Source organism: Vipera ursinii (genome assembly GCF_947247035.1).
Source record: "Vipera ursinii genome assembly, chromosome: 7".
Lineage (NCBI taxonomy): Eukaryota > Metazoa > Chordata > Lepidosauria > Squamata > Viperidae > Vipera > Vipera ursinii.
In genome coordinates this window covers 19,614,106-19,745,081 of record NC_139521.1, presented here as the reverse complement: position 1 = coordinate 19,745,081, position 130,976 = coordinate 19,614,106, and the positions used below count along the sequence as shown (strand labels likewise).

The 130,976-nt window shown below is 40.9% G+C and overlaps 1 protein-coding gene across 1 annotated transcript; it reads left to right on the top strand.

Moving 5' to 3' along the window:
• The first annotated feature begins 67,864 nt into the window (after positions 1 to 67,864).
• Positions 67,865 to 130,355, top strand: SLC2A9 (solute carrier family 2 member 9). The gene is made up of 12 exons (XM_083366930.1): positions 67,865 to 67,980; positions 76,781 to 76,879; positions 85,376 to 85,536; positions 91,721 to 91,845; positions 103,681 to 103,826; positions 104,319 to 104,451; positions 106,908 to 107,095; positions 113,171 to 113,281; positions 115,911 to 116,012; positions 117,309 to 117,384; positions 127,070 to 127,197; positions 128,755 to 130,355. The coding sequence occupies exons 1-12, from the start codon at positions 67,930 to 67,932 to the stop codon at positions 129,007 to 129,009; spliced, it is 1,575 nt and encodes a 524-aa protein (XP_083223056.1). The 5' UTR covers positions 67,865 to 67,929; the 3' UTR covers positions 129,010 to 130,355.
• Positions 130,356 to 130,976: the final 621 nt, after the last annotated feature.

The following is a 130,976-nucleotide window of genomic DNA, read 5'->3' as shown; positions in this document are numbered from 1 at the left end:
TTCTGACCATGAGGATTTTTTTTTATTGAAAAGTTTTAAAATACAGTTTTCCTTTAAAAAACCCCCCTTCCCCCTCCCTCCTCCCCCCCTACCTCCCCCCCTCCCCCCTCCCTCCTCCCCCCCCTACCTCCCCCCCTCCCCCCCGACTTCCCAGAGCTAAATACAAGGTATATATATATAAAAAAGCAATCATAAACAACCATATACTAACAACTATAAATTCTAAAATCCATCACTCTCTAGCTTATATAGGATAAAACAAACCTTAGCAATATTAAATATATATAAAAAACTAAAATAGAAAAAGAAAAAAAAACGAAAGAAGACTTATTCGAATGCTACATAAAACTTCTTAACCCTATACTTGTTCTGGATAAACTCAATCCATTTTCTCCATTCCATAATATAACGTTCTTGCGAATGATCTTTCAAATAGGCCGAAATCTTCGCCATCTCTGCCAGGTTGGAAACCTTTAAAGTCCACTCTTCTATGGTCGGCAGTTCCTCTTTCTTCCAATATTGACCTATCAAAAGTCTTGCTGCCGTAACTAAGTTCAACATCAACTTGGTGTCCACAACTGTAGCGTCGACAATTATTTCCAACAAAAAAAATTGCGGACAACTTTATCCTCCGTTTAAAAATCTTCTGCATATTCCACCAGACTTTTATCCAAAAAACCTTAACCTTCTTACATGTCCACCATATGTGAAAATATGTTGCATCTTCATCACCACACCTCCAACATTTAGGCTGGTAATTCGGATACATACTTGCAAGCTTTTTAGGATCTAAATGCCATCTATAAAACATTTTGTAAAAGTTCTCTCTTAGATTTTGAGCTTGAGTAAATTTTACATTCCTCACCCAAATCTTTTCCCACGTGTCCATTGTAATAACTTCCTGAATGTTTTGGGCCCATTTTATCATACAATCCTTAACAAGCTCTGTTTCTGAATCAATCTCTATCAGTGCAAGATATATCCGTTTGATATGTGCTGGTCCCTGATTTCTAATTTGCTTTATCAAATTTTCATCAGTCATTGCAAATCCATTTTTCTGGTCTTCTTTCCACCTGGCCCGTAACTGAATATATTGAAACCAAGTTTGAACAACCTTCTCTTCTCGCAAGAGGCTATATGATTTCAAACACCAAACATTCCTTTCCAAGCTTAAAATTTCCTTGTACGTAGTCACATTATGTTTGAAACCAGCATGTATATTTTCTATTGCGTGTTTTGGAATTGCCCACAATGGTATCTTGCTGCTTAACTTATGTCTATACTTCTTCCAAACTCTCAGCAATGCCTGCCTTAAAATATGCATCCTAAACACAGTATCTACCTTCTTATCATACAACAAATATGCATGCCAGCCAAACAACAAATCATGGCCCTCAAGATTTAATAACCTCAGTTGCGTCAAATTAATCCAATCGCTTATTCCTACTAATGCAGCAGCTTCATAATATAGTTTAAAATTAGGCAATTTAAGGCCACCTCTCTCACGAGTATCCTGCATAATCTTAAGTTTAACTCGTGGCTTTTTCCCTGCCCACACAAATTTACTGATACCACACTGCCATTCCTCCAAATTAGAATCTTTCTTAAGAATCGGTATCATTTGAAATAAAAATAAAAATTTGGGCAGGACATTCATTTTCACTGCTGCAATCCGTCCCAACAAAGACAATTGCAATTTTTCCCAACTCTCCAATTCTTTTTGAATTTTCCCCCAGTTTTTCATAATTATTTTTATATAACTTTGTATTAGAGGGCGACAAAATCACCCCCAAATATTTAACCCTTTTAACAATCTCAAATCCAGTTAATCCTTCTAAGAGAGCCTTCTGTGAAACTGTCATATTTCTAGCCAAAATTTTAGTTTTCTGTGTATTTACTTTAAATCCAGAAACCTTCCCATATTGTGTTATTATCTCCATCAGGTCCACAACAGAGTTCTCTGGCTACCATGAGGATTTTTTTTACTAAAACTTAACAAGCATCTTCCTGTGCCTTAAGTCCACAATTGCCTGTCCAAACAGGGTGAACTAGAAGCAATAGTACATGAGGGCAGGTATGACATAGCTGGCATTACAGAAACCTGGTGGGACAAAACCCATGACTGATGGATGGATACAAATTGTTCAAAAGAAATAGATCTACAAAAAGAGGAGGGGGAATTGCACTATATGTAAGAGAACACTACATATTTATATAAATGCACATGACCAAAGATAAAACCCCTTCAGAATGTATATGGGTCAATATAAAGGGGGGGAGTCACATTGCCATAGGTATATATTACAGGCCACCCAACCAATCAGAAGAAATAGATGAACTCTTTGCCAACCAGTTAACAAATGTATGTAGGAAGCATACCACGGTAGTAATGACAGACTTCAACTATCCAGATATCAACTGGGAGACAAACTGCAGTGAGTGGGAGATCAAACAGAATCTTAAGAAACCTAGCTGACAAGTTTATCATCCAAAAGGTAGAGGAGGGAAATAGAAGTAAAGCTGTATTGGACCTAATTCTTACTAATAGAGAAGTGGTAGAGGGAGTTGAAGTTGCCAGAACCTTGGGTGAAAGTGACCACGTCATGCTGAAATTCAATATAATGCAAATAAACAATAGAAAATAATCTGACCAGAGCCTTAAACTTCAAAAGAGCTGATTTTAACAAACTCAGAACCTAGGAAAGATTCCATGGATGAAAATCCTAAAGGGGAAAACAACTCAAGAAGCGTGAGAAACATTGAGTATGATTATAGAGGCCCAGTCCTGTGTAATACTACTGAAAAAGAGAAATTCAAGAGGAAACCAGCATGGCTGCAAAGCTCTCTCTTGACAAATCGAAAGACAAAAAGGACAAGTAATGGAAAGAGGGAAACATAACTAAGGCAATACCAATTATCAGCAGACAGCCAGAACATGCAAAGATGAAGTCAGGAAAGCAAAGGCTCAGAATGAACAAAGACTTGCAACAGAAATCAAGGACAATAAAAAAAAGTTTCAACATATTAATAACAAGAAAAAACTCAAGGAAACTAGGTCCACTAAAGAAAGAAGATGGCAAGGAAGCAACAGGCAGAAGGAAGAAAGCAGAACTGCTTAACTCATTCTTTGCGTTAGTCTTCACATAAAAAGAAATTATAGCCCTATATAGCACAAAAAAACCCTACTGCAAAAGACAAACTAGAAACAAAAATTAAAATAAGCAAGAAAATGGTAAGAGAACACCTATCCGACCTTGACGAATATAAATCACAGGGACCTGAAAGCTAATACAGTCCTTGGTTGTATAAACAGAGGCATAGAATCAAGATCACGCAAAGTATTAGTATCACTTTATAAAACCCCAGTAAGACCATACTTAGAATACTGGAACAATTTTGGTCACCATATCACAAAAAAGATGTTGAGAGTTTGGAAAAAAAATTCAGAGAAGAGCAACTAAAATGATCAAAGGCCTGGAGACTAAAACATGAACGACTGCAGGTCTTGTTTATGGCTAAAGAAAAGAAGAAATAGGGGTGACATGATAGCAGTATTCCAGTATTTGAGGGGCTGCCACAAAGAAGAGGGCATCAAAGTATTCTCCAAAGCACCAGGGGGCAAGACAAGAAACAATGGTTGGAAACTGATCAAAGAGAGAAGCAATCTGGAATTAAGGAGAAACTTCCTAACAGGACAATTAATCAGTGGAACAGCTTGCCTCCAGAAATCGTGGGCCCTCCCTCACTGGAGATTTTTTAAGAGACTGGATAGTCACTTGTCTGAAATAATATAGGTTCTCCTGCTTGAGCAGGGGGCTGGACTAAAAGACCTCCAAGGTCCCTTCCAGATTCTATTCTATTCTATTCTATTCTATTCTATTCTATTCTATTCTATTCTATTCTATTCTATTCTATTCTATTCTATTCTATTCTATTCTATTCTATTCTATTCTACTCTACTCTACTCTACTCTACTCTACTCTACTCTACTCTACTCTACTCTACTCTACTCTATTCTATTCTAAACTGTGGAAGGAGAGGAAACAGGTTTTGATTTTCTATGTGACCTCTTTAACAGTTCTTCTGAAGACTAACCTTTTTCATTTCTTTCAGTGATGTGTCATAAGAGCGAACATCTAGTCCTCTGATTATTCTTACTTTCTTAAATGCTAGAACTCCTCACCTAGCAAATTTTGGGCACTTCTGCACAAAACCTGTCAAGGTTGTATGTTGAACAGAGTTAGCATCTGAAAGCAACAGGGTGATATCAAATTGTCCTGTATGGTATTTATCCTGTAGCAACAGGAGTACAAACACTGGAGAAGCACAAGCTCAGTTATTTCTGCATATCCAAGGACATTTCAGGGCAGAAATATTAGAGATTTTTTACACATCAAAAGAAATGTCTCAGGTGAAGTCCCCACCACAGCATTACTCAAAGCAAGTAGTGGGTACAATTGTGCAGCATACCTGACCTTATGCTTCCTAGGCTAGAGTGGCAATAAAGGTGCTCTAGACTCTGAAGCAGCAAGAATAGATAGAATCAGGTTGGGGCTGCAAGAGTGCCACTAGATGGCAGCAAAGCATTAGGGGTTTTGTTGCTGTTTGTCACTCTTATGCTGTTAATGCAGGGGTAGGCAACCTTGGCTCTTTTATGACTCATGGACTTCAACTCCCAGAATTCCTGAGTTAGCTATGCTGACTCAGGAATTCTGGGAGTTGAAGTCCATGAGTCATAAAAGAGCCGAGGTTTGCCTACCCCTGTGTTAATGTATCCCATGAAATAGTTGCACTATTCAGATTTGCACTATTGAAACTAATACTTCTATGGAAAATATGATAATTGGTTACAGCTTGACAGAAGTAGGTAATGAAAATTTTAAATGTGATTTTTTTATATGTATGTCTAGCAAAAAGAAGGACTAAGGGAGACATGATAGCAGTGTTCCAATATTTGAGGGGCTTATAGGAGGTCAAATTATTTTCCAAAGCACCAGAAGGCACGACAAGAAACAATGGATGGAAACTAATCAAGAGGATAAGCAACCTAGAACTAAGGAGAAATTTCCTAATAATGAGAGCTACCAACCAGTGGAATGGCTTGCCTTCAGAAATTGTAGGTGCTCCATCACTGGAGGCTTTCAAAAGGAGACAGGACAGCCATTTGTCTGAAATGGTACTATAAGGTCTCCTCCTCTAGCAAGGGTTGGACTAGAATACCTCCAAAGTCCCTTCCAATTTACTGTAATATGAAATATGAAATATTACAGTAAAGGATAAAAATATACTAATAATTTATATTTGTGCAGCAAAGTTTAATAAATTTATAGAATAATTCTAGAAAGCAACATAAAAACAAAAACAATTCTACCATAGATTAGGCATTCCAACATCTCATCCTATTTTAAGATTGCTATATCCATGTTCATGTCTTTCAGTTGTATCAAATGTAAATAAGAAGCCTCTGTTTTTAAAACTTGCACTGTGTCTCTTCTTTTCTCCATTTTGCAAACATGAAGATTAGCAGAGTATAAAACTGCAACAGCTATGCATGTGCTATATCAACTGAGCATGCACTAAACCATGCAGTAAATAACCTAATAGTCTCTCATTGCTATCATTTAAGGGGTTTGTAAGAGTACTCTTCAACTTATGATGACTATTGGGATTGGAATTTCCATCACTAATGATGAATTCATAAATAATTTCAGAATCTGTATATTAAATCTGAAGTGTTGAATAAAATAGGTTATTCCTGAGACCAGTTATATCTTATTTTCATTGCAGCCACATAAAATTTGACTGCTGAATGGTTTCCAATCCAGAAGATGATTCATATAAGAATTCTCTGCCTCCCCTTGAAATTTACAAATTGGTGGCTGAATGTAAGTAGATTTAAAAATAATGACAATGAATCATGACCCTTCATCCATGCAGCGGTACTGGTAGGCTCTTTGAAGGAAAAGCACAAGATCCACAACTAAAAGGTCCCTTTGGTTACTACCAAAATGAACAACATTGGAAAAATGGCCGAGAAATAAGGCTAAGGAATAATGGGGAAAGATGAAAAATGATAAAGTAATAAGCAAATATGTATTTTGGCAAGCTCTGTAATTTTGTGCCTTGCACATAATATGTTGTGTGTTTGTGGGGGAGTAAGATTGCCACTGCACAAAGATTTCCAAGGGATGTGAAATCTGCATTGCAACTCCCTGCGTGGTATCTAAATACTATGATTTTTCAATGAAAGTCACTTTCTACTTGAAGCAGAGAGCAAACTGTATTTTTTCTGCCACAGGGATTCCAAAAGAAGCACTTCACTGGTTCCCTGTAGAAGTGAATGACAGACATTTGAAGAGGGGAAGGTCTTTTTCATTTGACTTCAGTTCCTGAAAATCCAGCCTGCTCATTTTTCTGTTTATTCATGTGCAGTACCTAAACTTGGGGTTTATGTCAGCAGAGAATAAGTCTGATCCCTTGCTTGTAGGGCTGCCTTTTAGGTAACAGAAGTTGGCTGTCTTCTCTCCCATCAGTTTTCTCTTCTGAAAACACCCAATTCCTTTAACCATAACTTAGTTTCGGTCCCTCTACATCAACAGAGAGCATTCAAAACTTTAGAAGCAGATAAAACATTCAACTTTATCTGGATCCAAAGAGAGACAGAGCATGAATTGAAGTAGGCCACTGTAATAGAAAAGGGCTCCTCTTCCAGCAAATCAGATGAATGTGACATTTATTTCCATCTTCAAGATTAGATTATTGAACAGGACAGAGAGTTCTTCAGATGCACTCTATGACTGAATCTGGAGTCTTAACATGCTCTGACCAAAAATAGTTACTTGTATTCCAAAAAGACTTGACAAATGTGTAATTTAATATAGGTTCTGTAATGTATTGGGCCTATTTACTTGAACTATTTCCACGTGTCTTTGAATGCTGCTTGAGATTGCTTAATCAGGGAGTCTGTGTAACGGTCGCTGGCTGCCCAGACATGCAGTCTCCAGGACGATCATTGGCTGGCTCTAGGACGGGAATAGATTCCATTGCTTCAAACCTAGTGGCCACCGCCTAGTGGCCACCAGTATAAGTAGCTGCATAGAAGCCTTGGTTACTAGTTCTGTTCCTGTTCTACAATAAAGCAATGTTCCTGTTTGAACCCTCTCATCTCGCCTCCTCCTTGCAAGAAACCCAGTATACAACACTGGCAACTAAGGAAGAGCTGAAAGTCACTAGGGGGTGAGTCCAGCAAGCGCCTGGCAGGGAACGCGTTACCCCCCCTCGGTCGACCTAGCATGCAATGCTAGTGACCACCCACCCTGTGGACCAGTCCCAGGGCCTACAGAAGAAGCAGGATGAGGCAACGAGAGCCCCAAGCTGCGAAGACTTCCCAAAGATGGTGAAAGTTGGAAAGCTTTGAGGAGTTTGATGTTACTCACCCAGAGAGATGGGCCTCCTACATCTCGAGGGCCAAAAATTATCTCCACACCAACCAAGTCGCCAAAGATGGCCTGAAGGCTGCAACACTCCTTTGTGTCTGCGGGCCTGCAACCTTCAATATCACGGAGAACTTGGTTGCACTGGCGCAGCTGGAGTCTGTTATGTATGCAGACCTGAAGAAACGGCTTGGCGACCATTTCCAGCCCAAATTGTTGGTGATAGCTTGGAGACATGCCTTTGAACAAAGATTTCAACAACTTGGAGAAACGGCAATGGTGTTGAGACAAGCTTCGCGCCTGTGCCAATTTTCGGACTTAGAATAAAGGCTTCAAGACCGACTTGTCTGTGGACTTCGGAACAGAGAGCTGCAGCAGAAACTCTTTGTGAAGGAGATGCTCTTGCTCCAGGAAGCCTTGAAAGAAATCATGGTGGACGAAGCCACCGGTGGAGCTGTGAAAGCCATGCGGCCCGCCAAAAGTACTCAGCACAAGGAAGTCATCCACCACAAGGACGCCGAACTTCCAGAAGATGTCAACTTTGACCACGAAGTTGACAAGACCCAATGGCACCACGACAAAGATCCAAGGACTACTTACAAGGCAGTTTCCTTTCCTCAGTGCCCGGGCTGTGGCAGCTGCCACCAACGTGCAGACTGCAGGTTCCAGACAGTCACATGTCAGGCCTGCGGGAAGACCGGCCACATCGTTTCAGTCTGTAGAGGTTGACAGAAGGACCACCAATCGGACATTCTGATCAGGAGAGGTACCGGGGCCCCAAGGCAGCTTAGTGTAGGGCTTTGCTCCAGCCGTCGGAGCTTTTGCCACACAGGAGCTCACCACCCCCTTAAGCCCAAACTGCAACTTCAAGTCGAGTTGCAAGGAGTTCCTTGCAGGATGGAACTGGGCACTGGTTCAGCCATGTCCATCATTTCCCTCGAAACCTTCCATTTCTTCTGCAACCGCAGCAAGAAGTGGGCCAAGCTTAGGCCATCTGACATCATCCTGATGGACTTCCAAAATTCCCAAGTTGCCATCAAAGCTGAGACCACATTGGCCGTCAAGTTCAAGGGGTTTTTTGGGGGCCTGGATGTGATTGTGGTGGAGGGCCAGTGAACGAGCTTAATACGGCTGGATTGGTTTGATGCTCTGGGCATCCAAGTCACCGGAATCCACCGGACACAAGCGGCGAACTTGGCATCGGTATCTGAGGAGTTCGCGGACGTTTTTGACGCTAGTCTGGGAACGTACAAGGGCCCTCCGATAGCCTTTAAACTTGATCCTGCCATAATGGTTATCAGGATCAAAGCCCGCAGATTGCCATTTGCACTTAAACATAAGATTGATGCAGAGCTGGACAAGCTAACCAGGGGGTACTAGAGCCCATAGATGGGGGTGAATGGGAAACCCCAATTGTCACGCCACTTAAGGCCAATGGGGAGATCAAGATTTGTGCTGATTACAAGTGCACCATAAATAGGGCACTTAGGCAGCACACATACCCGGTGCCAGTCGTTAGCCACATCTTGGCATCACTGCAAGGGGGTACTGTATTTGCAAAATTAGATTTGGCACAGGCTTATCAGCAGTTACCTGTGAACGAGGCCACAGCAGCTGTACAGGAGGGCTTTTAAAGTTAAATGCCTCCAATTTGCGGTTAGCGTAGCCATTGGCATTTTTCAAGGAGTTATAGAGCGTACACTCAAGGACATTCTGGGGGTTTGCCCCTATTTCAACGATGTGCTCATCACCGGTGAGTCCACTGAGGTGCTTGCAAGGAGGCTCAAAACCATCCTTCAATGGTTCCGCGAAGAGGGCCTTAAACTTAAAAGAAATAAATGTAACATTGGGGTCACTTCTACTGAGTTCCTGGGTTTCCATATTGATGCTGAAGGCATCCATCCTGCCGAGTCCAAGCTGAAGGCCATTAGGCTGGCACCTAGCCCCAGGTCAAAAGGAGAGCTTCAGGCATTCCTGGGTCTCCTTAATTTTTATCATGTGTTCCTTCCTAACAAGGCCGCAATGACAGAGCCGTTACACTGGCTCTTAGACAAAAACACCCCATGGAAGTGGACCAAGGTTCACGAAAACAGCTTCAAGGCAGTAAAATCACTACTGTCTTCCAATTCAGTGCTCGCTCACTTTAAAGAGTCATTGCCTGTATACCTTGTGTGTGATGCATCTCCTTATGGGGTGGGGGCAGTTTTAAGTCATTTGGAAAGTGATGGGACTCAAGTCCCAATTGCCTTACTCAAGGACATTTTCCTCTGCTGAGCGCAATTACACACAAATTGACAAAGAGGCCTTGGCCATTGTGGCCGGGGTGAAGAAATTGCATAATTACTTGTATGGCAGGGAATTCACAGTCTTCACTGACCATAAGTCACTGTTGGGGTTATTCACTACAGATAGGCAGACACCTCAAATACTGTCCCCTAGGATGTTAAGATGGTCCATTTTCATGTCAGCCTACAGCTACAGGCTGGTTCACAAACCCGGCAAAGACGTGGGCCACGCAGATGGCCTTAGCAGTTTGCCATTGCCTCAGATAGAGCCAAATCCAGCTCCAGCAGCTCGCATTTTGTCAATTCAGGATTTGCCTGAGTTTCCCCTCCATACTGGGGATGTGGCTGCAGAAATGCTGCAGACAAGATTTTAAGTAGAGTATTATCCTGGATTCACACAGGGTAGCTTGAAAATAGTCCTACCAGACATCGTAGTCTCCGATAACGAGGCCCAGTTCACAGCGGCAGAGTTTCAAGCCTTCTTGAGGACTAACCTCATAAGGCATGCTACATTGACTCCCTTTCACCCCTCAACTAATGGGCAGGCCAAATGTATGGTGCGCACTACAAAGGAGTCACTCAAGCGCATATTGACTGGAGATTGGCAGCATAGGCTGGCTGATTTCTTGCTTTGCCAGCACACTACACCTTGCACAGCAACAGGCAAGAGCCCAGCAGAGCTTCACTGGGGAAGAAGGCTCATCACAAAACTGGACAGATTGCATCCAGACCGGGTGGCATCAAACACCTCTCCCCCAAAGCCTCTGAGGGGTTTGCAAGTGAGTGATGAGGTGTGGGCCCGGAACTATGGGCATGGGAATGTGGGTGCCGGGTAAAATTAGCAAAGTCTCAGGCACCCTCTCATATGAGGTGGCTCTGGATGGCGGGCAAGTTGTTTGCCGCCATATTGATCAGCTGTGGAAGTGGTTCGCAGAATGGCCACAAAGTGAGGACCTCATGACGGGTCTGCTCCTAAAGCCAGAAACTGGCAGCCAAGCAGGGCAGTTCACATGCTCTGAGGACTCCACCAGTCAGTACAATGGGGAGGTGGTCATAGATGGGCAAAGCCCGGGAGTGCAACATGGGTCCCCTGATGGGAAAATCAACCCGATCAAGACAGCCACTGTGCTATCTCTGCTTCTTCATTGGACTTTGGTCTGTGCCAACCTGGAATGGCCAGCCAAAGGGATTCAAGTCAATCCAACTCTCGTGAACTCAGGAGTCCTGGTCCACCCAGCCCGGCGGGCAAGCTGGTAGACCGGGAGTTGCCTGGATCCCCCAGGCGATTTGCAAGGTCATGCAGACCACCAACCTATTTGAAAGATTTTGTTCTCAAATAATTGTAATAATGCTGTACTTTATTCTCAACTATTTTGATAATGTTTGTACATTCTAGAAGGGAGGGGTGTGATGTATTGGGCCTATTTACTTGAACTATTTCCACGTGTCTTTGAATGCTGCTTGAGATTGCTTAATCAGGGAGTCTGTGTAACGGTCACCGGCTGCCCAGACATGCAGTCTCCAGGACGATCATTGGTTGGCTCTAGGGTGGGAATAGGTTCCTTCAAACTTACTGGCTGCTACCTAGTGGCCAGCCATATAAGTAGCCTTGGCTACTAGTTCTGTTCCTGTTCTACAATAAAGCAATGTTCCTGTTTGAACCCTCTCATCTCGCCTCCTCCTTGCAAGAAACCCAGTACACATTAGGCTCATTGAACAGTCCCATTTCTCATGCCAGTATCAATACCTCAAACACAATGAATATTTTGGAAGTGGAGTTTTTCGGTCTATTTTTTTAATGCTACAGTACATTCTTAGAAATATAATGGTTTTACTTTGAAATTAGAAGCTTTGCACAGAGGTACTTGTCTGCGTCTGCAGAGAATCACTCTGGGTTGCCTGCCAAATTATTACCATTATTAGCCTCAGTTGCAGCCTTCAGTGGAACCCATTAAAGGCCATTCCTGAGCAAAACACTTCTGATGTAAAGTTGTTGAATCATGTAAACTATGAAAATGAGCTGACAAGATAATTAGTATAGTATTAAAACATTTTCCCCAATTGCAGACACCTAGCAAATATCCCTAAAAAGTCACATCAACAAATACACCAGAGATAAACATAAAAACACCCCAGACTGCACCCCCCCAAAAAGGAAGGCTAGTGTTGGTAATAGGAGATTTTATTCTCAAAGGAACAGAACCAGCTGTCTGCAGACCGGACATACACTCTAGGAAAGTATGTTGTCTCCCTGGAGCAAAAATCAAAGATGTGGCCGAGAACCTAACCAAAATAATTAGGCCCACAGATTATTGCCCTTTCCTCCTCCTTCATACTGGGATGAATGACACAACAAAGAACCTGAGTACAATATTGAGAGATTATAAGCAACTAGACAATAAGGTTAAGGAGCTAGGAGCACAAGTAGTGTTCTCATCAGTACTCCAATGAAAGCCAACCTCCACTGAGCGAAAAAAGAATTCTAGAAACAAACCACTGGCTAAAGGGTTGGTGTTGCCAAGAAAACTTTGGTTTCCTCGATCATGGAGTGCATTTCTGATGCAAAGGACTCTTGGCAAGGGATGGGCTGCACCATACAAAAACAGGGGAAAATGTACTCAGAAAAAGACTGGCCCAACTTATCAGGAGGGCTTTAAACTAAAATTGATGGGGAAGAGTGACCAATCTTTAGAATCTCTAGAACACAAAACCAGTCATAAATCCCAAGAAAACAAATCAAACGATGAGGTAGGGAGTGATGAGAAAAAAGAAAAACTCAAACAACAATCAGGAGATGCAGGACAAGCATAATGGTCTTAAATACTTATATACAAATGCTCAAAACTTTGGGAACAAACAGGGTGAATTAGAAGCAATAGTACACGAGGGTGGGTATGACATAGTTGGCATTACAGAAACCTGGTGGGACAAAACCCATGACTGGAATGTACTGATGGATGGATACAAATTGTTCAAAAGAAACAGGTCTACAAAAAGAGGAGGGGGAGTTGCACTATATGTAAGAGTTGCAATATATCTACAGAAATGCAGATGATCAAAGATAAAATCCCTCCAGAATGTATATGGATCAATATAAAAGGGAAAAAAATGACATTGCCATAGGTGTATATTAGATGCCACCCAACCAATCAGAAGAAATAAATGAACTCTTTGCCCATCAATTAACAAATATATGTAGGAAGCATAAGGTAAAGGTAAAGGTTCCCCCACACATGTGTGCTAGTCGTTTCTGACTCTAGGGGCCAATGCTCATCTCCATTTCAAAGCCGAAGAGCCAGCACTTGTCTGAGGACGTCTCCGTGGTCATCTGGCCGGCATGACCAGACGCCAAAGGCGCATGGAACGCTGTTACTTTCCCACCATAGTGGTCCCTATTTTTCTACTTGCATTGTTACGTGCTTTCGAACTGCTAGGTTGGCAGAAGCTGGGACGAGTAACAGGCGCTCACTCTGTTACGCGGCACTCGGGATTCGAGACCCGCCAAACTGCAGACCTTCTGATCGACAAACTCAGCGTCCTAACCCACTGAGCCACCGCATCCCTTGTAGGAAGCATACCACGGTAGTAATGAGAGACTTCAACTATCTAGATATCAACTGGGAAACCAACTCTGCAGCAAGTGGGAGATCAAACAGATTCCTAACCAGCCTAGTTGACAACTTTATCATCCAAAATGTGGTGGAGGGAACTAGAAGTAAAGCTATACTGGACCTAACTCTTATTAATATAGAAGAAGTGGTAGAGGGAGTTGAAGTTGTTGGAACCTTGGGTGAAAGTGACCATGTCATACTGAAATTCAAACACAAACAATAGAAAATAATCCAACCACTGTCTTAAACTTCAAAAAGCTGATTTTAACAAACTCAGAGAGAACCTAGGAAAGATTCCATGAATGAAAATCCTAAAGGGAAAAACAACTTGAGAAGCATGGGAAATTCTGAAAAATATGATTATAAAAGCCCAGTCCAGCACAATACCACTGAAAAAAACAAGAAATTGAAGAAGAAATCAGCATGACTGCAGAAAGATCTCTCTGACAAACTGAAAGACAAAAGGAAAAAGTACAAAAAATGGAAAGGGACACATAACTAAGGCAATACCAATTATCAGCAGACAGCCAGAATTTGCGGAGATGAAGTCAGGAAAGCAAAAGCTCAGAATGAGCAAAGACTTGGAACACAAATCAAGGACAATAAAAAAGTTTATTTCAACATATTAATAACGAGAAAAAAATTAAGGAAACTGTAGGTCCACTAAAGAGAAAATGAAGTAACAAGCAATAGTGTCAGGACCTACTTCAAACCCACATCTTAAGAAAGCAGAGCTCTTGGAGACAATTTCTTCCAAGCAGGAAGAAACGAGATAGCAGGCATAGTAGGTTCTCCTCCTACCTCTCAGGCCGTTCGCAGATGGTGTTGGCAGGGGGGCAGGGGTCAACCCCTAGGCCCCTTAGCTGTGGGGTGCCTCAGGGGTCGGTACTCTTGCCTCTCCTGTTCAACATCTATATGAGGCTGCTGGGAGAGATCATCCGTGGCTTTGGGGTGTGGTATCATCAATATGCTGATGATACCCAGCTTTTTATCTCCACCCCGAACCAACCCAGTGATGCCCTCAATGTGATGTCCCATTGCCTGGAAGCGGTACAGATTTGGATGGGAAAGAACAGGCTCCGGCTCAACCCGGCCAAGACTGAGTGGCTTTACATACCGGCATCTCGTTTAGTCCAAGAGGTTCCATCTTTGGTTATAGGAGGAGAGATATTACCTCCCGTTGATAGAGCACGCAATCTAGGCGTCCTCCTGGATTCACGACTCAGTTTTGAAGATCATATTGGAGTCGTGGCTAGGGGGGCATTTGCCCAGGTTCACCTGGTACGCCAGTTGCGCCCCTTTCTGGACCAAGATGCCCTACGTACAGTCACCCACGCACTCGTTACCTCCCGTATAGATTACTGCAATGCTCTCTACATGGGGCTACCCTTGAAGACCACCCGGAGGCTTCAGCTGGTGCAGAATGCAGCCGCGCAGGTAGTGATGGGAGCAACCCGATACTCCCATATTACACCCCTCCTGCGTGAGCTGCATTGGTTACCGGTTGTCCTCCGGGTGAGATTTAAGGTGCTGGTACTTACCTTTAAAGTCCTGCATGGCTTAGGCCCGGGATACTTGCAGGACCATCTGCTGCCGGGAACAACTTCCCATCGCCCAGTACGCTCACACAGAGAAGGCCTCCTCAGGGTACCGTTGGCTAGCTAGACAATGTTGGCTAGCGACCCCCAGGGGGAGAGCCCTCTCTGTGGGAGTGCCAGCCCTATGGAACCAGCTCCCCCCTGAGCTTCGGATGGCCCCAGATCTCCAGTCCTTTCGCCGCAGCCTCAAAACACTCCTTTTCCACCTGGCTGACCTGGACTGACAGGGATTTTAATTATGTTTTTAATTTTTAACTCTAATTTTTAATTTATTTTAATTTTAATTTTTATTTATTCTACAGGGGCCTTTAATTTTAATTTTTATTTTAACTTCTGTATTTATTGTACGTTATTGTTAGCCGCCCTGAGTCCTTCGGGAGATAGGGCGGCATATAAGTCCCAATAATAAATAAATAAATAAATAAATAAATAAATAAATAAATAAATAAATAAATAAATAAATAAATAAATAAATAAATAGACAGGACCTGAGATTTCCCATGCAACACAGTAGATTATAGTGTCCTCAACCAGGAGCCACCCCATGGATCGACCGCCCGATGTGGGATAGCCAATCCCCAAATTTTAAGTCCGTTGTGGGAACCGGGGAGATAACATTGCCCAATCTCCAGTTCACATAGCGAGGGTCAGCAGCTTCTTCACACCTTTCTCTGGGAGCGAGGATATAAACCAGGCACCTTATTTTGCTTTGTTCTTAATTGACAGTTTAAAAGATAGAGTTCAGAGAGAGAGATAAGCAGGAAACAGGATACAGACCCAATAAACAAAATAAGGGATTACATTGTAGTGAAGGGAGGAAGTGAAAGCAATAGCAATAGCCCTGCAAGCACATCCCCCCTCCCCCTTGGAAACATGGCAAAACCCAGGAGAGGTGGAATGAAATAGAAATGAAATAAAATAAAATAGGAATGGGTTTTGACAAATAGGGAGAAAGCAGAGCTACTTAACTTATTCTTTGCATTAGTCTTCACACAAAAATAAATTATAGCCCTATATACCAAAAAAACTACTGCAAAAGGCAATGCTCACAAAGAGAGCATTTTTAAATAAAAATAATATGTACTGATAAACTGGATTTGCTCCATAAAAGCTCATGAGAGACATATCAGATATATTTTGAACGTTATTGACAAGCTTAAACAAACAGACAAGCCCACTGCAAGCATAAAATGCTGTTCCAAACTATCAAACCCATAGCTTTTCTTGGGGCAAAAAAAGGCTTTTGACAATTTGGAATGGCCTTGCATGCTTGGAGATTTGAAAAGGTGATTTGTCCTGTTTCAAATTTTACACATGCACGCGCAAGCATGCGCGCACGCGTGTGCACACACACACACACACACACACACGGTCAGGGGTCTTCAAACCTGGCCCTTTTATGACTTGTGGACTTCAACTCCCAGAATTCCTCAGCCAGGCTGGCTGAGGAATTCTGGGAGTTGAAGTCCACAAGTCATGAAAGGGCCAAGTTTGAAGACCCCTGCTCTAGGTGGTAACAGCAATTTACCTTGGGTTGAGTAGATAAACAATAGACAAGAAAAGAACTATAAATCACAGCCTTTTCAAAAGAAAGCTTGGCTGCATAGTTTCAATTTCAATAGAAACATACAGAGGAGTAATCAAAATCTAGTCCAAAGTTCAGAAAGCCAAGCCAGGTTCATTAACTAGTCCAAAGGTCAGAGTTTCAGGGTTTTATACATGAGTATAATACACAGGATTGACATGCCTGTCAATCACTTGGTTGTTTCCAACAGAGAAACACGGATCAGAACTGCCTCTTAAATCTGGCTGCACTCAGCTATCTTAAATTAAGATAGTTACTCCCTTGCTTGGCAAGGAGCCTCACTGAGCATCTTTGCTTTATTACCTACTCTACTTGCCAAGTGCGAAGACTTGGAGGCTATACCTCATTGTCTGACTGTCCAGCAGTTCTTGTGATTGATCAACTTCAGGTGATTCCTGGCTTGGTGTCTCCTGAGGCTGATATTCCACTGGTTCAGCTGGAGCAGAATCACAGTCTGAATCCTGGGCCGCAACAATTGTGCTTCTAAATCTCCCACCCCCCCTTTGGGTGCACCATACTTAGAAAGAATAAAAAACCCTCCCTTTTTACCTGTAGTCCCTGTTCAGGGTAAAGTTGAGCAACTGGATGGAGCTGAGCATTTACTGGCCAGATGCCCTTCCCAACACCTATGCAGAGTTCACAGCAGATATTTTTTCTTTGCGCTCTAGGAGAGAAACTAGAATTGAACTCTCAATCTTCCAAATGGGAAGTGAGTATCTTCACCACTAGGCTACCATGCCGCTGACCATATTTAGAAAAAACAAAACACAAGATAATGTATTTTTATCAATATAATGAACTATATGGAAGGAGACAAGAGAAGGTTTCCTCTTTTGTTCTTCATTTCTGCAGCTGGGGAGGAAGGGTGAAGGAGAAGGGGATGTCTTACTACACTGTATTCAAATATTTCTCTGTCTTTTAATTAGTAACCTATTAAATTGTATATCAGTAGAATGAACCAACTCAGCATAAACAACTATTGATTTATAATTGGATATACAACATAAATCTAGAGCACATAAATAAATCTATGTTCTATTTCTGCCTTCTATTCACTTTCTTATTTATCAGCAAAGAACCAGTTAGTTTAATAGTAATCCTTTTTGCTTCATAGGTACAGGTTTACACCATCTCCATTGTGAGTTTAATGTTGGTGTGATTGTTTGCCATCTTCATCTCCCACTTCTATGTTTTTCTTCACATGACTGTTTATTTAGAATCAAATCTGCAACAAGCTTTGATTTTGCTTGTTTATTTTATACTTTTTAGTAATTTACTTTCTGTGAACAAAATGTAGCTCCTGTAAACTTTATGGAAAATATTTTGCCATGATAGCAGCTACAGTGGATCATGGTTAATTATTTGCTCCATTGGAGAGTAAGGTAATCAAAACTGTATTGTTACTGTAGGAAGTCAGCCCCCCCCCCCCGTCCCTCCCAGAAAATGAAATATTTTACGGAATATTGAAAAAAGGCAGGATAGAATATTTCCCCTAAAGGAGAAATGGAGAAAAATGTTAACAAAGGCAGAAAACAGCCCCAGTCTCCCTGCCATAGGAAAAAATAGCTTCAAACTAAGAAGCTTGAGGTAGCCAATCTTTCAAAATGGAGATTTGGTAAGAAAGACTTCAGAAAGACTATTCTGGAGCACATTATTCATAAGCCTTCAGTCCCCACAGCTCATGAGATTAAGAATTTACATTCCCCTACCCAGCTCCAAGGATAGGGCATGACCTCCCAGCTACAATGGGAGTCAGGAAACAACAATTAGAATACCAAAAGGGTACATTCAAGCACAGGTCAAAGTATATTGCATAGGAACAGGCATCTCAAATACAAAGCCCAAATACAAAGGCATAAGAACCCACTCTCAATTCCATTTTGTTAGCTGTCCCAGAACTGCATATATACAATATATCTCCATATTTATAACTGTCTCTGCCTAGATTTATTTCAGTTGGCCACTATCTCCCTGTTCAGAATGGATGAAATGAAAGAATTTCCAACAAAAAGGTGTTTGAACACGTCTAATGAAAGGGGAGCTCTTGGGATCATTGATTTCTCCATCTAGCTGCTCATAAAATTCAGTTTGGATTTGTTATTCTGTGCCCTTCACTTTGGTGTGTGACTCAACAGGTCTTGTTTTCTCTGTGACATCCTTTCATCCCCTCCTTCACCCTCAGTGATGCAAGCTCGTTGGGTGATTTTTTGGCTAATCATTCTTATTCAGCCCAAATACTTCATAAGGTTTCTGTGGGGAAAAATGAAGAAAATAATACTATGTCTCATGCCTTGAGTTCCCAAAGGAAAGGTGAAACAATAGTCTCATTATAAATGAAGTAGTAAATAATCCCCATTTCTCAAGACTAAAAAGTCCCAGTTTCTTCAACTTTTATCAGTTTCTAATACCCTTGATTACCCTTTTGTCCTTCTATGAACCTGTTTTAATGTTAATTTTAAAAGGGTACAAAAGGGTGGTTTTCTGAACTGAACACAATTTTTATTCTAGAGTCTAACCAAAGCAAAAGCAGAACAATTACTTCCTGTAATCTGAAAAGATGCAGTCAAAATTTGCATTTGCTTTTTTTTTGCAACCACATCCTATTGCTGATTCATATTCCCTTTGCAAAAACCATTATTCTAAAAATTTTCATAAGAACTGTTGCCAAGCTGCCCCTACCTTGCCAGCACTATTCATAGCGAGACAAAGGTTAAAAAAGGTGTGATGGCAGATGGAAGCACATTTCTTTTGACTATGCATACTACAGCAACACAAATACAAAAGAGGCAGGGCTTTTATTGTGAGACACACTTCTCTGATCACTTTCTCATTTTGATCCCCTCATTGATTTCTGACCTACACTTCTGTTGTTGCTTTGTAACTAAATAATTTTGTTCTTCTCTGTGTTATATTCATTCTATTACTTTCTGTTTCTTTTGTCTACCAACATTATTTTGGATTTTATTTCTGTCTTCTAGGATATTAATTATCTTATTCTCAGGAAATTTTTAATAATGATTCTTCCATGTCTGCATCCAAAACATTAATAAAAATACTGAGGAGTAGAGGAATCAAGACCCAAGTAAAGGTACACATAGTCCTCATTTAGTGACTGCCTCATTTAGTGGCCATTCACATTATAATATAATATACGAAGGGTGCAGAAAAGAAAATTATCACAGAAAAACGTCTCAAGAAATTTTTAGATTTAAAAATTAAAAGCAGAAAGATTTTCACTAATTTTCATGGCAAGCACTACCTTAAAATCCCTTCCTTAACAGTTATGTTGATGATGATTTAATATAGTCACTCACTCCACTGGACTTTGAAATGACTTCATTACTGAAATGATTCGAACTTATTGCTCAGGTAACCAGTGGCGTAGCGTGGGGGGTGCAGGGGGGGCCGGCCGCACCGGGCGTAACATCTGGGGGGGCGCCCATTAAGCTCGCCGGCGGGGGACGATTCTGCTTCGCCGAGGGTCGGAGGAGCGAGCGAGTGGGCGGAGCGTAGAAAGCAACCACATTTGCTGTGCCCAGCCAGAGCGGGATCCCGTCCTTTCACAGCTGTGGATCGCCTCCTTTCTCGGGTGGGGGTGGGGAGGCTTGGCGGCGTCTCGCCTCCCTCTCTTTCTCCCGCCACGGCTCTCCTCCGCTTGGCTCTCAACCTGCAAGCCCGGCCCCCCCGACCCAGCTCCCGCCCCCGTCTCCTCCTTTCCCGGAGGTAAAGGTAACAACTGCAGCCACCGCACCTGCGGCTGCTTGCTGCTCCTCCTCCTCCTCCTGCCGTATTGACTCTCTGTGGCCACTCGGTTCCCCCTGCAGGAGGCGATCGGGACCGCCCCCCCGACACACGTCGCCAGCAGCGAGAGTTTCCAGCCAGTCCGGCGAATCTTTGGGGCGAGGTGCCAAAGAGAAGGAGGCGGCTTGGCTTGGATAAGCAGCGTCTGGGCAGAAAATAGGTCGGGCGCCACAGCAAGTATGAACTCCTGGGGTTCAGCCTAAGCAGGCAAAGCTGCAGGGTGGGTTGGTTGGCTTTTCCGGCTTTGGAATAACCTTGGGAAGCTGAGGCATTGTAAGTTGGAAGTCATTGTTTGTCGCCTAACATGTTGGGTCACCCCACACCACATGCTAAGCTATAAACCGTGGTTGGTATCCAGGGTTTAGGACAAGATGGAGAAAACTAGCCAATTGTGGGATCATAAATCTTGATGAAGCCCATCATCGCTCCATGTGATGTATGCACTCAATCTACAAACGTAGTCCAAGCCTATTCACATCTGTTGTAAGGTCATTCTCTCGTGGGGTTTATCTTGACATCCACTAAGAGTGGAACAAACATGCCCCATTAACCATTTTCAACGCCATGTCCTCTCTTTGTCTCATCCTAAATCACAGCTGAGGCACCTTAAAGTTGCCTTGTTTCAGTTTTAAACTAGCATTTTCCCTCTTCTCCAGAGACCCTTTTTTGCCTTGAACCTAACTCAAGGGTAGGCAACCTTGGCTCTTTTATGACTCATGGACTTCAACTCCCAGAATTCCTGAGCTAGTGGAAGAGACTCGAGTGCTAAAATCCACAGGTTAGGGGGCGCAAATTACTTGCCTTGCCCCGGGTGCTGACAACCCACGCTACGCCACTGCAGGTAACCTTATTGATTGACTATTATCTGCCATTAAATCAGAGTCCATTTGGGGGTTTTGTAGATGATGTTGTCTCTGAATGATATAATTTCCCTAAAAACTGTGTAAGTGATAACAATTCAGAATCAGAATAGAGTTGGAAGGGACTTTGGAGGTCTTCTAAGTCCAACTCCCTGCTCAAGCAGGAGATCCTATACCATTTCAGACAAGTGACTGTCCCGTATTTTCTTTAAAAAATCTCCGGTGATGAAGCACTCACAATGTCTGAAGGTAAGCTGTTCCACTGGTTAATTATCCTCACTGTTAGAAAGTTTCTCAATTCCAGGTTGCTTCTCTCCTTGATTAATTTCCATCCATTGTTTCTTGTCTTAACCCCCTCCTCTTTGTAGCAGCCTCTCTGGAATACTGCTATCATGTCCACCCTAATCCTTCTTTTATCTAGACAAGCCAAACCCAAATCCTGCAACTGTTCTTCATGTTTTAGTATCAGGGCCTTTAATCAGTTACATTTTTTTGGTACTTTTTCCAAAGTCTCAACATCTTTTTTGTAATGTCGTGGCCAAAACTGGTATTCCAGGTGTGGCCTTACTGAGGCTTTATAAAGTGGTACTAATACTTCATGTGATTTCGATTCTATGCCTCTGTTTATACAACCCAGGATTGTATTAGCTTTTTTGGCTGCTGCCATGCACTGCTAACTTATGTTTAAGTGATCATCCACTAGGAGTCCAAGTCCAAGGTACCTCTCACAGTTACTGTTTTTGAACCAGGTTTCACCTAATCTGTACTTGTACTTTGACTTTTCCTGCCCAGGTGTAAAACAGTTCTTTTCTCCACATTAAATTTCATTTTGTTGGATAGGGCCCATTGTTCAAGTCTGTCAAGATCTTTTTGGATCCTGAGTTTGTCTCCTGGGGTGTTGGCTATTGCTGCCATCTAAGTCATTAGTGGTGATATTGAAGACTACTGTGCCTAAGACAGAACTTTGTGGTACCCCATTGCTTACTTCTCTCCATTGAGGACTACTCATGGAGTACAGTTTGTCAGCCAGTTACAGATCCATCTGGTGGTGATGTTGTCTATTCCACTTATAAAGAAGACTTTATAGAACAGATTGTTAGGCATATGGTGCTAGCCTACAATGTTGGGTTGAAAATATATTAACCATAATGCTATGTCTTTAAGAAGTTAATTGGCCAATGGGTGTGTAAGTGTTCTCATGGCCATAAGAGGAAGCTAGGAAGTAGCTTCTCTCTCTCTCTGAATTCACTGCTCTCTACTGTTACTGTTTTTGCTCTGCTGTTAGTTTACTACTGTTGTAAACCTGAACTGTGTATTGACCTCTGGACCGGTAGGAAGACTTTGTAGTTTGGATTACTCTTTGGACTGTTGCTATTGTTTATGACCTGGACTGTTTATTTTTTTTGACTGTGCATTTTTGTCTTTACACCACCTCAAAGTAAACTACTTTTTGTTTTTATAACTCAGTGTATTCCTGTGTGTGACTTTTTACTACTCTCAGTACCCTTCCTTGTCTGTGCAACTCTTTGGTAGCACAAGGAGACCCTGCACAACAAATTCCTTATCACTGGTTATGGGCCCAGACCTGTACTGAGAGTTAGTACACACAGTTTTCCTAGCTGAGTTTGTGTTAGCTATTTTGGCGTAAAATGGCACAAGACCTGTTGTCAGGCATCTCCTGGATAACCCGGTTGGATGGGACAAACTATGTTTCCTGGTCCACGAAATGCTGCTTGCTTTTGCGCAAGGAAGGACTATGGACTGTTGTAAATAACCCACCTGATACTACTGCTTGGGATCCAGATGACGAAGAGGATGCAAAGAAGTTAGACAACTTTAAAAGAAGCAATGAGAAAGCTCTTTGCATTATTGGGCTAACACTGAATGACCAGCAACTTGTCCATATTCGTGGTGAGGAGTCTGCTGCTAGGTGTTGGGGCGTTTTGCGAAGGCTTTATGTTCGTGACAGTGTGGGTGCACATATACACCTTACACGTAAGCTGTTTAGGGCTCGTCTGCAGAAGAATGGAGATATGCTGACGCATTTAAACTACATGAAAACAACTTTTCAAGAGCTTCATGAAAAGGAGCTGATTTTTTCAGAGTTGCATCAGGTCTACATTATTCTGTCATCTTTGGATGAGAGTTATGATGGGTATGTTTCTTCTTTGGAAGTCCTGACCAGAGAGGAACTGACATTGACTAACATTACTGGGAGACTGCTGGAAGAGTCCAGAAGAAGGCGTGACAGAGACCAGCTGAGAGAGACACAGCCACAAGAGGAGCAGCAATTTACCACTGCTTACAACGTCAAGAAATGTTATTCTTGTGGGGCTAAAGGGCATATAGCCAAATTCTGTAGGAAGGGTAGAAAACAGAATGTGAATAGCAGTGGAAAGGCTAAGAAGGGCGTTGGTTTGGCTGTTTCTGGTGAACCAACATCCAGAAACAATGAATTGTGGGTTGTTGATAGTGGGGCTTCACAATGCATTACTAAAGTGAAAAAGAGGTTTGTTAATATTAAAAACAGCAACCAATATGTTTCACTAGCCAACGGTTGGAAGATGAAGGCCTCTGGTGAAGGTAATTCCTATTGTCCATGCATTGATGAACAGTTATCTATGTTATATATACCTAAACTAAGATTCAACCTGTTATCTGTAAGGGAATTGGTTAAAGTTGGGTTTGTGGTAACATTCAGAGGGGAGCAATGCACTATTGAGAGGAATGGAACCTGTGTAACTGCTAATTTGAAAAATGGTTTGTTCGTTCTCACAAGTAACCAGGTTAGTACAGTTAAAGCTAACTCAATATGTGAGAACAAGAAGCCACATGATGAGTGTATACATTTATTGCATAGGCGGTTAGGGCATGTAAACTTTAACTCACTACGTAAAACAGTTGAGTTAGTAGGAATTAAACTGAAACCATGTAGTAAGTATTTGAATTGCAATGCCTGTAATCAGGAAAAGAGCAAGGCAACTCCTGCAAACAGGATAAACAGTTTCAAAACAACTGTTCCTTTGGAAGTTGTGTTTGCTGACTTAATTGGACCCATGAAGCCAAGTTTAGGAGGGTCATGTTATATTTTAAGTATACTTGACCATTACTCTCGATATGGATTTTGTTATCTGCTTAAGTCAAAGGCAGACACTTTCCAACAATTTGCAAACTGGCTGAAGTTCGTCGAGAGAAAAACAAAGAGAAAGGTTCAGTGCATAATTACTGATAATGGCACTGAATTTACAAATAAGCGTTTTGTTGATATGCTAGAATCAGCTGGCATTGAGCATAAACGTTCAGTGCCTTATAGACCTCAACATAATGCTTTTGTTGAGAGACGTGGGCAAATGTTACAAGCCATGATGAGAACCATGTTACAAGATTCTGGCTTAACAGATAGACTGTGGGGGGAGGCAGCAAAATGTGCAAACCATGTTCTGAATATAGTTGTTAATACTTCTACTGGTAAAATACCATACACTATATGGCATGGTAGAAGACCAAACCTTGATTATCTGCACACGTTTGGCACCCCAGCTTGGGTCCACATTCCTGCACAACTCAGGAGTAAAGGCCAACATAGGGCTAGGCAATTATACTTCGTAGGTTACGAAGCTAACCACAGATCCTATCGTTTCTGGGAACGAGGCACAACTAATGTATATAATAGTTCTAATGCAAAATTCCTTGAGCACGTTGGTTGGGATAGGTTAGAGCAAGAAACTGTTAATACTGATCCTCTAGTGTTTGAGGACTCCTCTGATAATGTAACTAGTAATGATAAGACATCTCCTGTAAATATAAAAGATGAAGAGGAGATAGGGGAGATTATAGATGAATCAGAGGAAGGAAAGGAGTCAGAAATTCAAAACCCTGTAATTCCTTGGCGTTCAACGCGCATCAGACATCCACCTGATCGCTATGAAGCTAGTATAATATGTCAAGTTAGTTCAGTACCTTCTAACTATGATGAGATCAGGATGTATCCTGAAAAGGAACAGGCATCATGGAAAGCTGCAATGAACAGGGAGTTGAAATCTTTGCAGGATCTTAAGATTTATGTGAAAGCAAAACTGCCACCTGGTGAGCAAGCTATAGGTTGTAATTGGATGGAAATCTATTAGACAAAAACACATAAGCTTGTCTACAATGGAGGCTGAATTTTCATGTCTATCAGTGTTATGTACAGAACTGCTAGTGTACAAACAATTATTGTTAGATATGGGTTTAAATGTAAATGATCCATTTATTGTATATGAGGACAATCAAGCTGCGATAAAGATGGCTAATAATGCTGCAGTAAGAACAAGATCTAAATATACTGATCTTCGTTATTTAAATGTCAGACAATGTGTCAAAGATAAATACAGCTAGAATATTGTTCATCTGATGTAAATATTGCAGGCCATTTTACGAAGGTACAAAGTGCTGTGAAACACAATGCTAATTGTGAAAGAATGTGCATAAGATTGTAAGAGTTATATATTATTCTACCCAAAGGGGAGAATGTTAAGCATATGGTGCTAGCCTACAATGTTGGGTTGAAAATATATTAACCATAATGCTATGTCTTTAAGAAGTTAATTGGCCAATGGGTGTGTAAGTGTTCTCATGGCCATAAGAGGAAGCTAGGAAGTAGCTTCTCTCTCTCTCTGAATTCACTGCTCTCTACTGTTACTGTTTTTGCTCTGCTGTTAGTTTACTACTGTTGTAAACCTGAACTGTGTATTGACCTCTGGACCGGTAGGAAGACTTTGTAGTTTGGATTACTCTTTGGACTGTTGCTATTGTTTATGACCTGGACTGTTTATTTTTTTTGACTGTGCATTTTTGTCTTTACACCACCTCAAAGTAAACTACTTTTTGTTTTTATAACTTAGTGTATTCCTGTGTGTGACTTTTTACTACTCTCAGTACCCTTCCTTGTCTGTGCAACTCTTTGGTAGCACAAGGAGACCCTGCACAACAAATTCCTTATCACAGATTATAGAGCTTTTAGGAGAAACATTAGAAATTGGGAAACAAGAAATGAAAAGAGAAGCTGAGGGAGAAGGAAAGTTGGAGTTTTTCAGTGAATATAAATGGGTTGAACTCCCCCTCAGAAATATCTTACCTAAATGGTTTTCCCTATTTCAAATAATACCCATTAAAAACAGAGAAAAAATTATTTGATGATCTAAATACACTGATTTGGAAATTTATCTGGCAAAGGAAGAAAGTTAGAATTAGATTAAAGAAAATAGAGGACTTGACCTACTGGATGGGGATTTATACTATCAAATATGTGTTTGAATACTGCTAAAAGAAATAGATAACTCATAGACACTAAAATATTATTATACTTAGAAAGATATGATTTATAATTTGGATGGCACTTTTCTATGGTATGGGAAATATGAAAATATCAGGATGGCTCTTAACAAGGGAAGCTTTTACTCACCCAAACTTAATCAATTTTGAGAAAATTGTAACCTATAAAGGTATTTTCAATACTGAAAGGAAACCAAAATTGAAATAAGAGTTGGTAGAACAGGATATTGGTTCACTAAGGTGGCCTCAATTGCAAATATAATTGAGATATGAGTTAGATAGAAAAGAAGTTATAAATTGGAACTATTTTTATTAGGTATGATATTAGAAAACTATGATGAGGAAATATATACTTAATGTTGCATGTATTAACAATAGTAAGAATTGTATTTGCTTAGTGCCAGAAAAATGAAGAAACTTTACCTGAAGAAGAGAGGATCAAGAAAACACCGGACTGTGTAGAAATGGACAAATCGGTATTGAAGGATAAAGAAAAAGAAGACATAGAATAATTTCAAATATGGGATGTAGTTTATCACTGGTTGGAAAAAAGGGGTAGAGATTAGGAATTCAATATGTATTAGTAAGTAAAAAATGGACCCAGACAACATGTTGTTTGCTAAGCACTTATGATTTGTAAAAATAGAAAAATAATAAAATATTATTTAAAAAATGAGGGTGCATCCAGTATTTTGCCAACCATTACTTTCCAAAGATGTCACCCTAAGCACAATAAGATCCCAGCGACACCCTCCACTGCCAGTCATAGTAGAGAAGGAACCAGAATATAAGGTAGAAGAAATCTTAGACTCTAGGAAAAGAGGCAAAGGTTCTTCAGTCATTGGAAATGGATCATTCTTCAGAGAATGTACAGAATATATGTGCTCCTGATTAATTCCTCATTTCCACCAGCACTTCACTGACAAGCCAAGGCCAACCAAGCTACCAGTGCCCCTGCCTGTTTTGCCTGAGGAACCTATTGCGGAAGAAGTTAACCAGACCCTCCAGGTGGAGGAGGGAGACTCACCTACTATGGGCTTTCCACATCTGGCCTTCAATTCCTGGGAAGTGGAGAGCAGGGGAAGGAACAATGTTTGTGTGTTATAGCAACCATCACCTGGCTCACCAGCTCCTGCAGAGGAGTGGGAGGAGGATGAGTTCTTATTATGCTACTTTCCCCTTCCAGCATTGTGTCTTCAAAATCTGAGTTCTCATGGGAACCCACTAAGGGTGGAAGGGAGGCCATCTCAAAGGAGGATATCAGGACATTCCAAATGTCATAAATATGAGCTAGTTGCGGCGTGTACAAATTTTGATCACTTGATTATGGGGATGCCGCAAAGCTTGTAAGTGTGAAAAACGGTCATAAGTCACCTTTCTCAGTGCCATTGTAACTTTGAACGGTTACTAAATGAACAGTTGTAAGTTAAGGATTCCCTGTACTTGTCCTTTTTGCCTCTCAGCACCAGTTGTTGAATGAGCTTAGCAAGTTAAGACTGGGTGCTTTAAAGAAAAACAAAATGGCCACAACTATGGAACCTGGTAGACAAAGTTCTCCTAGAGTTTTTTGGATGGCCTCTAAAGAGTGATTTTTGTGTGGGCTTTCCTTTCCAGGGGGTTGAACTAAAAGACCTCCAAGATTCCTCCCAACATTCACTCACTCTCTCTCTCTCTCTCTCTCTCTCTCTCTCTCTCTCTCTCTCTCTCTCTCTCTCTCTCTCTCTCTCTCTCTCTCTCCTATCTATCTTGAAAATCAGATATATATTGAAAATCAAAAATACTCTTGTTAAAATCCAATGATTATGCATAAACATGTTATTCTTATTACATTGTCCACAATAATTCCTGCTGGAATGTTGAATAGTGAACCAAACCACATAAAAGCCTTTCCAAAATGTACAAATATGAAATAAAATCTAGAGGTATCTAGGTAGTGATTATTTAGTAATTATTTAGGCCAGCAGGAATCACCCAAACATTTGTTATTTTCCTATACTATATACAAAAGTACTGGCAACGCTGATATCAATCAATCAAATTAGAATTGGCATGTCCTTCAAAACTGAAGCCAAACAGCAGCAGCACCACAGCCAAGAGCAAACAAACATGAAGTGGCCAGACCACAAGGAGAATGAGAAAGCCTTATTAATTCTATTTGCCACAGTTCTCCTAAGGTCTACTATTTAGAAGAACAAAAGAAGAGGAAGTAGAATGTATTTCTTCATCCATGTCTGAATGATGAAATTGCCTGCTAAAATAAATGAGTCACATGATCTACAGAAAATATCAGATTGGGTGGGGTATCTTTCACAAGCCTGATACAACACAAATAATACATTTGGGGGAATTGTATAACTGCCTAGAGAACTTAAAATTGCCCTTATTGACTATGAAAACAACCTCTTTTTTGTTGCTGCGTGTCCTAATTCTAATCTATTTCATTTTGTTGTTGTTGTTGTTGTTAGCTGCGAAGTCGTGACCGACCCATCGCGACCCTATGGACAACATTCCTCCAGGCCTTCCTGTCCTCTATCATCTTCTGGAGTCCATTTAAGCTCACGCCTACTGCTTCAGTGACTCCATCCAGCCACCTCATTCTCTGTTGTCCCCTTCTTCTATTGCCCTCAATCTTTCCCATCATTAGGCACTTCTCCAGTGAGTCTTTCCTTCTCATTAGGTGGCCAAAGTATTTGAGTTTTAGCTTCAGGATCTGGCCTTCTAAAGAGCAGTCAGGGTTGATCTCCTCTAGGACTGACCGGTTTGATCGCCTTGCAGTCCAAGGGACTCGCAGGAGTCTTCTCCAGCACCAGAGTTCAAAGGCCTCAATTCTTTGGCGCTCAGCCTTTTTTATGGTCCAGCTTTCACTGCCATACATTGCAACTGGGAAGACCATAGCCTTGACTATACGCACTTTTGTTGATAGGGTGATGTCTCTGCTTTTTAGTGTGCTGTCTAGATTTGCCATAGCTTTCCTCCCCAGGAGCAAGTGTCTTTTAATTTCTTGGCTACAGTCCCCATCTGCGGTGATCTTGGAACCCAGGAAAATAAAATCTGTCACTACCTCCATTTCTTCCCCATCTATTTGCCAGGAATTGAGAGGGCTGGATGCCATGATCTTGGTTTTCTTAATGTTAAGTTTCAACCCAAGTTTTGCACTCTCTTTCTTCACCCGCAACAAGAGGCTCTTTAGTTCTTCTTCACTTTCTGCCATTAGAGTGGTATCATCTGCATATCTTAGGTTGTTGATATTTCTTCCAGCAATCTTAACTCCAACTTTTGATTCCTCTAACCCTGCCTTTCTCATGATGTGCTCTGCATATAAGTTAAATAGGCAGGGTGACAGTATACAGCCTTGCCGGACTCCTTTCCCAATTTTGAACCAATCAGTGGTTCCGTGTCCAGTTCTCACTGTTGCTTCTTGGCCCACATATAGGTTTCTCAGGAGACAAATAAGATGGTCTGGTATGCCCATCTCTTTAAGAACTTGCCACAGTTTGTTATGATCCACACAATCAAAGGCTTTAGCATAGTCAATGAAGCAGAAGTAGATGTTTTTCTGGAACTCCCTAGCTTTCTCCATGATCCAACGTATGTTGGCAATTTGATCTCTAGTTCCTCTGCCTCTTCGAAATCCTGCCTGTACTTCTCGGTCCACATACTGCTGGAGTCTAGCTTGTAGGATTTTAAGCATAACTTTACTAGCATGAGAAATGAGTGCAATGGTGCAGTAGTTTGAACATTCTTTGGCACTGCCTTTCTTTGGAATTGGAATGTAAACTGATCTTTTCCAATCCTGTGACCACTGTTGAGTTTTCCAAATTTGCTGGCAAATTGAGTGTAGCGCTTTTACTGCATCGTCTTTTAAGATTTTGAATAGCTCAGCTGGAATACTGTCACCTCCACTAGCTTTGTTGTTGCTCAGGTTTTCTAAGGCCCACTTCACTTCACATTCTAGGATGTCTGGCTCGAGGTCAGTGACCACCTCATTGTGATTATCAGGGACATTAAGCTAATTCTTGTATAGTTCTTCTGTGTAATTTTGCCACCTCTTCTTAATCTCTTCTGCCTCTGTTAAGTCCCTGCCATTTTGGTCCTTTATCATGCCCATTTTTTGCATGAAACGTTCCCTTCATCTCTCCAATTTTCTTGAAAAGATATCTGGTCCTCCCTATTCTATTGTTTTCTTCTATTTCTTTGCACTGTTCATTTAAGAAGGCATTCTTATCTCTTCTAGCTATTCTCTGGAATTCTGCATTCAGTTGGGCGTATCTTTTTCTCCCTTGCCTTTCACTTCCCTCCTTTCCTCAGCTATTTGCAAAGCTTCCTCAGACAGCCATTTTGCTTTCTTGCATTTCTTTTTCTTTGGGATGGTTTTGGTTGCTACCTGTTGTACAATGTTGTGAACCTCTGTCCATAGTTCTTCAGGCACTCTGTCTATCAGATCTAATTCCTTAAATCTATTTGTCACCTCTACTGTATATTGAACAGGGATATGATTTAATTCATACCTGACTGGCCTAGTGCTTTTTCCTACTTTCTTCAGTTTAAGCCTAAACTTTGCAATGAGAAGCTCATGGTCTGAGCCACAGTCAGCTCCTGGTCTTGTTTTTATTGACTGTATAGAGCTTCTCCATCTTTGGCTGCAGAGCATATAGTCAATCTGATTTCTGTGTTGACCATCTGATGATGTCCATGTGTAGAGCCGTCTCTTGGGTTGTTGGAAAAGAGTGTTTGCTATGACCATCGTATTCCCTTGACAAAATTCTATCAGCCTGTGCCCTGCTTCATTTTGTGCTCCAAGGCCAAACTTGCCTGTTATTCCAATTATCTTTTGGCTTACTACTTTAGCATTCCAATCCCCCATGATGATAAGGACATCATTTTTTGGTGTTAGTTCTATAAGGTGCTTTAGGGCTTCATAGAACCGGTCAATTTCATTCTCTTCAGCACCGGTGGTTGGGGAATAGACTTGGACTACTGTGATATTGAATGGTTTGCCTTGGATTCGAACAGAGATCATTCTGTCATTTTGAGGATTGTATCCCAGTATTGCTTTTCCTACTCTTTTATTGACTATGAAGGCTACTCCATTTCTTCTGAGGGATTCTTGCCCGCAGTAGTATACCTGATGGTCATCTGAATTAAATTCACCCATTCCTGTCCATTTTAGTTCACTGATACCTAAGATGTCGATGTTCAGTCTTGTCAACTCTCGTTTGACCACGTCCAGCTTTCCTTGATTCATGGATCTTACATTCCAGGTTCCTATCCTTTCGGCTTTGGCCCAGTCGCTTCATTCTTTCTGGCGCTACTAGTACTAGCCCTCTGCTCTTCCCCAGTAGCATATTGGACACCTTCCGACCTGAGGGGCTCATCTTCCAGCGTCATATCGTTTTGCCTTTTGGTACTGTCCCATAGGGTTTTCATGGCAAAGATACTGGAGTGGGTTGCCATTTCCTTCTCCAGTGGATCACGTTTTGTCAGAACTCTCTGCTATGACCTTTCTGTCTTGGGTGGCCCTGCACGGCATAGCTCATAGCTTCATTGAATTACGCAAGCCCCTTCGCCACGACAGGGCTATTTCATTTTACTGATGCCTAAAATGTGTCAGTATAGTCAATTTATTTCATAGCTCACTATAATGAAATTTCATCCTTTTTGCATTCCATGTTCCCACTGTAACTACACTCTGGCTACACACTCTGGGCCTTCTTCACTTCCCTAACCTGTATTTCTCCCAGGAACACAATTTTTATTTCCCAACCATGCCGCCACCACTACTACTATCACCCCTGCTACAGTGAGGCAACAGAGCAGCAGTGTGAGAAGGAGGCAGGTCTTTAGCATGTTTTTTGTTTATGCAAAACATTTGATCTTGTTATAATTTTAAAAAAGCTTGTTAGATTATCCCTTTAATTTTCCTGACACCACAATGCATGAAAGTGTATTATAACACTAATTTAACATTCCCCCAAAATCCTGCTTCCAAACCTTTTTTTTAATTATTCTTGTCAGCTCTTTAGATTTTATTTTCTTATTGTCTTCAAAGAATATTCCTCCCAAAGCTAACTATGGGTCTATTTGGTGTTCTTAACTAATGATTTAATTGTGTCTATAAATGTTAAGGGACGTGGTGGCTCAGTGGGTTAGGATGCTGAGCTTGTCGATCAGATGGTCGGCAGTTTGGTGGGTCGAATCCCGAGTGCCGCGTAACAGAGTGAGCGCCTGTTACTTGTCCCAGCTTCTGCCCACCTAGCAGTTCAAAAGCACGTAAAAATGGAAGTATAAAAATAGGGACCACAACGGTGGGAAGGTAACAGCGTTCTGTGCACCTTTGGCATCTAGTCATGCCGGCCACATGACCACGGAGACGTCTTTGGACAAGCGCTGGCTCTTCGGCTTTGAAACGGAGATGAGCACCGGCCCCTAGAGTTGGAAACGACTAGCACGCATGTGCGGGGGAACCTTTAACTTTATCTTTTATAAATGTTAAAACACAAGAAGTTTCTAATCCATGGGCATATTATATATCTACGACAAATGAATGTATAGGCCTGTTTTTATTTTTATTTTCCACCAAACAGAACTTTTGCCCTGGCTTCTAGACTGTTGTGTAGCCAGTTCTCTGCAGGCATTGAGTGAGACGGAAGGTTCAAAACAGCAACATGCTTTATTGAAGGTCAAACATAATTGAAGCAACAAGGGAGCTGCTGTGCAACTATTTATACAGTTGGCCAATAGGTGGTGACCAATAGGTTTGAAGCAAAGGTTTCCCACCCAAAGACCTACTTAGCCAGCTGGAGACAACCAGTCTGGGCCAGCTAGCAACTGTTACAACATACATGTGAACTACCACTTAGCAATTGAATGCAAGCAATTAGCAAGCAGTGCAACAAGAGCAAACACTTATAACATATACAAAAGGCCAATACATTACACCCCTTCCCCCTGGATGGAACACACAATTATTTGGTTACAAAATCTTGAAGATATTTGGGGGGGTCTTCGGGCTCATTCAGAGCATTGAGGGGTTGCCGGAATCTCCCAATCTACCGGTTCATCTGCCATGCTTGATAGACCCAGGCTCTGTAGTTTGGTGGAGTCAAAACAGCTCAAGTCCCTTTGGCTGCCCTGGTCAGCCTAGCCCAAAGTCTAAGAGTGCCACTAAATCAGCATGGCTGCTGCTGGGTGCCAAGTGACTTCCCAGCCCCTGAGGTCCGGTCAGGGGAAGCGCTTTTATGGCCCATCCCCATTCTCTGTCACACAAAATGTCTCACAGCATCCGAACTGCTCTGCTGAAGTGTGAGGTTGTGGACTCAAGGTCTGCTCCCCTTGGGAGTCCTGAGCCGATGACTGCTCCGTTAGTCACTGGCACAACTGATCGACATGTTGGTGAATGACTCACCCATAGTGGTCCTGACACTTTAACAATTTTCACTGGCACTTGGCACCCACAACTGCCCTTGAGTCTGAGAAAGGAATGCAAACTGCACCAAGAGGCACCAAATATCCGAGTGGTTTTCAAAACACCTAATCAGCACACTATTGGTTGAAGATGAGGTGGTCAAGAGGGGAAGGCTGGGCAGAAGGGGAAAAATTGTAACTTTTTGCACAGGAACTTTAGTTCTAGCCCTTTTTTTAACAACAACCACTAGTTCTTAGTAAAAGAAGCTATCTCTTAAACCAAATGGAGTTGAGGGGCTTTCTTTCTGAGGGAGCTAACTGAAGCAAGCGTGACACAAATGCTCAAAGTTTAGGGGAAACAAGCAGGGTGAACTTGAAGGTAGATAGTAGATGAAGGTAGATATGATATTTATTTATTATTTATTTATTAATTTAATTTGTATACCGCCCTTCTCCCGAAGGACTCAGGGCGGTGAACAGGGCAATACATAATAAAAAACAAGATACAAAAATTAAAAAGTAATTAAACAGCAATGCCCGTAATAAATTAATACAAATTAAAAAGTTAAGATCAATTTATAAAACCCGACCCCATCCCATCAGGCCAGGCCAGCTTGTTCAAAGAGGTAGGTTTGTAGATAGTACATATGTAGATAGTACATGAAGGTAGATATGATATAGTTGCTATTACGGAACCTTGGTGGGATGAAATTCATGACTGTAATGTACTGATGGAAGGATACAGATTATTCAAAAGAAACAGACCTACCAAGAGAGGAAGTGCAGTTGCATTATATATAAAAGATCACTAGATCTCTTCAGAAATACATGAAACCAAGGATGAAAAACTCCTAGAACCCCTATGGGCCAATATAAAAGGAAAAAAGAATAACATTACTATAGGTGTATACTACAGAAGAAATACATGAACTTTTTGAGCTGTTAGTTTGAGCTCCAAGCTTGGCAATTTGGTTGCAAATGTTTTTTCATCATTCAAAGAAACATCATCAGTGCGCTTTGAATTGTGCTCATCACAATTCAATCAATCAAATCAAAGTGCACTGACGATGTCTCCTCGAATGGTGATGAAACATTTGCAACCAAATTGCCAAGCTGGGAGCTCAAACCAACAGCCCAACTATAAACTCGAGCTACTAATATTCAAACACATTTTAAGATGAACTTTTTGCTAATCAATTAATGTATTGTATGTAGGAAACATGCCACAGTAGTAATGGGAGACTTTAACTACCTTGATATCAACTGGGAGACAAACTCTGCAGCAAGGGGGAGATCAAACAGATTTCTAACCAACCTAGCTGACAACTTTGTCATTTAAAAGGTAGAGAAGGGAACTAAAGGAAAAGCTATATTGGACTGAATTCTTACTAATAGAGAAGAAGAGACAGAGAGAGTTGAAGTTCCTGGAACTTTGGGCGAGAGTGACCACATCATATTGGAATTCAGTATAAATGCAAGTACAAGCAATAGATCATAATCCAACCAGTGTCTTAAACTTTATTTTATTGTTATTTATTTATTTTAGTTACATTTATATACCGCCCTTTCCCTGAGGACTCAGGGCGGTTTACAGGGAATTAAAAAAATCCACCATACAAAAGTTAAAAACCAAATTAAAAAATATTAAATTGACCCTGTACACTTAAAACCCCAATTAAAAATTTCTCCTCAGCCTGGGCCCGAGAGCTCAAAGAGCCAGGTCTTCAGGCCCCGGCGGAATGATCGGAGGTCGGGGGCAGTTCTCAGCTCCACCGGCAGCTGGTTCCAGAGGGCAGGCGCTCCCACTGAGAAGGCCCTATCCCTGGGTGTCACCCGCCGGCAATCTCTTACCGGCGGAACCCTGAGCAGACCCTCCCTGTAGGAGCGCACTGGGCGAAGGGCGTTTGATGCCGGCAGCAGGTGTTCCCTCAAATAGCCCGGACCCAGGCCATGTAGGGCTTTATAGGTGATAACCAGCACCTTGAATTTCACCCGGAGGGCAACCGGAAGCCAATGCAGCTCGCGGAGTAGAGGTGTTACATGGGAGTATCGGGAGACCCCCATTACAACTCGCGCGGCCGCATTCTGCACAAGTTGAAGCCTCCGAGTGGTCTTCAAGGGCAGCCCCATGTAGAAAGCGTTACAGTAGTCCAAACGGGAGGTCACAAGCGCATAAGTAACTGTGCGTAGGGCGTCTCGGTCCAGATAGGGATGCAACTGGCGCACCAGGCGAACCTGTGCAAAAGCCCCCCTGGTCACGGCTCCTATGTGGTCTTCAAAATTGAGCCGTGAGTCCAGAAGGACGCCCAAGTTGCGTGCCCTATCAACGGGGGGTAACACCTCACCCCCCATCGTTAGAGGTGGAATAACTTGGTTAACCCGAGATGCCGATATGCACAGCCACTCAGTCTTGGCGGGACTGAGACGAAGCCTGTTTCTCCCCATCCAGATCTGAACCGCCTCCAGGCACCGGGACATCACGGAGAGGGCATCACTGGGTTGGTTCGGGGTGGAAAGAAAAAGTTGGGTATCATCAGCATACTGGTGCTACCCCACCCCAAAACCACGAATGATCTCGCCCAGCGGCTTCATATAGATGTTGAACAGGAGAGGCGAGAGGACCGACCCCTGAGCAACTCCACAAATGAGAGACCTCGGGGCGGATCTCTGCCCTCCTGTCAACACCGACTGCGAGCGGCCCTGGAGGTAGGAGGAGAACCACCGTAGAACGGTGCCTCCCACTCCCAACCCCCTGAGACACCGCAGCAGGATACCATGGTCGATGGTATCGAAAGCCGCTGAGAGATCTAATAGGACCAGGACAGAGGAGCAACCCCTGTCCCTAGCCCTCCAGAGATCATTCACCAGCGCGACCAATGCCGTCTCCGTACTGTGTCCGGGCCTGAAGCCCGATTGGTACGGGTCCAGATAATCAGTTTCCTCCAGGAACAGAGGGAGCTGATGCGCCACCACACTCTCAACAACCTTCGATAGACCTAATAGTTCATTGTTGGTAGCATATGGTAGTTTATGATTGTTTCTACTTTTATACCTTGTATTTAGCTCTGGGAAGTCGGGGAGGGGGGAAGGGGAGGGGGGAGGGTTGGGTTGGGGTGGGTTGGGTTGGGAAGGGGTGGGTGGGTGGGGAGGGGTTGTTTTGTTAAAGATAAAATGTATTGAAAAACTTTTCAATAAAAAAAAGAAAAGATTGGGTAGCCATTTGCCAGGATGGTATAAGATCTCCTGCCTTGGGCACAGGGTTGCACTAGCAGACCTCCAAGGTCCTGTTATGACCCAGGTGGTCTCAGTTAAGCAGGCCTCCAGAGAGTTCTTTATTTCTCTTGGGAATGGTTAAACAAATGACCCTCCACCAACCAGTAAGGCTCCACATTTGGGCCCCCAAACAACAGCCCATAGATTACCCACCAAGTCCTCAAGGCAAAAGTCCAGGCATAAGACAAGGGCAGTTATAAAAGCAAAGTTTTCAGGGCTAGGGCAAGACAAACAGCAGGCCATAAACAAGGTGTTGTCCAAGGCAAAATCAGCTCCAAGACAAAGTCTTCAAGGCTAGGGCAAGACAAGAACAGTCCTCCTAGCAAGGCAAAGCAGTCTCCAAAGTAAGACAAAGCAGTCCTCCAAGCAAGACAAAAACAGTCCCCAAGGCAAAAAGTCTGAGTCCAAGCTGGGGGAGTGTAATCCAAAAACAAACACTTGTTCCTGGCAAAAAGCCCCTCCTCATGGCATCTCCTTAAATGCTACTCTCCCGGTGAACTTCATGAGGAGGGACAAGTGTCCTCCTCCTGAGTAGTCGGTTCCTAAGAGAGTCAGAATTTTCCTCTTTCATCTCCTTTTTTGTTTTGATGCGGGGGGGGGCATGGGTGGGAGGCTGGCTGCAGCAGGTAGCAGCAATTGTGGAGGTGTTATAGGGGGAGGCGGGCAGCTGGCACAGGCAGTGGGCAGCAATTGTGGAGGCTTGAGAAGATGGGTGGTTGGGCAGGAGACAGGTGACGGGTGGCTAACAGCACGGTAACAGTGATTGGGGAGGTGCTGGTGGCACTGGGCAGCTGGGGTGGTGGTGGCAGGCAGCAGCAATGTCCCCAGATTGTGTGATTGCTTTTTGTGACTTTCAACAAGCAAAGTCAATGAGGTAGCCAGATTCCCTTAACAACCACATTACTAACTTAACAACTGCAATGGTTCACTTAACAACTGGGGCAAGAAAGGTGGTAAAATGATGCAAAACTCACTTAACAACTCTCTTGCTTAGCAACAGAAATTTTGGTCTCAATTGTGGTCATAAGTTGAGAACTACTGAATATCATTTGTTTCTATATCTTATATAAAGACTTGACCTCTCTTAATAAAAGTCTTTCCCTTTAGACTTGTGGTTGGTATTAGGGTATGTGCAGAAAGCCACTTTGCAAAATTGTTATTACTTTCCCAAATTTGGAGATTAAGCTCTTTTCAGTTTCATGCCAACTATCTCCTGAGGTTTAAAGGCAGAAGCACCAGCTCCAAACTTCCGATTGTTAAAATTGTTTATTCAAGATCCAGGAAAAGGGTGAAAGGGTTCTTTGCAATGCTTTTTAAAGGGACCTTGAAAAAGATCCTGGGATTAAGCTGGAATCTGGCACAACTAGCTAGGTCCCTTGAGGACATCCAAGCTAGCAATGCAAATTTCAGAGGACCAACTGGATTTTATCTTAATCTGGGTTTGCTTGCGGCTTGTGATTCTGGCATGAAAAGGGTGCTCTAGCTCAGATCTGTTACCTTCCCACTGTAGTGGTCCCTATTTTTCTACTTGCATTTTTATGTGCTTTCAAACTGCTAGGTTGGCAGAAGCTGGGACAAGTAACAGGCTCACTCTGCTACGCAGCACTCGGGATTCGACCCGCCAAACTGCCGATCTTCTGATCGACAAGCTCAGTATTCTAACCCACTGAGCCACTTCATCCCTGACACAGGAAATACAAAGCCTCAAACAGGAACAGGAAACAACCTCAAGAGCCCCAGAAGGTATAAAAGCCCACCATTCTGCTCCATGTGGTCAGTTGATTTTTTCCAGAGCCATCTTTCTGTCTGGCTCTCCTCTTCAATAAACTACAACCTTCTTTCTAAAGCAGTCTCCATTTTGATTATTCCCAGCTTGGACTGGACCCTGATGAAGATTTTTCTTTCAACAGTATACTATGTCCACAGCGTTTTGCTGGTCTACTAATTTAGCCACTTTACCAAAGAATAAAATAAGATTGGTTTGGCATGATCTGTTTTTGACAAACCCGTGCTGGCTACTGAGTATAACTTTGTTACTTCTAGTTGTTTGCATATCTGTTTTTTTTATTATCTTTTCCAGAATCTTCACAGAATGATTGGTTTGTAGTTTTCTGGATCTGTTTTTTTTCTCCTTTCTTGAAAATGGGAACATTAGCCCTTTTCCAATCCTCAAGTACTTTTGCAGTAGTTTTTTGCAGTAGTTGTTTCCTGTTATTCTAATGGGAATTTACAAAATATCGAGATATGTTACTCATGATAAAATTATGATTAATGATTCATTACTGATGAAACTGAAAGTTGCTGATGGAATAAGTGAGCTTATACATTGGTTATTTTTAATTCCTTTTTCCTTCTGTCTCTGTTGGCTTATATGAAGGATGTGAGTTACTGCACTTTATGGTGTTTACAAAGCAGAGACCCTTTCAGAAAGTGTAAGTACCCTGCAATGCTTTTTTATGGTTTCTGTTTTTGCTTATTTCTATGCAGGTCAGTGATTTTACCCAGTGATTGGTAAAAAATGTGACTTTATGTTCTTTGAGATCTTTAAATATGTCTCTATGTAATTATATGTATTTTTCTCCTTTCAGTTAAATCACACTCAAATTTATATATTATAGATTGTATTCTAAGGAGGAAATATTAACTGGAAGGTAGCTGCATACTTTAAAACTTGATGAGTTCAGCATCTGATATTCAAAATGTTTCAACAAAGGATTTCATTTTTCATCTTTCACAAATACAGTATACTACAAAAGCACACATTTGTGAATATAATTACTGTCAAATTACAAGTTATGTTATTTTATAATATAGTATGCTACAATATGATGTGATATAATAGAATAATAAGGGACGCGGTGGCTCAGTGGGTTAGGATGCTGAGCTTGTTGATCAGAAGGTCAGTGGTTTGGTGGGTCGAATCCCGAGTGCCGCGTAACAGAGTGAGCGCCTGTTACTCGTCCCAGCTTCTGCTAACCTAGCAGTTTGAAAGCACGTAAAAATGCAAGTAGAAAAATAGGGACCACTACAGTGGGAAGGCAACAGCATTCTGTGCGCCTTTGGCGTCTAGTCATGCCGGCCACATGACCACGGAGACGTCCTTGGACAAGCACTGGATCTTCGGCTTTGAAACGGAGATGCGCACCGGCCCCTAGAGTCGGAAACGACTAGCACACATGTACGGAGGAACCTTTACCTTTACCTTTGATAAAATAATAATCTGAAAAAAGACAAGATTAAATTGCCTGTTTTAGCTTTTCCTTAAAGGGGGTTTTCAAGCTGGAAAGTTTTAAGGGAATTCATCTCATAATCTCATAGATTAGATGCTCAGACATACTTATGATGAAATTGTAACACAAGAAAAAATATTGGAAAATTTGAGATGTAAATCAAAAGTTCTATGGCTTCTAGAATTAATGGAACTTTGTGAGCTTAAAAATTACTTTCAACTAAGCAATCTCCACAAAACAATCTCAAAGAAAAATTAACTGACTTCTGTTAATTTCAGTTTCGTTCAATATAATTCATAATAATATGAATGAATTATATAATATCAATAATATAATATAAATTCTTTCTGATAACGATGATATATATTCAATATATATATCATCACACAATTTTAATTAATCAATTTTGTTTTAATTTATTTAAATTATATGGCTACTCAACCCACAATGTAAGGGCCCACTTCAAACTGTGCTCCCAAGAAAGCAGAACTCTTGAAATGGCATCATTTCAAAAGGAACTTTTATGGGGAGATGCTGACAGCAGGAATAGATGGCAGGATCTGAGGGTTTCCCACGTGAAACATGTAATCAAAAGTGGTTGTAGTAACCCCACCACAACTGTCCATCCACATAGATCAAACAGGCCAATCCGCAGGTGTGAAAACACTGTGGAAACAGAATGATAAGGTGCTGCTTCCAAGGCTGTTAGGTGTCTGCACTGGTTCTTCTGTAGCTGGAGATAAGGCAGATGGCTGGAGGTACATTCCATTCTCACCCTGTTAGAGAAACATCAAAGGGGATAGAGCAAGAGTCAAAGCAAAGGAAATACACATCAGCACCTCAAGTTCCCCCCCCCCCCAGGAGAATGGCAGAACTCGAAAAGAATAAGAAAAGAGTAAGAGCCCCCTCCCCCATTCCGCTAGAAGGACAGAGTTCTGACACGCTGCCCCCCGTTAAAAAATGAGACATCCACCTGAATAGACAAAAAATAATAACAGGGAGAGAAAATTACAAATAGATTAGTCGGGTTTATCAGGGTATTTGGAGTGGAACTGTTTTAACAATCTTGGAGCTCTGACATGTCGTTTATGGACCCATTCATTCTGAACAGGGGGAAGATTCTTCCAGGCTAGTACAATAGGTATTGGGTAGATCCGTGGTATTTCCTGGAATCTAGTATTTCCTTGACCTTAAAATGTTGTTCACCCTCAACCATAATGGGCGGAGGGGGGAGCTGTAGCTGGCCTTAGAAGTGAATTTAGTTCATATTTTAGCAGGCTGCAGTGAAATACTGGATGGACTTGTCTCAATGTTTTTGGGTGTTCTAATTCTACTGTTACTGGGTTTATAATTCTTTTTATTGGAAATGATCCTACAAACTTTGGCCCTAATTTCTTTGATGGCTGCAATGACTTTAAGTACTTTGTGGTCAAGTACACTTTATTTCCCACTTTAAATGGCTTTGGTTCAACCTGCTTCTTATCTGCTTCTTATCTGTATTTTATATGCTTCCCTAGCTTCATCGAAAGGCTTTTCTCACTATTGGCCATATATTTTGAAGTTATGTTATCTACTACTTTAGGGAGGGGATGGTGGGTTCATTGGTTGACAATTGGGCATTGGGTTGAAGCTTTGTCCTGTAGCAACTTGTAATGGGGTGTAGCCTGTGCTGGAGTGCACAGCGTTCTTTTTTTTTATTGAAAAGTTTTACAGTACATTTTAACTTTAACAATCCCCCCCTCCCCCTACCCCTACCTAACCCTCCCTATCCCTCCCACCCATTCCTCCCTCTCCCCCCCCCGACTTCCCAGAGCTAAATACAGGATATAAAAACAAAGAACAATCATAGACATCCATATTCTAACAACAATAAACTATTAATTCTATCACCCTCTAGCTCATATAAATGATTACAAACAGTCTTACTATTACATATAAAAAGAAAAGGAAACAGAAAAGGAAACTTACTCAAATGCTAAATGAAATTTCTTAGTCCCATATTTGTTCTGAATATAATCAATCCACTTTTTCCATTCCATAATATAACGTTCTTGCGAATGATCTTTCAGATAAGCCGAGATCTTTGCCATTTCCGCCAGGTCAGAAACCTTTAGAGTCCATTCTTCTATAGTTGGCAGTTCCTCCTTTTTCCAATATTGACCTATTAAAAGTCTTGCTGCTGTGGTTAAATTCAGCATCAACTTAATGTCCACAACAGTAGCATCTGTAATTATGCCCAACAAGAACAATTGCGGACAAAACTTTATTCTTTGCTTAAAAATCTTCTGCATATTCCACCAAATTTTTATCCAAAAAGCCTTAACCTTTTTGCAGGTCCACCATATATGAAAATACGTTGCATCTTCGCCACCACATCTCCAGCATTTAGGTTGATAGTTCGGATACATACTTGCAAGCTTTTTAGGGTCTAAATGCCATCTATAAAACATTTTATAAAAGTTCTCTCTTAGGTTTTGGGCTTGCGTAAATTTTACGTTCCTCACCCAAATCTTTTCCCACATGTCCATTGTAATAACTTCTTGGATATTCTGAGCCCATTTTATCATACAGTCTTTAACAAGTTCTGTTTCTGAGTCAATTTCTATCAATGCAAGATATATCTGTTTGATATGTGCTGGACCCTGGTTTCTAATTTGCTTTATCAAATTTTCATCGGTCATTGAAAAACCAATTTTCTGATCTTCTTTCCACCTGGCCCGTAACTGAGTGTATTGAAACCAAGTTTGAACGATCTCATCTCGCAAGAGATTGTACGGCTTCAAACACCACACATTTCTTTCCAAGCTTAAAATCTCCTTATACGTAGTCACATCATGTTTGAAGCCAACATTTATGTTTTCTATTGCGTGTTTTGGGATTGCCCACAACGGCATCTTGTAGTCTAACTTATGTCTATACTTCTTCCAAACTCTCAGCAATGCCTGTCTTAAAATATGCACTTTAAACACATTATCTACCTTCTTATCATACAACAAATATGCATGCCAGCCAAATAACAAGTCATGGCCCTCAAGATTTAATAATCTCCCTTGTGTCAAATTAATCCAATCACTTATTCCTGATAACGCAGCAGCTTCATAATATAATTTAAGATTAGGAATTTTAAGACCACCTCTTTCACGAGTATCCTGCATAATCTTAAGTTTAACTCGTGGCCTTTTCCCTGCCCAGACAAATTTATTGATACCCCGTTGCCATTCTTCCAAATTAGAATCTTTTTTAAGGACCGGTATCATTTGAAATAAAAATAAAAATTTAGGCAGGACGTTCATTTTCACTGCTGCAATTCTTCCCAACAAAGACAGTTGCAGTTTTTCCCAGCTCTCCACTTCTTTTTGAATTTTTCCCCATAACTTTTCATAATTATTTTTATATAACTTTGTATTAGAGGGTGACAAATACACCCCCAAATATTTGACCCTTTTAACAATCTCAAATCCAGTTAGTCCTTCTAAAAGGGCCTTTTGCGGTGATGTCATATTTTTGGCCAAAATTTTGGTTTTTTGTGCATTAACCTTAAATCCAGAAACCTTCCCATATTGCATTATTATCTCCATCAGGTCCACAACAGAGTTTTCTGGCTGAGTCACCGTAACAACCAGATCATCTGCAAACGCCCTCAATCTATAATCCTGATCTCTAATTCGAATACCCTTAATTTTTTCCGAACTCCGTATTTTTATCAATAATATCTCCAATGTTTAAACAAATAATAAAGGTGATAACGGACACCCTTGTCTTGTGCCCTTTTCAATATTGCATACTTCAGTCAAACTATTGTTAACTATTATTCGGGTAGTTTGTTTTTGATATAATGCCCTAATTGGTTGTAAAAATTTATCCCCAAAATCCATTTTGTCTAAAACTTTCATCAAAAATTGCCAATTTAGTTGGTCAAAAGCTTTTTCTGCATCTAAGAAAATTAGCGCCGCAGGGATCTGGTTGTTCCTTTCCAAGAACTCCACCACATCTACTATATGCCTCACATTATTTTTCATTTGTCTACCACCAATAAACCCAGTTTGATCCCCATGAATCATCTGTTGCAAAACCCTCATCAATCTGTTAGCTAACACCTTAGCAAATATCTTGTAATCTGTATTTAAAAGTGATATTGGTCTGTAATTTTTAACTTGAGTAACATCTTGATCTTCCTTCGGAATCAAAGAAATAAAAGCAGTTCTCCAAGACGGAGGCAGGCACAGCGTTCTTGTAAGCTACTTCTGTGAATGGAAGCAGGTCGGTCCAGTTGTCCTGCTAATAATAAAGCATCTTAAATATTGCTCCAATACTGAGTTCAAATGTTCTGTCCCACCATGTTTGCAGATGATGACTAAATGACAGGCCCTGGGTGGTCCCCAGAAGGTCCAAAAAGAGTCTCCCAAAATTCTGAAGTGAATTGCACACCCCCTCCCCGTCTGAGATTATGCATTGCAGAGCCCCATGCAATTGGTAGATGGGTTGTACAAACATCTTTGTTAGTGCCTTGGCTGTGGGAATTTTTGTGCACACGATGAAATGGACCTGTTTGGAGAACTGGTCAGTTACCAGCCAAATGACCATGTTCCCTGCACTCTTGGGAAACTCTACGATAAAGTCCATGGAAATCTCCTGCCAAGGTGCTGATGGGCTGGCAACTGCCTGCAACAGTCCTGGTGTTCCGCCCTGTCTTCTTTTGGCTGCTGCACAGGTGAGACAACTAGCCACATATCTTTCAATGTCTTTCTTTATGGATGGCCACCAAAGCTGCCTCTTTACTAGATGGAGCATTTTGATGAATCCAGAGTGCTCAGCCATCCTTGAATTGTGGCATAATTGCATGAATTTTAGTGTCTGGGCTTTTGGCACATTTAGCTTTCCCCCTACCGATGGTAATCCATCCATTGTCCAGTGATTTTTATGACTCAAGAACCACTCATCCACCTCTAGTGCCCACCTGAATTCTGTTCCTGTTTCGCTGTTGAGAGGTTGTGGTTTTTTAGCTTGCATTCGTGTGGTTACTGGGGCCATTAATTGGTTGGATGGCATTAAGGGTCCACCACTCCTGTTTTGTTACTGTTATATTGAGGCAGTCTTGATAGTACATCTGCTAAAAAGTTTTTTCCTCCAAGTAAATATTTGATGGTAAAGTTAAAGATGTGGAAATTCTGGGACCACCTCACCTGTTTAGGTCACCATTTCCTGGTTTTTTAAAAAGCTTCAAGATTTTTTGTGATCAGTCCATACCTGGAAAGGGATTTTGTTCCCTTCCAGGAAATGCCTACATGTGAGGAGGGCTCAGCATACTGCATAGGCTTCCTTCTCTCACCCTGTCCATCTCTGTTCCATCTCTTGTGAGTTTTCTGGATGTATAAGCACAGGACTGCAGTTGGCCCTCTTGGTTTTCTTGGAGCAGTACTGTGCCTACTGCTACATCACTTGCAACTACTTGTATGACAAATGGCTTTTCTGTGTCCTGGTGTTTTAGGTTTAGGTTTAGGTTTAGGTTTTATTAAATTTTTATACCGCCCTTCTCCCGAAGGACTCAGGGTGGTGAACAGGGCATATCATAAAACTACAAAAATACAAAAGTTAAAAAAAGAATTAAATTATTGCCCAAAGTAAAAACAATAGAATATATATATAAATATTAAAACCCTAAGTAACTCCCCATCAGGCCAGGCCAGCTTGTTCAAATAAATGGGTCTTTAACCCGAGCCGGAAGGAGCGGAGATCCGGTGCCATCCGGAGCTCAACCGGCAGTTGATTCCACAGAGCTGGGGCGCCCACAGAGAAGGCCCTCCCCCTGGGGGCCATCAGCTGACATTCTCTGACTGGAGGCACCCTGAGGAGGCCCTCTCTGTGGGAACGCACAGGGTGGAGGGGAGTCGACGCCGGCAGCAGGTGGTCCCCGAGGTATTCCGGACCCATGCCATGTAAGGACTTAAAAAACATCACTAAGACCTTGAACCTCACCCGGAAGACAACTGGTAACCAATGCAGCTCGCGGAGCAAAGGTGTAACATGGGAGTACCGGGAAACTCCCAAGAAAACTCTCGCGGCCGCATTCTGTACCAGTTGGAGCCTCCGAGTGGTCTTCAAGGGAAGCCCCATGTAGAGAGCATTGCAATAGTCAAGACAAGAGGTCACGAGCACATGAGTGACCGTACACAGGGCATCCCGGTCTAGATAGGGCCGCAACTGACGCACCAGGCGAACCTGTGCGAAAGCCCCCCTAGTCACGGCTACTATATGATCTTCTAAGGTAAGCCGTGAATCTAGGAGGACTCCCAAGTTGCGAGCCCTATCTACGGGGGTTAAAAACTCACCCCCCATAGAAAGTGATGGAACATTTTGAATGTCCCGGGATGCCGGAATGTACAGCCACTCAGTCTTGCCAGGGTTGAGTTGAAGTCTGTTCCTCCCCATCCAGACCCGAACCGCCTCCAGGCAACGGGACATCACAGCGAGGGCATCACTGGGGTGGTTTGGGGTCGAAATGAAAATTTGGGTATCATCAGCATATTGATGATACCCAACTCCAAAACCACGAATGATCTCACCCAGCGGTTTCATGTAGATGTTGAACAGGAGAGGCGAGAGAACCGACCCCTGAGGAACTCCACAAACGAGAGACCTAGGGGCCGATCTCTGCCCCCCTGCCAACACCGACTGTGAACGTCCCAGGAGATAGGAGGAGAACCACCGAAGAACCGTGCCTCCCACTCCCAATCCCCTGAGACGCCGCAGCAGGATACCATGGTCGATGGTATCGAAAACCGCCAAGAGGTCTAATAGGACTAGGACAGAGGAATATCCCTTATCCCGGGCCCTCCAGAGATCATTCACCAGAGCGACCAATGCCGTCTCCATGCTGTACCCGGGCCTGAAACCCGATTGGTACGGATCCAGATAATCCGCTTCACCCAGGACCAGAGGAAGCTGATGCGCCACCACACTCTCAACAACCTTCGCAAGAAAGCGAAGGTTGGAGACTGGACGAAAGTTGTTCAAGACAGCTGGGTCCAAGGCAGGCTTCTTGAGGAGAGGTCTCACCACCGCCTCCTTCAAGACGGTGGGGAAATTGCCCTCATTCAAAGAAGCAGATATAACCGCCTGGAACCAGCCTCGTGTCCTCTCCCTGGCTGCATAAACCAGCCAGGAAGGGCACGGATCCAATAAACATGTGGTGGAGCTCAACCTCCCCATAATCCTGTCCACTTCATCAGGGGTCACAGAATCAAACTCCTCCCAGATAACATTGACAAGACCGCCCGTGTCCTGATCATCAGACTCTGCCCAGCTGGAGTCCAAACCGGTCCGAATCCGAGCGATTTTATCCGACAGATGTTGACCAAACTCCTCGGCACGACCCTGCAAGGGATCCTCCCTCACCTCCTGATTAAGGAGGGAGCGAGTCACCCTAAACAGGGCGGCCGGGCGATTTTCTGCGGACGCGATGAGGGCAGAGAAGTAATTACACCTCGCTGCCCTCATCGCTGCGAGATAAGACCTAATATAGGTTCTTAACCGCAACCGGTCGGATTCGGATTGGCTGGACCTCCAGCAGCTCTCTAGGCCCCGTTTCCGACGCTTCATCTCCTGGAGCTCCGCGGAGAACCATGGAGCTCGATGGGATCTGCACCGGGTCAGGGGCCGCAAGGGTACAACTCGGTCCAGTGCCTCAGTGGCTGCCCTTTCCCAGGCTTCCACTAAGGCATCCGCCAAGTTGTGAGCGACGGAGGCAGGTGGGGATCCCAGCGCTGCCTGGAACCCGTCAGGGTCCATTAAGCGTCTGGGGCGGTACCATCTAGTTGGTTCCGCATCCCCACGGTGGGGGGTTGCAAGACGGAAGACCAGCCGCAGGAGGTGATGATCGGTCCATGACAGGGACCAGTTCAGCTGCAAAAAGCCTTTTCAATTTCTCAAATGCAGGGTTGAGGGAAATCTAGAGGATCTCTGGTGGGTGGGATGGTGGACAAGAGGCTCATCCTGCGGGATGAGGTGAGCCGAGGCAGGGGTCAGGGCAGGGATGCCATTGCCACTGGGCAAGGCAAGGTGAGGCAAGGATCAGGGCTGCTGCTGCCTGACACCATTGGCCTCCATACACAGCGAGCACATGGGGGCCAACTGTGCCTGTCAGCAGCCACAGCCTGCCGGCCCCTTGACCAATGCACTCTGGGGCTCCACAGCCTGCTGCAAACACCGGGCCAGTCCTCCAGCAGCAGGCAGAGTAGGGGAGAAGGCAATCCAGTATACCGGTTCATTACCTCCACCCAGCTTGTTCTGCGGCCTTATGGTAGTGGCATTAGGTGTGATGCATGAGGTGGCAAATGGCCAGTTTAGGCACGTGGCTGTTTGCTGCCAGCTGTGGCTATTCATTCATTCATTCATTCATTCATTCATTCATTCATTCATTCATTCATTCATTCATTTATTATTGGGACTTATATGCCGCCCTATCTCCCGAAGGACTCAGGGCGACTAACAACAGTAACATATAATAAATACAGAAGATAAAAATTAAAATTAAAGGCCTCTGTACAATAAATTAAAATTAAAATAAATTAAAAGTTAGAGTTAAAAATTAAAAACATAATTAAAATCCCTGTCAGTCCAGGTCAGCCAGGTGGAAAAAGGAGTGTTTTGAAGCTGTGGCGAAAGGACCGGAGATCTTCGGCCATCCGAAGCTCATGGGGGAGCTGGTTCCACAGGGCTGGCGCTCCCACAGAGAAGGCCCTCCCCCTGGGGGTCGCCAGCCGACATTGTTTAGCCGACGGTACCCTGAGGAAGCCTTCTCTGTGTGAGCGTACTGGGCGATGGGAATTCGTTCCTGGCAGCAGATGATCCTGCAAGTATCCCGGTCCTAAGCCATGTAGGGCTTTAAAGGTAAGTACCAGCACCTTAAATCTCACCTGGAGGGCAACCGGTAACCAATGCAGCTCACGCAGGAGAGGTGTAATATGGGAGTATCGGGGTGCTCCCATCACTACCCATTTGCCCCCTTGCACATTGCACCCAATGCTGCTGCCACAAGGCCGTGGAACAAGCCAGGTAGAGGTAAGCAAACGGTGCCTACAGAGCCACCAAAGCAGCAGGTGGAGCGCCAGAGGCTCAGGGAGTGAGGGTGCTGAAGTGGGCAGTTGGGCCATTGGCAAGAGTACCACGGTTGAGCAGAAAGTGGCTTCAGAACAAGTGGGGCAGGTAAGGAAAGAAATCCTCACTCCCTCCCCCCAGAAATTGCCTTTCTTTCCTTATCTGACTCCCAGACCCATGCCTTTTCTCCTTCACAATCCACTGCCGCTGCATGCAAGGAAACAAAGGAAGCTTTTTGGGGGGGAAAAATCAATCAATCAATCAATTCCAACTTCTCATGAAAGATTGTGAAGTTGGAATTGATTGACTGACCCTTCCCCCCCCCAAAAAAAAACTTCCTTTGTGTTCTTGCCCACAGCGGCAGTGGATCACATGAGATCTCGTGAAAAGTTATAAAGTCTGATGAAACTTTTGTTTTTACCGATAGGCCCACAAACACATGGTGAAGGCAGAGAAGTGAACAGAGAAATGGAATGCAGCTGAAAGGCAGATTAATAAAAAAAAACACTTGGGTGAGGCAAGGGCATCTGGGCGGGGACACGCGCAGCAACCTTCCCCTCCATGGCTTCAGCACGTGTCTGGCAGGGGAAGGGAAGCAACTGGTCTACCACCATGCTAGTGCTGCCGTGTTGCTTCTCCACCCCATGCACAGGCCCCTGGCCCACCCCTTACACAGAGTGCCCTGCTCCCACTGCTCTGCTCCACTCCCCCCACATGGAGCACCCTGCTCCCACCTCTCTGCTCCATTCCCCCCTGCATGGAGCGCCCTGCTCCCACCACTCTGCTCTACCCCCACACGGGGCACCCTGCTACCACCACCCCACCCCTCGCACAGAGTGCACTGCTACCACTGCTCTCCCACCCCCACCCTCACATGGAGAATCCTGCTACCGCTGCTCCCCCGTACCCCTATGCAGCACCTTGTTTCCAGCTCTGATCCGTCACTTCCTCTGCTGTTGTGTAGGACTAAAAATAAAATTCAATCAATCAATTCCAACTTTGCAAGATTTTTTTTCCTGAGAGAAGTTGAAATTGATTGATTTAACTTTTCTCTTTTTTTGCACATGGCAGCGGAGGCTTAAAGCCACTTGCCCAGGAAGATTTTGATGCGGATTGCTCATGGATGGGACTGAAGGCCTAGGACTCAGGTGATTGCGCGCATGCCCACAGAGACGTCTCTGTGTGCCGCCTGTGGCACCCATTCCATAGGTTCACCATCATGGTCCTAAATAATCAATTCTTTCCTTATGGAATTAACACTTCGACAGCTTGGTGTAGAGTCAGGCAGTCGGCAGTTTATTTAGAACCACCCTAACCAATTTTATGTGCTCCTTTGTTTCCATGAAAATTAAGATGTCATCCAGGTAAACAAGAACCGCCTTGTAGAGGTCCTCCTGGAGGACTTCAATAATCAGTTGCATAAAAACTGCTGGTGCTCCCTGTAGCCCAAACGGTAATACTCTAAATTGGAAACAACCCATGGGCAGTTAAACGCCATCTTTCATTCGTCTCCTTCTTTAATCCTCACTCGGTAATATGCTTTCCTCAGGTTTAATTTTGAGAATATTTTTCCTTTCTTTAGGGGGGCTAATATATCCTTCATCAGTGGCAGGAGATAGATATTGGTTTCGCTCACTGTGTTTAAGGACCTGTAATCTATGCAGAGGTGAAGATACCCATCCTTTTTTTCTCAGAACAGGACCAGGGCCTCCATTTTTGGTTTTGCCGGCTGTATAAACCCTCATGCTATTTCTTTTTTTCTACAAACTTCTGCAGTTCTTCCAATTCTTTAGGGATCATTGAGTAAATTTTAGGTTTGGGTAATTTGGCCCCCAGTAGAATTTCAATGGTGCAATTTGTGGGCCACTCCTTGCTGAATACTGTCCTCAGGCATGGCTTCTAGCCCCCATCTTTTGCCATCGCTACTACCTCTGGGGTCTTTTTCTCCTTTGTCGTTCAGCCTCCACCCTGGGCAGTGTGCTTTGGTTTTGGGAACTTAAACTCTACGGTCCTCCAATCTACCCTTGGGTTCCACTTCCTCAACCACGCCATTCCCAAAATTAAGAGCCATTCCATGCCTGGGGTCACTATAAAAGTCAAAGTCTCAGTGTGATCCCTCATTACGATTTGGATTGGCTGGGTGGCTAGGATGGCTGGGATCCCCCCCTCACAATGGATCCATCTAACTGGCCCAATGAAATTGGCTTCTTCAGCCCCCTCACCAGGATTCCTAGATTTCCCACCAGGGTTAGACTTATCAAGCACTCTGAGTCACCTTCTCCAGCATCTCTGGACTCAACAGTTCTATGGTTCTGGTGAGGGGCACAATGGGCCCACTTACCAGGGGTTTATCTTCCAAATCACTGAGAGGATTCCGGTGGTTTCCCAGTGGGGGTTGGAATTTCTCCCCCTGCAATTCCGGGGGTCTGGACCTTGACAACCTCATTGCTCTTCATGGCAGTCTCTTTGGGTCATGATGGAGTCTTACCAGGTTTCTCTCTGCTGGCTCAGTTAGGTTTTTGCATGGGAGACTTTGAACAGCATTCCACAGCTCGATCCCCTTCTTTACTGCACTTTAAGCAACACTTTTGAATGTGGTGTTGCAGTGGAGGGCTTCACCATCTCTCATTTCCCCCCCAAGGGGAAGCATCTCCAGGTTTGCCCCAGGCGTTGCTGTCTTTGGGTTTGGTCAATCTCAGCTTCTTCTGCTAGGGTACACCAGTAATGGAGTTTATCTGGGTCTCCCCTAGGGGTGCAGGCATGGTACAAGTCATCATTTAGCCCATCTTTGAAGTGGCTTATTAGGATGTATTTCAGCCAGTTGAGTTGGCTTGCCAGGCCTCTAAATTCCTCGGTGTATTTGGCTACCAGGCGATGACTTTGCCTCACTGTTTTGATGCATTCTCTAGCCTTCTGGTCAGCTAGGGGATCTTAAAACCTCCTCCTCAGGGCAACCATGAAGTGGTTGATGTTACGCAGCTTGGGAGCGTTGGCATTATGTAGGGTCACCATCCACTGGGCTGCTGCTCCCTCTAAGGCCATGGTTACAATTCTCATCCATTTGTTGTTGCTGGGGATGTCTTGGCCATCCTGTTCCATGTAGCTCAGGACATGGAACAGGAAAAATCCCAGCTGATGAGGGAACCCATCATACTTCACTCCCTGAGTGAGAATTTCTGGCTGGCACAGTGGGTTCTCCTCCACCTGGCCTGGTGCTTGTCTCCCCCAGCTGGGATGGCTTGTGCTGGGGTGTCACCTCTGCCATGGCATCTGCAGCCTCCGATGTACTGGTGGAAGCAGTCAGACCTGGCTGCCCTCTCTTCATCCTTCTTGCTGAGGTTGAGTGATCTCTCCATCTCACGCTTCCACCCTGGCTGGTGGCTGCCATGCTTAAGGGTCACCTTCCTGGCTTTCACCTCCCAGTCTTCTTTCTTTCCAATGCCCATCATCCATCTCGGTTTCTCCCGATTCTCTCTGGTTATGGCTTTGTTGGATGAGCTAGAGGCGTCTGAGCTGCTCCCACTCAGGGTTGCCTTGGGGGAGCTTCCCCACCAAGGTTTCCTTTTCCTCTCTCACTGCTGTGGTTCAACATCATTTGTACAGTCCCCACAGTAGGGCTTTTCCCTCTGGTTGACCACTTTACCTATCCTGCCTAATGAAAGGACCTGCTTCAATCTGTGCTCCCAAGAAAGCAGAACATTTAAAATGGCATCATTTCAAAAGAAACTTTTATTGGGAGATGTTGACAGCAGGAATAGAAGGCAGGATCTGGGGGTTTCCTGGGCAAAACAAGTAATCAAAAGTGGTTATAATAACCCCACCAGAACTGTCCATCTGGACGATTCAAACAGGCCAATCTGCAGGTGTAAAAACGCTGTGGGAACAGAATGATAAGGCACCACTTCCAAGGCTGTTAGGTGTCTGCGCCAGTTCTTCCACAGCTGGAGATAAGGCAGATGGCCGGAGGTACATTCCATTCTCACCCCGTTAGAGAAACATCAAAGGGGATAGAGCAAGAGGCAAACCAAAGGAAATACACATCAGCACCCCAAGCGTCCCCCTTCCCCCCAGGAGAATGGCAGAACTCGAAAAGAATAAGAAAAGAGTAAGAGCCTCCCCATTCCCCTAGAAGGACAGAGTTCTGACACACAATTTGTGACTTTAAATATCTTGCAAGGTAGTGGTATTTCATTGACATAGCATTTATATTCATAATTAACCATGCCACGTTCTTTATTAGTTACAACTTCTTAATAGTCTTCAAGGGCTACCCCATGTATACCACACTGCAATATAAAAAAACAAGAGATGACTTATAGTGCCACTCAGTGACAGCAGCGGGTTGATTAATAGTTTTTAATATTTATGTTTATCATGCATTGTTTTATGAATGAACACCCTAATCTCATTAATATGAAATAAATCACATGAACTGGAAAAGTAAATGGCATATACATTTTGGCAAATAAAAAAAAGTAAAATTGATCCTTCAATCTTAGTCCTGCACCTATGATAGTTTTGCAAGCAAGGGTTATTTTCATGCAAATTGCATGTATATCTCCCCCCATTAATATATAAAACCTTGCAATTACCATTTAAAAAAATCCTTGGGTGTCCAGATTGGTTTCTGAGATCATATTTTTTTCCTAGTCAATGTGTTTTTTTAATATCAAAATGTCTGCACCTGTTATAAATTCATATAAATTCAAAAATGCACACATTTTGTTTGAACTTTGTTTGTGAGAGACTTTTTAAAAATATTCTGGAGAAAACAAATGTTTTCCCTTTGTAAAACCTAATGGTTCACCTTCTATATCCCCACCTACACAGGTTTTTTTTGAAGTTTTGCTGGTTTCTCTTTGTATGAATAAATGATCACAAAGGTATTAAAAAGATACAGCTCATCCAAAATGTAAATACTACTTTTATAACAACCCTCTACAAACCTATTAATTTGAAACTTTAGATATATGACTCCCAAGAATTGCTGGCAAATTTAATCACTTCTACTAAAAATCACAGGAATTAATTACAGCATTCCTTTTAGTTGTTATTTTAAGTTTAGTAAATATAATATCAGATTATTATTCCTGAACACTTCATCCATTAATAAATAGAATACTTAGAGCTGCTAACAATAATAATTACAAGCATAACGACTTCAATTGTAACAAACAGACAAGAGAGTAGTTCAGTTGGATCCCTGACTCAGTCCAAGGTAAAAGGGGCAGAATCCAAACTTGTGGTTCATTGATCTTTACAGAGGGCATGGGCCAAAGGCCTCTCCATGCATGCTGAGATGGAAACAGCTAAATTGGATGGGGGTTCCTATCTGTATCAAAAGCAATGCCCAGGCCTGGAGATTTCCTTTGCTTCAACCAAGAATTGTCAAATCTAGAACACACAAAGAGCTATGAGTGGTGAATATAGCATTTGTATATTATATATTGTCCACTTTAATAGAGTTGGAAGTCAGACAATGCCATAACTTTCTTGACCTGGCTTTTCTTAAGCCTCTGCTTAGTTGACATCACTATCAAAATAGGGATTTAGAATCCTGATATTTCAGAATACAGGCTTTGCAGTAACTGTTGCTAGAAGTATTAAAAAAAATACTGATTTTTCTGAATTGACATGAAAAAGGGTGCATAATTAATATTTTGCCAAAGCCCTTGTAGAATTATTGATAGCCAGAATGAGTGAAATCATCCTAATTTCAAAACTGCAGTGATCTTTGAAGTGGTTTTTGTGACTATAGCAAATTATTTCTATTTCCTCTGAGTTGAAAGCCAAGAGCTATAAACTTTCCAAAATTGGTCATCCCGATGTTAAACAAATTAGTGGTAATATATATATATATTGGGGGGGGGGATATTGGCTGTATATGATCAGACTCAAAGAATAAACTTATATTGCTACTTAATTTTAAGGAAATTCAATTTTCCATGTCATCAACAGATAACAACATGGACAATAATGCAATGAAGATTAAACAGGATACAACAGAAGAGAAAGACAGCTCTGCAATAATGATAAAAATGGCAAGTGTACTTTTTATTTTGAAATATTTGAATAGGCATGATATGGAAACAGAGAATTGCCTCAGTTGATAATAGCTCAGTGATTTATGCTCAAAGATTTTGCAATAGACAGCATTTGGACTTTTAAATATTGCTTAGAGTAGCATAGTAGTGATGTAACTCTATCCTGTAAAAAGTTAATAAAGTTAGATAAGATTGGAAACCAAGAGAGCTGGGAAACTAATACCTGAAAAAACATTTAACTATTGCAATTATAATTGATTGGATCAGTCCAAGCCAGAACCTGCAAATTCTGAATCCCACAGCTGAGTGGGATTTTTAAAACATGTTTTAAAACGTGTTTTTAAAGACTGAATTCCACTGGAAGAATATTAAGTGGATGATCTTTATGGGCCCTTCCTATCCAGAGTCTTTGACCTTAATTTTGACCCCAGTGAGTAGATGTTTTTTTTTTTTATTGAAAAGTTTTAAAATACAATTTTCCTTTGAAAAACCCCCCTTCCCCCTCCCTCCTCCCCTCCCTACCTCCCCCCTATCTCCCCCCCTCCCCCTCTCCCTCCTCCCTCCCCTGCCTCCCACCCCTCTACTTCCCCTCCTCCCCCCCTCCCCCCCCGACTTCCCAGAGCAAAATACAAGGTATATATCTAAAAAGCAATCATAAACAATCATATACTAACAATTATAAACTCTAAAATCCATCACTCTCTAGCTTATATAGAGTAAACCAATCCTTAACAATACTAAATATATATAAAGAACTAAAATAAAAGAAAACTAGCATCATTCCCATCTATGTTCTTCCACAATTCACTATTACCTAGACATATTCTCACTTACACATCACAAGCACCTATCCCTATTAACCTCTCTAGCCAAAATAGGCTATAATAGATAGTTCTTACACAAATTAACCCGCATTAACCCACAAAACTTTCTTCCTCTTCCTCTGTAGTAAATTGTCCATTAATTCCAAATTGAACATTCTGTTACCATACATATCATCCCAAAACTCTTAAAAACACAACTACCACTTGACTATAAGTATATTGTGGAAGTTCCATAGATTTCTACTGGTCTTATTTTTTAATCTTTTTTGAGCGTTTTAAGGCAGCACGCGTCACCCTCTGTTCTCTAGGATCATCCAAAAGAGTTGCAGCTTGATCTCCTCCTGTACCCTTCTCGTCTATCTGTCCATCTTCATCCTCTTGATGTTCTCCTTCTCCAGATCCCTCTGCAGCTTCCAGAAGTGTTGATGGGGTTGCTTTTAAAACATTGTTGTAAAAATCATGCGCTTGCTTCACAGTACCCAAACAGTACCTTTTGTCATCATACATGAAGCTCAACCCAGCTGGGATCTCCCATCTGAACCTTATATCTCTTTGCTTGAGCTCTTGCACAAGAAATATAAAGTCCTTCCTTCTCTTTAAAATCTTTGGAGGAATTTCTTTTAGAACCAAAACTTCTTGACCAGCAATCACAACTTTAGTATCATAGGCAGCTTGTATAACTTCATCTCTAATTTCCCTTTTTACAAAATAAACCACCACATCTCTAGGCAACTTTCTCTGCTTAGCAATCCACGAATTCACACGAAACACTTTGTCCATGCCTTGTTTTATTTCAGATGCTGGATGGTTCAATACCCCCTCAAAAGCCTCAGAAACCAGCTGCTTTAAATCTTCCTTAATATTCTCTTTTAGGCCTCTAATTCTAACAGCAAACTGCATCTGGTAAAATTGAGCCAAACTCTGTTCGCTATCCATTTTGTCTTTTAAATCTTCAATTTCCAATACTTTTGCTTCTAATATAGCATTCTTTTGAGTCAAGTCTTCCACTTGATCATCCAGCACCTCCACACATTTAGCTACTTTATGCACTGAGGACAAAATGTCTACCTTCATCTCTCTAAGTTTCTGCTCCATCCTTTCTTCCATTCTCTGCTCCAATTTCTCCAATTTCTCCTCCATCTGTGCAAATTTAACACCCATTGACTCCAAAATTAACTGGGTATGTTTTTCAAGATCCTTCGATGTCAATACATCAGGAGAATGCAACGCCTGCAGTAATGATTGTTGTTGCACCGGAGAATTTCCAGCACTCCGAAAAGTTCTAGGGGGAGGTTTAGCCGCCATCTTTTACTTACAATTGTGACGCACTTTCACTTTAAGTTTTAAGCATAGTCCATCAAGCTTGAGAGTAAAATAAAATAATCCTCTTCATCTCTCCACCTTTTCCTCTTGTACCGCTCTGCCTGCTCCTTTAAATCATAGTCCTTTCTTCAGGCAGGGATGGTTCGCAGACGCCTGGCTCTGCTCCAGGAAGTTCGGAGCAGAGACGACGGCCAGCTGGGAGCAACCCAGGCTTCGGGGGAGTTCGATCCTTCAGCCGCCCAAGCTCAAAGCTCAGGCGGCCTCGGAGAACTCTACCCCTACCTGGGGCCTCACCCCCTCCTCTTCTCCCGAGGAGGGGGCTTCAATTTCGCCCGAACAGCTGATCGGCGCTGTTTCGGGCGAAAAAACAAACAGCTGAGCCGCGGGCAGCCAGGGGAGGCTGTCTTCGGCGCCGCGCCGCCAGCGGAAGTCCCCCCAGTGAGTAGATGTTTTATGAGGAACTGCTGTTGAAGGAGAATCTTGGAATCTTAGAGGCTGAATGCCAGGCATACAGAATCAGGCTGTTGTTCCACATGGTTATGGAAGCTCTGATTTTCAAAGTGGTTATGATTTGTTTTTCTTAACATACTAATATTTAATTTAGCTCTTTTTATGACTTTACATTTTCCTTAATTTCTTTGGTAATAGTCAAGAAAGGGGATATTGGCACATCAGCCAAAAGTGACCAACTTGAACTTTAAGTTTCTTCCGATCAATGATCAAAGCTTTACACAAATTTAAAATTAAAAAACTACCAAGGAAATTAAGAGTCACTTTTAAATTTGTGTAAAGCTTCAATCAATGATCACAAGAAACTGAAAGTTAGAGATCAGCCAATACAATATAAAAATAAAGAAATTGTGCTTTTAAAGCAGATACCTAAGAGAGTAAGAGATACTCGAAGACATTATCATTTCCTGACTACAAAGCTGATTGCCAAAGGCTTAAATTTCAGATGGCTGGAAGGCATTTTAATAAATTGGAACAACACAAGATATTGATTGGATTCAGTCTGGAAAGCAGATGAGTTTGAAGTAAGGAATAGAGCAACTCTAGATAAAGGAGTGAAACAAAGACAAGGGGAGAGTAAGGAGCAGAAGCAAATGGAAGAGATGACTCAAGGAGCAACTGTACAAACAGGAGAACAGAAAGAGAAAGATGATCAAGAGGACGAAGGTGAAGGACTTGCCAGAGAACAGAAGATTAATAGATCGACTAGACCTAAATGTAAATAATGGAAATGGAGAAAGAAAATGGAATCTTTTCAGCAAATATAAATGGACTAAATTCCCCATCAAAAAGAAACAAAGTTTTCAGGAAATTACAGAAATTGAATATAGATATAATTTGTCTATAAGAAACACATATAAAAGCACAGCATCATAAATTGGAATACCCCAAAATTGGGAAACTTTACCATGAATCAGCGCATCAGAAATAAAGAGGGGTCACTGTATATATTAAACAGTAGATTTTAAATTGGTATATTCAGATAAAGAAGGAAGAATCTTAATGGTAGAAATATATTTGCACCAAAAGCAAACACTGCTAGTGGCAATTTATGAACCAAATAACAATCAAGAAGAATTTCATAAAAACATACACAGAAAAATAATAGAAATGGATGTTGTGGAACAATTAACAGTCCGACCAGAGGTGGATGGACCGTGGTTCATTTGCATGGTCAATATCAAAGAAAAGAAATCCAAAACATGTTCTATAGTAAAATTTGTTTAATGAGAAAACAAAAGACCTAGACTGACTACATTCTCTCATCAGGCAGAAGAACAAAGTAAAAGTAGTAACTGTGGGAAACTTTTTCTAGGCCTCCGCACAAAACTGTTTAAAACCAAAACATGGCTGGACATAGCTGGAGTCACTATGGTTACATGATAAGATAATACACAGGTGCAGAGCAGAAAGAGATGTACAATTAGAAATGAGCGAAGCTGGCAAAACTAAAAAAACACGCAGTGACAATGGAGTACCAAAATATTTGTTTACTAGGAGAGTTCAATGCAATAGTAGATGGAAAAATTGACTATAAAAGCAATAAAACAGGAAAAATCGGAAGAAGATTACCCAAGACATTTTTTGATATGGCGGAGGAAATTGGAATCCAAGATGTCTGGAGAGACATCAATCCACAAAAACTGCAATACACCTTTTATTCAAACAGCCAAAAATCTTGGTCAAGGATTGATATGATTTGGATGACTGCTGACGTGACAATGAACATACAGGATATTGAGATAGAAATAGGCACATGGGCAGACCATAACCCTCTGAAAGTGACTTGGAAAGGAATACAAAAAAGACCAAGATGGACTTTAAATCAAGCCATATTAAAAGAAAGAGAATTTATAGAGCTAGTGAAAAAAGAAATGGATTTTTTCCTCAAAGAAAATTAAAAAAAGATACATTACAAAATGTATGGGATACAGCTAAAGTGTATTTTAGAGGCATATCTATAACATATATTGCAAAGAAAAACAAACAGAGAAGATAGCAATATGTATTACTAAAAGAAAAATGTGGACAGTTAGAATCAGAACTGCAAAAAAAATCCACAAAAAAGACTTTGAAAAGAGAAATGGACATAATAAAACATAAATTAAATCTGTTGGACTCAGAAAAAGAGTGGCAGAACAGATAAAGAGAGCAAAACAGAACTTTTTTGAAAATGCCAATAAACCAGGAAGATGGTTAGCTTATAAACTTAAAAAACAGAAAGAGAAGAAAACAATACATAACTTACTAGATGGGAAAGGTCATATAAAAATGAAGAAATAAAAAAGATAATTAAAGAATACTACAAGGAATTGTGCGATAAGGAGGAAACATCAAGAGAGAGAACTGTAAAATATCTGGAAGAAAATAATCTTCCAAAAATCTCAGAGACATTTAAAACTATGTTAGATGAAAGGGTTACAATGATGGAAAAATCAGAGGCCATAAATAGACAAAAAAAAATGGCAAAACCACCAGGTCCAGATGGGCTTCCGGTGGAGCTATATAAGAACCTCCAAGAGATACTAAGTGAACTGCTGAAAGATGTTTGCAATGGACTCTTATTAGAAGCTAGACTCCCATCTACATGGATGGAAGCAAATATTACTCTAATACCAAAAGAAGACTCCAATTTGACCCAGATTAAGAACTACAGACTGATTTCACTGCTCAATGTGGATTATACAATTTTTACTTAAATAATGGCTGAGACTGAAAAAATACTTAGTTGAATTTATATATCCAAATCAAAATGGCTTTTTACCAAAGAGACAAATTAAAAACAACTTAAGAGTGATAATAGACGTATTAGAATATTATGAGCTACACCCAGAGAAACAACTGGCACTAATAGTCTTAGATGCCCAAAAGGCATTTGACAATGTCTCCTGGCAATTTATGATTCAGCAACTACAAATAATGGACTTTGGACAGAATTTCATAAATATGATAAAAACAATATATAATAAACAGACAGCCAAAGTGATTTTGAATAGAGATTGTACTGAGAGCTTTGAGATAAGAAAAGGCACAAGACAAGGATGCCCACTATCCCCTCTGTTATTCATCTTCACTTTGGAAGTTTTAAATAGAAATATTAGACAAGATACAGAAATTAAAGGGCTGGGGATAAAAGGTGAAACGTATAAATTACAAGCATTTGCTGACGATTTAGTATTTATTTTGGAAGAACCCTTGGAGATGATTCCTAAATTGTGGGGAAAGATAGAACAGTATGGAGAAATGGCAGGATTAAAAATAAATAGAGAAAAAAACCTAAGGTAATATTTAAGAATCTTACAGATAAGCAACCCCCCCCAATGTCAGAAACAATAGAGGTACAGATAGTGAAAAAGTTCAATTATTAGGGTATATACCTAAATGCTCAACAATAAAAGAAGACAAGTATATAAGGCTATTGAATCAAATAAAATTAGACTTGGAAAAGTGAAAGAATTTGCAATTGTCAATACTAGGAAGAATTGCTACAGTCAAAATGAATATATTGCTGAAGATTTTATTTTTATTCCAAACAATTCCGATAAAACGTGAGAAAAAATTCTTCCAAGATTTAAATTCATTAATTTTGAAGTTTGTTTGGCAAGGAAAGAAAGCTAGAATAAAGATGAAAACATTACAAGATGCTAAGGAAAACGGAGGTTTGGGGCTACCTGAGTAGGCTTTGTACTATCATGTATCTGTATTAACATGGGTGAAAGAATGGATAACTCTCAGAAATAAAAGCTTGTTATATTTGGAGGGACACAATTTACAATTGGGGTGGCACGCTTTTTTATGGTATGGGAAAAATAAAATTCATAAGTATTTCCAAAATCACTATATAAGAAATGCTTTGTTAACAGTATGGGAAAAAATTAAAACTAAAATATATGTAAAAAATCCAGGGTGGCTATCAACAATGAAAGCTTTTTTTACATCCAAACTTGGTAGCCTTTGAAAAAAATTGGACATATAGAGATATTCTAAATACTGATGGGACTTTAAAGTTGAGACAAGAACTGGAAAATCAGGGTATCAACCTGTTGTGGTGGGCACATCTACAGATGCAAAATAGATACGAAAAAGACGTGAAACTGTATGGGTTTTATAAAGGACAAACTGTATTTGATAAGATATTGTTAACTTCTGATGAGAAATTAATTAAGAAAATGTATAATTTTTTGTTAATTTTGGAGATGGAAAGTGAACAAGTTAAAGAAACAATGATAAGGTGGGCGAAAAACTTTGTTTATAATATAGATCTAGAAAAATGGCAAAAATTATGGGAGAGAAATTATGAATTGATAATGTCAACTTCGTATAAAGAAAATCTATATAAAATGTTTTATAGATGGCACTTGCCACCAGCAAGATTAGCAAAAATGTTTAAAAATATGACAGATAGATACTGGGTATGTAAACATAACTCAGGCATGTATTATTATATTTGTTGGACATGTGGTAAAGCAAAGGCCTATTGGGAAAAGATACATGCTTGGTTAGAAAAAATGTTGGGAGAACATGTGAAATTTAAACCTGATTTTTTTTATTAGGTATAATGCCAGAAAAGATTAATAAATAAAGTTTATATTTGGTTCTACATGTCACAACAGCAGCAAGAATAGTCTTTGCACAATACTGGAAAAATGAAGGAGTACCACCAGAAGAAGAAATAATTAAAAAAATATTAGAATGCGCAGAGATGGACAGATTAACTATGAGATTGAAAGATAAAGAAGAAACAGAATACTACCAAACCTGGGAGTCATTCTACAAATGGCTAGAGCATGGGTAGGCAACCTCGGCTCTTTTATGACTCATGGACTTCAACTCCCAGAATTCCTGAGTCAGCTATGCTAGAGGAAAGAACCAAGGATTAGGAATTGACTATGTATTAGCACTTTTGAATCCAGACAGCACTCTGGTTGAAAAATTAACATATGTATGTAAGAGAAAAACTAATAAAAAGTTTATAAAAAATAAAAAGAAACTGAAAGTTCAAGTTGGTCAATTTTGGCTGATGTGCCAATTTCCCCTTTTTTGACTAAGTCTTCCCTATTTCTTTGTCTCTCAACTCCAAGTTACTTAAATTTCCTTTCACTCTCTGAAAGGGAAATTGTCAGTAAAACAATTTCCCATAAGTATTGTGTTCCGCTGGATACAAATTGTTCAAAAGAAACAGGTCTACAAAAGAGGAGGGGGAGTTGCACATGATCAAAGATAAAAATCTCTCCAGAATGTATATGGGTCAATATAAAAGAGAAAAAAAGTGACATTGCTATAGATGTATATTACAGGCCACCCAACCAATCAGAAGAAATAGATGAACTTTTTGCCAACTAGTTAACAAATGTATGTGGAAGCATACCACAGTAGTAATAGGAGACTTCAACTATCTAGACATCAACTAGGAGACAAACTCTGCAGTGAGCGGGAGATCAAACAGATTCCTAACCAACTTAGCTGACAACTTTGTCAACCAAAAGGTGGAGGAGGGAACTAGATGTAAAACTATACTGGACTTAATCCTTACAAACAGAGAAGAAGGGATAGAGGGAATTGAAATTGCTGGAATTTAATATAATGCAAACACTAGCAATAGTAAACAATCCAACCAGTGTCTTAAACTTCAAAAAAGCTGACTTTAACAAACTTAGAGAGAACCTAGGAAAGATCCCATGGATGAAAATCCTAAAGGAGAAAACAACCCAAGAAGCATGGGAAACCCTGAAAAATGCAATCATAAAAGCCCAGACCAGCACAATATCATTGAGAAAGAAAAATAAGAAATTCAAGAAGAAACCAGCATGGCTGCACAAAGATCTCTCTGACAAACTGAAAGACAAAAGGGACAAACACAAAAAATGGAAAGGGGGCACATAACTAAGGCCGATTATCAGCAGACAGCCAGAACATGCAAAGATGAAGTCAGGAAAGCAAAAGCAACAGAAATCAAGGATAATACAAAATGTTTCTCCCAACGTATTAACAACAAGAAAAAAGTCAAGGAAATTGTAGGCCTACTAAAGAGAGAAGATGACAAGGAAGTAACAAGCAACAGGAAGAAAGCAGAGCTGCTTAACTCATACTTTGCATCAGTCTTCACACAAAAAGAAACTATAGTCCAACATACCAAAAAACCCACTGCAAAAGACATACTAGAAATAAAAATTAAAAGAAAATGGTAATAGAACACCTATCTGACCTTGACAAATATAAATCACCGGGACCCAACAGATTACATACCAGAGTTCTGAAAGAGCTGGCAGATGTTATCTCAGAACCATTGCACCACATCTTTCATAAATCCTGGAGCACCAGGGAAGTACCTGAAGATTGGAAAAGGGCTGATGTGGTTCCCATCTTCAAGAAAGGAAAAAAATGGACCCAGGAAACTACAGACCAATCAGTTTAACATCAATACCTGGGAAGATCCTAGAAAAGATAATTAAAAAACAGATCTGCGAACAACTAGAAGCAAAGTTATAACAAGTAGCCAGCATGGGTTTGTTAAAAACAGAGCATGCCAAACCAATATTATTTCATTCTTTGATAAAGTGACTAAACTAGTAGACCAGTGAAATGCTGTGGACATAGTATACTTAGATTTCAGTAAGGCATTAGATAAAGAAGACCACAACCTACCCCTTGGTAAGCTAGAAAAAGGTGGGATAGAAAACTTCCCCATCAGATGGATCTGTAGCTGGTTGACAAACCGTACTCAATGAGTAGTCCTCAATGGCACTACATGCACATGGAGAGAAATAAGCAGTGGGGTACCACAAGGTTCTCCCTTAGGCCCAGTACTCTTCAATATCTTCTTAAATGGCAGATGAGGGAATTTAAGTTTGCAGATGACACCAAACTGACAGGAGTAGCCAACACCCCAGAAAACAAAGTCAGGATCCCAAAAGATCTTGACAAACTTGAACAATGGGTCCTATCCAACAAAATGAGTTTCAATGTAGAGAAGAGCAAGGTTTCACATTTAGGCAGGAAAAATCAAAGTTACAAATACATATTGGGTGAGACCTGGCTTAAAAACAGTAAGTGTGAGAGGGACCTTGGAGTCCTAGTAGACGATCACTTGACTATGAGCCAGCAGTGTGCAGCAGCAACCAAAAAAGCTAATACAATCCTGGGTTGTATAAACAGAGGCATAATCAAGATCACGCAAAGTATTAGTAAGACCACACCTGGAATACTGCAGCCAATTTTGGTCATGATATCACAGAAAAGATGTTGAGAGTTTGGAAAAAATTCAGAGAAGAGCAACTAAGATGATGAAAGGCCTGGAGACTAAAACATACGAAGAACGGCTGTGGGACTTGGGTTTGGCTAATCTAAAGAAAAGAAGAAACCGGGGCAACATGATACCAGTATTCCAGTATTTGAGGGGTTGTCACAAGGAAGAGGGGGTCACATTGTTCACCAGAGCACCAGAGGGAAGGATGAGAAACAGTGTTTGGAAACTGATAAAAGAGAGAAGCAACCTGGAATTAAGGAGGAACTTCCTGACAGTGAGGACAATCAACCAGTGGAATAGTTTGCCTCCAGGAATCATGGGTACTTCATCACTAGAGATTTTTAAGAAGTGACTAGACAATCACATTTCTGAGATGGTATAGTTTCTCCTGCTTGAGTAGGGGGCTGGACTAGAAGACCTTCAAGGTCCCTTCCAGCTCTGTTCTAGTCTAAGGCTGAGATAATGTCCTTAGCACTTTAAGACTACTGAGCTTCAGACTGTTGCTCTCTTCTACTGACCATGTGTAGGGACCTGCCCAAACTGGCCCTCTGAGGAAAGTACGATTCTTGATGCCATATGGTTAATCAAAAGGACTTTTACTGAGAAACAGTGGTTGCAGTAAGGTCAAGCGGAATCTAACATTCCCATGCAAAGCACCAAGCTATTCTTCCCACTTTGAAACCCAACCCTTTGACCAGTCCACCAGCAGCCAATACATTGTCACAAGGCTGTTTTGAGAATGCTGTCATACAGGATAGTAATGGGTCATCCTCAGGGCACAACAACCTTGGAGCCAGACTGGAACCAGTTGGGAGGGAGTCCGTTCCATCTCCAAAGATGATCCCCCTCCCTAATTCCCATGTGGTTACAGCAAAAGCGAAAGCATGCAAACAGTGCTCCCCTGCAGCAGCGTCCTCCCCCCTCCAGTAGAATGGCAGGGCACCCAAAAAAGGGCACCTGACACCATACTTCTCAAGAATGTTGCTTCTAATCAAATTCCTTCTCTTTCCTTTGATCCCTAAAATTTAGTTCTCTCATATCAAGCAAATTGGTCCACTTGCTACTCCAATCTGATTATTTCCTGAAGCACTACGACACGCCGGCACTTGTTTCAACTCCATAGTTTATTAAGACAGGTTCCCTTTCCCTGTTTAAGGTACCACCAATAAAAGCTTTTATTTCTTCCTGTTCTTTTCCATGCTTTCAGATTAATTTACTAGGTGCTATTGATTTAAAGAGAAGATACATTAAGATTTCCTCTGCTTTCAGTTGACCAGTCACTGGAATCTGGCTGCCATACATTCCTCCTACATTCTCCACTTACTCAGCAGGAAGCAGTTATTTAATAACTTTGTACAATATTGCCAAACATTCTTGTTAGAAGATGGAGAATGCAATCCCTTAGCATTTACAGTTTTTCTGGTTCCTCCTCTCTTCTTTCCTCCTGTTGAGTTACACTAGCAAACTCTAGTTTATTCTCTTTATTCAATGGAAACATCCATTGCTCTCAGGATCCTCACTTTATATATACGTATATTTATGTGTATATGTATATATATATCGTCTTTCTTGTTGTATGGAGGTATTTTTCTGGAAGTATTCACTGCCTCAATTTGAAACTCCCCAAATAATTTGGTTTTGTCAGCAAACATATCTACCTTGTAAGTGGACTGTAGATGTAAGATCTTTTATGCAGCACAGCTCCTACCCCCCTCCCTGGCCTGAGGGGGGATTGGTGGGTTTTTTTTTATCATTTTTATTGGGTTTTTTTACTATGTATCTATTGTATTTTAATCGGGCATGCATTTAATTATCTTTTAATTTTTGTACATTTCTGTGTTTTATTCTTGCCCTGTACACCGCCCTGAGTCCTCAGGGAGAAGGGCGGTATAGAAATATTAATAAATTAAATTAAATTAAATTAAATCCCCTCACATGAGAGGCAGTTTGCTAAATTTAAGTTGGAGGTGGAATTTGAGGGAAACAATTTCCCTTGTAAAGATACACCACCCATCACTAGATAGCATAAGTATGATTTTGATCTTATATTCCAGATTTTTGGGATTCAAAGAACAAGTGACAGTTGGAATGCTCTTATAGTCTCTCCTTAAAGTGGCAAATTTTAGATGAATGAACAGGGACATAAAAGCCAAGTGCAAACTCATCCTGACACTGGAACTCTTTTTCAAATTGGGAAAATCCCAGTCCTCTGGAGAAAATCCCCCACCTGGCCAAGCCGCCTGCCAGAGGTCCCCTGCAGGACAAGGAGGCGGCAATCCCAAGCCTGCCTTTCTTGCTTGGCTCCCCAGCAACCTGAGAATGGAGGCCTGGATCTGTGCCTGGGCTCCAAGCCGCACTTTTTCTTGTAGCACGCGGCAACTGGCTCCGGGCTCCACCTTTTCGGCGCCCCGCCCGCATGCTGGGGACACAGGTAGAGGAGCTGGCAGTCGCGGGCGCCCACGCGCGCAGGCCAAGGCGAAGCAGCCGTCGAACATGACCAACCTGGTGCCCCTCGTCGCAGCGCGTAGCCAACGAGGGAGAAACGTGAGTAGCTAAGCGCGAGCTCGCGGGGAAGGAGAGCCATCTTGCTCAGCAATCCACGTGGCTCGGCTGCAGCAGCGCAACCTGTGCGCGCCCGCTTCCTTGGAAGTGACTCGTCCAGGACTCGCTCCCAAGGAAGCGGCACCCGACGGCATTCGCCTTTCCCTGGGAAAGAAGCCGAGAGCCCCAGCTTCGGCCACACAGCTGGAGTCTCCGGTGACAGGTGCCGCGCCCTCTTCCTCTTGACCCACAGGCTCGCCGCCTTCCTCTGCAAGAGCCGGGGTCTCTCAAGTACCAGGAAGGAGAAGAGCAAGCTTGGTGTCGGCTCGGATTCCGGGACATCTCTTTCCTACCGTTTCGGAATGGCGGAATCGATTCCCTAGAAAACTGGGAGGAATCTTGATAGAGCAATTGCTTTGCGGAGCGCACCTCTGGCACGCGTGGAGAGGCGGGGGTCGGAGTGGGTGGGTGGAGGTGGTTCTCGCTGACTGGCGCTCAGAGGGAATCGGGTTTCTTTCCTGCAGACGAGCTGGGGAGGGGGTTAGAAAAGGTGCAGAGAGAAAGGTATTAGAGAAGTTAAAGGAGGTTAGGGAACAGCAGAATTTAAGAGAACTTTAGTACTGCAGCTGTTGGCTTCAGAGCTAAAAATTCTGCCCAACAGACAGTATTGGAGATCTTCAGGGAGATGATGTGGGTTATTATTAGGCGGATGGAAAGGAAGAGAATGCAGCCCGGCATAATACATGTAGTCCTCAACTTATAATAGTGCATTTAGTGACCATTCAAAGTTACAATGGCATTTTAAAAAGTGACATGACCATTTTTCACACTTAAGACTGTTACAGCATCTCCATGGTCACATGATCAAAATTCAGATGTTGGCAACTGGTTCATATTTATGACAATTGCAGTGACCTGGGGTAGTGTGATCAACTTTTGCAAACTTCTGACAAGCAGAGTCAATGGGGAATCCAGATTCACTTAACAAGGTTATAACTTAAGAAATGCAATGATTCACTTAACAACTGTGGCAAGAAAAGTCATAAAATGGGGCGAACTCACTTTACAAATGTTTCAATTAGAAACATAAATTTTGGGCTCAGTTGTGATTGCCCTGGCCCTTTATGCAAATGAAATGGTGCACCTCACCTGCCCATCCATTCTAAATCCCAGCAGCCTATTTTACCTTCCAGTTTCACTTTCTGCAGCCCTGACTCACTTCCCTCCCAGCTCTCAACTCATTGTTGGAGAGGGAATAGGAGGGACCTGGCTAGGCCTAATAATTCTTAAGTGGAGGGGATATACATGCATTGTCAGCCCTAAAAGTGGCCAGTCTCTGTACTACAAGACCTATTGCTTTTGCTCATATCTCCCAAGAATTCACCAGGGAGCCTTGCAAAATCCACCCCAAATCCTTCCCACATAAACTTCATTGGGGATTTAAATGACACTCCAATTTCTCTTCATTCTCTTTATTTTTAGTTTTATGTAAAAATGAATCTGTATCATGAAAAATGAAATCACACAGGTGTTCTGTCCTTTTTCTCAATAGAAAGTAAACTTGTTCCTGCTCAGGTTTTGGGGCACTGGTTGTTGAGGAAGTGAGGCCTGATAAATTTCAGGTTCAGAAAGCGTGCTTTAAAGCAGAGACAAACAGCATTGTTCCATGGGAGAGCTATGCTTTATCTTTTCTTTTTTCTTCCAACTATGGAAAAAAACTTATTTCTTTGGGGGGAGTGTCACTGTCTCCAGGCTTAGCAAGGACATGTGTAATAATGCAGTGATGTCACTGGAGGAGCAGAAAGAACTATAGATAGTTCTTGACTTACAACCATTTGTTTTAGTGACTGTTCAAACCTACAGCGGCACTGAAAAAAGTGACTTATGACTAGTTTTCACACTTAACAACTGTTGCAGCATCCTCATAGTCACGTGAACAAAATTCAGGCACTTGGGAACTGGGCATGTGTTTATGACAGTTGCAGTGCCCTGGGGTTATGTGATCATCATTTGTATCCTTCCCAGCTGGCTTCTGACAAGCAAAGTCAGTGGGGGAAGCCAGATTCACTTAATAACTGTAGTGATTCAATTAATAACTGTGGCAAAAAAGGAAAATAAATAAAATAAAATATCACTTAATTGTCTTGTTTAGCAATGGAAATGTTGGGCTCAGTTGTGGTTGTCAGTCAAGGACTAGCTGCAGTTAGTTTTGACTAGAAAGTATATCCCAGATTTGGAAGGCTAACATTGCTATTTTGTATCCTTTGATGGCAAAAGCCCTTATATAGAAAAAAAATGGGATGCTTGAAAAATGGGCTGGGGGAAGAACAAGCGGCCTATACCTCCCCAATTACTAATTACAAATTCTCCCTAGGTTCATTCCAGCAGTTTTTCAGCTTAAATTTGGAAGACAGAAACTATGGTACTAAGTGAAATTAAAGATTCTTGAGTGCTAAATGCAATACTATTATGGCCTTTGTTTAAATGACTCCAGAAGAGGAAAGCTCAAGAAAACCTATTGTTCTGCTTTTTGTGAAGCTTTTCTCATTTTCTCATTTCTCCTCCAGCTTTGTTGAGCTGCTCCAGTGTTTCCCATTCCATCAAAATGTAGCTGATATGCAACTCAGTCTTTCCCTCCACTGTTAGAAGGTCAAGGGCTGAATGAGGCCATAAAATACTTAAATTAGATAAGACAGAAATATGTCTTCCTCGGCAAGACTTTGGATAGGATTGTACTCTCCATGAAAAACTTTTTTGTAAGATACTGCCTTAAGTACTCCTCCCAAGAAAGCTGAACTCTGGAAACAAGCATTGTTTCAAAAGGAACTTTTATTGAGAGATAGTGATAGCAAGAGATCAAAGCAAGATCTAAAGTTTTCCTATGTGAATACTACATTAAAACTTTCATTTCACAAAACCCCACCCCAGAGCCCAACTGACCAGTTTGCGTCCAGCCAATCCACAAGTGCGAAGTTGTTATGGGAACCAGAGCTGATAAGGTATCTGTCAGTGGAGTGGAAATAAGGCAGATAGACCCTGGAACATTCCATTCTCCATTTCACACCCAAAGAGATAAGCCAAAGTTGAGAAAGAACAAAGTAGAGAAAAACCTCCCCCTCCCACTAGAATAGCAGAGCCCCAGAAAGAGACATTGAAGGGGTTCCTAACATGCTGCCACCCTTAAAAGAAAGAGGTCTGCCTATAGAAACAAAAATAATAAAGTAGCAAAAAGAGAATAATATGTTAATTAGATTTATCTGAATAAGTAACATGAAAAAATTGAGTAATCTTGGGACTCTAATATGCTTCTTATATACCCATTCATTTTGGGAGGCTGGAAGGTCTTTCCAAGCCACCAGATATTGGACAGCCCCATGGTGCCTATGGGAATCTATTATTTCTTTGATTTCAAAGTGCTGCTCCCCTCAATCATAATAGGTTATGGTGTGGGAACAGGTTTTGGCCTTAAAGGCAAGGTTATTTCTGGTTTTAGTAAACTACAGTGGAAAACATGGTGAATTTGCCTTAATGGTTTTGGGAGTTCTAACTCCACAGTGACTGGGTTTATAATACATTTGATGGGAAAGGGCCCTACAAACCTGGGCCCCAGCTTCTTTGAAGGTCGAAGTGACTACAAGAATCTAGTGGATAGGTAAACCCTGTCCCTGAGGTGGAAAGTTTGGGTTTTATTCTTCTTTTATCTGCTTGAGTTTTTAGGCATCCCTGGCTTTGTCCAAAGCTTTCCTTACTATTGGCCAGGTGTTTTGTAATTGATACATTCATTCCTTAAGAGAAGGGATTCCAGGTTCATTAGTAGGCAGTTCTGGCATTGGTTTAAACACCTGCCCTGTAGCTATTGAAAGGGAGTGTATCCAGTGCTAGAATGAATAGTATTGTTGTATGCCACTTCAGCAAATGGCAGGAGGTCGATCCAATTGTCCTGTTGATAGTTGATAAAATATCTAAGGTTTGTTCTAGAACTGAGTTTTTTGTTCTGTCCCCCCTTTGTTTGAGGATGAGAACTAGAACTCAGAATTGGCTCTGCTGAGAAAAGTCTTTTTAATTTTTCAAATGCCACTTGGCATTCCATAGTCCACTTCAGGGGGTTATTGGGTCTCGGTTTATTTGTTTTTAACACATTTGTGATAGGTAAAGTGATCTGGGTGAAAGAGGGGATGAACTGTCGGTAGAAATTTGCAAAGGCCAGGAAGCTTTGTAGCTGCTTTATCACCATAAAGGAGGCTACCCAATCTAAGACAGTGTGTACTTTCTCTGGGTCCATCTCCACCCCGTCATACAAAATCCTGTAACTCAGGTAGTCAATTTTCTCTTTGTGGAATTCACACTTTGATAATTTTGTGTAGAGCTTTGCTTAGTTCAGGACCGTTCTGGCCAACTTGATGTGTTTGGCCTTTGTTTTGGTGTAAATTAATATATCATCCAGGTATACCAAAACTCCCTTATACAGGTGCTCATGGAGCACCTTGTTGATTAGCTGCACGAACACATCTGTTCCCCTTTGCAGACCAAAAGGGAGCACTCTAAGGGGGCAGTTGAAAGCAGATTTCCATTCGTCCCCTTCCTTAATCCTAACTCTATAATACACCTCCCACAGGTCCAATTTAGAAAATATTTTCCCTTTTGATAGGTGGGCCAGTATATCTTTCATGATAGGCAGGGGGTACACATTTTCTACACATAGTGTGTTCAGATCCCTATAGTCCATGCAGAGATGAAGAGAACCATCCTTCCTCTCCCTGAACAGCACAGGTACAGGCTAGTTGTATGAACCCATGGGCCAGGTTTTTGTCAATGAATCTATGTAGTTCGCTCAATTCCCTGGGAGTCATTGAATAAAGCTTCAGCTTTGGTAACTTTGCCCCAGGAATGATCTTGATATCACAGTCAATGGTGCATTGGGGAGCCAGTTCATCTGAACACCTTTCACTGAAAACCTCAGTCAGATCCGGGTACTCCCTGGGTACGGTTTGCATGGCCTTGCCACACAAAGTGGCCACTATTTCCCTGATCTGTTCTTTTCTGGGGCAGATTTGTTTGCTCAGCAACAGGTTCTTTTCTCTGGGAAATTTCAAACATCCCTCTCTTCAGTCTATCAGTGGGTTCCATTTTTTCAGCCACCCAACCCCAGGACAAGAGGCCACTCCATTCCAGGTGCCAAGATGAATGTTAAAGTTTAAAATGGTTCCCTATGTTTAACTCCAGGGGTTTCTGTAGCTAGCATGGCTTGGATGCCCCCTGTGATGGACCCATTAAGCAGAAGAAGATGGGGTTTTTTAACCTCTTTAACTGGACCCTTAATTTCCCTTCCAGGGCTGGGCTAACCAGGCATCTGATGCATCCAGGATCACTTTTCCTTCTCTGCCTGGAATTAACAGTTCTATGGGCATGGTCATTGGTGCAATCAGCCCACTTACCAATCAGTAATCATTGTAATCACCTTCTGGCGTCCTGGGTTCATCTCCTGGTGGGGTCAGAGTTCCACTCCCTGGTTATGGGGTTGGATGGAACTCCACGAACTCTGTGCTCCTCAGGGCCATATCTTTCTGACATAGGCTGGGCTTAGTCAGCTTTCCTTCAGATTGCTGATTGCCTCTTTTGGTCAGAGTTTATCTGCGGCATTCCACAGCAGGATGACCCTCTTTGCCACATTTGAAGCAGGCTGTCAAGGGGGGGGGGCATAGCCAAGGTTTTTGTTGCTTCTCTCTTTTTCTCTGGTGGGGACCATTTACACATTTTTCCAGAACGATATGGGTTGTGGTGCTGGTCAATCTCTACCTCCTTGGCCAGGAGGCACCAGTCATGTAATCAAACCAGGGCACCCCTAACCACGCATGCATTTAGCCCATCCTGGAAACAGCTGATTAGGATGTCTTTGGGCCACTTGAGGAAGGATGCCAAGTCTCAGAACTCCTCTGTCTACTCAGCCACTGGTGGATGCCCCTGCCTCATGGTCTTTATTTGATCCTGTGCCTTCCAATCAGCCAGGTGGTCTTTGAACCTCTTTCTCAGGGTGGTCAAGAAATGGTTAAAGTTTTGGAGATCTGCTGAGTTGCAGTTGTGAAGGGTAACCATCCACTGAGCTGCAGTTCCAGGGCTAGGATGACGACCCTGACTCTGGCTTCCTCACTGGGGAGGGTTCTCCCATACACTTGCATGTAGGTGAACACATGAGCCAGGTAAACCAGCTTTGATTCCTTTGTGGGTCTCTTCCTCTAGGGGGTTGCAGGCTGCCATTATTCCCGTAGATCCAGTTGTCTCTGCCATGGCTTCGGTCACTCCTGATTCACTCCTTCCATACTTGGTTTCTTCCAGTTGATCCTTCCTTTTGCTCCTGTGCTGCCTGGATTTTGCTGAAAGGCCTCTTCCATGTATTGTGTGGCTTGTTTCAGGATCTGGTCGGTCGACTCCTGCTCTTCTTCAGATTCGTTCCAGTCATTGGAGAGTGACTCCATCTCCTGCTTCCAGCCCTTCTTCTGGCTTCCTAGAGTGAATGTTACTTGCTGGGCTTTTTCTTCCCACTCTTCTCTCTCTTCCCTACTCCGATCAACCATCTCAGCTTCATGGAGCTTTCTGTATTTACTATTTCTTCCATCCAACCATAGGAACTTTCTTTTGGGTGGGTCTTCACAGAGGACTCTCCCCAGCACTTGGTCTCATCTTGTTCGCTTCATGGAGGGACATGATGCATGGTTCTCACAGTACAGCAGTTGCCTCTCTGGGTTGATCTTTTTGCAGATCTTGCTTAATGTAAGGTCCTGCCTTGACTACTCCTCCCAAGAAGGCAGAACTCTTGAAAAGGCATTGTTTCAAAAGGAACTTTTATTGAGAGATAGTGATAGCAAGAGAGCAAAGTAAGAACGAAAGTTTCCCTGTGCAAATTGCTACATTAAAACTTTCATTTTACAAAACCCTACCCCAGAGCTCTGGTAGAGGACAGGAAGGCCTGGAGGAACGTTGTCCATAGGGTCGCGATGAGTTGGACACAACTTCGCAGCTAACAACAACCCCAGAGCTCAATTGTCCAGTTTGCTTCCAGCCACTCCACAGATACAAAGTTGTTATGAGAACCAGAGCTGGTAAGGGACAGTTCCCAGGTGCTTCACTGGATCTCACAACAGAGTGAAGATAAGACAGATGGCCCCTGACACATTCCATTCTCCATTTCACACCCAAAGAGATACATCAAAGTTGAGAAAGAACAAAGTAGAGGAAATACAACCACAAGCCCCCTCCCAGCCAAGAAAAACCTCCCCCTCTCACTAGAATGGCAGAGCCCTGAAAAGATACATTGAAGGGGTTCCTGACATTGTTTCTTATTTGAGCAGCTTGAGTTTTCAACTTTGATAAATTGGGCACTTAAGTTTCTGGAAGCTACCATTACTTAGTGTTCACACCCAACCTACTGCAGCTGTATTACTAGTTTTTTTTCCCTGGACTCAGTTTATAAACAGTCCTCAGGGAAAGGGCGGTATATAAATGTAATAAAATAAATAAATAAATAAAATAATGCTGATAAATGGCATTTGTTTACTTGCTTATTCCTCTTACTGTCATAGATTAGATTGCTATGTGATGGCATAGAGTATAAATCACTACAAGGATTTTTCATATTTTTTTGTTTTTCCAACATGCAGTTTTTGCCAAATTAACATTCAATAGTCTTTATTGCAAGTAAGAATTTTTGCCTGGGCTTGTTGACTAAAAGATGAAATAATCCCAAGGAAACTGGGGTAAAATACCTTAATGGGATTCATATCCAAAATAGAAGTGCATAGATGTACCAGGTACATACTTTACCCAAATGTAATTACTTTGGAGACTGAACCAGGCAATCTGTGATTCAAATTTTTCTACAAGGTTCTGTGTTTCAAGAAAGCAATGCACCCTTCTCTATAAATCTCAACTATTGTTAGGAGAGAATACCCTGTCTTCTGTTTGTCTGAATATCCAATGGGTGTTCAAATAATCATCTGATGTCAAGGATGGCTTCAGGCTTAGCACAGAATATGGCAATTCATTATTTTTTGTAATTGTAAATGGATAATTTATCTCTGGCCATTTTTAGAAGTCTACTCCATCCTGTTTTTGTTTTAATGAGACCCATTACTGTGATAAAGATTACATCACTGTAATTGCTCTAGATTTTGATTATGCTAGGAGAGAGTGACCCTTGTTCAGGCTATCTAGAAGTGAGGGGGTTTGTACATGTGGGCATTACATTTTGTGGAGGCTGAGCAAAATTATTATAAAAGGAATTGTTGCAGGTTTTCGCACTTGTTGGAAACTGAATCCTTTTTCCTTAAGAATTTAAAAAAATAGGAAAATGGTTCTCTGGAAATGATTAAGAGAAATGTTATGGAAAACTCACTCATGAAATGAATCAACAGCGTATTTCAGGAATTCTGATCCTGACTCATATTTCAGATTTTCCCATATGTACAACTCCAAGAATTACCAGCAGCCCATCATGGGCTACCCTGAATTGAATTTTTTTGGAATCATAGACTTAGAACATCAGCAGTTCCTCAAGCTGGAGAAGGCTGGAGTAAACAGATTTGAATAGACAGGTTGCTCAATTTCTTAGGTGCCTCCTAAGGAATTGTTCTATTTTATTACGTCCCCTAATTAAATACATTTTCATGTAAATTCCTGAAGAAAGACAATTTCTCAGTAATTTTGGTTTAGAAAAATAAGATTTTCCAATTTGTATTTCTGCAAGTAGTGTTTATTTGCAATTTCTGTTGTTTCTCTGTACTCTAACAGTATTCCGTTTACATTTCAGGACTGGTCTATTAGTCTTATAACAGCATCTTTGGCTGGAGCCTTTGGATCCTCCTTCCTCTATGGTTATAATCTCTCTGTGGTGAATGCACCAACAGTGGTGAGAAAACGATTTTTTAAAGTATAAAGTCAGTTTGGTGCAGCGATGAGATGTAGTAAGAGAAAGTTTTTGCAGTATTGGGAAACAGGTCTGCACTTGTCTTGTGTTCCTTGTTTCCTTGTCCAGCTCTAAATGGGCTCTTTCTCAGCAGAAGAGCAGTGAAGATGTTTTTAGGCAACCTCATTAAATTTTCTGGAGTTACAGGTAAATCCCCCATGTACGAACATTCATTTAGCGAGTTTTCACAAAAACATTTTTTTTCAGAAAGGGTACTTACATTAGAAATTCAACATTATGACCAAAATGAGGCCTCTGTAGCCATGCCCCATCACTGAAAACTTTTAAGTTCACATTGAAGTAATTAATATATCTCACAATTAGTATTTTCTTTTGATTTTTCCCTTTTTAAATTTAATAAAGAGCAAGAGGGAATATATTCCTTCAATGAAAGCACTATTCTTCTGATTTTCCTTTTCCTTGCTTGCATAATTTGCATAAGACTGCATATTAACATCCATATGTTTATCCTTAGTGTTTTTATACTTGTAGTCCTCGAGTTACGACAGTTCACGTAGCAACAGTAGCACCAAGGCAGTTGTTCACCCTTACGACTGACCACAGAGACATTGCAACATTTCCCCTGCCTATTCCCAACCCCCACAGGGGCCTAACAGGCACTGTTTCTGCTATGGTAGCCCACTGGCTCCTCCCCACTCCATTACCAATCAATTGCTCACTTACCTTTCCAAGATCCAGAGTTCCAGAACAGGCTGACTGCTCCTTCTCTCTCCTCAAGCAAGCTGTCTCTTCTCCAGCCTCTCTGCTGCAGGGTTTGTACAGCAGCATGGTTTCTTTTCCTGCTCCTGGCACTCAAAAAGTGAAAAGGTGAGAGCAAAAGCAGATTGGGATGAGCAAACCCTGTTTACTGAAGCTGCCTATGAAGGACACCTAATCCACTTTTTTTTTTACAATGGGATGGAAAGCTTCCATCCCTTTGCAAAAACTTTTGGCATAGAGAAGAGAAGCCCTTGGGGCACAGTCTCACAGTCCTTCAGGCTTCTCTTCTCCATGCCAAAAGTTTTTGCAAAGGGATGGAAGGCTTCAAGCAATGCAAGATCGCTCTACTGAAGCCTTTGTAATCGTTTTGGTGAGAAGAGAAGTCTTTGGGGCATGGTCATGCGTTCCTTCAGACTTCTCTGCACCAAAAGTGTTTGCAAAGGGATGGAAGGCTTCAAGCAGTATAAGATTGCTCCCCTGAAGCCTTTGCAAAAGCTTTTGGCACAGAGAAAAGAAGCCTTTGGGGGTGCAGTCTCACACTCCTTCAGACTCACCGAGGCTGCCTGGCACACCAAAAGCAGATCAGGTGCCATGCACAGGCAGCCTCCGTGAGTCAGCCCTGGTTTTCCTCTTTTCTTACTGCTCCACTTTTGGAGTGCCATAAGTAGATAAAGAAACCATGGCAGAGAGGCTGGAGAGGAGACAGCCCGCTTGATCATTGGGAACTTTAAAAGGTAAGTGACCTGGTGGGTAGGATGGAAGGGGCGGGGGGGGGAAAGCATGAGATATCTCAGTGGGTCTTGGGAGTCCTTGGGTGGTCTGAAGCACTAGGCCCCCCATGGCTTTCCCCATCCTGAGATACCTCATGTGCACTTAATGACCTGTGCATTCAATTACCCAATGCATTGGGTAAAGCAGAGAGGGATCATGATCATTTAACATGATCCAATTAATGAATCGTCAGGTTATGAACGTAATTGGCAAGCTCTATTACATTTGTAACTTAAGCATTATCTGTACCTGTTAACATTTTGGAAATACAAGTCCATAAAGTGTGATGTAGTCAGTAAGCTTTACACATTATTGTAGCTGTAACAATAAATATTAGTGGAGCAGGAAAATCAAGTTCCATGTGTTTCATCTTCTTTATAGATATACTGAGTCCACATTTTGAATACTGTAGCTCTTTAGATGGGAAGACACAAGCTTCGTTCATTTATGGGTGCTTTGCTAGAAATTCCTTGGCTCCATCTGTCTGCTTCTCATTCTTTAAAGCTGAAACCCTTCTCTACCTAAGTGCTTTAATACTAGTTGACTAGATGTCTTATACATTTAAAATTAGGGAGATTCTTAGAAATACCAGGTATACAGATTATCTGATACTCAAGACAATCTATAAAATTAACTAGAGGAAATTGGCTTAAACTACCTGTGGCTACAAAAGGGATGCAGTGGCTCAGTGGGTTAGGACGCTGAGCTCATCGATCAGATGATCGGCAGTTTGGCGGGTCAAATCCCTAGTGCTGCATAACAGAGTGAGCGCCTGTTATTCATCCCAGCTTCTGCCAACCTAGCAGTTCAAAAGCACGTAAAAATGCAAGTAGAAAAATAGGGACCACTACGGTGGGAAGGTAACAGCGTTCCGTGCACCTTTGGTGTCTAGTCATGCTGGCCACATGACCACGGAGACATCCTCGTACAAGTGCTGGCTCTTCGGCTTTGAAACGGAGATGAGCACCGGCCCCTAGAGTTGGAAACAACTAGCACGCATGTGCGGGGGAACCTTTACCTTTACCTACCTGTGGCTACAGGTAGTCCTTGACTTACAACCATTCATTTAGTGACCATTCAAAGTTACAACAGCACTGAAAAAAGTGACTGATGACTGTTTTTAACTTTACAACTGTTGCAGCATTCCCATGGTCACATGATCAGGATTCAGATGCTTTGCAGTTGGTATGTATTAATGATGGCTGCAGTGTCCTCAGAACCTGTGATTACTTTTGCAATCTTTTGACAACAAAGTCAATAGGAAAACCAGATTCACCTAACTCCGTTACTAACTGCAGTGCAATGCAGTGATTCACTTGCAACTATGGCAAGAAATGTCATAAAATAGGGCAAGACTGACAAGAACTGTCTTGCTTAGTAATAGAAATTTTGGGCTCAACTATAGTTGTAAGTCAGGGGTCTTCATACCTGGCCCTTTTATGACTTGTGGACTTCAACTCCCAGAATTCCTCAGCCAGCGGGCCAAGTTTGAAAACCCATGTTGTAAGTTATATAGAACTATCTATATAACAACTCTTGTTCAAAGAGGTTAATATAGCATCACTGATCATGGATCGCTCTGACTCATAATACTTCCATTATCAATTTGACATATAAACAATTATAAAAGAAAAGCTGACATAAGCTTTTGCATTCAACATTATTAACAAAGCAATATTACTTAAATATGCTGTTATGGCCTCAGTTTGTCATTAAGCGAAGACTTAGATTTGAGCTATCTGAGCAAAATTAAGTTCACATCTGATAATCATGACATTTTAGAAAGGGCCTATTAAACAAATGTTTCTTAAAGTATGGTCCAAGACTCTCCAGGAAATCAAAATTATTTGCCAGATATTTGCAAAAATTTAAAACAGCTCTTGTTATTTTTCTTTGTTAAAAAATATTGGGTTTTTATTTATATTAACATCATGTCAGGGCCCACTTCGAAACCTCATCCCAAGAAAGCAGGACTCTTGGAACAGCTTCTTTCCAAAAGGAATTTTTATTAGGAGAAGCTGATAGCAGGCATGATAGGGTTTCCCGCTCAGATCAATAGGTTAAAAGAGTCCCAAGCATAACCCCACCCCAATGGTTCATCCAGTCAGTTTGAATGGGCCAATCCCCAGGTGTTAAGTCTGCTGTGGGAATAAAGTTGATAACGGGGGTCCATTCCCATGCTTGTGAAGATGTTGTTGGGTCTTCGCTCCTTCCCTTCCACAGCTAGAGATAAGCTAGATGGCCAGAGGCACATTCCTTTCTCACCCTAGGATAACATCAAGGGAGAGACACTTCAAAGAGTAAATATGTAGGAACATTGGAAAGGATACATTGTAGCAAAGCAGAATAATATACTACAGAGTCTTCCTCCCTCCCTCTCAGGAGAATGGCAGAACCCTCAGAAAGAAATGAATTAGGAAAGAAATGAGATAGATTACCCCCGCCCCCGGGGGAAAGAATGGGTTCTGACACATATAATGGATTTATAATATGATTGATTCAGTAAATATTTTACAAATGTGTCAAATTTATTTTTTAATATGGTAAATATCAACAAATATAACCCATTAAACAAAAGCCCTCCATCATTTTTAAAAGTTGGAATGGATCCTGAGAACAAAAAGTTAGGGAAGTTTGTCTTAGATTGAAAAGAAAGAGGTCACTAAACCTCAGAAGTCTGAGGAAAAAAATTCTGATACTTCTCAGTGTCATGGTTATCCACAAATGACCACCTTCAAGGTTCCTTGCAACCTATTTTGCAGAACCCTTACAAATTTGCTGGGCTGAGTCCAGGTGCAAGAGAATGCATGCAAGCACAATATGGTAGCCAAAAAATTACAAGATGTTTAGGAAATCTACTATACAATGACCAAATAAGGAGAAATGGGCATTTGTTACATATTTATTTCAGTAGTGTTGCAATATTGTTGGTGGTCATTTGTGATAGTCATACAAAGTGCAGGTTGTTATTTTTCACTGGAACACTAAAATTAGTCACGTTGAAATTGTGTTTATCTTGCACCTTTGACCCCGTTATTTGCACTTTGGTCACTGATGAAATCTATTATATGTTTCAGCAATTGATCTAGTAAACACTGACAGGACATTTTATTCAGAAGTGACTTCAGAAATGACTTCTTCAGAAGGAAAAGCATTTGTGTGTATTGCATTTGATATACAGCTTAGTGTAAACCAGTCCCTAAATGATAACTAAGTCCTACTTGTGTCAATTATTTCCCCCCCCCCCTCAGATAACTAAGAGGTAGTTAGGTTCTTTAATTTGGAAATGAACCATGAAAAATATAGAGTCCTCGACTTATGACCATAATAGAGCCCAACATTTCCATTGTAAGCAAGACAGTTGTTAAGTGAATTTTGTCACATTTTATAATCTTTCTTGTCACAGTTGTTAAATAAATCATTGCAGTTGTTAAGTTAGTAGCACAATTGTTAAGTGAATTTGGCTTCCTTTTGACTTTGGTTATCAGAAGGTCACAAAAGATGAGCAACATACGGTAACTCCAGACCACTGCAAACATCATAAATATAAACCAGCTGCCAAGGTCTGAATTTTGATCACATAACCATGTGAACTCTGCAATGGTTTTAAGTGCGAAAAATGGTCATAAATCACTTTTTTCAGTGCTATTGTAACTTCAGATAGTTACTAAATGAATAGTTATAAGTCAAGAACTACTTGTACATTCATTGCAAATGAAAAATAGCATCTAAAAAAATTACCACTTCCAAGGGAAGTTAAATGCTAAGTTTTCAGTGACATAATAAATACAAATGAGAAGAGGGAGAAAAATAGGTTTATCTTTTTATGTTCCAAATAGTTTTTCTCAACTGGGGTATTTCTGGAAATCTTGGCATTTCATCTGAAATATGAAAAACAATTGAGATTCTAACTATTTTTTTAAGTCTGCAAAGCAAGCACCACCTGTTCAAATTGCAGATTCATGGGAGAATCTCAGGATCTTGGTTTCTTTAAAAGGCCTTTGTTAATCAACAAAGGCAGGCTATGTAGCCATGGTACATTGAAAAGAAAAGTAGGGGTGGGAAGGAGAACTTTGAAAGACTCTCTCACAGCCTTTCCTGGTTTCTTAGAAATTCTGCTTTTCTGGAACTAAAGGAGGAATTGACTTTTTTTTCAGAACTTTTCGGGGAGTTTTATTTATGTAATTTGATCCCACTTTTTATATTAAAAGCATTCAAAGTGGATTTACTTCTTTAAAAAAGATTTTTTTTAAAAGCACCTTTAGGAACACAAAGGAATTTTGCATTGCTGAAACCAATCTTAGCACCCAGTTGTGTTATTTGCATCCAGTTCGATCTTCCCAGGTAGAGCAAGTAAATCAATTGCAGGGGGGGTGCTGAAGGCAAAAAAATACATCACTTCCACTCTGGTCTAAACCTGTTGCTTTGCTCATTGACTTCTGTCTTTCCCAATAGGATTTGATGTGTTTCCTTGTCTTCAGCTTGATTGAACCAATTAATTACGTATCTTTGTCTCTTACCTCACTATTCTCTCGCTGCTAAAACATAATCTAACATGGATGGATCTTGTTGCAAATTCAGTTCCTTTCTTCCTTTATAGCAGAGGTTCCCAACCTTTTGGGCATCAGGGACCGGTTATGTGGAGAGAGGTTTTTCCACGGACCGGAGGGCGCGTGGTTTTGTCTGCTGCCTGCATCCCACAGATGGGGCTTTGCTTCTTTGTGCGGCTCAGTTGCTGGTATGTCGTGGCCCAGTACTGATCCACGGACCAGGGGTTAGGGACTCCTGCTTTATAGCATTCAACATTAATAGCACTTCTTGGGCTCTAGGTTTTAGGAAGCAATGGACATGATATATGCCTGCTTATCTCCCACTCTGGCTGGTTGGATGTGCTCCAGTGATACAGATCTTAGGCTGCTTGGGCAGATCCTTACTGATAGAAGCCTCTCTGGAGCTGATTTGAGACGACATATCATAGCAGAGGATAACTTGCTCTGTTTATTCCAGGCCTCTCCGAAGCTAAATTCATGTCTGAGACTCATGTAGCAATAAACAATTTTGTAGTTGGATTTTCTTAAGCATGTTTTTAGTAATGATAGATTCACTACATTCCAGCTGGAATCTGAGTACACAATGAAGGAGAATATTTGTAGCTGAGGGTTGAAATAAAGGGTCCTTGGTGCTCTCTGAGCTTGCTTGTTTTCTTGCAGATGTTTCATTACCCTAACTAGGTAATATCATCAGTGCTAATAAGGAGTGCTGTTTGCTCTGTTTATAGTCAGCTGTCTTGCCTGTCTGTGTGGATGGGGGCGGTCTTAAGGATTCTTTGGTTGGGCTGTTTACTAATGGCTCTGTTGTAGTTTCTTGACTGGGGTATTGCTTACTTGATTGTTGGTCTGAAGTTGATCTTGGAGCTGATCTGAGTGCTGATTACTGATGAGGAGGTGCTGGAGTCTTTTTCTCTTTAGGGCTGGTTGATTGTCTCTTTTGCATAGTCTGTAGCAGGCATGTCAAACTGCCGGCCCACAAGCCGGATGCATCATGATGAAACCGTACCCTCCCCATTGCTGGCAGTGGGGAAAAAGTCACGATACGTCGTGTGACATCACATGACATTGTGAGTTTGACATGCCTGGTCTATAGATATTGTTAATGTCTATGTGTCTATTGATGGCTGATTTGTCAGAGTGCCAGGCTTCTAGAAATTCCCTGGCATTTTTGGATTTGACCTGGTCTAGGATTGTCACATTTTCCCAATTGAAACTGTGGTTAAATCTGTCTATATGTTGTGAAATTAAAGAACTTTCATCATGCCTTTTGACTGCCAGTTGGTGTTCATGGATGTGTTCCGCCAGTCTTCTGTTGTTTGTCCTACACAGTGGTTGTTGCAGCAACAAGTTGGCACTCTGACAAATCAGCCATTGATAGACACAATAGTAATTAGCACTCAGATCAGCATAGATTAGCTCCAAGGTCAACTTCAAACAGCACTTACTAGCACTAATGATGTTACCTACTTAGGGTAATGAAATCTCTGCAAGAAAACAAGCAAGCTCAGGGAGCACCAAGGACCCCTCAATCTGAGCACAGTTTGGCACTCAAGTGCTTCAAAACTCATTGAATTTGGTATTCAATGTGTTCTGAAGCAGAAATATTGTCCTGGTGCTTGTCTTTCTCCTGGTAGTCAATATGCAAGGAAGAACTTGCTGATGTCAACTGCCTCGTGACTCGCTATTTCTTCTAGATGAAATGGTAAGTCACATGGTTTTCCCAGTACCCATCGGTTTTGGTATTTGACACATCTTCTGGAATGGATTACCAACGAGGACTGAGGTACTACTATATAATTAAATGATAAAGGTGTTTGCATGCTTTGTTGCATTATTTCTGGAGCACCTTTAGAGAGCAATCAATATTGTCCATGAGAAGGATTGTAGTTGAGGCCATAGTGTATAACCAACTCTCAGACTTAATATTCCAGGAACTATTCCAGATCTTTGGAAATAGAGGGTCATAGGAAAACCTATGGCACCGAAGAGTATAGGAACCCTCCTTTGATGACTGCTGGAATGGTGGCTGGCTTGCTTCTCTACACAAACATGGGAAACCTAGGGCAGGGGTGTCAAACTGCCAGCCCACGGGCCAGTTTCATCATACTGAAGCCACACCCACCCATTGTCGGCCATGCAAAAAGAGTCGCTATACATTGTGACACGTTGCGTGACATGGCGAGTTTGACACCCGTGACATAGGGGGTTTTTCATTCACACATTGCATAAAGCTCTGTTTCAGTAGGTAAGTTGGTGTAAAATACACATCCCATTTTTAAAAGAAGACTCCTTATAGCAGAATTTTAAAGTATTGAAATAATGTGATTTTTAAAAATGCTAATTTGTAATTATATATGTCTACACTGATTAATTATGTATTTATTGGAATTACTTGTAGTTTATTAAGAAATTTTACAATGAAACCTGGGAAAGAAGATACAACCAGTCAATTACTGAACAGTCACTTACATTGCTATGGACTTTATCTGTCTCCATTTTTGCTATTGGTGGACTTGTGGGTGCATTAATTGTTACTCCAGCTGTCAAGTATTTTGGTCGGTAAGCATTATATTGAAAACAATGCTATGCAATATTTTTTTTTCTTTTAATGGATGATAAAACAAAAAATTGCTCCTCTAACTGATATTATGGCACCTGCATTTAAAATACTAAGTAAGATACTTCCCCTGATAAAACAGTTGTGATTAATAGCAAGTAATAATGTATGCAATGTAATTTTGTATAAATTGGGCTTTTTTGAAAAAAAAATCTTCTCTTGCTTTTAAAAATACTGTTTAGAAATCTAAAGTAGTAATCTGTGGGACTGAACTATCACAGTTTTTGCATCTCTTTGCTGCCATCTAGTGGCTGTCTAGTTATAACAAAATTATAATAAGCCCAACAAGACTGTCCTGATATATGAAACATAATTCTCCTCAAAGCAAGTGCAGCAAGTGCAGGAGGCTTGGTTTATATTCTATACCAAGAGTAAACAGTTTCTCTCACATTTTCTCCACCAACTAAAATAATTTTGGAGAGGAAACATGTTGGAAAACATCAAACCCATCACAATAAGTTGTCATTTAGAATGGCCTTGTATGCTAAGCTTGTCCCTTTAAACATGGATTGCCTATGTTCATAATGGCAATTATGAAAAACAGCAATTTGAGCAAACCTAGATTTCCATCAATCCATGTGTCCAATCAGTGCCAAATACCAGTGACATAAGGATGGGTTTATAAATGCCAGCTGCTATACTCATTCTCTGTGGACACCATTTTAATATTGATAATTGTATGGCTGAAGATCACAGGCCAACTCCCCCATGGTATCAAAGAAGTGTTTTAGATTTGCCCAGCATTGTATTTGATTCAGATCAAAATAAAATTTCATGTACTTGATGCAAGAGAAAGTTGTGCATGAGTTGGCCAGGTTCACTCTCCATGTTCTAACTCAGACATGTCAAACTCGCGACATCACATGACGTTGCAAGACGTATCAGACTGTTTTGCCATTGTCGGCAATGGGGTGGGCATGGCTTCTGGTTGTTGCGTCCGGCCCATGTAATCTAATTTCTTGCATCTTGAGGCCTTCTTGTAGGCCATTGAATCTACAGCTGTGCAGTAACAACAGCAGCTCCACTAAGTTGGGAAATCTCTGTCTCAGAAAAAGAAAGGATTGGTTGGGGAGTATTAGTGGGGCAGAAGTAGAGCAATCTATCCCCAGATAAAATAATGCTCCCAGTTCTGTTTCCTGGACTTTCTCCTTAAATATTGGGTATGGTAGGATCTAGCTGCAGTTGTCTAACTGGGAGCCCATTCCTATCTCCTATAACTGTTTGCATATGTGACATGGAAGTGTGGCAGTTGCCGGAATGCAGTATTGTGGAACAGTTTGTTGTCATAAAAGTAAACCTAATCCCTTGTTTTTACCTTCAAAGCAGCCACCTTTCAGTTTTGCTTTATTCTTCCTATGGTTTGTTTTGTTTCTTTAGTTTGGATTAGTATTATGTGCTTCAGTTTTGCATTTATTATGTGAAATATCACAGCTAATACTGGCCTGCTTCCTTTGGTTCTCAAGATATTTTGAACCTACAATGGTAGTGAATACCTTTTGACTATGGAATTTTGCTTCTTCACAGTGGACATTCTGATCTAAAGTAATAATCATAGTACTGGAAGGGACCTTGGAGGTCTTCTAGTCCAATCCCCTGCTCCAGGCAGGAGTCCTTATACCATTCCAGACAAATGGTTGTCCAATCTTTTCTTGAAAATCACCAGTGACTGAACATCCACAACTCTGGGAGGCAAGCTGTTCTATTTATTGTTTTCACTGTCAGGAAATTTCATCTTAGTTCCAGGTTGAATTTCCCTTTGATTAGCTTCCACCCAGTGTTTCTTGTCCTGCCCTCAGATGCTATGTAGAATAAATCAACTCCCTCTTTCTTGTGACAGCCCTTCAAGTATTGGAAGACTGCTATCATGTTACCTGTGAGGGTGACACAGGATGGACTTTGTAATACTTTAAACATGGTTTTTGTATTACTGTTGCACTGGCTAACTAACATGGTTTTTCTTGTATTTTAAATTTGCTTTTTCAAACATATTTGTAAGGACCTGCCTCTGTTTCACTACAAAGAAAGCAAAACTCTTGAAACTGGCACCATTTCAAAAGGAACTTTTATTGGCAAGTACAGAAAGCAGGAAAGCTAGGCAGGATCTGAGGACTTCCCACCCAAATCAATAGGTTAAACCCACGAAACAATAACCCCACCCCAACTGTCCATCCAGTGAATTCAAAGAGGCCAATCCACAGGTGATATCGAGCTGTGGGAAAGCAACTAATAAGACACCTCTCTCAAGGTTGTTAGGTCTAGGGCAGGGGTAGGCAACCTTGGCTGTTTTATGACTCGTGGACTTCAACTCCCAGAATTCCTGAGCCAGCTGGCTTAAGAATTCTGGGAGTTGAAGTCCATGAGTCATAAAAGAGCCAAGGTTGCCTACCCCTGGTCAGGGCTTCTGGTTTGCAATCGCGGCGCTGGTGGACGTGTGGAAAGATCACTTCCTCCACCATCTGGTTTTCTCCTGCCGGGGGACCCTGAAGAGGGTCAGATGCAAAGAATGAATTAAGCAGTTCTGCTTTCTCTCTACTGCTTGTTACTTCCTTACCATCATTTTCCATTAGTGGACCGATTGTTTCTTTGACTTTTTTCTTGTTTTTTTATTATTTTTGACATTTATTGCAACTTTTATTTCATTCTGAGCCTTAGCTTTCCTAACGTCACCTTTCAGGTTCTGGCTATTTGTTGATATTCTGCCTTAGTTATGTGTTCCTCTTTCCATTTTTGTATTTATCTTTTTTTTCTTTCACTTTGTCTAAGAGTTCTTTGGGCAACCATGCTGTTTTTTTCTTGGTTTTCTTTTTCAGTGGTATTATGCTGGCCTGGGTTTTTGTAATCATATTTTTTAGAGTTTCCCAAGCTTCTTGAGTTGACTTCCCCTTTAAGATTTTTATCCATTGGTTCCTTCCCCATATTTCTAAAGAGCTAAAATTAGCTCTTTCAAAGTTTAAGATATTGGTTTGATTATGTTCTGTTGCTTGGGTCTGTATTATAGTGAATTCTAAAATGACATGGTCACTCTCCCCAAAAGTTCCTGAAATGTCAATCCCATCTATCACATCTTCTCTGTTAGTAAGAATTAGGTCCAGTCTAGCTGCCCCTCTAGTTCCATCTACTATCTTTTGAGTGACAAAGTTGTCAGTTAGGTTGGTCAGAAACCTGTTCAACCTCCTACTTGTTGCAGAGTTAGTCTCCCAGTTGATGTCAGGATAATTAAAATCCCCCATTACTATTCTGGTGGGTTTCCTTCATATATTTGTTAACTGATTAGCAAATAGTTCATCTATTTCTTTTACTTAGTTGGGTGGCCTGTAGTATACATGTATGGCAGTGTCATTCTTTTTTTCCTTTTATGTTGGCCCCATATGCATTCTAGCAGGCTTTCATCCTTGGTTTTATGCATCTATGTAGAGAGGAAGTAATCTCTTATATATAATGCAACTCCACCTCCTTTTTTGTTAGGTCTATTTCTTTTGAATAGTTTGTATCCTTTAATCAGTACATTCCAATCATGAGTTTCATCCCACCAAGTTCTGGTAATGGCAGCTATATCATACCTACCTTCATGTACTAGTACTTCAAGTTCACCCTATTTCTGAGCATTACTATCTAGGCCTTTAAGTTCTTTGTGGCTGATTCTGGTTATGTTTCCTACATCTCCTACTTTGCATTTGAGTTTCTCTTCTTTCACATCACTTTCTACTTCTGTATTTGGTTGGTTGTCTAGAGGTTTTTGCTTGGAATTAGGTCTTAAAAGTCATATTTTAGTTTAAAGTCCTGATAAGATGAGTCAATCATTTTCTAAATATGTTTTTCCTGGTTCTTGTGAGGTGCAGCCTATCCCTTGCAAGAAGCCCTTCAGGTAGGTAATCCAGACCATGGCCAAGTTCTCTTCATGGCACCTAAGCCAGTGGTTCATTTCTAAAATCTGTTGCTCCCTCATAGAATGTTGGCCTTTTGTCAGAAATATAGATGCTTGTGCTCATAAGTCCTTAACTTTCTTACCTAGCTGTTTTTACCTAGCTGGTCTTGTTATTGTTTTCAGGTTCATTGTTATGTTGTTAGTCCCCACGTGAAGAAGAAAGGGGTAGTAATCTATGGGGTTAATTATTTTAGTAAGGTTCTCAGTCACATCTTTGATTTTAGCTCCAAGGAAACAACATATCTCCCTAGACTAAATGTCTAGGGACTACCTGTACTTTATCAAATTTTAGACACTTTTTAAAAAAATGAGAATGTAAAGGATTGAAATGTTCTGCACCAATTTATGTAACATTTGGTTTTCTTCTTTTATTCATAAAACCTAAAATCACAAAAAAGAAATATGGAAAAACTAAAAAGTTACAGTTGTTCTATACATTTATGGGAGAACTGAGCAACAATATTGTTGAATCCTGCTCATTATCTTAGCACCTAACAGGATTAGAGATCCTCGAGAGTAATCTATAATAGACTGGACCATTGTTGAAGATCCACATTGTATTTTAGTGAGTCATTTGAAAACAGTCTATATTCAAACATTGCTGAGAGGGATCTTGGATTCCTAGTTGGCAGTCACTTAAATATGAGCCAATAGTGTGCAGCACCAGCCAATGCAATCCTAGGTTGCATTAACAAAGGGATAGAATCAAGATCTCATGACCTTACTAAGACCACACCTAGAGTACTGTAACCAGTTTTGGTCATCATATTATTAAAAAAAATGTTTAGATTCTGGAAAGAGTGCAGAAAAGAGCAACCAAGATGATTGGGGTGTGGAGGCTAAAACATATCAAGAACGGTTGCAGGAATATGTCTAGTGAATAGAATGACTAGGGGAAAATGATAGCAGTGTTCCAATATTTGAGAGGCTGACACAAAGAAGAGGGGGTCAACCTATTTTCCAAAGCACCAGAAGGCAAGACAAGAAACAATGGATGGAGTCTAATCAAGGAGAGAAGCAACCTAGAATTGAGGAGAATTTTTCTCACAGTCAGAACAATTAACCAGTGGAATGGCTTCCTTCAGAAATTGTGGGTGCTCTATCAGTGGACGTTTTTAAAAAGAAACTAGATAGGCATTTATTTGGAATGATATAGTGTTCTGTTCCCCCCTCCGGAGTACAAACAAACAGACAAAGCAGGCACGACTAGCAAGAGTTAATTCTACAGGCTGTAGTTAATTGCCTTCAGATAAGGCCTTGGCAGCAAGCCGCTGGAATGAGATAACGTCCAAACAAACAGTTCAGAAGCAGATGTACAGAAGCGTTGCCAAGAATTCAGACCAGGGTTTCAAACCAGAAGCAGAGTTCTGAAGATGTGACCAGAATTTGTTTAAACTATTGTTCATCACAAAGTTCTGAGAGCAGCCACACCCCCTTTTGTACCTAGTGGGGTGTGGCTCAATGACTCAGCTAGTCCCTGGCCCTCCTACTCTTCCTACGCTGCTGTAAACGCTTGGCCCTGCATCTTTCTCAGGGGTCTAGCCATGAGTCATCTTCGCTAGACTGTATCTGCTGCAGCTGCTCAAGCTCCATCCCAGCCTGGCTCCCAGCCTGGCTACTCCCAGGCTGCTCCTGTTGGCCTTCAGATGGAGATGGAGGCCTTGCCAGAGGGGAGGGTCCCGGAGACGGAGGCCTTGCCAGTTCTTCCCCATCATCCTCAGAGTCCTCTTCCTCGGGTAGGACAGGCTCGGGGGTCAGGGCCACAACATATAGGGTCTCCTTGTCGAGCAGCGGGTTGGACAAGAAGACCTCCAAGGTCCCTTCCAACTCTGTTATTTTGTTATTCTGAAACCTGCACTGTTCTGGGGCTACTGGTTGTCTCATCTAATTTAAGACAAATTTTGAAGCGACTCCCTGGCAAGAGAGTTACAGATTCATTTGATCTACAGAACTTTTTCCCAAGATTTTGAGCTATCTTTATCCTGTCTATCCATGGGTTTTTAGTTTGTCTGTGTAAAATAAAGAACTGTTTTCCATTGCCTTCTACCATGCAGTTTGAAGGATATTTTTATACCCTTAATCTTGGCATTTTAGGTATACTTTTGACTTTATCTATCACAATAGCCTTTAATTATAGTATTTTATGAAAAACTATTTATCTGGAAATGTAAGGATGTAATAAGTAATTTGTTTCTTTTCAGAAAGCAAACTCTGCTGCTAAATAATGTGTTTGCTATTATGGCTGCATTGTTCATGGCCATCTCACAGCTGGCAGGAATCTTGGAAATGATTATTTTGGGCCGATTCATAATGGGCATTGATGGAGGTATGATTTAATTTGTGCTAGATACTGATGTTTAGTGAACGTTCCACATTCCCTGCTCTCTAGCCTTTTAACATCTCAACTGAACTAGCTGAACCTGAAAAATAGGCTGAATTCTTAAGAAATAAGAAGTTTTTTGATGCATTATATTTAATACATTAAGTCTTTAATCTTGGCAAGAGTAGAAATCCTATTGAAATCGTATCATTCTACCTTATATCAAATGCAGTCAATAATGATTTACTTTTTAGTTAATCTTAATTAGCCCCCCCCACATATATCCCAAACCATACATTACAATAAAATAGCATAGCCACAATTCATTAAAATATATGGCAACTTGACTTCTGGCTTGACGTCACGGTGCCATGGATGCAGGAGGACGGGGTTCTGTCTTTTGCGCCTCAATTTGCTCCACAGGGGGACCCTGGAAAGGGTCGAAATTTGCCCCATAGAGGTGATAAGCAAGGAGGAGACCTCTGTTTGGTTGCGGGAGGGTGGCAGCCCTTCCATTTGATCTGGGGAAGTCCTCCAAACAGCCAAAGTCAAAAGCACCACCAAGCAACTTTCAAGCAACGCAGATGAAACTGGGTGAGACCTGATCCTCTCTTTAATTATTGCCTGAAAAAGCTGCCCAAAGCATTTTCCCCCTGTGAGGAGAGAGAGAAGAGAATTTTTACCCCACGCTCTAAGAAAAGCAGCAACTAACTACCCAGGGGAAACAGAGCAACCAAAGGATTAATTTTAATCTAATTGGATATTTATTCTTTTGAAATTTGGGGACTAAAAGTGTTCTTATTTTTTTACAAATTTTATTGATTTTCTAATATTACATTCACATATTTGAAAAGCAACATGGTGGCTGAGTAGTAGTAATTCAAATACATACAGATATCATTAGTACAGATTTCAGATTGCTACCATAAACATTTCTTCTCTTTTTCCCTTCATATGTACTGTCTATTTGTAAATTAAAAGACAATTTTTATCTTATCAATCACATAGAAAATAACTTTCTTACATATATCCATATTTTTAGTGTACACATATTCTAGCTGTTTTAACATACAATCTTTTAGACAATCAATGACCTAATATATTTTTCAGTTTTGATTTCCACTAACATTTAGATTTAACATTTGATGTTTATCATTCCCAAGATTTTTAATATACTCCCAATTCATCTATCACCATTCCTCACAAAATCTAATATTCAAAATACACATCCCGTCTACTTAACCTCTCACCCTCTATGTCAACAAATTAAGGATACAATATGATATCCTTCCTTTTTGCTAGTTTTCAGGGTTTTTTAAGTAGTAATCAATATTTCTTTTTATTTCAATATTTAATACTTCCTCTCTCTTCCTCTTTGTATCTGCTATCTCTTGCTTAAACTAATAATTTTCATTTTTAACATTACATATAGACGTATTTATTACTTTCAAAAATAGGTTTTTACCTTATGTACATTATTCACCTTCACATGACCTTTATGCACAAATCAATATTCAAATTAGCTATTAGTATTTATACTGTTAAATTTTAATGACCAAATTTTTTTCTTTATCTCAGTTCATAACAATGACTTATGTTCAACATGCACATCTTATCTATTTAAGTACATTCTGTTTTAGATTTCAATAAGATGGTTGAAACTCCATTCTTTTTGAGTCTTATTCTGGCTTTTTTCCTTTGCCAAGTCATCTTCCATGTCCTTGTTTTTGGGTCATCGAACCAATCTCCTTGTAATATCATGTATATTAATTGATATTGGCAAAAACATCTGGTTGCCATTTTTTTGAGAGGACTTGTATATCTAGTGAGTCGTCTTTTATTCTTCCATATTGACATGGTTGTTCTGAACTGTTTATCTTCTCATCCAACTGTTCTTTTTCTAGTTCCTCTAATTCCTTCTGTATTGTTTAAGAAACCTTTTCCTTTTTCCAAGTTGGCAATGTCTTTTCTGGATTTTCAAATATCAATATTTGTTGAATAGTAGATTCTTCTGTCATAGTATTTGAATGTTTCATTTTTTTCTATTATATTTTGTATAGATGGTTCTTTAGTTGTAGTCAAAGTTTGGGCTTTCATATCTAGGTTGTCTTCTTGTTTCTTCCCATAGCCTCTTAGTATTTCATTGGTTGTGGTAAAAGTTTGAATTAGTGTTTTCAACATAGAGAGAGTTTGTTGATCTTTATCTATAAGGAAATTTTGTTCCTGGTCTTCTTCCATATTGGTATTTTAGACTAAAGGCTTTACACTTAGAAAATCCAAAAGAGAGAAAAAGTTTTTTTTTCAGGTAGGGAACACAGAGCCTTTCACAGCTGTTGTTTCAAAATTCTCAAGGTTAGGTATCTTATCCATTGCCCTGGGCAGTCAGCCAGGCCCCTTTTAAAGTTTCCCTTTGAGTCCCAAAGTTATTTTAATCTTTTCAATTTTTCTTTTTTTTTATAAGAAAAAACCCAGATTTCCAACAGAAGTAGATAATGAAAAATAAATAAACTTTCAGTACACATGCTTTGAGAAGTAAAGTTCCAATTGGGATTCAGTTACTTTTTCAACATTTAAAATGCCCCTGGGTATTTAGTTGCTGCTCTTTCTGGAGGGAGGGCTAAAATCCCCCTTTCCTCACCGCAGGGGGGAGAATGCTTAGCAGCTTAAAGAGGTACAGAAAATAATTAGGGTGTAACAGAGGTAGATCTCACCCAGTCTTTTCTGCGCTGCTATAAGAGTTGCCTGGTAGAAAATGTGACTTCGGCTGTTCACAGGCTAGGGAGGAGCCATAATGGCCGGTCCTTTTGTCCACCGGTTTGGAGGGATCACCAGGTCTAACGGGAGAGTTGCAGCTCTCTTGTGATCCAGCAAGTGCCCCTCCTTGCTGGTCGCCTCTTCGGGGTGACTTTTGGCCCTTTTCAGGGCCCCCCAGTGATGCAAAACTGGACGGGGGAGACCAAGTCTCCCAGCCATCCATAGTGGCTGTGTGGCAAACTGGAAGCCATCTGCGTAGCAAACCAGAGGCTGTCAAAAGTGTTCTTTTTTCTTATTGGAGACTGTTGGTTTAAAAAAAAAAGACATATATGTTTGGGACTTAAAAAGCTATAAAATGGTGTTGGTGACATCCTGTGGCTAATTATGGCATTACAATTTGTTATTGACTAAAAGGATCCTGGCTTGAAGCCCAGACTTCAGATAAAATTTGTTTTCGCTTTGACAGCTACTAACTCTGAAAAACCCAGCTGCAAAGAAGGGCTTATCTGTGTGGCAGGGGTGATGTACTGTTTTGGAAGCTGGCCTGCCTGAACTATGAATGTAAACTTTTACTGACTCTCAGAGCTATCTTTGGGGAACTGCTTTCCTATTTCCCTGAATGAGAAGCATATATTATTATGTGAGATGATGGAACACCTTGGATTATAAACTCTTACTTGATAAACAATTTCTATTATAAAGACCACCTACTGTATAAAAGCCACCTATAAAATGTGAAACAGATGTCCCATACCCAGCTACAAAAGACAAAAAATATTTTTAACATTTGATTCTAAACTCTTCAACTTAACATATTAACAAAATGTGTATGAAAATCAGGAAAAAATCTTTTCCATGTTGAAATCAGTACATGACACTATCCTTTCAGCTTGTGATAAAATAAGAAGCAACACAAAGAAGCAATGTTCTAGCTTAAATATACAAACCCAGATCTAGATGACAAACAAAGAAGTAACAATGCAGAAAACAAAAGGAAAATTGGAACAACTAAATGCTAAGACAGAGGACGCAAGTGACCAACAGACCCAGCCAACTGAAAAAGCAGAAAATGGAGTGACAACATTGAAAATGGAAAAGACTTTTCACAAATCAAGAAATCAGAATATATTTGAGAAAAAAGAATAAGAACTGATTGAATGGAAGGTAAAGTTATCAGGACAATTGTGGGAAATTGCAGCAACAGGGAGGCAGCTTAATGAATACCAAAGGGTTTGTTCTTCCAAAAAAAACTTCAACCAAATGGTCTTTCTTATTTCAAATAATATATATAAAAATAGAGGGAGAACTATTTGATGATTCAAAGGCACTGACATGGAAGGTTAGCTGGCAAAGGAAGAAAGCCAGATTAAGGCTGAAGAAAATAATGGGGTTGACTTATTAGAGGGGATATTATATTACTAACTAGATGGTTGAATATGGTGGAAAATAGATAACTTTTAGAAAATAGAGTAACATTATAATTAAATAGATATGATGTGTAACTAGAATATTAGACTTTGGTATGAAAAGGGAAAAAGGGAGAAGTTGAGATAAGGGAAGCTTTTTATCACCTAAATATAAAGTATTTGGAAATCATAAATAATAGTGTTTTCTTGAATATTGATGGGAAATTAAAGTTTTTGGGAAAGCAATAACAGGACATTGTTTATACAAGTGCAAATGCAGTGGGACCCTAGTTGGGGCCAAAAGAAGTTTCAGAACCCCACCTGCCTCAATGTGCCCCAAGGAGCAGGTTGAACAAAAGGAGCCAACCCGGGTTCCAGAGTGGATGGGTGGAGCAGTAGCATTCAATTGACCCAAATTAGAGAAGTGGCAAGAGGGGCTGCAAAAAGCCGTGAAGCCAAGTTCTCTCTGCTACTCTTGGCCAGAATTGGGCAGAAAACTGTAATGGGAGCAAGGAGCCTCAGAATGGCCAATACTGAGAGAGCGCTACTTGCCAGTGTGCGGCAGCCAGTTGGTGGAGCAACTGAGGCAGAGGTTCAGCAGCCTGGAGGTCTGAGGAGGGGATCTACCAATAGATAATTACAACCACATGATATCATGGTAACACACAAACCAATTAAAGCCCTCCAAAACATCCTAAGTAAGCAGCAACCAAAAAAGCTAATACAATCCTGGGTTATATAAACAGAATCAAGATCACGCGAAGTGCTAGTACCGCTTTATAAAACCCTAGTAAGACCACACCTGGAATACTGCAGCCAATTCTGGTCACCATATCACAAAAAGATGTTGAGAGTTTGGAGAAAAATCATAGAAGAGCAACTAAGATAATTAAAGGCCTGGAGACTAAAATATACGAAGAACGGCTGTGGGACTTGGGTTTGGCTAGTCTAAAGAAAAGAAGAAATAGGGGAGAGATGATAGCAGTATTCCAGTATTTGAGGGGCTGCCACAAAGAAGAGGGGGTCACATTATTCTCCAGAGCACCAGAGGCCAAGACAAGAAACAATAGTTGGAAACTGACCAAAGAGAGAAACAACCTGGAATTAAGGAGAAACTTCCTAACAGTGAGGACACTTAACCAGTGGAACAGCTTGCCTCCAGAAATCATGGGCACTCCATCACTGGAAATTTTTTTTTTATTGAAAAGTTTTAACATACAATTTTTTCTTTAAAAATCCCCCCTCCCCCTCCCTTCTCCCTCCCCCCCTACCTCTCCCCCCTCCCCCCCGACTTCCCAGAGCTAAATACAAGGTATATATATAAAAAAACAATCATAAACAACCATATACTAACAACCATAAACTCTAAAATCCATCACTCTCTAGCTTATATAGGATAAAACAAACCTTAGTAATATTAAATATATATAGAAAAACCAAAATAGAAAAAGAAAAAAAGAAAGAAGACTTATTCAAATGCTACATGAAATTTCTTAACCCTATACTTGTTCTGGATAAACTCAATCCATTTTCTCCATTCCATAATATAGCGTTCTTGCGAGTGATCTTTCAAATAGGCCGAAATCTTCGCCATCTCTGCCAGGTCGGAAACCTTTAAAGTCCACTCCTCTATGGTCGGCAGTTCCTCTTTCTTCCAATACTGACCTATCAAAAGTCTTGCTGCCGTAATTAAATTCAACATCAACTTAGTGTCCACAACTGTAGCATCTGTAATTATTCCCAACAAAAAAAGTTGCGGACAAAACTTTATCCTCTGTTTAAAAATCTTCTGCATGTTCCACCAGACTTTTATCCAAAAGGCTTTAACTTTTTTACAAGTCCACCATATGTGAAAATATGTTGCGTCTTCATCACCGCACCTCCAACATTTAGGCTGATAATTCGGATACATACTTGCAAGCTTTTTAGGATCTAAATGCCATCGATAAAACATTTTGTAAAAATTCTCTCTTAGATTTTGAGCTTGTGTAAATTTTACATTCCTCACCCAAATCTTTTCCCACATGTCCATTGTAATAACTTCCTGGATGTTTTGGGCCCATTTTATCATACAATCCTTAACAAGTTCTGTTTCTGAATCAATCTCTATCAACGCAAGATATATCCGTTTAATATGTGCTGGTCCCTGATTTCTGATTTGCTTTATCAAATTTTCATCAGTCATTGTAAAACCATTTTTCTGGTCTTCTTTCCACCTGGCCCGTAACTGAGTATATTGAAACCAATTTTGAACAACCTTCTCTTCTCGCAAGAGGCTATATGATTTCAAACACCAAACATTTCTTTCCAAGCTTAGGATCTCCTTGTACGTAGTCACATCATGTTTGAATCCAGCATGTATATTTTCTATTGCGTGTTTTGGAATTGCCCACAGTGGTATCTTACAATCTAGCTTATGTCTATACTTCTTCCAAACTCTCAACAATGCCTGTCTTAAAATATGCACTCTAAACACGTTGTCTACCTTCTTGTCATACAACAAATATGCATGCCAGCCAAACAACAAATCGTGGCCCTCAAGATTTAATAATCTCTCTTGTGTCAAATTAATCCAATCACTTATTCCTACTAATGCAGCAGCTTCATAATATAGTTTAAGATTAGGCATTTTAAGACCACCTCTCTCACGAGTATCCTGCATAATCTTAAGTTTAACTCGTGGCCTTTTCCCTGCCCAAACAAATTTATTGATACCTCGCTGCCATTCCTCCAAATTAGAATCTTTCTTAAGAATCGGTATCATTTGAAATAAAAATAAAAATTTAGGCAGGACATTCATTTTAACTGCTGCGATCCGTCCCAACAAAGACAATTGCAATTTTTCCCAACTCTCCAATTCTTTTTGAATTTTCCCCCATAATTTTTCATAATTATTTTTATATAACTTTGTATTAGAGGGCGACAAAAGCACCCCCAAATATTTAACCCTTTTAACAATCTCAAATCCAGTTAATCCTTCTAAGAGAGCCTTTTGCGAAACTGTCATATTTTTGGCCAAAATTTTAGTTTTCTGTATATTAACTTTAAATCCAGAAACCTTCCCGTATTGTGTTATTATCTCCATCAGGTCCACAACAGAGTTCTCTGGCTGGGTCACTGTAACAACCAGATCATCTGCAAATGCTCTCAATCTATAATCCTGATCTCTAATTTGTATCCCCTTAATTTTTTCCGAATTCCGTATTTTAACCAATAATATCTCTAATGTTAACACAAATAACAAGGGCGATAACGGACACCCTTGCCTTGTGCCCTTCTCAATATTACATGCTTCTGTCAGACTATTATTAACTATAATTCGGGCAGTTTGTTTTTGATATAATGCCCTAATCGGTTGTAAAAAATTTTCCCCAAAATCCATTTTGTCTAAAACTTTCATCAAAAATTGCCAATTCAATTGATCAAAAGCTTTTTCAGCATCTAGAAAAATTAGCGCCACAGAGATCTGGTTGTTCCTTTCCAAAAACTCTAACACATCAACTATATGCCTCACATTATTTTTCATTTGCTTACCACTAATAAACCCCGTTTGGTCCCCATGAATCACCTGTTGCAGAACCCTCATCAGTCTATTAGCCAAAACCTTAGCAAATATCTTATAATCTGTATTTAAAAGCGATATCGGTCTATAATTTTTAACTTGAGTAGCATCTTGGTCTTCCTTCGGAATCAAAGAAATAAAAGCTGTTCTCCAAGACGGTGGCACCTTTCCCCCCCTCTGGATTGTCTGGAACAGTTCCTTTAACGGTTTCATCATCTCTAATTGTAAATTTTTGTAGTAAGCCGCAGACAAACCATCCGTACCTGGTGCTTTATCCACCTTCAATTCCTTAATTGCTGTAAAAATTTCTTCTTCTGTAATTAATTGATTAATCTCCTCTTTTTGTACTTGCGTAAGAACCGGGATGCTAGCATTCTCCAAATATATATCAATGTCTTTTTCATTAATCTTCTCCTTAGCATATAATTTAGAATAAAAATCCACAAAAGCGTCCTTGATAAGATCCTGTTGAAACACAACCCTTCCTTTATACTCAATTTTGTCTATATTAGAAGCCCTTTGTTTTTTCCTCAATCTATAAGCTAACCATCTACCTGGTTTGTTAGCGTTGCAAAAGGTATTATGCCTGGCAAACCACAAATTGGTTGCCACTTGGTCAGCCATTAATTTATCAAATTGTCCTCTTAACAATTTAATAGCCTCCTTAGTCTTCACATCCTCTGAATTCAAAATCAAAGCCTTTTCTTTTTCCTTTATTTCATTCTCCAGTTCTTTCCTCCTAGCTTCCACAGCACGTCTATGTTTATTATTCATATATATCAACACCACTCTCATATAGGCCTTGCTAGCATCCCAAACCATGTCCATAGAGGTGCCCTTATTCATATTAATTTCAAAAAAATCCTTCATCCGCTGTTTGCATTCTTCCACGTTTCTCTGATTTCTAAACAAATTCTCATTTACGCGCCACGAGCGCCTGTCTCTATTCTCCTTATCAATCTCTAGCCAAACTGGACTATGATCAGAAATAGTTCTTGCACAAATCTTCACCTTTTTAGTCCTTAAAAAAAATCATTAGTCAACAAAATAAAATCGATCCTGGAAAAAGATTGATGTCTGTCGGAATAAAAAGTATAATCCTTTTCCTGCAAATGTCTCTCGCGCCAAATATTTCGCAGTTCCAAGTCATCCTTCATTTCAAAAAAGGATTTAGGCAGTCTAGCATGACTTGGAATGCGCTTAAAAGCTCCAGCCTTGTCCATCTGTACATCCAAAACACCATTCCAATCCCCCATAAAAATAAAAGATTTATAATCCAACTGGGTAAGCTTTGTATGAAGTAAACTAAAAAAGTCAGCTTGTTGTTGATTAGGAGCATATAATCCAACTAAAAGCGTCTTTTTACCTTCTAGCAGCAACTCTATCATAACGTATCTTCCATGCTTATCTGCTTCAATTAAGTCTGCTGTTAGAGCACTTTTAACATAAACAACCACTCCATTTTTCTTATTCATTGCAGAAGCAACAAATTGCGTACCCAACCTTGAGTTCGATAAATACTTTTGATCCACAACCCTAATATGCGTTTCTTGCAAACATATAACATCTATCTTGAATTGTTTTAAATATTGAAAAACTTTCTTCCTCTTCTGTGGTGAATTTAGTCCATTAACGTTCCAAGTTAAAAATTTAGTTGCCATGCATATCATCCCAAAGCTCTTGGAGCACTGCTTTGATAGGACTATCTTTTTTAGGCCGTGCTCCTCCCACTGCTTGGCTGTAAGTACGTTGTGGAATTTCCATAGACTTCTGCTGATCTTGTTCTTTTATCTTTTTTGATCGTTTTAAAGCAGCACGCGTCACCCTCTGCTCTCTAGGATCATCCAAGGAAGTTGTAGCTTGATCTCCTCCAGCACCATTCTCCTCTGTCTGTCCATCTTCAGCCTCTTGATGTTCTCCTTCTCCAGATCCCTTTGCAGCTTCCAGAAGTGATAATGAGGTTGCTTTTAAAACATTATTGTAAAAATCACGCGCTTGCATCACAGTAACCAGACGGTACCTTTTACCTTCATGCATCACCATCAACCCAGCTGGGATCTCCCATCTGAACCTTATATCTCGTTGCTTGAGCTCTTGCACAAGAAATGTAAAATCCTTCCTTCTCCTTAAAATCTTTGGAGGAATTTCTTTTAGAACCAAAACTTCTTGATCAGCAATCACAACTTTAGTATCATAGGCAGCTTGTATAACTTCATCTCTAATTTCCCTTTTTGCAAAATAAACCACCACATCTCTAGGCAGCTTTCTCTGTCTGGCAATCCATGAATTCACACGAAACACTTTGTCCATGCCTCCTTTTATTTCAGATGCTGGCTGATTCAATACCACTTCAAGAGCCTCAGAAACCAGCTGGTTTAGATCTTCTTAATATTCTCTTTTAAACCTCTGATTCTAACAGCAAACTGCATCTGGTAATATTGAGCAAGACTCAATTCTCTATCCATTTTGTCTCTTAAATCCTCATTCTCCAATACTTTTGCTTCTAATATAGCATTCTTTTGAGTCAAATCTTCCACTTTTTCATCCAAATCTTCCACACATTCAGCCACTTTATGCACTGAAGACAAAATGTCTACCTTCATCACACTGAACTTCTGTTCCATCCTCTCTTCCATTCTCTCCTCCAATTTCTCCAATTTCTCCTCCATCTGTGCAAATTTATCACCCATTGATTCCAGAATTACCTGGGCATGTTTTTCAAGAGCATCTTGTAAATCCTTTGGTGTCAATACATCAGGAGGATGCAATGCCTGCAATGATGATTGTTGCAACGGAGAAGTTCCAGCACTCCGAAGAGTTTTAGGGGGAGGTTTAGCCGCCATCTTTTACTTTCAATTGTGACGCACTTTCACTTTAAGTTTAAAAAAGTTCATCAAGCTCGAGAGTAAAATAAAATAATCCTCTTCACCTTTTCCTCTTGTACTGCTCTGCCTGCTCTCTTTATTCCATAGTCCTTCCTTCAGGCAGGGGTGGTCGCAGACGCCTGGCTCTGCTCCAAGAAATCCGGAGCAGAGACACTGACCAGCTGGGAGTGACCCAGGCTACGGGGGAGTTCGATCCTTCAGCCGCCCGAGCTACAAGCTCAGGCGGCCCCGGAGAACTCGACCCCTACCTGGGGCCTCACCCCCTCCTCTTCTCCCGAGGAGGGGGCTTCAAATTCACCCGAACAGCTGATCGGCGCTGTTTCGGGCAAAAATTACTCAGCTGAGCCGCAGGCAGCCCGGGAAGGCTGTCTCCGGCGCCGCACAGCCACCGGAAGTCCCATCACTGGAAATTTTTAAGAAGAGGATGGATAATCACTTGTCTGAGATGGTATAAGTCCTCCTGCTTGAGCAGGGTCTGGACTAGAAGACCTCCAAGGTCCCTTCCAGCTCTATTCTATTCTATTCTAAACCAAAAGACCCAGCAGCTACAGAAGAAAAAACAAGAGCCATTATGTAGGACAAACAGATGACTAGCAGAGTGCATCTATGAATACCAATTAGCAGTCAGAACACATGAAAACTCCTTAATTTCACAATGGACAGACTTAACCATAGTTTCAGTTGGGAAACTGTGAGCATCCTAAACATGCCAAGTCCAAAAATGCTAGAGAATTCCTGGAAGCCTGACACTCAGACAAAGTAGCCATCAATGGGTACACTATTCAACATCTATATATTATTCAAAAGAGACAATGCAAAAGATCCAAACATCTCACCAGTAGCAACACCCAGATGAGCAGAGGTTAACACTAGACTAACAATCAAGAAATAAAAATTACCCAATCAAAGAACTACCAACTCAGGTAAACACAACCTAACAGTAAACAACAGCCTAATCAAAGAATCACCAAGACCACTCCCACCAATACTGACAGGATAAGCCACTAGTATATATGATGAAAGCAAACCTCATTCCCTCTAACACCGATGGTGTTACCTAGCTTGGTAATGAAATATCTGCAAAAAAACAACCAAGCTCAAGAGCACCAAGAATCCCACAATTCAGCCCTGAGCTGCATATATTCTCTTCCATAGGGATTTGTCTGACTGACTGCCTACAGTTTTTCCTTTTATTAAAAAAATTGTTCTTTATCACTTTTTTTCTTTTTCACAGGGGTATCTCTGAGTGCACTCCCAATGTATTTGAGTGAAATTTCTCCCAAGCACATCCGTGGGTCACTAGGACAAATTACAGCAATATTCATCTGTGTTGGTGTTTTCAGTGGACAGATTTTGGGGCTACCTGAGATATTTGGAAAGGTCTGTAATAATTCTGAATTATTTATTCTTTCTTGCACTCTGTATAAATTGAGATTAATTATAAACAGATAAAATGATGTCCAGATATTCTTTTCTATAATATCAAAAGAGAGATACCAGTAGGTATGGTATTTGTGGCACTTATGCAATCTTGTGTAAACAAGTAGAAGCTGAACAACTTGTGTTCACTTTTGCTGGAGACTTGATAAGACATGAGGTTTTTAAAAATTTAAAAAACTCCTTTTTACTGTCAATTTATAAGAGAAAATGTAAGGATACAAACTACAGTCATCTGCATTTCTAACTTTACACTTATTGGTGATATTGACATTCACAATTAAATGTACCTATTGTCAGGTTACATAATTGTCATTCTTCTGCCTACAGATTACAGCATCTGTAATCTGAAGTCTGAATTTTGCCTATGGTTTAGTATTGCATTTTTCCATGAAATGCAGCAATACCAATACTAATTTTATTAACTGATTACAGGAATTCTTGTGGCCTTATCTGTTTGCAATGATAATTGTTCCATCAACTCTTCAAATTGGAGTCCTACCTTTTCTTCCAGAAAGTCCTCGCTTCCTCTTACTTGAAAAAAATGACACAAAAGCAGCAGAAAAAGGTACTGTCACATTCATTTTTAACTCAATTGATCCTATTGTTCATCTGGTTTAAAAGCAAACATTGTAAGCACAAATGCAATATTTTTGAGGGTGGCAGTCTTCAAGAGCACTACATGCTGATATCTGTTCTGTAGGGTGGTTCTCAAATCTTTTGGGTTGATAACAATATCAACAACAAAACAGCAGTACCATGCTTAAAATTACCTTTGGTCTGCTTAAAGGAAAAGGAGAGGATCATTGCATTATGGTGTTTTTGCATATTCTCTCTTGCTGGAAACAGTCCCTTATGTTGTAAAGTCTATGTCATGGTTCCGATAGATGAGACCAATTAGAACAGAACTCAGAGGCTTGAGTTTTCCTCTAAGAACATATTTATTGGATACAAAGTATCGGCACAGTCAAAAGTGAAACCAAGACTAAAATCCCCTCCCAAAAGCAACAGTAATACAAAGTTACAGTTCCCCCCTGGCTATGCAAACAACTACACTTCCCAATAATACACCTAGGTGGGCTTTCTAACACTAGGATCATCCTTCCCAGCTGAGGGAAACAGAAATGACCTTGGTTCCCATGGGACCAACTGTTTAGTCTAATAGAAAACTTCCCATTCCCTCCCCATCTTGTGGCAACCAAAAATGAAGAAAATAGCTTCGGCCAGGTCTGTTGCAAGGTTGACAGTTGGTTCCCCTAAAGAGAAAACAAATCCTGTAGAGAAATAAAAGGTGACATTAGGAATCTTCCTGAGGCTTCTGAGGATATTTATTGTAAAAAATGTTTACTAGTTGATCTGCTTTAACGTCCATGCTTTTTACCCAAGTGGCCTCTGATAAAGGATATCCCTTCCAATGCCTTAGATACTGTAATTTCCCCTTGTATAATCTACAATCAAGGATTTGCTTAATTCCATAATGAGTTTCCCCCTCTACTAAAAGAGGACCAGGAGCTTCCTTGGGAGTTGGTCTCATTGAGGACTCCCTAAGAGGCTTTAACAAACTGCAATGGAAAACATGGTGAATTTTCCCTAGCAAGCAAGGGAGTTTCAGTTCAAAAGTCACAGGATTTATAACTCTAATTATACGAAAGGGGCCACAAAACTTTTTACTGGGTAGCTTGAGTCTTAAATATTTAATTGACAAATATACTTTTTCCCCAATGTGAAACGGTCTCTAAGGGGACCACATCTTATTGTCTTGCTCCTTGTAAGTTTTAGCAACCTGTGTTAGAGTTTTTTCACATTAGTCTAAACAGTTTGCCATGAAGCAACCCATTGATCTAAGGCTTGTGAGACAGGTGGTTCCTGGGGATATTCAGGCATAGGAATGAACTCACGGCTGGTTGCTATTTTAAATGGATTAAGACCAGTACCATTGTGCACTGTATTGTTGTATGCCACTTCCATGAAAGGCAGGTCAGCCCAATTAGTCTGTTGATAATTAACATAGCATCTGATGTATTGTTCCACCACTGTGTTCAAACGTCCAGCCGATCCATTCATGCTTGGATAAAAAACCAACAAAAGTCCGTCCTAATCAGTCTAAACTTAGGGCTAGAATCCCTGAACTCTTTAGCCACGTAATGAAATAATATTACATGGTATGGTTGTTCTGTTGTTTGTTTGATTGATTTCTGGCCAGAGGAAAAACAAAGCTTACAGTAAAACAAGTAAAAAAATAAATAAATAATATATCTATAAACTAGCTCAGACAGAAAAGACGGGGGAAAAGGAAGATTGGTTCATTTGCTGTAATGAGAATATATTGTCACTGTCTTCCATATTTTGGAATAAATATAGTTATTCTTACTAGATGTGTGACCAGTAGAATGCTACATAAAACTAGTCAGAAGTAAATGTTTTTAACTTCATTCCAGTAGAAGTCAATATAAGATTGCAGTTTAGATTTCATTGTTTTTCTAAATTTCTACTTACTACGGACCATCTTAGCTATTATATTGTCTGATTCTGCCAACAAATGAAGATGTAAAATCATATTGTTGCATAATAATGAAAAAGATGTGTATGAGTTGTGTACAGTTAGAAATATTTAGAAATAATTTGTATCCTTATCTTCTATCTTCAAACTGGAATGAAAGAGTTAGAAATAGGATATGTAACAAAATAGTTACAATATGCTGTTAATTTAAATGTATGAACAAGAGCAGCAGATTTAGAATTTACAAAATTGCAGTATGTTGGACCTGAAATGAAACTTGTAAATATTTGTGGAATTATTATTGAATAATAAGTGAAATCACTATTTGCTATTTATTTGAGTAAAGTTTACTGATGAAGCTGACATATTTTGCTGAAGGATCTGTTTTTGAAAGATAAAAAGATAAATGTTTGGTGTAAACTACAATTTGATGTGTAAAATGTGTAATTGGTGTACAATTTGATGTAAAATAGTTTGATATGAATAAAACTAGTGTATAAATTGCATGAACTGTCAACTTGCAGCATTTCAGAAATTCCTTGGAAAATCTGATGTGTCACATGAAATAGAAGAAGTTCTGGAAGAGAGTCGAGTGCAGAAAAACATTCAAGTAGCATCTGTATTTCAACTTTTGTGTGACAACACTAAGCGGTGGCAGATTCTCACTGTAATTGTAACCATGGCTTGCTATCAACTTTGTGGTCTTAATGCTGTAAGTCATTGTGTGTGTGTGTGTGTGTGTGTGTGTGTGTGTGTGTGTGTGTGTATAATTATTGCTTTCACAGCCCACAGCCCTAAGATAACCTTTATTGTCATTTTTTTTACTATAGGCACATTGGCACACATTAAAAATGAAATTTACTTACTTGCTCTCAAAAGTGTACACATGCATAATACACATTTAAACATGCTATATACAATATCTACATAAAACTTCACCCTTACATATAAATATTAATCACTGACCATCTTGAATATGTTACTGAAAGAGGAAGGGTTAGGGTTAGGGTGTTTTTTTTTAGAATTTCAAGTAATTTAAAATAGTGCCCCCTCAACATCAAAGCCTAGGAAAGGGGTGTCAAATTGCCGGCCCATGGGCCAGATGCGTCATCTGGAAGCTGCGCCCACCCCATTGCCAGCAATGGCAAAACCTTCCTGGTATGTTGTGCGACGTCATGTGATGTTGCGAGTTTGACATGTCTGGCCTAGGAGATTAGTTGGCCAAGAGATATATGACCTGTCTCTTCCTGCTTTTACTCTAGCAGTAAACCACTGTATCACAGGACCTGAACACATGATTCCTCACTTGTTTCTGTTTGTGTTTTTCCTCTTTCTCCCTCCCCTTCTTGAAAATATATGAACTGCAAATCTGCAATTAACAGAATAACAGAATTGAAAAGAATCTTGGATGTATTCCAGTCCAACACCCTGCTCAAGCAGGAAAGTCTGTACCATTTCAGACAAATGCTTATCCAATCTCTTATTAAATACCTCCAGTGTTGGAGCACCCACAACTTCTAGTGGCAAGCCTGATTAATTGTACTAAACATCAGAAAAAATTCTCTTTAATTGTAGGTTGGATCTCTCCTTGACTAGTTTACATCCATTGCTTCTTGTCTTGCTATCAGGTGCTTTGGAAGATAGATTGATTCCCTTTTCTTTGTGGGAGGCCCTTGGATATTGGAATACTGCTATCATATCACCCCCTAGTCCTTTTCATTAAACTAGACATATCAAATTCCTTCTACTGTTCTTTATATGCTTTATCCTCCAATCCCCTAATTATCTTTGTTGCTCTTCTCTGCACTTTTACTAGACTCTCAACTTCTTTTTTTATATTGTGGCAATCAAAACTGAATGCAATATATTAAGTGTGATCTTACCAAGGCATTATAAAGTGATATTAACACTTCATATGATCTTGATTCTTTCCCTCTTAAGGGAGCCTACGATTGTGTTGGCTTTTTTGGTAGCTGAAGCACACTGCTGGCTGATATTTAAGTGATTGTCCACTAGGATTCCCAAAATCCTTCTCACAGTTATTGAGCCATGTACCTATACTTCTATTCTATACTTCTGCACTTGTAAAATCTTCCTTTTCTCTACATTGAATTTTATTTTGTTAGGCTCTAATGCTCAAGTCAATCAAGATTCTTCTGTATCTTGATGCTATCTTCTGTAATATTGGCTAGTCATCTGCAAATTTGATGTGTTCTCCTTCTATCCCCTCATCTAAATCATTGAGGAAGATACTGAAGAGTACTAGGAGTAAGAGAGAGCCTTGGAGTACCCCACTGCATAGTTCCCGCCATGTAGATGCAGTTCCATTAAGGACTACATGTTGAGTGCAGTTGGTCAACTAGTTACAAATCTATCTGGTGGTGATGCTATCTAATCCACATTTTTCTATTTTATCAAGTAGTAATTTGTGGTCTACTTTATCAAATGCCTTACTGGAGTCCAACAAAATTATATCCACAGCATTTTGCTAGTCCACTAATTTTCTCACTGCAATAAGAGTTGTCTGGCATGATGATTTTTTACAAATCCATGTTGGTTTCTGGTTATGACTTTTTTGCCTCTAGGTATTTGCAGATTCATTGCTTGATTATTTTTTTCCAAAATCTTTCCAGGTATTGATGCCAGGGCTGATAAGTCTGTTTTTTTCCTGGCTCTATTTGTTTTTCTTTTTTGAAGATTGGAACTACCCTTTTCCAGTCACGTGGGTACTTCCAATCTTGAAAGATATGCTTTAGTAGTTCTGTGATCCCCTCTGCCAATTTCTTCAGAATCCTGGGGTGTAATCCATCTGGTCCTGGTGATTTGAACTTGTCTAGAGAGGATACCATTTTCTTATTTATGTATTTTGGCTTGCATTGCTGATTTTATTCCTCCAATTGTTTGGGAGGGTGAATAAGAATGGGTGCAGGGGGATGGCAGAGCCCTGACTCTGAGAAGAGGGAAGATGGGGAGGGAGCAGGATGATATTCTTGGGGAGTGTTGTGCAGGACAATGCATCAGAGTAGTGGTGCTATAGGAGCCTGGGGGCAGTCCATTACAGGGAAAGATGCCTCTGATGTATAGTATCAATGGTGTGTTCTGCCCCCCTGAGCTCATTCTCATTTCCTTGAAAGCCTACCCTCATGAATCCTGAGATTTGGCTGCTGCTGGTGAATGCCAGATTGGTCAGTAATAAGGGTCCCCTTATCTAAGATCTTATTTAGGAGGAATAAGAAGGATGACGCCAACTGGACAGAGTTGCTATCAAGGCCTATCTTGTGGCAGTAAGAGTGACAAAACAGCATATCCTAGTTGTTTTAACATGCAATCTTTATAGATAATCAATGTCTAATTAATTTTTCCCAATTTTTAGTTTCCCATTAATATTTAAATTTAACGTTTAATATTAATAATTTCCAAGTTTTAAATAACCACAGTTCCCTTTATCACAATTCATCGCAAAATCTAGTGTTCAGGATACACATCTTACCTATTTGAATATATTCTATTTCTCACCATCTTACCTCAACTAATTAATAATACAGTAAACATTCTTATTTTCTGTTAATTTCCAAATGTCTTAAATTTAGTAACTAAAATTTCTCTTATTTCAACATTTAATACTTCCTCTCTTTTACTCTTGATGTCTGCCATCTCATATTTAAGCTAGTAATTTTTATTATAACAGCTAAGTAAAAACATATTTATTACATTCATCAATAGATTTTTAGCTTATATATATCTTAATTACTTTTACATTCAACCTTTATAAGCAAATCAATATTCAAATTTAACTATAATTTAATTATAATTTAAATTTAATTATAATTCTAAGTTTTAAATCACCAAAGTTTTTTTATCTCAGCTCATAACAAAATCTAATATTCAAAATACACATCTTATCTATTTGAGTATGTTCTATTTTAATTCTCACTGATAAGTCAAAAACCCAATTTTCTTCAGTCTAGCTTTCTTTCTTTGCCAACTCACCTTCCATGTCTGTGCTTTTAAGTCATCAAATAAATCTCCCTGTGTTGTTTTATATATATTGTTTGAAGTAGAAAAAGCCATCTGGTCACCATTTTTTTGAAAGGACTAACAAATCATCTCTCTATTTTTCCATCTCGACATAGTTGTCCTGAAATGTTTATCTTCCCTTCAGTCTGTTCTTCTTGATCCTCAGGTTTCTTCTGGTTTATATAGAAAGTCTTTTCCCTTTTCCATGTTGTCAGTCCCTTTTCTGGGTTTTCCATTAATTGTGTTTGTTGATCAGTTGACTCTTCTGTCATAGTATTTAATAGTTCCACTTCTTCTATTATATTCTGTGTTGTTGAATTTTTAGTTGTAATCAAAGTTTGGGTTCATATATCTAGGCCTGTGGTGGTGAACCTATGGCACTCGTGCCACAGGTGGCACACAGAGCTCTCTCTGTGGGCACGTGCACTGTCACCCCAGTCCTAGGCTGTCAGCTAGGTTTTATAAAATCTTTTCCCTTTAGGCCTCTGCCACTATGTGCAAAATAAAAAAAAGTTTCAATCAACCAATTTCAACTTCTTGTGGGGAAAAAAAAGATCTCGCAAAGTTGGAATTGATTGAACTTTTTAGTCCCACCCAATCTGCCATTACCACCGCAGCACACCCAACCAATGGGCAACACCCACCCAATTGACCACACCCACCCAATGGGCCACACCCACCCAATTGACCACACCCACCCAAATGTGCCCTGCCCATCCAGCACATGATGATACATGTGGGTTTTGGGTTGCAGTTTGGGCACTCGGTCTCTAAAAGGTTCACCATCACTGATCTAGGCTGACATCTTGTTCTTTTCTGTAACTTATTATTGAATCAGTAGCTGTAAGAATAGTTTCATGAATTGCTTTCAACATAAAAAGAATCTGTTCCTGATCTTCATCCTTGTTCTCTTAGTAGTGTGTTGAGTTAAAAGCTTTACAGTCAGAGAATGAAAAACTTTTGTCACTGAGTATAGGACACAGCTGGACTTACAAAAGTCTTATCTATAGTCTGAGCTTCAAGCCAAGTCTCTTTTAAGCAATAACAAGTTGTAATATCAGGTTTAACCACAAGATGTTGCCTATACCATTTAGAGTTTTCTTTTAAGTCCAAAATTTTTATAATCCTTTTTCCAATTTTACTTCTTCTTTGTAAGTAAAAACCCACACCTTCAATAGGAATAAAAAATCTTTTAATCCACAAATTTTTTAAAAAAGATAAAAATCCATTTAGTATCAAGTTATTCTTGCAATGTTTTAAACTTCCCTGGATAGTCATTTTTAGAGGGTGGGATAGAATCTCCCTTCCCTCTCCACAGGGGGGAAAGTACTTTGGGCAGCTTATGCAGGTGGAAAAATAGTTAGGATTAAAGAGAAGTAGATCTCACCCAGTCTCATCCGCGCTGCTTTATAGATACCTGGTGGTAGATTTGACTTTGTCTGTCTGGAGCCTAGTGACGAGCCATATTTCTATGGCTGGTCTTTCATTTGCTGGTTTGGAGGGCTTCCCCAGATCGAGCGGAAGGGCTACTGCCCTTCCACAATCAAGCAGGGATCCCCTCCTTGCTGGCTGCCCCTACAGGGTGACTTTTGACCTTTCCAGGGTCCGCCAGTGGTGTGAAATCAGATGTGGAAGACGGAGCTCACCTTCCAAATGTCTGTAGTGGCTGTGTCAGCAAACCAGAAGCTTATTTCTCCATTCTTATTGTGTCCACATAGTGTTACTCAGTGGCCCTGTTCCAAGTCACGCAATCCCTCCTGGGATGGGGAGGACTTATACAATCTTCTTCACGGCCATGTGGAGAAATTTGTTCAATACTTGATGGACAAAATTGTTTGGATTGATTCTCAGTTTGAGACCCATGTGCGAGGCAGGTCCTTATGAGATGCTTGAGGAGAGGTCTTGTCCAATGATCTGGGAACAGTTTTATTTATTTATTTATTTAATTCAATTTATATACTGCCCTTTTCTCGAAGGACTCAGGGTGGTTTACAGGGCAAAATTAAAACAATACAATATAAAAATTAAAATAAAATTAAATCAATAGCCCCAAAATTTAAAATTAGAATTTAAAAACCTTAAAACCCCTCAGTCCAGGCCAGCTAACTCAAAAAGCCAGGTTTTTAGGTCCCGGAGATCATGATAAAGTGGCCAGGATCCTTGATGCTGCCAGTTAGATCCTTCTCCCTTTGGATGGTGAAAGCCTCCATTACGCTGACTAGCAGGTGGGTTCAAGCAGTGATTAATATATCACTTCAGGAGGGGACATTTCCAGGATCTTTTAAGGAGGTCCTGGTTTGCCCTCTTCTCAAAAAGCATCGCTTAATGCCACCTGTATTAAATGCAAATCAATTTATAACATTTTTGAAATGCGTTTTTCTGGATTTTTTATTATTATTCTGTCCCTCACTGTTAAAATAAACCTACCATTAAAATTATAGACTGATCATTTCTTTGTTAGTGGGCAAACATACAAAATCAGCAGGGGATCAAATAATTTTTTCCCTCACTGTAAATATTTCACATTGTCTTCAATATAAATAAAAGATTTATAAAAGATATAAATGGGATTAAATATATATATATACCCAGATACAAATGCTTTTAACATTGTGATGCCCATAGGCTGGGCATCTGAAGGTAATGGAGAACTGTTTTGACAATTTCCAGACCATCATTAAATGTATGTATATATGTAGAACTTAGAATTTGATTAGAGCCAAATGACTTTTTTTGAAACCAAATAACTGGAAGGTGGCTTCTGTTCCAGATTTGGTTCTACACAAATGACATTTTCAGGGGAGCTGGCCTAAGTCCTGAAATGATTCCATATGTTACTTTAAGCACAGGAGCTGTGGAGATCTTGGCTGCTCTTTTCTCTGTAAGTGTGTGGTGGGTTGAATAATGTATAGAAATGTATAAAGAATATATAATTTAGAATGATTTTTTTTCAATTTCCAACTTAGTTTTGAACTGATAATAAGGAAATAAAAGGACTGAATCTTATAAAAATATTTACTAGAAACCAAGAGCCTCTGACTTCTGATCCTGTTTTAGGCATGAAAGCCACTTGGGGTGACTTTGTACCAGTCACTCTCTCTCAGCCCAACTCACCACATAGGATTGTTACTGTGGGGAAAAGTAAGAGGAGGAAAGAGTATTATGTATGTTCACTGCCTTGAGTTATTTGTAAAGTAATAAAGGCAGGATAAAAATCTAATAATGTAGAATTAAATGTGCACAACACATTAGAGTGAATAACAGACATACCATGTTTTCCTGAAAATAAGACCTGATCTTTTGTTTTGTTTTTTGCCTCCAAAAGAGGCACCAGATCTTATTTTTTGGGGGGGGGGAATCTTTTCCACTCACCTCTGGCACCAACAGCCCTGCCTAGCTGGCCCACCTCTGCACCTGAAGGAGCAGCTTCATTCTGCAGCTGAGAATGGAGCTCTGGTTTACATTTTGCAGTCAAAAACTTTTCCAGAAGGCCACTGCAGTAGAGAACTAAGCTATGGATTGAATCCATAGCTTGATTCTCAGCTGCAGTAGCCTTCTGGAAAGGCCTCTGACTGTGAAATGCAGGCCTGAGGACACCGCAGAAGAAGTGGGTTGGTAAGGAGAGACCTGGCTGCAAGGTAAGTGTGTGCAGGGCGCATGGGGCAGTTCCACACCCCCACCCCTGCCCTAGCTTGTTTTTTAGGTGTGCCTCAACCCCAAACTAGGGTTTATTTTGGGGGTAGGGCTTATATTAGGCCAACCCCAAAAATCAAGCTTGGGCTTATTTGAGGAAAACACGGTAGTTCACCATCTCAAAGATTTTACTTTTTTGAAAATCTGAGGGGAAAACAGTTAATCAGGTAAGCAACTGAGATTGTGGCTGTTTTCTTACAAATTTAGATGTTCTTTCTTTTGAATAAATCAATATTTATTTAATTTTATGGAGTTGTGAGTGGCATGAAGAAATATACTCCATAACACAGTAATGAAAAAAATATGTAAGAACTCCTGGCTCTAATTGAAATGAACTACAGTTTAATCTCATCTCTTGTTAAAATAACTGGAATATTGGGACTTCCAAGAAAACATACTTGGGATTACACTTTAACTTTGGATTCGATAAAATTGTTACCTATAGCAGGGGTCCCCAACCCCTGGTTTACAGACCAGTACTGGTCTTCAGCCCATTGGGAACAGGGTCATGCCAGCAGCAGGTGAGGAGGTGAAGCTCCATTTACACAAGTGTCGAGCACGCATGCAAAACCATCCCCTCCCCCGCCAACTGCCACTGCCGATCCACAGAGCCAAAAGGTTGGGGAACGTTGACCTATACCATTTGAAGGTTTCTTATTCACATTTACCATTCAAGGATATTTTCCTTAAAGACAAACTTTTTTGTTTCTGAGGAAAAAATGGAAAAGCCACATTTTGCAAACAACTGGCTGAACAAAGCTATTGGGAGACATATGCATAATACTTTGTATGAAACTGCCATTTGTAGAATGTCAAGAATGCCATTTACTGTACTTCTTTGCATGTAGAGAGGTTGTCACTGACAACTCAAGCCCTTAGCATTCTGATTGGTGAACACCATGAGATATCATATAAATGTATTAATATATATTGTAGCTGAAGATGAAATGTGAGGTCATGGGTATAGGAGCAAAAAGACATTTTAAAAGATCATCTATTTTTAGGGTGTAGAAATACAATAGTTGATATTGGTTCAGGTCTGCTGTTGGTTGCAAACTTGCTGGTTTTAACCACTGCAAGCATGCAAACGTAGCCAAGATTTAATTAGAATTTTGATATGATTTAGTACATTTGAATCTGAGCTTTGCTGGGTTGAATTCAAATAATCAGATCAGTTTTATTCACAAATTTGATTCATTATGATGAAGCATGAAAGTGTAAAAGCCCATTAATTTACTGAGTAATGTACCCAGTTAAATTTGATGCATCACATTGATTAAGTTATTCAGACTTGATTCAAAGAAATGTGATCAAATTGATTCTAAATCAAAGCTCTGCACAATGTTACCAGCCATTAATCTCTTTGGTGTCTCACCCACTCTGCAGTAGGCAGTTAGTGATTAACAAAGATTAACAATAGAGGTTGGAATATGAAAGTTATACAAAGCCTTTTGAACTCTTATACATTGAACTGGAAATTATTAGAATCTCAAAGGAAATTCTAATTTTGAACCAAGTGCAAAATGAATGTACTTGCTTTGGGAGTCAAATTTTGCTAAAGTACAGAAAAGGACATTGAAGTAAGAACATAAAGTATCCTATAAAGCTAGAAGACCAAGATTCAAAACAGTCTGTTTATGTATTGAATTAAGAGCAGTTAAATTTTCAGTTTATGTATAGAAATTAATCTGATTTGCCTTGCAAAAAGCTTAGCACTGTGATTTGAATGAGCTGCCTAAGGATGATTCTGTTCTACTAGGGTCTTAGGGTGAATCCATCCACCAGTTCTGTAAGATAATTAACCATTTTTTTTTCAGGGTTTAGTGATTGAAAGAGTTGGACGCAGACCTCTTTTGATTGGGGGATTTGGTTTGATGTTTTTCTTCTTCGTCATACTTACTGTGTGTATGAGTCTACAGGTCCGTAAATGTTAATTGATTTATTTTATTTTAAATATGTTAAATCATCAAATTTAAACATTCTTTTTAATCATTCTTATATGCAACAAATATTAGATCTTTTCTGTGCAACTTTGAATTAGAATAATGAACAAATACTAATTTCCTTTTTTCAACTATATTTAAGAAGCAAGTTCAAACTTTACATTGAAAATGTTACTGAGCATAATAATGAAGTACTCCCCCTAATTTTCAGTTTTAAATAAAATCTCCTTTTACAAAGATAAGAGCATACTTCTCAGGATCACAGCAATGGAGGTAGTGAAAATTGCTTTGAGGCACAGAAGTTTGCTCTACTTTTCCAAAGATCTGGGACTGCTCTGCATAGCTGTCTGCCCAAGAGCTCTTTGGTCTTGATGAACATGTGAGGTGCTGTGTTAGTGAGTTGCCTTCTCACTTGTGAATATTGATTTTCTTTCATATTCTTATGAAATTTGAGTGTCAGAGCACTCCCCTCAATCTTGAATAACAAGGGGAAATGTAGAATTAAAACTTTGGGTTCAGCCGAATGCATTTCTGATGGAAATGCCAAGCAACCCAACAGTCTTAGTTCTGGGTAATCAGAGACTATGATTAGGTATGGCCTAGGCCAGGGGTAGGCAACCTTGGCTCTTTTATGACTGGTGGACTTCAACTCCCAGAATTTCTGAGCCAACCATGCTGGATAGGGAATTCTGGGAGTTGAAGTCCACGAGTAATGAAAGAGCCAAGGTTGCCTACCCCTGGCCTAGGCTGATTCTGACAGTCTGGCAAGAGGCAACAGAGTTGCCTGGCATTGAATAGAAAGCTGTCCCACCAGAGCAAGGACCTGCCCTCTCTCTTCGGATGTCTTCCACTGTAAATGTCTGAGATGTCTCAGCCTGTAGAAAGTGTTTCTGTTATTGTTCCCTTAATCTGAGTAATAAAGCTGGGGTTTATTTGCTACCCATGATATATTAATGACTAGAGTTTATTATTCTAAGCAGAAAATTAGATGGCATACAGACTTCCAAAGATAGGGTATCAGCAAAGTGGACTTTGTATCACTCTGAAAATATTGTTGTTGCTCTCTACAAGAAGTCTGGGGATTTCTTCATATTTGATCTGTGATTTTTTTAATTGCCCAATAGCTATTCTGGATGGTTTAAAATAAAACATAATAAAAAGATACAATTTGAATAAAACACATACAATAAAATACAAAATAAAGACACTATATAAATTACTGTAGGTTTACATAAAAATAATTCATTTTTAATGTTACCATATATTTTTCAGGATCAAGCAGTCTGGCTTCGATATCTCAGTGTAGTCTGCATTCTTTCAATCATTGCCTCATTTTGTATTGGACCAGGTAATGACCCTCTTTTCAAATATGCTGGCAGAAAGAGTTGTGTTGGTTTTTCTAATATAACTAAATGGCTCATACTATGGCCTGTAAAGTTGGATTAGCGTGAGATAAGAGGTAAAAGAGGAAAAACAAAATATCTGTAATAGTATAAAGTATTATGTCCTTCAGCTGATAGTAGACATATTGGGGCAGATGAGAAAGAAATACTTATTACGTTACATATCTAAGAATTTCACTGTTATATGCTTTTGAAAATGTCAGCTTGTAGTAATCACATAAATCTTCTCTAGGATGATTGGTCACCCACTTGGCCCTTCAAATCTTGCAATGGTGTACCCATTGCCCTTGTAATCACATATTATATGATTATAAATCTAAATATATAAATTAAAATCTATTACATTATTTACAGAATACAGCATAACAGAGTTGGAAGGGACCTTGGAGGTCTTCTAGTCCAACCCTCTGCCCAAGCAGGAGATCCTATAGTACCATTCCAGACAAATGTTGTCCAGTCTCTTCTTAAAAACCTCTAGTGTTGAAGGACCCACAACATCTGAAGGCAAGCGGTTCCACTGGATGATTGTTCTCACTGTCAAGAAATTTCTCCTTACTTCTAGGTTGGATCTCTCTTCGTGAAGTTTCAGTCCGTTAGTTCTTGTCTTGCTCTCAGGTGCTTTGGAGAATAAATTGTCCCTCTCTTCTTTGTGACAGTTTCTCAAATATTGGAAGATTGCTGTCATGGCACCCCTAGTCATTTTTTTGTTAGACTAGACATACCCAGTTCCTGCAAGTGCCTTGATCATTTTTGCTGTTCCCTGTACTCTTTCCAGAGTTACAATGTATTGTTTTTATCAGGGTGACCAGAACTGGACACTGTATTCCAAGTGTGGCAGTATATAGCAGTTCTAATACTTAATGTGAACCTGATACTACTACTCTGTTGATGCAGCCTGAATTGGCATTTTTGCAGCTGCACACTGCTGACTCATATTTAAGTGGCTGACCACTAAGACTTCTGGATCCCTTTCACAATTACTGCTATAGAGCCAGGTACCACCTATGCTATATTTGTACATTTTGTTTTTCTTGCCTAAGTGTAAAACCTTACTTTTCTTGCTATTGAATTGCATTTTGTTAGATAGCTCCCAGTATTCAAGCCTGTCAAGATCTTTCTGGCTCTTATTTTTAAAGTGTTGGCTATTCCGCCTAACTTGATGTCATTTTCAAATTTGATGAATTCCTATTTTATCCCCTCATCTAAATTGTTTATGAAGATGTTGATGGGTACTGGACTTAAGACAAAACCTTGGGGTACCCTACTGCATATTTCCCTCCGTGTAAATGTAATTCAATTGAGGACCACAAGTTGAGTGTGGTTTGTCAGCCAATTATGAATCCATCTGGTGGTGATACTGTCTATCTATCCCATATTTTTCCATCTTACCAAGAAATATATTGTGGTCTACTTTTTCAAATGCCTTACTGAAGTCCAAGCATACAGTATTGTGTTCACATCATCACACTAATTTAATCACTTTGTCAAAAAAATACAATAAGACTTGTTTGGTATGATCTGTTTTTGACAAACCCATGGTTTATCTTCTTGGCTTCTACTAATAGTTTTGCTTGCTTCTAGATGTTCACAGATCTGTTTTTTATTATTTTTTTCAGGATCTTCCCAGGTATTGATGTCAGGTTGATTGGTCTCTAGTTTTCTGGATCTATTTTCCCCCTTTTTTTGAAATGGGAACCACATCAACTCTTTCCTAGTCCCCGGTAATTCCTGGGGCTCCAGGTTCTTTGAAAGATTTAGTGGTTTAGTGGTTCTGAGATCACATCTGCCAGCAACTTCAGATATGTGGGAGGTAATCCATCTAGTAATGGTGATTTGAATTCTTCTAAGGTGGACAGGTGTTGTCTTACCATTTTCTACTTTAACTTGTACTCCTAGTCTGTCTTTTATGAACTTTGGTAGATTAGGAGAGATGGGAAGAATGAATTACGGTAAGCAGTTCCACCTGCTGCCCATCATTTCTTTGCCATTTTGTTCCACTAGTGGACCAATCATTTCCTTGACTTTTTCTTGTTTTTTACATGTTGAAAAAAAACTTTTTAAAAATTATTTTTGACCATTTGTTGCAAGTCTTAGTTAATTCTGACCCTTAATTTCCTGAGTTTATCTTTGCAGATTTGGGCTATATATTCATATTCTACTTTAATTATGTGTCCCTCTTTCCATTTTTTTTCAGGGAGCTTTTCAGTTTATCAGGGACTTTATCCATGCAATTTTCTTTTTCAGTAGTATTGTGGTGGATTGGGATTTTATAATCATATTTTTCAGAGTTTCCCAAGGTTCTTGAGTTATTTTCCCCTTTAAGATTTTCATCCATGGAATCCTTCCAAAGCTCTAAATTTGTTGAAATCAGCTCTTTTAAACTCTAAGACTAGTTCGATTTTATTCTATTGTTTTTGTCTGTATTGCACAGTCACTCTCACCCAAAGTTCCTGCAGTTTCAACCCATTCTTAGTAAGAATTAAGTATAGTTGACCCTCTAGTTCAGGGGTGTCAAACTCAAATTCATTGAGGGCCACATCAGCATTATGGTTGCCCTTGGGGGGGCCGGGTGGGTGTGGCCAGGTAGGCGTGGCCAGGTGGGTGTGGCAGGGTGGTCGGGTGGGTGTGGCCAGCTCAATGCTGCTCACTCAGTGCAGCTGACTCTTGGCTTCCATGTTTGCTAACTTAATGTTTTATAGCATCATACCAGCAAAGTTTTGATTTTAATTTAATTTTCATGAATAAAATACTGTCCGGATTCATACACTCTGGGAAGTGATGGATTATTTAAAACATGAAGTACCAAATGAGCAATTAGCTGCATGTAGACCATCAGGCTACTTCATAAATCACGGTTCAAAAATCCGAATGATTAAAGACTAAGAAATATCATTATGTCTAAACTCATTATACAGATCCTTCCTCTTGCATCCCACAATAAACCTTAAAAGTGGGCCTTTAATTCTAAGTTAAGGTGGTGACTTTGTCAATTGCAGATAGTCCTCGACATACACCATTTCATTTTGTGACTGTTCAAAGTTGCAATGGCACTGAAAAACTTATGAATGTTTTTCACACTTATGACCATCACAGTATCCCCATACCCATATGATCAAAATTCGGATAGGTGGCAACCGGCTCATATTTAGGAGAGTTGCAGCGTCCCAGGGTCAGATAATCACCTTTTGCAACCTTCTGACAGGCAAACTCAATGGGGAAGCCAGATTCACTTAACAACTGTGTTACTAAACACTTTAACAATTGTGGAAAAAAGGTTGTAAAATGGGGCAAAACTCACTTAATGGTCTCAGCAACAGAAATTTTGGGCTCAATTGTGGTCATAAGTCAAAGACTACCTATATTGGCAAAGTAACTTCAGTTTTACACAGAAAAAAACCCAGATGCATAAAAGTAGGTCATGTTTGGACTATCTCATGGGTTGTTCAACCATCACAGAAGTCTCTATACTGGGATCTACTCTTCAAATCTATGCAACTTACCTCTTGCAGGATCCGGGCCAGGCCGGCTGGGTGCCTCTGCTCACCCACTTTCTCACCCTCAGCAGCGCCCGGCCCAGGAGCCCGTGCACCAGACCAGCCTGGCAGAGGAGCCAGAGTGGCTCTGCTGCTGGGGGCGTGCCTTGGTCAGGGCGTCGCAGGATCCAGGCTGGGCCAGGCCAGCCGGGCACCTCCACTTGCCCATGACACGCCTACCAGGGGCTCCTGCTGGTCCACACTCCAGCAGGCAGATCTTAGCGTCGCGCCACGTCCCGTCTATGCCCAGCGCCGCAGCGGGTCACACTCAGGATAGGGAATGGTGCCATGGAGTGGCCGCCGGGTCAACTCCAGCCTGACCCACCACCGCAGGCCGAGCTGCCGGGCTGACTGCTGGTCTTCTTCCAGTACCTGCACGTGCAGCTGGCCGGCGGCGCACCCTAAGGCTTCACCCTGCGGGGCGGGCTGGAGCACGTCAAGCCCCTCCTTCTTTGAAGGAGGGTGTCTTCTCTGCCGCCTTGAAGGAGGCGGTGGTGAGACCCCTCCTCAAGAAGCCTGCCCTGGACCCGGCTGTTTTAAATAACTATCGTCCAGTCTCCAACCTTCGCTTTTTGGCGAAGGTTGTTGAGAGTGTGGTGGCGCATCAGCTTCCTCTGTTCCTGGAGGAAACTGATTATCTGGACCCGTACCAATCGGGTTTCAGGCCCGGATACAGCACGGAGACGGCATTGGTCACGCTGGTGAATGATCTCTGGAGGGCTCGGGACGGGTTGCTCCTCTGTCCTGGTCCTATTAGATCTCTCAGCGGCTTTTGATACCATCAACCATGGTATCCTACTGCGGCATCTCAGGGGGTTGGGAGTGGGAGGCACCGTTTTACGGTGGTTCTCCTCCTATCTCCTGGGCCGTTCGCAGTCGGTGTTGACGGGAGGGCAGAGATCCACCCTGAGGCCTCTCATTTGTGGAGTTCCTCAGGGGTCGGTCCTCTCGCCCCTCCTATTCAACATCTATATGAAGCCGCTGGGTGAGATCATTCGTGGTTTCGGGGTGGTGTATCATCAGTACGCTGATGATACGCAACTTTTTCTTTCCACCCCGAACCAACCCAGCAATGCTCTCACCGTGATGTCCTGTTTCCTGGAGGCGGTCCAGGTCTGGATGGGGAGAAACAGGCTTTGTCTCAATCCTGCCAAGACTGAGTGGCTGTGCATACTGGCATCTCGGGCTAACCAGTCTATTCCACCTTTAATGATGGGGGGTGAGGTGTTACCCCCATTGATAGGGCTCGCAACTTGGGTGTCCTCCTGGATTCACAGCTCAGTTTTGAAGATCATATAGGAGCCGTGACCAGGGGGGCCTTTGCCCAGGTTCACCTGGTGTGCCAGTTGCGGCCCTATCTGGACCGAGATGCCCTACACACAGTCACTCATGCGCTCGTGACCTCCCGCTTAGACTACTGCAACGCTCTCTACATGGGGCTGCCCTTGAGGACCACTCGGAGGCTTCAGCTGGTGCAGAATGCGGCCGCGCAAGTTGTGATGGGGGTCTCCCGATACTCCCATGTAACACCTCTGTTCCGCGAGCTGCATTGGCTTCCAGTTGCCCTCCGGGTGAGATTCAAGGTGCTGGTGATGACCTATAAAGCCCTAAATGGCTTGGGTCCAGGATATCTGAGGGAACACCTGCTGCCGGCATCAAGTTCCCTTCGTCCAGTGCGCTCCCACAGGGAGGGTCTTCTCAGGGTGCCACCGGTAAGAGATTGCCAGCAGACGACACCCAGGGATAGGGCCTTCTCAGTGGGGGCGCCTGCCCTTTGGAACAAGCTACCAGTGGAGCTGAGGACTGCCCCCGACCTCCGTTCATTCCGCCGGGACCTGAAGACCTGGCTCTTCGAGCTCTCTGGCCCAGGCTGAGGATTAATCTTATTTTAACTGGGGTTTTATTTATACAGGGACAAATATATTTTTTTTTAAATTTGTTTTTAACTTTTGTATCTTGGTTTTTTAATTACCCTGTAAACCGCCCTGAGTCCTCCGGGAAAGGGCGGTATATAAATGTAATAAAATAAAATAAAATAAAATAAATAAATCTCCAAGGTGAGTCTGCCGTGCAATCTCCACAGGGAGTGCAGGCTGCATGGCTCCGTGTGCCGGGAGGTCTGGAGCCAGGCGTGTCTGTTTCTCTGGCTGCCTCGAGTCCGCCTTCCCACCCGGGTGCCTCTCCCCCTCACTGGCTGAGTGTTGCTCACCCTCCCCCCGGCATCCCCCCTGGCTCCCTCCTGCCTCCTGCTTGGGCACAACTTCCCTGCATTTCTGGGCCAGGCAACACTCCGCAGCTCTGAGGAGACCTCAGTGCTCCATGGCGAGTGAGAAGGGGTGGTGGAGCAGGGCAAGGGGAGTCCTGCCAGGCAGGGAAAAGGCAGGCCCGGGGAACCCAGAGACTGTCTGCCCCCATCCGCACAGCAAGTAGGAAAAGGTCCCACTCACCTTTCCAGTCCTCCTGTTTCTTCCTCCGCTGACTCCACGTGCAGTCCAAAGAAGCAAAGAAGTTTGTGGGCAGTGCCACAAACCAAAGAAGTTCATTCAACAATTCAAACTTCGAGAGGTTGTTTTTTTTGTGAGCAGTTTGAATTGATTGATTGAATTTTTTTAGTCCCACTTGTTTTTTGGAACTGGGAGGAGGCAGCCTGGGAGCCGCAGGAGACGGCTCTGGCCAATGAGCTGTCGAGGGGCTAATGAGCTGCAAATGTTGCTGGGCTCCACCAGCCCATGTGCATTTGCCTCCTACTGAGCAGGTGCTCAGCTGGGCCAGCGCCAAGGTGGTGGGGGCCGGACCTTTGTAATTTCCAGGAGAGTTGTGTGGGCCGGATTCAATCATTTGGCAGGCCGTTTGTGGCCCGCCGGCCTTGTGTTTGACATGTCTGCTCTAGTTCCTTCTTCTATCTTTTGGAAGACAAAGTTGTCAACTAAGCTTGTCAGGAACCTGTTTGATCTCTCCCTTGATGTAGCATCAGTCTCCCAGTTGATGTCAGGGCAGTTAAAGTCCCCCTGTCATGGTTCCAATGAATGAGAGAAATCAAACAGATTGGAGGCATATTATTTATCTAAAAAGTCTAAGTAATGAAATGAAACATTGGCACTCATGGAGGGATGCCAGAATCTGAAATCTCCTCCCCCCAAACCCATCATAACACACACACAATCCCCACCCTTACCTACACGTCATAAATCACATTATACAATTAGTTTTACATATGAGGGTTTACTTCCCATTCTGTATGCAGCTTTTTGCAATCTTATCACAACTTCTGGGTGATTCCTCCCTCCCAAATGAAGCAATTAAAATAACAGGCTGTCTCTTATATTGTCAGTGCAAAAACATGTCAATGTTTGCAGCATTGACACCCCCATTACTACTGTGGTGTGTTTCCTGCATACTGTCACACATGACTCTACTCCATAGTTGCCTGCACCTGCTTTCGCTCACAGCTTTGCCAAACAGTGACAGCAGGTGGGTAGTGAATTCCTAAGGGCAGGGAGAGGTTATGGAATGCAAGTGAACATTCTGTTGCTGAAGAAATTTTATCTACCAAGGCCAAGTCATGAAGAATGGTTGACCATAGCAAAAGAACTGAACTCAGTTGAACTATGCACTCTTGGTGGCCCAGAGGAGAAGAGGGGAGTTACCTATGTGGATTTTTGTGGGAAAATTCCACAACTGACTGCTTCTGCCAGGCCTAGATGCATTATTTCAATAAAGCTACACACTTGGTTAATCTAAAGAACTGGTAGTTTCTTTTGTTGAAAGTGCCAAATGGGATGGTTGACATTAAGTCAATTCACACAGTACTGCCTGCCTGGATCCCATATGGAGGCCAAAGACCCAAGATGTCGGCAACAGGCAAAGAAATGGAAGAGAAGAAGAAGCTGGAGGAACCCCTGGCTCAAGAAGCCACAGGCGTGCATCCGGCGGGCACGTGTCCCAACAGAGCTCAAAAGCCAGAACCGCAAGCAGCCAAGCTACAAACCCAAAATGTCCCGCTGTAAAATCAAGGTCTGCTGGCTGGGACATATATCTTGATGCCAGCCCCTCACAGATAGATCATATTTGTGCTACTGGAACCACTCATCTCTTATTAGGTCATCTTTTAAGGGTTTTACCAAGTCTTGGATTGGCTCCAGCTAGGGTATCGCTTGCTGCTGGGTGAGAGCAGGTGCTGCATGCTGCTTGGATGAGATGATGGACGTCACCACTCTCAGGCGGTATTGTATAGAAGACAGCATCTGCAATGAAGTTGTTCCTCCCTCACAGATACTGGAATGTGAAGTTGAACCACTTAAAGTATTGGGCCCATTGGACCTGCTTAGGAGATAGCTTCCAGGGGGTCTTCAGCACTTTTAGGTTCTTATGATCTGTCCAGACCTCAAAGGGGATCTTGCTACCCCCCAGGAACTGTCTCCATGTTAGGAGAGCCCATTGTACTGTGTAAGCTTCCTTTTCTCAGATAGCCCAGCACCTTTCAGTGTTGGACAACTTGCAAGACATGTAGGCACAGGATTGTAATTCCCCTTTTGCATTCCTTTGAAGTAGGACCACCCCCAATGCTACATCACTGGCATCTGCCTGCATTAAAAATGGATCCTTTGGGTCAGGGTGTTTCAGGACTGGCTCTGCAGTGAACAGGCACTTCAACTTTTCAAAAGCTGCCTGGCAACCAAGGGACCAATCCAAGGGCTGTCTAGGCTTTGGTTTTGCTTCTCCCTATGTCTTTGGCAAATTGGTGATTGGTAGGGCTATCTGGGCAAAAGTGGGGGATGAATTGGTGGTAAAAGTTTGTGAAGCCCAGGAAACTCTGTAGTTTCCACCAGTCGCTTTCCCTGCTTAAGGCTGCGGATGTGCGATTCAGCATACCAGGCTACCATGGGATCCTTGAAGTACCTCCCCAGGATCTGCATGAACACACCTAGATTGCCCAGCTCCCACACTCCAGCATTGTGCAGGGACACCAGCCATGCCACCCTCCAGGTTGGGCACCACTGCATGAACCTGGGCTGCATCATCTGGGCACATTCCCTCATAGTGCTCCATCTGGGCTACAAAGTGAGCCAACTTGCTCAAGTCCCCATCAAACCACACCATGGGTGATGGTCGCTCAATTCTCACCACAATGTACTCAGGCAGTAGGACCACTGAATCCTATCTGCTAGTGAAGAGACAATTTTTCTGGCCAAAGATGAAAAAGGACATAGAAGCTTATGTGGCCAGCTGCCCTGAAATGAATGACTGGGAAGCCCCCACTCCCAGGTTACTGTAGCTGGGAGCCAACCTGATTAACCCCTGGGTGGTCTTTATTGTGGATTTGCCAGAGAGCGCAGGCCTTGTAATTTGGACCATTACCAACATATTCTCCAAGCAGGCACATTTCGTGGTGTGCCCAAAGTTTCCCTCCACCCAATAATAGACCAGAATTAAAGCAGTGATGCTTATACTAATAATTTGTAGACAAGTACACACACAAAAGACCAGGAAGATAAAACACCTTCAAATTAGGTATTTTAAGGGAATTGGTCAGTTTGTCCTGTATCAAATTAAAATTGATTCCTTCCTTCAGGCAAAAAGTTGTGTATTTGGACCTTACGAACAGAAGATGGACTAAAAAAAATCATTAAATTTGTCAAATTGAGGGAAGTAAAAGGAGAAGACAATGGATAAGATTAGTATGATGTCATTGGAAGAACAATCAGGATTATTAAAATCAAGTCAGGATGCCAAGTATTCATTCTCATACCAGGACATGCCATTTACAAGGAATCAAACCTACTAGCTCTTGTTTGCATTTATCATTCTTTTTTAATGGAATTTGGTAAAATATAATTAATTTTGGTATATAATGATCAATAATAATGATTGCTATGTCTGCAAATTATATATTTTATAACATTCTCATCTGTTTCTAACCAAATATCAAATATGTCTAATCAGATTTGATCTTATTTACAAGAGGATGAAAGGCCTCGTGGCAACCCACTGCTGAGTAAACTTCAGCAATAGGTTCCTGGCCTGAATAGACCTCAGGCCTGTTTTTCTTATTAGGAATAGGTTTATGAAACACCTAATTTTTATCTCTTCCTTGCAGGTGGAATTCCATTTATCCTCACCGCAGAGTTCTTTCCACAGTCTCAGAGACCAGCAGCGTATATGATTGCAGGAGTAACCAACTGGCTCTGCAATTTCATAGTTGGACTCCTTTTCCCCTTCATTCAGGTATGGGCTCCAAATTACAGAAGGCACCAGAACGTTTTAAAAAGGGCAAAGTATGATTTGAAGTGAAATCTATGCTTAACTCTTTTGATCTAGTTATAGCGGCTTTTTTCAGTTTTTTTAAAAAACATCTGATTTAACATCTGAGGACCCAGATTGTTGGGGGCAATTAAGCTGACTTTGTAATAATGCCGCTTGGGGGGGGCCTAAGAGCCCTAATAAGCAGGCATATACATAGAATGAAGGCTACTGCTAAGCTTGTAAGCCGCCCTGAGTCTTCGGAGAAGGGTGGGATATAAATGGAATTAAAAATAATAAAAAAACCCAAAGGTGCTTTTTCAAGAGGCAACTGGACTTTGTTATACTGTATTCTTTGAAGATGTTTTCGCTTCTCATTGAAGAAGCTTCTTCAGTCCCATAAAATATAAATAGGATAAAATAGAATTTTAAAATATTTAAATATTGTTATTTAAAAAAGAATGTATTTATTTATTTTTTATGTAAAAAAGAATAGCTTGGGTAAGTTATTACATGCAAACTATCATGGGCCAGGGATGTAAAAATAAAAACATAGGGCAATTTAAATAAAAAAATAATAGAAGAATTAATTTGAAAATACATAGGAAAAGACAAGGCTCTAAACCAGGGGTGTCAAACTCAATTTCATTGAGGGCTGCATCAGCATTGTGGTTGCCCTCAGGGGGCCGGGTGGGTGTGGTCTGGGTGGGTGTGGCCTAATGGGTGGGCGTGGCTAGAGTGCATATGGCCTACTGGGTGGGCATGGCCAGCCCTACATCATTCGCATCAAGGGTGCCTGTGGGGGCCAGGGCAGGAGTGGGACAGATCTGAGGGTCTCTGGCAGGAGGAGGGTCTCTGGGCCAGGGCCAAGGCAGTGGGGGCCATTCCCTCACTGTTTCCAGAATGGCTTTGTGGGCCGGATGAAACCACTTCGTGGGCCGGATCTGGCCCCCGGGCCTTGTGTTTGACATGTCTGCTCTAAACAGAGATAGAGTATGTTGATCTGTTCCTACTTTTGAGGCAACTTAATAAAGAAGTACTAATTTGCAAAACAAACAAACAAACAAACCCACACCTCCTTTTAAAAACATCCAAAAATGAGAAACCACAAACTCTTACCCAGCTCTTACCTTTAGGAAGTTTTTCCTTATATTTAAATAAAGCTTAGGTAACTACAAGTTGTACCCCTTTATTTTTCACCCTATTTTTTGTTACCATGAAAAATAGTTCTGATCCTACATAACTTTCTATGTAATTAAATAGCACAGTTTTAACAGAATATGATGAGAAGTAATGGTTAAGAATATGTGGGGATAGTCCAAAATAGCTGGATGGTTTTTTTTACATGTTTTTGTTGTTTGTAAGCCAGAGAGATCAAAATATAGTGCTCGGCTTCAAAGCATATTATGAAATGCTGGTAATAGAAAGCACGTGTCAGTCAAAGAAAGATGTTCTTTCTCTTACATTTGTAGATTGAGACTGGCTTGATATATGTGATAGGGATCCTGATAATCCAGGTTTCATTTTGCTTTGTGTTTTCAGGAAAGATTGCAAACATACTGTTTCCTGGTTTTTGCTGCCATCTGTCTTGCTGGAGCCACTTTCCTTTTTTGTGTTTTACCCGAAACAAAAATGAAAACACTTGCTGAAATTAACCAGGCATTTGCCAAGAAGAAAATGCCTCTGGAAATCCAGGAATTGGGTTATTTTGACCCTAAGGGAAAATCAAGTGAAGTAGAAGAATACAATTCTTGTCATTCACTGGGAAATGAAAAAAACAAAAGTGAAATGGCCTAAATTCAATTTTTACATGGTATTTTATTTTATTTTATTGCATTTTAACAAAGCTATTTATTGATTTCCTGTGTTTGGACAGAAATTGTAACTAGAGTTGATAAAGAGTCAAAAATGAGGAACTGGATTATTTGAGCAAGATCATTGATTCATTTAACTATGCAAATTCACATCTGAGTATTGATTGAGGCATGTAATGTCATGTTAAGTAGCTAGCATTTCCAATGAAACTTCCTTGATTAATTATGGGAGTGCAGTGACTTTTACCGCTAGTTTGGGTTCATGGCAGCTATCTCTCTTAATGCATGATTCACTTCCTGAAGCATATGGTTTGCAAATTTTAAAACCTATTTTTTATTTAAAATTTTAATTAAAATTCAGATTTTTTATAATGAAGATTGGATTTACGAAGTTTTAACCTCTTGAGGTTAATGCTAAAATAATTAGTCCCATGCAGATAACTTTTTAGACTCATGGCAATTCTATCTATGAGGACATATTTAAATCTCAGATCTTAAGTATCTTTTGCTTTTTAAATAAAATCAGGGCTTTAGGTTTTTGTGGTCCATTTTTATTTTACATCTCTTGAGTGGCAGTTACTTCATAAATAAAATTTAGTGAATGTGAATTTGAACATAGTAGCTGAAGCAATATTATCTAGTGCTTATAGTATCTTTACCCCAAGTCAGCCCAATGATAAAAACATATCTTGCTTTGTGTTTCTGTTAGGAATATGTCTATTGCCTAACTGATTGGGCTGGCAATATATAAACCAAGACTGTATGGTTGCAGTTAAAGCTGTAATGTATACCTTTAATAGTGAATGCACTGCGCTATACTTTCTGCTGATTGGTCAGCAATGTCCCTAATGGCCATAAGAGGGAGCTAGAGACACGGCTTCTCTCTCTCTGTTACAATTCATGTCTCTCTGCTATTGATTACTGTTTGTCGTGGTTTGTGGTTTCCTTTGCTACTGTATGCAGAACCTGAAGAACTGTGATTAATGTGTTTTGACTTACTGCCTGGTAAGACGACTCTGTAGTGGATAATCCTTGGACTGTTGCTATCGGCTATACTTTAAGTATCTGTGTATGACCTGGACTGTTTCTTGGACTGTGCTATTATTTTATCCTACAAGTAAACTCTTTACACAACTCAGTGTATCTGTGTGGTTGCTGTACACAATTCATTAATCTCACAATCCTGTTTTCCATGCAAACTCTTGTGTTGTTTTTTTTAAGAGTAGCTCTGCACATCCTTTTCAGGTTCATCTTTATCAGGTTGTAAATATAGTTTTAGTTGAATACATTGTTAAAATAAAAATGTAATAAAGTTGATGCTCAAGAATATTGGTAAAGTATTTAAGTACTTTGCTCATTACTGTCTTGAATGCAAATTGTGCTCCCTGCCTTAAATACCACTATCTCCCAAATATTGTTTTTTTTAAACTTGTGCATATTTATTTTATTTTATTAGTTTTAGAGGCCATGTAACTCTCAGACAATTCTGGGCAGCTCACATTTTAATAGTGAGAAACAGTAAAATGAAGAGAAAAGCAATGACTGAAGAAAAAGAAACTTGGCATACAGCAAGAGAGAGTAATGGTTCTTTTACATCAGTTTTGCATTATATTTTTTATAACTTTTTCACAGAAAATAAAAAAACATGGAAAAATTGTTTTGGAAACTAATGACTAGAATTGTAATTGCATACCTTCCATTTCTTCAAAATGTTTCATTGCTGTTTGTCAACATGTAAATAATAGGACATTTATTTAGGAATAGGGGATATTGTGTTCCTGGGTTTTGATCTTGAATAGGAATGGGAATCATTAAAGTCTACTTAATTAAAAGCCATTGTAATTGCATTCTTATTATAGAAGTTGCAGATTAGCAAATGCAGGAGAAATACTGTGATTTAATAAAGCCTTGATTAAAACATACAGTATGTTTCACCTTCACAAATGCATT

Coding starts and splice junctions, on each gene's coding strand:
- SLC2A9 (XM_083366930.1), top strand. CDS start 67,930: ATGACCAACCTGGTGCCCCTCGTCGCAGCGCGTAGCCAACGAGGGAGA. Junction 67,981..76,780: donor GTAGCCAACGAGGGAGAAAC/GTGAGTAGCTAA, acceptor TTTACATTTCAG/GACTGGTCTATTAGTCTTAT. Junction 113,282..115,910: donor TCTTGGCTGCTCTTTTCTCT/GTAAGTGTGTGG, acceptor TTTTTTTTTCAG/GGTTTAGTGATTGAAAGAGT.